At 32.7% G+C, this 144,179-nt stretch overlaps 1 protein-coding gene across 1 annotated transcript; it reads left to right on the top strand.

Annotated features, from left to right (window-relative positions):
• The first annotated feature begins 68,161 nt into the window (after positions 1-68,161).
• Positions 68,162-143,316, top strand: LOC131842288 (mucin-19-like). Its single transcript, XM_059190823.1, is given in 14 exon segments — positions 68,162-68,311; positions 93,071-94,454; positions 111,405-111,457; positions 111,459-112,078; positions 112,694-112,824; positions 113,366-113,535; positions 113,885-114,066; positions 115,840-116,012; positions 116,767-117,207; positions 120,758-120,915; positions 121,395-121,681; positions 139,827-139,990; positions 141,044-141,119; positions 141,885-143,316. Coding segments are annotated over 13 exon segments (4,635 nt in total). The 5' UTR covers positions 68,162-68,311; positions 93,071-93,074; the 3' UTR covers positions 142,685-143,316.
• Positions 143,317-144,179: the final 863 nt, after the last annotated feature.

Here is a 144,179-nt window from a genome sequence, read left to right as displayed (position 1 = left end):
TCCCAAAATTTTTCCAAAAACTAAATCTCCCATAGCTTGGCCGCCATCTTGGATTTCTGAAATTTCATAATTTTCCCTAGAGTCCGGGTCTTTCAGCCTCCCAATACCCTACAATAGGGATCGGTAGCATCCCCGCAAGTACCCTAGGAATTTCAGTTTTTGGAGAGACACCCCAATTTCAATTTTGGTCAAACCATGTATGGGTGTTGCCAACAAATTTCGACAAAACCCACCTAAAACCCTTTAGGGGATGTTTCTCGATAGGCCTTGATGCCTCTTTTGTCAAAAATGGCGAAAAAATTTTTCCCACTTTTTGGACCATTTCTCCCAAATTACCCCAAGTTCGGGAATTCTTTTTAGCGCTGGCAATACTTTATACCGAGACCCATCATCGCCCCATAGAAGCCGACTCGCTGCGGGGTTGCCCTGTACCTAAAAAATGACTTTAAAAATAATCCGGATTTTTAGGACCAATTTCACACGCCCCCAACTCGGCGGCCATCTTGGATTTTCGAAATTTCATAATTTTCCCTAGAGGCCGGGTCCTTCGACTTTCCTATGCCCCACAACCGGTGTCGCCAGCACCCCCGCAACTACCCTGGGAATTTCGGTTTTTGAAACCCTCGAAAAATTACAATTTTCATTTTCATTTTTCACGCCGCCATCTTGGATTTTATTTTTTTCTTTTAACCTGACATGCAACCGTTTGCGGCCCGCTACGAACTACCGCTTGAACGAAATCGATCCGACGGAAATTGACAAAGTTCAGCCGCCATCTTGGTCCGCCATCTTGGATTTTCCCAACTTTCGGAATTTTCTCGTGGTCACCCTAGCGTGGGGTACACTTCCCCCATACATCGTCACGACCCCCCGGCACTCCTTCTGGGAGAACAACTATGTCAATCAGTCAGTGAGTCACCGTAATGCAGCTTTATATATTATAGAAGATACAACACGTCCTGTTGTAACTGAGTAATCAGAAATGTATTTTATATTCTAAATTTATATTTATAGTTGCTTTTGCAGATTGTTGTTTATTCTGTTTACGTCAGTATACTACCCAATTATATATATATTTTCTCATTATTCCAAGTCTTTTTTCTATTACCTGTACAAATATAATAAAATACAACACGTCCTCATGTCGAGCCCCTTTTGAATTGGACCCTCAGAGGGGCACCTCCATTGGAGATCTGTTACTGTATATCGCTAGCGTAAGATGGTGTAATTCATGTTGATCCCTTAAAAATATACATAACTATACTAAAATATAATCAGATTATTTGTCTGGAACTGCCGATCGGCGTGTCCGACTCACACTTGACCGATATATTTTACGATGGTATGTCTTTGTTTACGAGTTCATAATCTTGTTATAGTTTTTTTGTCCGTTCATTCATATCCACGTATAAACATAAACCTTATTCTAAAATGTAATGAACTATCGTTTATTGTAAACCCATCGCAAAAGGTCACACTCGATGAATAATTAACTAATATATCCAATATTTTATATATTATATACATTATACTATATTATACCATTTTAGAATTTTATATGTTGTACCATACTCCTCCGGAGCGGCTAAACCGATTTTTATAAATTTTTATATTTACATATATTCAGTAGGTCTGAGAATCGGCTACTATCTATTTTTCGTGTGAAATGATTTGTCATACCCCTAAGTGATAAGGGTTGTCTACCCATTACAATTTATTTTTTATTTTTTTAACAAGTTTTTTATTTTTTAAGTATTTGTAATGCAATACATGCAACCAGTATCATAACCTTTATTGTCAACATGGTTTAAATAACAGTCATATACAAACAAGACTTAAGAATGATGAATGAATGATGAATGATGAATGATGAATGAATGATGAATGGTGATGCTGAATGATGAATGAATGATGAATGATGAATGATGAATGATGAATGATGAATGATGAATGATGAATGATGAATGATGAATGATGAATGATGAATGATGAATGATGAATGATGAATGATGAATGATGAATGATGAATGATGAATGATGAATGATGAATGAATGATGAATTAATGATGAATTAATGATGAGTGATGAATGAATGATGAATGAATGATGAGTGATGAATGAATGATGTATGAATGATGTATGAATGATGTATGAATGATGTATGAATGTTGTATGAATGATGAATGATGAATGAATGATGAATGATGAATGATGAATGAATGATGAATGACAAATGAATGATGTATGAATGATGTATGAATGATGAATTAATGATGTATGAATGAAGAATGATGAATGATGAATAAATGATGTATGAATGATGAAGGTTGAATGATGAATGAATGAATGATGAATGAGAATGATGAATGACTGAATGATGAATGATGAGTGAATGATGAAGGAATGTTGAATGAATGATGAATGATGAATGGTGATGCCGAATGATGAATGAATGATGAATGGTGATGCCGAATGATGAATGAATGATGAATGATGAATGATGAATGATGAATGATGAATGATGAATGATGAATGATGAATGATGAATGATGAATGATGAATGAATGATGAATGATGAATGAGAATGAAGAATGGAGAATGAAGAATGGATAATGGAGAATAAGAATGAGAGAATGAAGAATAAGAATTCTGTATTTCTATTTCAAAAGAGAATGTGAATGAGAATTTGATTTTGAGAATGAAGAATGAGTGACGTATGAATGATTTCATTCTTCATTTTCAATCATTCACCATTCATTCTTCATTCTTATTCATTCAGCATTAATCATTCATTCTCACTCATTCACCATTCATCAAAACGGTTAGTCCAATATTCAGTCCAAACAGACACTCCAATTTTATTTATATGTATATATGTATAGATTAGTATTTAAATTTATAGTTCCTTTTATTGTAACCTCTTGCTTTGTTACTTTCATTCTATTGTGTTATATGTCAGTAGTGTATCCTAATATAAACTTTTCTCCGTATAAGAAATCCTTTTCTTCTTCTTACCTGTACAAATATAATAAAATACAACACGTCCTGTTGTAACTGAGTAATCAGAAATGTATTTTATATTCTAAATTTATATTTATAGTTGCTTTTGCAGATTGTTGTTTATTCTGTTTACGTCAGTATACTACCCAATTATATATATATTTTCTCATTATTCCAAGTCTTTTTTCTATTACCTGTACAAATATAATAAAATACAACACGTCCTCATGTCGAGCCCCTTTTGAATTGGACCCTCAGAGGGGCACCTCCATTGGAGATCTGTTACTGTATATCGCTAGCGTAAGATGGTGTAATTCATGTTGATCCCTTAAAAATATACATAACTATACTAAAATATAATCAGATTATTTGTCTGGAACTGCCGATCGGCGTGTCCGACTCACACTTGACCGATATATTTTACGATGGTATGTCTTTGTTTACGAGTTCATAATCTTGTTATAGTTTTTTTGTCCGTTCATTCATATCCACGTATAAACATAAACCTTATTCTAAAATGTAATGAACTATCGTTTATTGTAAACCCATCGCAAAAGGTCACACTCGATGAATAATTAACTAATATATCCAATATTTTATATATTATATACATTATACTATATTATACCATTTTAGAATTTTATATATTGTACCATACTCCTCCGGAGCGGCTAAACCGATTTTTATAAATTTTTATATTTACATATATTCAGTAGGTCTGAGAATCGGCTACTATCTATTTTTCGTGTGAAATGATTTGTCATACCCCTAAATGATAAGGGTTGTCTAACCATTACAATTTATTTTTTATTTTTTTAACAAGTTTTTTATTTTTTAAGTATTTGTAATGCAATACATGCAACCAGTATCATAACCTTTATTGTCAACATGGTTTAAATAACAGTCATATACAAACAAGACTTAAGAATGAAGAATGAATGATGAATGATGAATGATGAATGATGAATGATGAATGATGAATGATGAATGATGAATGATGAATGATGAATGATGAATGATGAATGATGAATGATGAATGATGAATGATGAATGATGAATGATGAATGATGAATGATGAATGATGAATGATGAATGATGAATGATGAATGATGAATGAATGATGAATGAATGATGAATGAATGATGAATGATGATGAATGATGAATGATGAATGATGAATGATGAATGATGAATGATGAATGATGAATGATGAATGATGAATGATGAATGATGAATGATGAATGATGAATGATGAATGATGAATGATGAATGATGAATGATGAATGATGAATGATGAATGATGAATGATGAATTTAGAATGAATGATAAATGATGAATGAATGATGAATGAATGATGAATGAATGATGAATGATGAATGATGAATGATGAATGATGAATGATGAATAATGAATGAATGATGAATGAATGATGAATGATGAATGAATGATGAATGAATGATGAATGAGAATGAGAGAATGAAGAATAAGAATTCTGTATTTCTATTTCAAAAGAGAATGTGAATGAGAATTTGATTTTGAGAATGAAGAATGAGTGACGTATGAATGATTTCATTCTTCATTTTCAATCATTCACCATTCATTCTTCATTCTTATTCATTCAGCATTAATCATTCATTCTCACTCATTCACCATTCATCAAAACGGTTAGTCCAATATTCAGTCCAAACAGACACTCCAATTTTATTTATATGTATATATGTATAGATTAGTATTTAAATTTATAGTTCCTTTTATTGTAACCTCTTGCTTTGTTACTTTCATTCTATTGTGTTATATGTCAGTAGTGTATCCTAATATAAACTTTTCTCCGTATAAGAAATCCTTTTCTTCTTCTTACCTGTACAAATATAATAAAACTAGAGGGTGCGTGTGTGCGCGGGCCTCAAGAGGCCCGCGAGGCGTTGTCGTTGATTTTTTTTGTGCAGACGGTTTTCTTTTCGAATAGACTTGGTTGGCAAGTAGAGTTGTCTGTTTTGATACGATTAGGTGACTTCCTATTGTAACAGTGAATTTTTGTTTCACGTGTACCATCCTGTGGCGAAACTTTGTATTGTAATGGTCACAATACAAAACCTAACCTAACCTACCTTTCTGTATACTATATTAGTCTAGGGTCAAAGTTTTTAATGTAGAGATCATAATACGAAACCTAACCTAACCTACCTTTTTGTTCACTATAATATTTTGAGGGCATAATTGCTACTGTAAGAGTCGCAATAGAAATCCTAACCTAACGTACCTTTCAGTACACCATTTCCACCTGTGCTTTAATTTTTATTGCAATGGTCACAATACAAAACCTCAAATTACCTAGCTTTCTGTATTAGTATACAGAAATGTATGCTTGGTGTTGCCACCTAATTTTTCAAAAAAACGCATGAAACTATTAATATGAGATTTATTATAGATCCCCGTCACTCTTATGTTAGAATGACGAAAAAAAAATTCCCACAATTTGGGTTTTGTAAAATTACCCAAAAATCGAGGAAAATTTGTAGCCTACATAATATTTCGAACCGAAATCTACCATGGCTCAATAAAGGTCGACTCGCTGCAGGGAAGCCAGGTACCCCAAAATATGTTCCTAAATTTATCATCAGAAATAAAATACTTAAACTGGGCCGCCATCTTGGATTTTTCCTTTTTGAATATTTTTAACTTATCCACTTTGGTGGCAGAAACATTTTGTCCATACATTGTACAGAGCCAAGGTGAGTCCTTCTAGTAGTTCCTTAGTACTGTTTACTATGAAAATTAGTTATTTCGATTCAATTCAATTCGTTGCAGGGATGATAGGTGCCTCAAAACTGAATTTTAAAAAGTTCTTAAAATTGTAATCATAGATAAAGTATCCTAATTCGGCCGCCATCTTGGATTTTTCCTTTTTAAATACTTTTAACATATACACTGGTGATAGAAACATTTCATCCATATATTGTACAGAGCCCAGGTTACATACACCTAGGAGTTCCTTAGTACGGTTTACTATGAAAATCGATGTATGGTGTTGCCTGGAGATTTTGATAAAAACCACCTAGGACCCTTTGAGGGATAATTTTGGACCAATGCTCATCACTGTTTTGTTCAAATTGACGAAAAAAAAATTTCACGTTTTTTTACTTTTCTTCGAAATTACCCCAAAAACGGGAATTTTTTTTGGACCAGGTAATATTTCCCACCGAGAGTTTCCATTGCTCTATAGAAGTCAACTCGCTGCAAGGTTTAGAGGTACCCCAAAATTGAATTTTTAAAAGTCCCTAAAAATGTCAATATAAATTAAGTACCCTAACTCGGCCGCCATCTTAGATTTTTCCTTTTTAATACTTTTGACATATTCACCCTAGTGACAGAAACATTTCGTTCATACATTGTATAGAGCACTCCTTCTAGTACTATTCTCTAAGAAAACTGATGTAAGGTGTTGCCAGATAATTCTGACAAAAACCACCTAAAATCAATAGAGGGATTGTTTTTGACAGATTTTCATCATTCTTTTGTTTGAAATGTCCAAAAAATATTTTCCCACTTTTTAGGACCTATCTCAAAAATTACCCTAAAATCGGGGAAAATTTTTATACCAGGTAATACTTTGTGTTGAGACACATCATATCTCCATAGAAGTCGACTGGCTGTGGGGTTGCCAAGTGTCCTAAAACTACATTTAAAAATATCCCAAATTTTCTCCGAAAAGCAAAACTCCCCTATCTCTGCCGCCATTTTGGATTTTTACTTCTTAATACTTTTGACGTATTCACCCTAGTAGCAGAAACATTTCGTCCATACATTATGTAGAGCTTCGGTGACTTCTTCTTGTACTATTCCCTAAGAAAACTGATCTGAGGTGTTGCCAGATAATTCTGACAAAAACCACCAAAAACCCTTAAGGGGATGACTTTTGACAGATTTTCCTCATTCTTTTGTTTGAAATGTCGAAAAAAAAATTTCCCACTTTTTGGGACCTGTCTCAAAAAATACCCCAAAAACAGGGAAAATTTTCATACCAGGTAATACTTTGTGTCAAGAGACATCATCTCTCCATAGAAGTTGACTCGCTGTGGGGTTGCCATGTGTCCTAAAACAACATTTAAAAATGTCCCAAATTTTCTCCGAAAAGCAAAACTCCCCTATCTGTGCCGCCATCTTGGATTTCTAAAATTTCATAATTTTCCCTAGAGGCCGGGTCCTTCGGCTATCCGACGCCGCATAGTGCGTTGAGCTAGCACACTCGTAGGTACCCTATCAATTTCAGTTTTTGAAGCTAGACCTCAATTTCAAAATTTGTCCCATGATGTATGGGTGTTGCCAGCAAATTCTGACAAAATCCACCTAAACCCCTTCGGGGGACGATTTTCGTTAGATCACCAAGGTTTCTTCATTTAAAATGTCGAAAAAAATTTTTCCCACTTTTTGGGACTTTTTTCCAAAATTAACCCAAAATCGGGGAAATTTTTTAGGCTTGATAAACCTTCCTACTGAGAGTTATCCAAGTCCGTAGGAAGAGACAAGCTTCGAGGTTGCCATGTGGAGCAAAAACGCGATTGAAAATATCCCAAAATTTTTCCAAAAACTAAATCTCCCATAGCTTGGCCGCCATCTTGGATTTCTGAAATTTCATAATTTTCCCTAGAGTCCGGGTCTTTCAGCCTCCCAATACCCTACAATAGGGATCGGTAGCATCCCCGCAAGTACCCTAGGAATTTCAGTTTTTGGAGAGACACCCCAATTTCAATTTTGGTCAAACCATGTATGGGTGTTGCCAACAAATTTCGACAAAACCCACCTAAAACCCTTTAGGGGATGTTTCTCGATAGGCCTTGATGCCTCTTTTGTCAAAAATGGCGAAAAAATTTTTCCCACTTTTTGGACCATTTCTCCCAAATTACCCCAAGTTCGGGAATTCTTTTTAGCGCTGGCAATACTTTATACCGAGACCCATCATCGCCCCATAGAAGCCGACTCGCTGCGGGGTTGCCCTGTACCTAAAAAATGACTTTAAAAATAATCCGGATTTTTAGGACCAATTTCACACGCCCCCAACTCGGCGGCCATCTTGGATTTTCGAAATTTCATAATTTTCCCTAGAGGCCGGGTCCTTCGACTTTCCTATGCCCCACAACCGGTGTCGCCAGCACCCCCGCAACTACCCTGGGAATTTCGGTTTTTGAAACCCTCGAAAAATTACAATTTTCATTTTCATTTTTCACGCCGCCATCTTGGATTTTATTTTTTTCTTTTAACCTGACATGCAACCGTTTGCGGCCCGCTACGAACTACCGCTTGAACGAAATCGATCCGACGGAAATTGACAAAGTTCAGCCGCCATCTTGGTCCGCCATCTTGGATTTTCCCAACTTTCGGAATTTTCTCGTGGTCACCCTAGCGTGGGGTACACTTCCCCCATACATCGTCACGACCCCCCGGCACTCCTTCTGGGAGAACAACTATGTCAATCAGTCAGTGAGTCACCGTAATGCAGCTTTATATATTATAGAAGATACAACACGTCCTGTTGTAACTGAGTAATCAGAAATGTATTTTATATTCTAAATTTATATTTATAGTTGCTTTTGCAGATTGTTGTTTATTCTGTTTACGTCAGTATACTACCCAATTATATATATATTTTCTCATTATTCCAAGTCTTTTTTCTATTACCTGTACAAATATAATAAAATACAACACGTCCTCATGTCGAGCCCCTTTTGAATTGGACCCTCAGAGGGGCACCTCCATTGGAGATCTGTTACTGTATATCGCTAGCGTAAGATGGTGTAATTCATGTTGATCCCTTAAAAATATACATAACTATACTAAAATATAATCAGATTATTTGTCTGGAACTGCCGATCGGCGTGTCCGACTCACACTTGACCGATATATTTTACGATGGTATGTCTTTGTTTACGAGTTCATAATCTTGTTATAGTTTTTTTGTCCGTTCATTCATATCCACGTATAAACATAAACCTTATTCTAAAATGTAATGAACTATCGTTTATTGTAAACCCATCGCAAAAGGTCACACTCGATGAATAATTAACTAATATATCCAATATTTTATATATTATATACATTATACTATATTATACCATTTTAGAATTTTATATGTTGTACCATACTCCTCCGGAGCGGCTAAACCGATTTTTATAAATTTTTATATTTACATATATTCAGTAGGTCTGAGAATCGGCTACTATCTATTTTTCGTGTGAAATGATTTGTCATACCCCTAAGTGATAAGGGTTGTCTACCCATTACAATTTATTTTTTATTTTTTTAACAAGTTTTTTATTTTTTAAGTATTTGTAATGCAATACATGCAACCAGTATCATAACCTTTATTGTCAACATGGTTTAAATAACAGTCATATACAAACAAGACTTAAGAATGATGAATGAATGATGAATGATGAATGATGAATGATGAATGAATGATGAATGAATGATGAATGATGAATGATGAATGATGAATGATGAATGATGAATGATGAATGATGAATGATGAATGATGAATGATGAATGATGAATGATGAATGATGAATGATGAATGATGAATGATGAATGATGAATGATGAATGATGAATGATGAATGATGAATGATGAATGATGAATGATGAATGAATGCTGAATGATGAATGATGAATGAATGATGAATTAATGATGAATTAATGATGAGTGATGAATGAATGATGAATGAATGATGAGTGATGAATGAATAATGTATGAATGATGTATGAATGATGTATGAATGTTGTATGAATGATGAATGATGAATGAATGATGAATGATGAATGATGAATGAATGATGAATGACAAATGAATGATGTATGAATGATGTATGAATGATGAATTAATGATGTATGAATGAAGAATGATGAATGATGAATAAATGATGTATGAATGATGAAGGTTGAATGATGAATGAATGAATGATGAATGAATGATGAATGAATGATGAATGAATGATGAATGAATGATGAATGAATGATGAATGAATGATGAATGAATGATGAAGGAATGATGAATGAATGTTGAATGAATGATGAATGAATGATGAATGAATGATGAATGAATGATGAATGAATGATGAATGAATGGTGAATGAATGATGAATGAATGATGAATGATGAATGAATGATGAATGAATGATGTATGAATGATGAATGACTGATGAATGATGAATGAATGCTGAATGATGAATGATGAATGAATGATGAATGATGAATGAATGATGAATGATGAATGAGAATGAAGAATGGAGAATGAAGAATGGATAATGGAGAATAAGAATGAGAGAATGAAGAATAAGAATTCTGTATTTCTATTTCAAAAGAGAATGTGAATGAGAATTTGATTTTGAGAATGAAGAATGAGTGACGTATGAATGATTTCATTCTTCATTTTCAATCATTCACCATTCATTCTTCATTCTTATTCATTCAGCATTAATCATTCATTCTCACTCATTCACCATTCATCAAAACGGTTAGTCCAATATTCAGTCCAAACAGACACTCCAATTTTATTTATATGTATATATGTATAGATTAGTATTTAAATTTATAGTTCCTTTTATTGTAACCTCTTGCTTTGTTACTTTCATTCTATTGTGTTATATGTCAGTAGTGTATCCTAATATAAACTTTTCTCCGTATAAGAAATCCTTTTCTTCTTCTTACCTGTACAAATATAATAAAATACAACACGTCCTGTTGTAACTGAGTAATCAGAAATGTATTTTATATTCTAAATTTATATTTATAGTTGCTTTTGCAGATTGTTGTTTATTCTGTTTACGTCAGTATACTACCCAATTATATATATATTTTCTCATTATTCCAAGTCTTTTTTCTATTACCTGTACAAATATAATAAAATACAACACGTCCTCATGTCGAGCCCCTTTTGAATTGGACCCTCAGAGGGGCACCTCCATTGGAGATCTGTTACTGTATATCGCTAGCGTAAGATGGTGTAATTCATGTTGATCCCTTAAAAATATACATAACTATACTAAAATATAATCAGATTATTTGTCTGGAACTGCCGATCGGCGTGTCCGACTCACACTTGACCGATATATTTTACGATGGTATGTCTTTGTTTACGAGTTCATAATCTTGTTATAGTTTTTTTGTCCGTTCATTCATATCCACGTATAAACATAAACCTTATTCTAAAATGTAATGAACTATCGTTTATTGTAAACCCATCGCAAAAGGTCACACTCGATGAATAATTAACTAATATATCCAATATTTTATATATTATATACATTATACTATATTATACCATTTTAGAATTTTATATATTGTACCATACTCCTCCGGAGCGGCTAAACCGATTTTTATAAATTTTTATATTTACATATATTCAGTAGGTCTGAGAATCGGCTACTATCTATTTTTCGTGTGAAATGATTTGTCATACCCCTAAATGATAAGGGTTGTCTAACCATTACAATTTATTTTTTATTTTTTTAACAAGTTTTTTATTTTTTAAGTATTTGTAATGCAATACATGCAACCAGTATCATAACCTTTATTGTCAACATGGTTTAAATAACAGTCATATACAAACAAGACTTAAGAATGAAGAATGAATGATGAATGATGAATGATGAATGATGAATGATGAATGATGAATGATGAATGATGAATGATGAATGATGAATGATGAATGATGAATGATGAATGATGAATGATGAATGATGAATGATGAATGATGAATGATGAATGATGAATGATGAATGATGAATGATGAATGATGAATGATGAATGATGAATGATGTATGATGTATGATGAATTATGAATGATGAATGATGAATGATGAATGAATGATGAATGACAAATGAATGATGTATGAATGATGTATGAATGATGAATTAATGATGTATGAATGATGTATGAATGATGAATTAATGATGTATTAATGATGTATGAATGATGTATGAATGAAGAATGATGAATGATGAATGAATGATGAATGATGAATGAATGATGAATGATGAATGATGAATGATGAATGAATGATGAATGATGAATGATGTATGAATGATGAATGAATGATGAATGAATGATGAATGAATGATGAATGAATGATGAATGATGAATGAATGCTGAATGATGAATGATGAATGAATGCTGAATGATGAATGATGAATGAATGATGAATGACAAATGAATGATGTATGAATGATGTATGAATGATGAATTAATGATGTATGAATGAAGAATGATGAATGATGAATAAATGATGAATGAATGATATATGAATGATGAATGATGAATGATGAATGAATGATGAATGAATGAATGATGAATGAATGAATGATGAATGAATGATGAATGATGAATGAATGATGTATGAATGATGAATTAATGATGTATGAATGATGTATGAATGATGAATGAATGATGAATGAGAATGAATAATAGAGAATGAAGAATGGATAATGGAGAATAAGAATGAGAGAATGAAGAATAAGAATTCTGTATTTCTATTTCAAAATAGAATGTGAATGATGAATGATGAACGATGAATGATGAATGATGAATGATGAATGATGAATGATGAATGATGAGTGATGAATGAATGATGAATGACAAATGAATGATGTATGAATGATGTATGAATGATGAATTAATGATGTATGAATGAAGAATGATGAATGATGAATAAATGATGTATGAATGATGTATGAATGATGAATGATGAATGAATGATGAATGAATGATGAATGAATGATGAATGAATGATGTATGAATGATGAATGACTGATGAATGATGAATGAATGCTGAATGATGAATGAATGCTGAATGATGAATGAATGATGAATGATGAATGAATGATGAATGATGAATGAATGATGAATGAATGATGAATGAATGATGAATGAATGATGAATGAATGATGAATGATGAATGAATGTAGAATGAATGATGAATGATGTATGATTGATGTATGAATGATGTATGAATGATGAATGAATGATGAATGAGAATGAAGAATGGAGAATAAGAATGAGAGAATGAAGAATAAGAATTCTGTATTTCTATTTCAAAAGAGAATGTGAATGAGAATTTGATTTTGAGAATGAAGAATGAGTGACGTATGAATGATTTCATTCTTCATTTTCAATCATTCACCATTCATTCTTCATTCTTATTCATTCATTCTCACTCATTCACCATTCATCAAAACGGTTAGTCCAATATTCAGTCCAAACAGACACTCCAATTTTATTTATATGTATATATGTATAGATTAGTATTTATATAGTTCCTTTTATTGTAACCTCTTGCTTTGTTACTTTCATTCTATTGTGTTATATGTCAGTAGTGTATCCTAATATAAACTTTTCTCCGTATAAGAAATCCTTTTCTTCTTCTTACCTGTACAAATATAATAAAATACAACACGTCCTGTTGTAACTGAGTAATCAGAAATGTATTTTATATTCTAAATTTATATTTATAGTTGCTTTTGCAGATTGTTGTTTATTCTGTTTACGTCAGTATACTACCCAATTATATATATATTTTCTCATTATTCCAAGTCTTTTTTCTATTACCTGTACAAATATAATAAAATACAACACGTCCTCATGTCGAGCCCCTTTTGAATTGGACCCTCAGAGGGGCACCTCCATTGGAGATCTGTTATTGTATATCGCTAGCGTAAGATGGTGTAATTCATGTTGATCCCTTAAAAATATACATAACTATACTAAAATATAATCAGATTATTTGTCTGGAACTGCCGATCGGCGTGTCCGACTCACACTTGACCGATATATTTTACGATGGTATGTCTTTGTTTACGAGTTCATAATCTTGTTATAGTTTTTTTGTCCGTTCATTCATATCCACGTATAAACATAAACCTTATTCTAAAATGTAATGAACTATCGTTTATTGTAAACCCATCGCAAAAGGTCACACTCGATGAATAATTAACTAATATATCCAATATTTTATATATTATATACATTATACTATATTATACCATTTTAGAATTTTATATATTGTACCATACTCCTCCGGAGCGGCTAAACCGATTTTTATAAATTTTTATATTTACATATATTCAGTAGGTCTGAGAATCGGCTACTATCTATTTTTCGTGTGAAATGATTTGTCATACCCCTAAATGATAAGGGTTGTCTAACCATTACAATTTATTTTTTATTTTTTTAACAAGTTTTTTATTTTTTAAGTATTTGTAATGCAATACATGCAACCAGTATCATAACCTTTATTGTCAACATGGTTTAAATAACAGTCATATACAAACAAGACTTAAGAATGAAGAATGAATGATGAATGATGAATGATGAATGATGAATGATGAATGATGAATGATGAATGATGAATGATGAATGATGAATGATGAATGATGAATGATGAATGATGAATGATGAATGATGAATGATGAATGATGAATGATGAATGATGAATTATGAATGATGAATTATGAATGATGAATGATGAATGATGAATGAATGATGAATGACAAATGAATGATGTATGAATGATGTATGAATGATGAATTAATGATGTATGAATGAAGAATGATGAATGATGAATAAATGATGTATGAATGATGTATGAATGATGAATGATGAATAATGAATGAATGATGAATGAATGATGAATGATGAATGAATGATGAATGAATGATGAATGAATGATGAATGAATGATGAATGAATGATGAATGAATGATGAATGAATGATGAATGAATGATGAATGAATGATGAATGAATGCTGAATGATGAATGAATGATGAATGAATGATGAATGAATGCTGAATGATGAATGAATGATGAATGAATGAATGATGAATGAATGATGTATGAATGATGTATGAATGATGAATTAATGATGTATGAATGATGTATGAATGATGAATGAATGATGAATGAGAATGAAGAATGGAATATGAAGAATGGATAATGGAGAATAAGAATGAGAGAATGAAGAATAAGAATTCTGTATTTCTATTTCAAAATAGAATGTGAATGATGAATGATGAATGATGAATGACGAATGATGAATGATGAATGAATGATGAATGAATGATGAATGAATGATGAATGAATGATGAATGATGTATGAATGATGTATGAATGATGTATGAATGATGAATGAGAATGAAGAATGGAGAATGAAGAATGGATAATGGAGAATAAGAATGAGAGAATGAAGAATGAGAATTCTGAAACCTTATTCTAAAATGTAATGAACTATCGTTTATTGTAAACCCATCGCAAAAGGTCACACTCGATGAGTAATTAACTAATATATCCAATATTTTATATATTATATACATTATACTATATTATACCATTTTAGAATTTTATATGTTGTACCATACTCCTCCGGAGCGGCTAAACCGATTTTTATAAATTTTTATATTTACATATATTCAGTAGGTCTGAGAATCGGCTACTATCTATTTTTCGTGTGAAATGATTTGTCATACCCCTAAGTGATAAGGGTTGTCTACCCATTACAATTTATTTTTTATTTTTTTAACAAGTTTTTTATTTTTTAAGTATTTGTAATGCAATACATGCAACCAGTATCATAACCTTTATTGTCAACATGGTTTAAATAACAGTCATATACAAACAAGACTTAAGAATGATGAATGAATGATGAATGATGAATGATGAATGATGAATGAATGATGAATGAATGATGAATGATGAATGATGAATGATGAATGATGAATGATGAATGATGAATGATGAATGATGAATGATGAATGATGAATGATGAATGATGAATGATGAATGATGAATGATGAATGATGAATGATGAATGAATGCTGAATGATGAATGATGAATGAATGATGAATTAATGATGAATTAATGATGAGTGATGAATGAATGATGAATGAATGATGAGTGATGAATGAATGATGTATGAATGATGTATGATGAATGATGTATGAATGATGTATGAATGTTGTATGAATGATGAATGATGAATGAATGATGAATGATGAATGATGAATGAATGATGAATGACAAATGAATGATGTATGAATGATGTATGAATGATGAATTAATGATGTATGAATGAAGAATGATGAATGATGAATAAATGATGTATGAATGATGAAGGTTGAATGATGAATGAATGAATGATGAATGAATGATGAATGAATGATGAATGAATGATGAATGAATGATGAATGAATGATGAATGAATGATGAAGGAATGATGAATGAATGTTGAATGAATGATGAATGAATGATGAATGAATGATGAATGAATGATGAATGAATGATGAATGAATGATGAATGATGAATGAATGATGATGAAATGATGAATGACTGATGAATGAATGATGAATGCTGAATGATGAATGATGAATGAATGATGAATGATGAATGAATGAATGCTGTATTTCTATTTCAAAAGAGAATGTGAATGAGAATTTGATTTTGAGAATGAAGAATGAGTGACGTATGAATGATTTCATTCTTCATTTTCAATCATTCACCATTCATTCTTCATTCTTATTCATTCAGCATTAATCATTCATTCTCACTCATTCACCATTCATCAAAACGGTTAGTCCAATATTCAGTCCAAACAGACACTCCAATTTTATTTATATGTATATATGTATAGATTAGTATTTAAATTTATAGTTCCTTTTATTGTAACCTCTTGCTTTGTTACTTTCATTCTATTGTGTTATATGTCAGTAGTGTATCCTAATATAAACTTTTCTCCGTATAAGAAATCCTTTTCTTCTTCTTACCTGTACAAATATAATAAAATACAACACGTCCTGTTGTAACTGAGTAATCAGAAATGTATTTTATATTCTAAATTTATATTTATAGTTGCTTTTGCAGATTGTTGTTTATTCTGTTTACGTCAGTATACTACCCAATTATATATATATTTTCTCATTATTCCAAGTCTTTTTTCTATTACCTGTACAAATATAATAAAATACAACACGTCCTCATGTCGAGCCCCTTTTGAATTGGACCCTCAGAGGGGCACCTCCATTGGAGATCTGTTACTGTATATCGCTAGCGTAAGATGGTGTAATTCATGTTGATCCCTTAAAAATATACATAACTATACTAAAATATAATCAGATTATTTGTCTGGAACTGCCGATCGGCGTGTCCGACTCACACTTGACCGATATATTTTACGATGGTATGTCTTTGTTTACGAGTTCATAATCTTGTTATAGTTTTTTTGTCCGTTCATTCATATCCACGTATAAACATAAACCTTATTCTAAAATGTAATGAACTATCGTTTATTGTAAACCCATCGCAAAAGGTCACACTCGATGAATAATTAACTAATATATCCAATATTTTATATATTATATACATTATACTATATTATACCATTTTAGAATTTTATATATTGTACCATACTCCTCCGGAGCGGCTAAACCGATTTTTATAAATTTTTATATTTACATATATTCAGTAGGTCTGAGAATCGGCTACTATCTATTTTTCGTGTGAAATGATTTGTCATACCCCTAAATGATAAGGGTTGTCTAACCATTACAATTTATTTTTTATTTTTTAACAAGTTTTTTATTTTTTAAGTATTTGTAATGCAATACATGCAACCAGTATCATAACCTTTATTGTCAACATGGTTTAAATAACAGTCATATACAAACAAGACTTAAGAATGAAGAATGAATGATGAATGATGAATGATGAATGATGAATGATGAATGATGAATGATGAATGATGAATGATGAATGATGAATGATGAATGATGAATGATGAATGATGAATGATGAATGATGAATGATGAATGATGAATGATGTATGATGAATTATGAATGATGAATGATGAATGATGAATGAATGATGAATTAATGATGTATGAATGAAGAATGATGAATGATGAATTAATGATGTATGAATGATGTATGAATGAAGAATGATGAATGATGTATGAATGAAGAATGATGAATGATGAATGAATGATGAATGATGAATGAATGATGAATGATGAATGATGAATGAATGATGAATGATGAATGATGAATGAATGATGAATGAATGATGAATGAATGATGAATGAATGATGAATGAATGATGAATGAATGATGAATGATGAATGAATGCTGAATGATGAATGATGAATGAATGATGAATGACAAATGAATGATGTATGAATGATGTATGAATGAAGAATGATGAATGATGTATGAATGAAGAATGATGAATGATGAATGAATGATGAATGATGAATGAATGATGAATGAATGATGAATGATGAATGAATGTAGAATGAATGATGAATGATGTATGATTGATGTATGAATGATGTATGAATGATGAATGAATGATGAATGAGAATGAAGAATGGAGAATAAGAATGAGAGAATGAAGAATAAGAATTCTGTATTTCTATTTCAAAAGAGAATGTGAATGAGAATTTGATTTTGAGAATGAAGAATGAGTGACGTATGAATGATTTCATTCTTCATTTTCAATCATTCACCATTCATTCTTCATTCTTATTCATTCATTCTCACTCATTCACCATTCATCAAAACGGTTAGTCCAATATTCAGTCCAAACAGACACTCCAATTTTATTTATATGTATATATGTATAGATTAGTATTTATATAGTTCCTTTTATTGTAACCTCTTGCTTTGTTACTTTCATTCTATTGTGTTATATGTCAGTAGTGTATCCTAATATAAACTTTTCTCCGTATAAGTAAAATATAATAAAATACCTTTTATATTTATAGTTGCTTCTTCTTACCAGTATACTACCCAATTATATATATATTTTCTCATTATTCCAAGTCTTTTTTCTACAAATATAATAAAATACAACACGTCCTCATGTCGAGCCCCTTTTGAATTGGACCCTCAGAGGGGCACCTCCATTGGAGATCTGTTATTGTATATCGCTAGCGTAAGATGGTGTAATTCATGTTGATCCCTTAAAAATATACATAACTATACTAAAATATAATCAGATTATTTGTCTGGAACTGCCGATCGGCGTGTCCGACTCACACTTGACCGATATATTTTACGATGGTATGTCTTTGTTTACGAGTTCATAATCTTGTTATAGTTTTTTTGTCCGTTCATTCATATCCACGTATAAACATAAACCTTATTCTAAAATGTAATGAACTATCGTTTATTGTAAACCCATCGCAAAAGGTCACACTCGATGAATAATTAACTAATATATCCAATATTTTATATATTATATACATTATACTATATTATACCATTTTAGAATTTTATATATTGTACCATACTCCTCCGGAGCGGCTAAACCGATTTTTATAAATTTTTATATTTACATATATTCAGTAGGTCTGAGAATCGGCTACTATCTATTTTTCGTGTGAAATGATTTGTCATACCCCTAAATGATAAGGGTTGTCTAACCATTACAATTTATTTTTTATTTTTTTAACAAGTTTTTTATTTTTTAAGTATTTGTAATGCAATACATGCAACCAGTATCATAACCTTTATTGTCAACATGGTTTAAATAACAGTCATATACAAACAAGACTTAAGAATGAAGAATGAATGATGAATGATGAATGATGAATGATGAATGATGAATGATGAATGATGAATGATGAATGATGAATTATGAATGATGAATTATGAATGATGAATGATGAATGATGAATGAATGATGAATGACAAATGAATGATGTATGAATGATGTATGAATGATGAATTAATGATGTATGAATGAAGAATGATGAATGATGAATAAATGATGTATGAATGATGTATGAATGATGAATGATGAATAATGAATGAATGATGAATGAATGATGAATGATGAATGAATGATGAATGAATGATGAATGAATGATGAATGAATGATGAATGAATGATGAATGAATGAATAATGAATGATGAATGAATGAATAATGAAAGATGAATCAATGAGGAATGACTGATGAATGAATGATGAATGGTGATGCTGAATGATGAATGAATGATGAATGGTGATGCCGAATGATGAATGAATGATGAATGGTGATGCTGAATGATGAATGAATGATGAATGATGAATGAATGATGTATGAATGATGTATGAATGATGAATTAATGATGTATGAATGATGTATGAATGATGAATGAATGATGAATGAGAATGAAGAATGGAATATGAAGAATGGATAATGGAGAATAAGAATGAGAGAATGAAGAATAAGAATTCTGTATTTCTATTTCAAAATAGAATGTGAATGATGAATGATGAATGATGAATGATGAATGATGAATGATGAATGATGAATTATGAATGATGAATGATGAATGAATGATGAATGAATGATGAATGAATGATGAATGAATGATGAATGAATGATGAATGAATGATGAATGAATGATGAATGAATGATGAATGAATGATGAATGAATGATGAATGATGTATGAATGATGTATGAATGATGAATGAGAATGAAGAATGGAGAATGAAGAATGGATAATGGAGAATAAGAATGAGAGAATGAAGAATAAGAATTCTGAAACCTTATTCTAAAATGTAATGAACTATCGTTTATTGTAAACCCATCGCAAAAGGTCACACTCGATGAGTAATTAACTAATATATCCAATATTTTATATATTATATACATTATACTATATTATACCATTTTAGAATTTTATATATTGTACCATACTCCTCCGGAGCGGCTAAACCGATTTTTATAAATTTTTATATTTACATATATTCAGTAGGTCTGAGAATCGGCTACTATCTATTTTTCGTGTGAAATGATTTGTCATACCCCTAAATGATAAGGGTTGTCTAACCATTACAATTTATTTTTTATTTTTTTAACAAGTTTTTTATTTTTTAAGTATTTGTAATGCAATACATGCAACCAGTATCATAACCTTTATTGTCAACATGGTTTAAATAACAGTCACATACAAACAAGACTTAAGAATGAAGAATGAATGATGAATGATGAATGATGAATGATGAATGATGAATGATGAATGATGAATGATGAATGATGAATGATGAATGATGAATGATGAATGATGAATGATGAATGATGAATGATGGATGATGAATGATGAATGATGAATGATGAATGATGAATGATGAATGATGAATGATGAATGATGAATGAATGATGAATGATGAATGAATGATGAATGATGAATAAATGATTAATGATGAATGAATGATGAATGATGAATGAATGATGTATGAATGATGAATTAATGATGTATGAATGATGTATGAATGAAGAATGATGAATGATGAATGAATGATGAATGATGAATGAATGATGAATGATGAATGAATGATGAATGATGAATGATGAATGAATGATGAATGAATGATGAATGAATGATGAATGAATGATGAATGAATGATGAATGAATGATGAATGAATGATGAATGATGAATGAATGATGAATGATGAATGAATGATGAATGATGAATGAATGATGAATGATGAATGAATGATGAATGAATGAGGAATGAATGATGAATGAATGATGAATGATGAATGAATGATGAATGAATGATGAATGAATGATGAATGAATGATGAATGAATGATGAATGAATGATGAATGAATGATGATGAATGAATGATGAATGAATGATGAATAAATGATGTATGAATGATGAATGATGAATGAATGATGAATGAATGATGAATGAATGATGAATGAATGATGTATGAATGATGTATGAATGATGAATGAATGATGAATGAATGATGAATGATGTATGAATGATGAATGAATGATGAATGAGAATGAAGAATGGAGAATGAAGAATGGATAATGGAGAATAAGAATGAGAGAATGAAGAATAAGAATTCTGTATTTCTATTTCAAAAGAGAATGTGAATGAGAATTTGATTTTGAGAATGAAGAATGAGTGACGTATGAATGATTTCATTCTTCATTTTCAATCATTCACCATTCATTCTTCATTCTTATTCATTCAGCATTAATCATTCATTCTCACTCATTCACCATTCATCAAAACGGTTAGTCCAATATTCAGTCCAAACAGACACTCCAATTTTATTTATATGTATATATGTATAGATTAGTATTTAAATTTATAGTTCCTTTTATTGTAACCTCTTGCTTTGTTACTTTCATTCTATTGTGTTATATGTCAGTAGTGTATCCTGAATAAATGAATGATGAATGATGAATGATGAATGAATGATGAATGATGAATGAATGATGAATGATGAATGATGAATGATGAATGATGAATGAATGATGATGAATGATGAATGATGAATGAATGATGAATGATGAATGATGAATGATGAATGATGAATGAGGAATGATGAATGAGGAATGATGAATGATGAATGATGAATGATGAATGATGAATGATGAATGATGAATGATGAATTATGAATTATGAATTATGAATGATGAATGATGAATGATGAATGATGAATTATGAATGATGAATGATGAATTATGAATTATGAATTATGAATTATGAATGATGAATGATGACTGATGAATGATGAATAATGAATGATGAATGAATGATGAATGATGGATGATGAATGATTAATGATTAATGAAGAATGAGTTTAACAAATTTGAATTATGAGTAAGTGAGTTTGAAGTATTTATCTAGTATGAAGTATTTATCTAAGTAGTACTTTATCTATAGTGCACTAAGTAAAAATAATAAGTTATTTTATCCCGGTCCATAACACAAGATGCGACGCTACAACGGCCGACGCTTGACCCCAATTCTTCTGATAATATCGAATTCTCATTCTTCAGTCTCGTTTCTCTATTCATTCATTCAATAAAGATGAGAGTGAGATGAGATTGAGAATGAGAATAAAGAATGAGAATGAAGAATTAATGCTGGCTGACTGAAAAGAAGTATGAATGATATATGAATGAGAATGAAGACAGGCTTCCGACTGGAATAAAACAAATATATTCATTCATTCAATAAATATGAGAGTGAGTTTTTGTATGATTGTTATTTAAACCATGTTGGCAATAAAGGTTATTATACTGAATGAGAATGAAGAATGAAAAATGAGAATTCGATCATCATCGTTCATTCATCATCCATCATCCATCTTTCATTCTTCCATCATTCCTCATTCATTCATAATTCATTCATCATTTATCATTCATTCTTCATTCATCATTTATTCTTCATTCTCATTAATTCTTCAATCTCATATATTCATCATTTTCATTCATTCTTCTTTCTCATTCACTCATCATTCTCATTCATTCATTCTCTCCTCATTCTTCATTCTCATGCATTCTTTATTCTTAATATCTCATTACATCAGCCAGACCTGCCAAAAAAAGTCCCGTCAAAATCGGCCCAACTATTTCAGAGATTAGCCGGAACAAACAGACAGACAGACAAAAATTGTAAAAAATGTTATATTGGTGTATATACCGTATTTGTATTCATATACATATAGTAATTCAATATTACAAACAGACACTCCAAGTTTATTTATATGTATAGATATTTAAAAACAATATAGTGTTTATAAAAAAATATCTATCTATCTAATCTATCTAAAGGTTTCTAAAACAGTTTCCAATATTATTATTATTACATACTTTTTCTCTAATCAAATTTTAGTAAATTTCCTAACCATCTACTGATATTATTATTATTTCTAAATTTTATTTTATTGTTTGTTAAAATCGTGTTATTCCAAAACTATAAAAAAATATATCTCGTATAATCAGTTTAGGAAAATTTTAGGGATCCTTCAGCAGGCAATAAAATACCAATGGCGAAATACGATTTATGAATATTTATATTTAAACCAATTATGTTTAAATAGCCAATTTAAATAATATTAACTTCTAATTTATAAACAAAGAGTTGACCTTAATAACCTAAATATAGTTTCACATTGTTCACCTACTTCAACCGACTGCAGTGAAGAATAGAATAGAAATAATCTTTATTCAAATAAACTCATTACAAGCACTTTTGAATAGTCATATTTTGATTCTACCACTCATTCGGAATGCAGATTCATCACAAGAAGAATGAGCAAGAAACTTGTGTGTTGCTCTTTTTAATAGATGTTTTTTTTTATATAAATAATTACAGTATAACAAGTAAGAGGCATGCGATAATCAACATAGAAGTCGCTACGCACTCATTATTAATGTAATCAGATAATATTGTCAGTGCTATAGATTTAAAGTTTTTCTATAAAAACATTATTATCGTTAACGAATCTTCAATTTTATAGTAAGCTTTTTTGCAAAGGAACTGTTTTATTTGACATTTAAATCTTTTTTCTGGCAGATTTATAACAGACTCTGGTATTTTATTGTAAAACCTTACGCAATTGCCATAAAACGAATTACTAACTTTAGCCAAACGACAGAAGAAGTGAAGAGTGGGTAATGTGTTTTTTTCTTTATACTACGATGGTGGCAATCAAGCATACGGCCCATCTGATGGTAAACGGTTACCGTAGCCTATGAACGCCTGAAACACCAGGGGTATCACTTGCGCGTTGCCGACCCTTAAGAAACCTTAATATACCCTTAGTAGTCTCGGCTCTACGCGTACAACGCCAGATGAGAGGGTAATTGAGGAAAATGGGGTCCAGCTTACATTACATTATATTATATCTGTTGCAGAAGGTATATGGGAATATTTTACAATTATTTTTATACTACGATGGTGACAGACAAGCGTACGGTTCATCTGATGGTAAATAATTACCGCTGCCTATGGACGCCTGAAACACCAGGGGTATCACTTGCGCGTTGCCGACCTTTAAGAAACCTTAATATACCCTTCTTGAAAAACCCCATGCTGTAGTCTCGTGGGAAAACCTCGGCAGGAAGTTCATTCCACAATCTAAGTGTACGCGAGAGGAAACTTCTCTGAAACCGCACTGTTTAGCGAGCATGTAGAATATTCTCGACAACAATGCACTAACATATGTTGGTGGTCACTACATTCCTTCTAATTGAATGAAAATTTCAAACATGAATTTGTATTATTGTAAACATATACAAACTGATTTGAAAAATTCAAAATATCTTTATTCATGTAGGTCTATTACAGACTCTTATGATATGTCAAATCTACCCTCAGTTCGGAATGATTTCGAGATGAGAAGAACTGACAAGAAACTCAGCTCGTATTCTTTTCAAATAAATGTTGTACATGTTTACAATAATTAATTAATACAATAATGAATCTGTATTATACAGATTCATTTTTAAATTCAAATTTGGAATTCAAAAGAATAAGCAGAGTTTCTTGTCAGTTCTTAGTTCGAAAGTATTACCACAGATAACATAATATTACATAATATTACGAACTGACTGTAGATTTGACATATCATAAGAGTCTGTAATAGACCTACATGAATAAAGATATTTTGAATTTAAATTTGAATTTTTCAAATCAGCTTGTATCTATTTTCAAAAATACAAACAGGTGTACAAATTCATGTGTTCATTCAATTAGAAAGAATGTAGTGGCCACCAACATACATCAATACGTGACCTACATGAATAAAGATATTTTGATTTGATTTGATTTAATATGATTGCTTTGAAAAACACTTGATCTGAAAGTTCATAACATTTTTTTTTTAAATTATTTTACAGCAGACCATTTCATTACATAGTGGATTTATATAATTTTGTTATTGGATTTTCACCCATATTGCAATGAGTGTAGATGTTATTGGATCTATCGGTCAGAGCTTGATCATGAATGAGGAAGGTCGTAAAGTTTCCGAACAAAATATTTGCGGTCACACACACGTAATGTTAGCGGAATTAAATAAAATAATACAAATCCATTAAGTAAAAGGTGCATAATCATTTATATAGCCACAGAACCTTGACTGTGGATCTGACTGATTGAAATGTCAAATTACTTTCATGTAATTGTACAATTTGAATATTTTACTCGTAAATAATAATGTGCATTAGATTTATAAATAATATGAGTATGGAAGGTTTAAAATATTTGTATTCGTAAAAGGAAACCGGTTCTGTTAATGTCAGGGCTGATAGATTGGATTTGGACCTTTGCAAGGGTTCATGAGGAACGGTCCACTAAACTCTTCTACTGCCTTCGAGAATAGAATAGAAAAATGAGGAGATATGAAAAAAAATTATACAATCGTAATTACGTACTTAAGCATTCCCCTCCGATCGATCCCTCGTCCAATTCTAACGGGGATCGAAAATACATACGACGGCCTAAGTCAAGGTTCGAACCCCTAGAGGTGCCCTCAGACTAAAGTTGTATCCGTCAGGCGGGAGTTGGCATTCAGCCGCTCCATAAGTCCTTCCGCGGGTTTGGTGTGCCATCTGCACTCACCGGACGATAGTTGAAGCTATAAAGGCCAGCTGCAGCCAACAGCATAAGAGTAGTCCGAATAAAAAATTTATGAATTGCGAAACTGATGTCAATGGGAAGCACATAGCTCGTAGGACAGATGGCGGTTAGGGCAGTAAAGTCCTCGAGTGGTGACCGCGGACCGGAAGACGCAGCGTGGGAAGGCCTCCGACAAGGTGGACTAACGATCTGGTCAAGATCGCTGGAAAGCGTTGGTTGCGTATATTGCAGGACCGATGGTCGTGGAGATTTTTGGGGGAGCTTTGTTTTACAGTGGACGTCTTTCGGGCTGAGATGATGATGATGATGATGGTGACATTCGTACTAATATTTATATTAATAGTTCATGTGACCGAGTATTTTTTTTTATTCTTATATTTATTTAGGGACTTTTATCATAATATGATAATGCCAGCCCCATCGTATCTTATTACAAATCGACTCATCATCTGCTTCTTCCTTATCCCATTTATTTGGGGTCGTCGTAATATGTTTTTCTCTTCCATTCATCCCTGTTCGCAGTCATCGCGTTATTTACTTCCTTTCTTACCATATCATCTTTCACACAGTCCATCCATCTCTATTTCGGCCTTCCTCTGCCCTTATAACCATCCACATTCATATGTAACACCTTCCTTAAAATATTATCCTCATTCCTACGCATTACATGTCCATACCATGACAGACGATTACTCTTCAACCTCTCCGACACCGACGCCACTTTCATACTTCCTCTAATGTATTCATTCTTTATCTTATCCATTCTTGACACACTACATTACAAATCTACTGTACAATGAAAATAAAAATTGTGCTGGCGATAATACAGGATCAGATAGTATACCGTGCTACATAACAACATCAAGCCGATTCAGCCCAAATTTTTTTATACACAATTCCCTTTTAACATCGTCTCGAACACACTCCATTAATATGTAATGCAGATCTATAGTATTGCATGTTTGTATGAAGGTTTTTAAATAATTTTCAGTTTTCACTTCGCTTTTTGGTTGGAGTTGTTCACTTTTTTGACTAAACAGACTGTAAATATAGCTGAAAATAACGCTACTTTGTTTTTTTAACACTAATTAGGAGTCAGCTATTAATTCTAGCCTATTTCTTGATTTCTCAAACATTTGTTTTTCAAAGGTAAGGTTTTTAAAGGGTCGGTACGAGTACTTGACGTGACACCCCTGGTGTTTCTCGCGGACACAGAAATTGGTTTGTGTATTATGCTTGTTGTAATAATTGTGGTATAGAAAGAAATTGCGCTATTAAATGTATATTATTAATATAATGATTATAGTCTAGTATAGGCTGTAGCTACATAAACTCATTTAGCGAATAACATAGGTTTTATATCTAGTAGTTAACACATAGTAAATATACACAATTAACTAGGTGTTGATTTAGGATCTGTATGTTTTAAAAAGTAAATAGTTAGATAGATAAATGTAAATATTGTATTAACTTGAAAAAAAAACAGAAAATTTAAAAAGCCTGGAAGTTTATATCTGAAAAAAAAACACAACAGAAATAACTTAGACCTATATATTTTTTCACAAAAAAACTCAAAACTTAGAGTGAAATATTAGATATATATCTACCCTTGAAACATAATAAAATTAAATAAATATATATATTAAACGAAATAATATAAATTTATTAAGTAATAAAATACACTAACGGCCCACCAGATGGAATAGTTACCACATTATAGACGCAAAATGTGTTTAAACCAGATTAGAGTCATAAAAATTATCTGTATCAAGTTTGGATACAGTTTTCCTTATATTATATTATGAACCTTGATCTTCCAAACGCAATTACAATTCGAGCAGACACAATTATATCGATATAACGGTCATGTTGCATTATATCGATTATATAATATTCTATAATATTCGATTTAAATAATCGATAATATTGTAACATTGATTTTATAGCCAAACATTACAATCATTAATACTTTTACTTTGTAAGGACATCTTAATAATCTCGTAGATAGACTCGGTAGTCTAGCGGTTTAGTAGTTGGTTTATGATCGGAGGTTCGATTCCTACTCAAAGTCCAGCATGGCTGGATGTTTTTATATCAGTTTGAAAATTATGGACATTTAAGAAATTTTGTCAAACTGTAACCATTTTTAGGTTATTGTGGTAAATTTTTAGGAGCCTTTCAAATGAGACAAATTTTGAATTAATGTTTTAACAAATAGTCTTAATTCTAGAAAATTTGGGATAATTTTAACATTAGTTTTGACTGTGATTCTAGACATGTTATTTAGGGTTACGGTTCCAAAGTTTAAATGAACAAAAATAATAAAAATTAACAACAATAACCGAAAAGTATGTATTTACAAAAAAAAATGTATATATGTATTTATATACGTTGTCTAGTATTTACACAGACTCTGCTTTGCTCGGGACTACCTGGTGCTGTGTGAATTGTGCTGAAAATATTATTATATGTTCCTTTAAATTAACCACTTTATTTGCTAATTAATAACTACTGCTATCGAATTAATTAATGAGATTTTATATCTACTTGATCTACTTAGTTGCTTTATAAACATTTTAGACACAATAACTGTTCTATTTCCTGTAGAACGAGTCAAAAATTATTGCGACAGATGATAAAAAAACTTGCACAGTTTAAAAAAACTTCTCCTACAAGATAAAGTATCCGCAATAAAATTCGATTCCTAATGGCGTGGACATAAAACGATTGTCATTCACAAAACAAAGTGGAAATATAAAAAAATTATGTGTGAATAGATTTTTTTTGTTACTTAAATCTGATGTGATGACACCATATAAATTGGGTCAACATCTGAGTACTAGTTATTGTCTTGAAGATCGTTTTATCGTGTTCTTATCACAGCATAATATTAATACTTTGCAATATAATTCCTCCCCACACGCTAGAACCTAAGTAGAATAGAATAGAATAGAATAGAAAATCATTTATTCAAATAAACTTACATTGAAGCACTTTTGAATCGTCATAAAATTTTTTTTTAATCTACCGCTCATTCGGAATGCTGTCTCATCAGAAGAAGAACAAGCAAGAAACTTGTGTGTTGCTCTTTTAAATAATTTAAATTCTTACTTACAATTTAAGTTTAAGTGTGTGAATACAAACCACCGATTAGCACTAATTCAATGAAATAGAAAAAACATTCAATATACAACAACTGGTTAAACAATTAATAAGAGAAAATAAGTCATAGTGATTAGAGCAGACCAGTCCACTCAAGCAGCACCCATTCACGAGTATGACGGATGAGCCAGCCACCAATGCGCTCGACCATATTTTAGGGAGCCCAATGACCCGGCCCACCACGCCGCCACAAGTCTGGAGATTTTAGTGAACATGACGAGGTTTTCTCACGAGACTACAGAATGGGGTTTTTCAAAAAGGTTATATTAAGGTTTCTTTTCTTCTTATAAGGGTCGACAAGGCGCTTGTGATAACTCTGGTGTTTCAGGCGTCCATAGGCAGCGGTAATCAATTACCATCAGATGAACCATACGCTTGTCTGCCACCATCGTAGTATAAAAATAATTGTAAAATATTCCCATATACCTTTTGCAACAGATATAATATAATGTAATGTAAGCTGGACTCCATTTTCCTCAAATACCCTCTCATCTGAGCCGTTGTACGTGTAGAGCCGAGACTACTAGAGTAGCCAGCCAAGCTCCTCCCAAAAGCGCAGAAGTCTCCTAGTGTATTCACAGACTTCACGGAGCGACCTCACCGTTCCGAGGATTTGTTTTCGTCATGTGGCCACTGCAAGCGCTCCAGGATTACGTGAGCAGCCGTTTCTTCGGCTTCAAAGCAGCCCCGACAAACAGGACTGTCAGTAGCGCCTATTGTGTACAGGTGTTTGTTTAAGGGACAGTAGCCCGTTATTGTCCTTATCATTATTTTGAGGTTATACCTATCTAGTCAAGATCGGTAGACGGCGATGGATGCGAGCAGCACAGGTCCAATCGTCGTGCAGATCTCTGGGGAAGGCCTTTGTTCAGCAGTGAACATCTTTCGGGCTGAGATAATGATGACGATTGTGATAATGATGATGATGGTGCCTATCTAGGTTCAGTAGGAGTTTTGTTAATCGATGGTTTGTTTCTGGAATTGCCACTTTTGCAACTGATATAGCGTAATGATTTATTGTACAACGATCAAACATCATAATCGATCCTTGGGGGAAGCCTTTGTTCGACAGTGGATGTCTTCCGGGCTGAAATGATGATGATGATGCCTATCTAGGTTCAGTAGGCGTTTTGTTAATCGATGGTTTGTTTCTGGAATTGCCACTTTTGCAATAGATATAGCGTAATGATTTATTGTACAAAGATCAAACATCATAATCGCAATAACACAACCAACCGCAATCTGTGAAATTGGTTTTTACGCTATTCGTCCTTAAACCGCAGTTGGTGACAAAAAATCTCATTAATAATTCATCTCGCCGTTGCTGTATGGATATTGTGGTATTGGATACCTATATTTTAGAGTGGACCACATAAATCAATTATTGATATTACTATATGTTACGGAAGGAAGGATGGACTGTATTAAGGCTGGTTAAAAATGAGACACGTTCTTAGGTGAGGTAAAATAGCTGTAATCAGCTCGCTAGCAAAAATATAAAGACAATATGGCATAAGAAAACAAATAGTATATCAAAAACAGAACGTCAAAATATAAAATTCAAATATATATAAAAAACATAAAAACTATCAAAAAGGTTGCCATCGGCAACACTATATATACTATAGCAAGGAGGGGATTGTTTTTTTAAGTATGATAATGGTATGTTGCACCAATCAGCGCTAACGGTTTACGCTGGCGGGGCATCAGTGGAAGATGAATCTTATCATATTCATCTGAACATGAAGTTAGGTCAGTTAGCCCGTCGTGACAAATCCACCAGGAATTTATCACGAAGGTTTTCAGGGGAACCACGTGGAGGACTACCTGACATGGTACATTGCTCATGTGCATCTTATCATCTTCCATTAGTGCCCCGCCAGCGTATACCGTTATCGCAGGCGGGAGCATCATTCTATTATTGTCCATATCATCTTACTGATATAAAGGTTATACAAAGTCCTCTGCATTGCCATCTCTATCTCTCTTATTTATGCCGCCAAGCAGAGTGCTGTGTTTTGGTTCCAAGAACAGAGATTAAGTGCGTAGCGGTTTCTATATTGATTGTCGCATGCCTAACCCTTGTTAATGTATTTTAAACCACATTTATTTAAAAGAGCAACACAAAAGTTTCTCGCACATTCTTCTTGTGATGAGTCTGCATTCCGAATTACTAATTAATTTGAATATACAATTTTTTTTTATTATACCACTATACTACTAGTGGTATAAAAAAAATTTGAATATTCAAAAGTGCTTATATTAAGTTTTTTTTTAATGAAGATTATTTCTATTCTATTCAAGAAAACACTTAACAAGAACAATAGCAGTAATATACTTTTTAAATTTTGACACGGTTATTAGGAAAAATCACGGCATCTTACCACGTTTTAATTTTTTTATTGAGTTCCCAATATTTCGGCTGTGTTTCAACCACCATAATTTTAACTATCAAAAATCGGGATGCCTCTAAGCACCCCATCTGGCTTTGCTGGCGTGATTGTGTTTTTATAAAACTGTACACACTGACCCTGATACTAGCTTACATTAGGACTCACTCGTCACTACCAGTGTTTGTTCAAATATTGACTTGTAGTAGACAGTGATATTTGCAATCGTACGAAAATAAATTTTAAATTCCGCAAGGCGCTTCATTTATCGTAATTTACACAGACTTCAATGGTATTTTGGTATTTAACAAATATGGCTGACAATAGACGTCAAATAAAGCGTGGGCTAACCCGCCAAGATTGAGTTACGTGACATTCCTCTCATAAAATCTAGATAAATACGATTTTGTAACTAACCTACCTATTTTAACGAAAGTAAAGTTTAGACATCGTGTTATTTTTTAACAAATTGACTTATAATGTTTACTATCACAATATTGTAATAGATATTTACTTTAATTAGAACTTTAAAAGCAATTTGGCGGCAAACTAGTCCATAGATTATGTCTTGCGCAGTAAACACTGCGCATGTTACGTGGTTTTAAAATGGCGCCAAGTTTTTTTTTCCGGACTACTCTAATGCTGGCCGCAGCTGGCCTTTACAACTTCACCGGACGATAGGGGGCGAGTGCAGATGGCAATTCAAACCAAAAGAAGTACTTATTAAAGGCCAACTCCTGCATGATGGATATGACATTAGCCTGAGGGCACTGCTAGGGGCTCAGGTCGTCATAATTTCTAATTACGATCCACTTTAGTATTGGACGAAGGGCGATGTTGCCTGGAATGTCTCCTGAACGAATCGTGGACGCTCATTGGTCGAAATTCGATCTTAATTAATTTATATTAATTGATACATTCATTCATTCATTGAACATTAAGAATCTTGTTGTTATTGAGAAGAGATTACACGAATGGAGCAGCCATTAGTGTAATTGTTAACCGAAAAAAAACAGGTTTGCAATTAGGCTGTTTTTTTTTTATTTGTTACTTCATAACTTCATCATTGAAAAAAACTTTTATATGAAAGATAGTGCCATTCGTCCAATTCAGATTAGTGCCATTTTTTTAAGGTATTGTCTATTTATTATTAAAAATTATTGTCCGTTACAAAACTTTAAATTCACGTATTAAAATATTCATAGTATTTCTTTTAAGAATTTCAAAATAGTTACAAAAAACGGAAATATGATTGTAGTGTTGCCAAATTGGACCACAATTGGTGACCAATAACATGTTGTATTACCTTAGCAACAAGTAATTAATTATTACCTACACAATCTGTCAATAGGTACCTAATAGTAGATTTATTAAACACTAAAAAAGTTATAAAATACATGTTTCTGAGGTTATTGTGTGGGATATCTTCGTGCTTTAAGATGTCCCAGGTGAGCTACAAAAGATTTATTTCTCGGAATGCGATGTATACATGTAATGTGAGGTAATGATGATGTGGTCAAAAAAACCTTAAGACTACGAACGTAACACAGGTAGAAGATTTCCTCCAGCCATCTAATGAACTAGTATAAGCTTATCGCTGCGGAAAAATTGCCCTACCCGACAACCCCGACGGGTAGTCCTGGTGTAGCAAAATTAGGAGAGCTGACCATGCAGTGGAACAGAGCTAAGAGGAAAAAGAAGATATGTACAGAAGTTGTACTAAATATCTACTATTGTATTATTAAATACAAAAGAACATATTTAGTACTAGTACCCAGATACTAACCAGTGAAATATCTAACAAGTTACAATTTATTAACGTATTTGATATTTAAACAATTTTAAGGTTGTGTTGGGGACACACATACAAGAACTTTCACGTTTACTAATAAGATGTATGCCTGGCCGTCGTGGGCTCTTGGGCTATTTGAGGTAATGTTAGTTACTAAAAGCAACGGCCCGAATGAGAAGCCAATTGTGGAAAATGGAGTCCAACCTACACTACTACACTACACTAGTTACTTAAAGAAACCTATTTAGTGTGGTATATTTATATGGAACTTAATTATTTTATATTGTTATATATATGTATATATATTATATGTTTTATGTTGTAATTTTATTATATTATATCTAGTACTGTTTACACGTTAACGTCAATATATTATTTAAATGTAAGGGATTAAAAATACATACTAGGTCCATAAAAAGAAACAAAACAAATCATCACATAAAACTTTGCTGCTGTTTCCTGTTCCCTAAGATAATAATAAAAAAACGGAACAATGTATGATCTACGGCCATATGACGGTTTCGGTGTTCTACCAGTTTAGTACACAAATAAACTTAATATAAAAACTTTTTAATAGTCATTTATATTATTCTTACTGTGTCGCTTTTTTAAACAAAATATTTGTTTAATATTGAACTTTACATTTTGAAATTGTTTTGTGAATAGTAACTGCTAAAGAGCAAAACTCACAAGAATAGCAAATAGTTACTTAAGTAATAAAATAAACTAGTCATAGTGACCAGTCGCTACACACAGTAAATTTATATCGTATCGTATAGCGTTATATAGCGTCGCTCGCTTAACTAGGACGCAATATGAGTTTATCTTTACAAATGACTACATAATCGAAACTATACCATTGTGTTACGTTGGTTTACTAAATTAGTACCGTATACCCACATATTTAGAGTTGAGTTTTGGACCTTGAGAAGGTTTAAATTATGCGACCTTTGGTTGTAATGATTTAAATAAATTTATCTTAGATAATATTTGAGTTCGTTTTGTTGATAAGATATAATGTGACCTTTTAACTAGCTGTTATACTACCTGCTGTGAACTACGTATTTTGAGCGTATTCAGAAAATTATAGTCGCTATTTTTTTAAACATGCATCCGGCCCACCTGATGGTAAAGGTTTACCGTAGCAAACATTACAAAATGCACAGTCTAATGTCATTGGATCGGAATTAATGCACAGAGTAGACCAGTAGACACGCTGATCCTTTTCATTGTATACTACTATGGTGTCAAACAAGCATACGGTCCGTCTGATGGTAAATGGTTACCGTAGCCTATGGACGCTTGAGACACCAGGGGTGTCACGTGCGCGTTGCCGAATCAAGGAACCTTATATACCCTTCTTGAAAACCCCATGCTGTAGTCCCGTGATAAAACTTCGGCAGGTAGTTCATTCCACAATCTAAGTGTACGCGGGAGGAATCTCCTCTAAAACCGCTCTGTCCGAGACCATTTTCTAGCGTGTGGGGATAAATTCCCTGTCGATGGCGAGAGGTGCGATAGTAAAAAGAAGCAGTAGGAATCGTGTCAAAACCGATATATTCGATTACACAAAGAAGAATACTGTATGAAGAGTACTCATTAAGAGAGATTAAAGAGGCAAATATTAACCGAATTTATATATTCAAATATCCTATATGTTCATAAAAATCTTGACTTATTTCCAAAAAACAGCAATATTCATAATATTAATACTAGATTTAAAGACAAACTTGCTGTCCCCAAGTATCGTTTAGAAAAAGTTAATAGGTCTTTTATGGGAATAGGTATAAAAATTTACAATAAGATACCAAAGGATATGTTGGAATTACCCTTAAATAAATTCAAAACATCTGTTAAATCATATTTACTGAGCAAAGCCTATTACTCACTAAACGATTACTTGAATGACGAGTGTGCATGGCAATAGTTGTTCATGTACTGAATTTTCATTTAATGTTAGACATAGACACCTATATAAAAATACATTGTAAATAAACTGGCTTTAAAAAAAAAGTGATTCAATTGAATTTCTTGCCAGTTCTTCTCAATTGGATCTATATACCGACCTGGACGGTAGGGAAAATTAAAATTATAATGTAAAAATTTGATGTTCATAAGCGGCTAAAATGTCCTACATGAATAAATGATTTTGGAATTTTGAACCTAAGATTCAATACCGCCAGAGAGATCGGGATCATCGACATATTATTTAAGACGAACTTCTTGGCATTCCGTGGAATCTTAAAAATATTATTCTGAACAACATTTAATTAAAAGAGCAACACGCAAGTATCTCGCTCGTTCTTCTTATGATGAGTCTGCGTTCCGAATGAGTGGTACAATATAAAATGTGACAATTCAAAAGTGCTATATAAATTTATATTTTGATTTCTAACCAACTTAAAATTAGGAGGTTCTAAGTTCGGTCGGATTTTCTAGCATTGTTGTATTTGTAACTTCTAAAAGGTAACTAACTATAAGACAGGTCGTAAATCGAATCTGAATTAAAACATTGTGTTCCAATTCATATTCTGTCTGACTTTCCGACGATGGAAACATTTTAAACAACCCTCGTCGCAGTCACAAGGCCATTCTTCATTTAAAACTTATCAAGAGAACTTAAAAGACATCTCTTAACATTTTTCAAGATAAGTTTTCTATAAATCTGTTGAAATATAATGTAGTCTATGATCGTACTGAAACATATGTCATTGTAAAAGTAATTGTCAATAGAGTGCTGTACAAAATGTCATGTATGTGTAACGAGTACTAACGAGTACTGTGTGTTTCGTTCTCTATGATGTGTAAATGAAAGTCTACGGAAATAACTCTAATATTACTAAAGTGATTGTACAATAAACTGGCCTTTCTTATAACAAAATCCAATCAAATAATAGTCATTCTAACGCAGACAGAATATATGTAACCTTCTTTAGACGTTTTTTCCTTCCTGGTCACCTCCTTCGCGTCATTGCATGATGATACCCCGTGTCAAGGCTCTTTATATAATATTACTTCGCTTCATAATTAATTTGTAGTTAAAACTTTATCCAATAGTGCGGTGGTCAAAGGTCATATTTCAAGTTCGAGTTCGATTCTGATTTGACAACATACATACACATACGTATACTGTAATTATTATTAAATAATATAATAATAATACTCCTAGACAATTCACACAGCGTCATCTGGTCCCGAGGTAAGCAGAGTTTATGTTATGGGTACGAGACATCTATACATATAAATAAAATTGGAGTGTCTGTTTGTAATATCGAAGTAACCGTTTTTTACTACATGCATATGAATATAAATACGGTACCAAAATAACATTTTTTAGAATTTTTCTCTATCTGTCTGTTTGTTCCGGCTAATCTCTGAAATGGCTGGACCGACTTTGACGGGACTTTTTTTGGCAGGTAGCTAATGTAATGAGTACCTTAGGTAATTTTATTTTAGAAAAATATAGTTAAATTTCTCGCTATATAACTCAAAGATGACTGACATAGTGATCTGTTAACGCACAGCCCAAACCACTGGACGGATCGGGCTGAAATTTGGCATGCAGGTAGATGTCATGACGTAGGCATCCGCTAAGAAAGGATTTTGATTAATTCTACCCCTAAGGGGATAAAATAGGGGATGAAAGTTTGCATGAAACTTTGTCAATTTCAAACCGATCGGGCTGAGACTTTGCATGCATAAAGCTACTATGACGTAGGCATCCCCTAAGAAAGGAAACAAAAGTAAAGCCAACTATACTTAATTAATAATAATACTTCTTAAAGCGAGCGAAGCCGCGGGCAAAAGCTAGTCATAAATAAGGCTAATAGCAATAAATGAAATAAATAATTTACTTAATTTTTTAAGTACATATGTAGGTAGTACCTACATACCGTATATCAACTTATGTTTAAGTTATTTGAAACTTTGGGTTTAATTTGTATTTGTATTCATGAGTACGATTCTTTGTATCGGTCTCGATGTTTTCTATGTATAATATGTGTGTATTTACGAAAAAAATCAATGTATCTGTATCAGTTATCTAGTGCCTATACCACAAGCTTTAGCTAGCTTAACTTGGATCTAGACGGCGTTGTGTGAATTGTCCTAAGATTATTTTTTTTAGAAATAGAAATAGAAATAATCTTTATTCAAATAAACGCATTACACACATTACAAGCACTTTTGAATAGTCATATTTTGATTCTACCACTCATTCGGAATGCAGATTCATCACAAGAAGAACGAGCAAGAAACTTGTGTGTTGCTCTTTTTAATAGATTTTTTTTATATAAATAATTACAGTATAACAAGTAAGAGGCATGCGATAATCAACATAGAAATCGCTACGCACTCATTATTGGTGTAATCAGATAATATTATTACTATTTGTCACGATGGACTAAATGCTTATCCGCTCCACTGGTGCTCCGCAAGCGTATACCATCAGCGCAGGAAGGTGCACCATTCCATTAAAGTCACTTACGACTTTCTGGTGATAATATAATTCTTAGACTGTCACTATACGGATATCAATATGAAGCTAATGTAATACAAATGAATTGTCAATTATTTAAACAAATTCTTATTAAACCACATCGTTAATACAAGGTCCCGGCACAGCTATTAGTCAATAATCAATCAATTTATATAAGTATCTTTATTACTGTAGGTCTATTACAGACTCTTATGATATATCAAGACTACCGTCAGTTCGGAGTGATTTCGAGATGAGAACAACTGATAAGAAACTCAGCTCGTATTATTTTCAAATGGGCTAGTATATCTTTATAAAAATACATCAATACATCAAGAATAATAATAATAATAGATTTACATTTACATGTTTACAATATAATACAATTTTTATATATTTAGAAATATAGATTCATTTTAAAATTCAAATTTATCCAATTTATTAAATCAAAATATCTTCATTCATGTATGTCTATTACAGCCTCTTATGATATTTCAAATCTATCGTCAGTTCGGAGTACTTTCGAACCAAGAAGAAATGACTAGAAACTAGAAAATACTTTACTGTTAAACTACTAGCCGGCCGGATTTTCTCGGGTTTTTAGTTTTTGGCTTTCGGTGGTCGCCCATTTAGCCGTCAAAATTAATCATAACATTGTGATATTTATATATCATACCATAATATATAATTACATGAGAATTTGAATTATTCTCACGGGAATATACCTTATAATCAGTTTTTATTACGGACTACTCTAATGCTGTTGGCCGCAGCTGGCCTTTACAGCTTCACTGGACAATAGAGCGCGAGTGCAGATTGCATTTCAAACCCGCGGAAGGACTTATGGAGCGGCTGAAGGCCAACTCCTGCCTGACGGATACAACTTTAGTCTGAGGGCACCGCTAGGTTCGAACCTCGGCTCAGGCGAACGTTATTTCGATCCCCGTTTGAATTGGACGCGGGATCGGTCGAATCCCTTCCGACCGATCCCGCGTCCCTATTTACTTAACTATTTGTTATAAAATATTTTCAACTGGCGTTTGTTCATCGACTCAGGTCATCGTAATTTCGATCCCTGTTTGAATTGAACCGGGGATCGATCGGAGGGGGTTATAATCAGTGAAGGAAATTCTGAACTTGTGTATTTCTCAGTTATTGCTATTCCCATAATCAGCGAGTTAGAAATAAAATCGACACGCATTTAATAAATAATATTACAATAAATATTTGTAAGAATAATAAATTAATTTATTTGAATATCTCGATATGTGCAGCGGAGCTATCATAATTTGATAATTTATTACTGAATTGTTTAACCTAGAATAATATATTCGCATGCATAAACATTAATGGCGTAATATTATTATTATGATAAATGGTTAATGACTACATTAGTCAACACTATATGGAGCATACCGAGATTTACATAATAGGTACCTGTCCCCGCAGATTGTTTTGCCATATAAATTAATAACGCTATAAAAAAAATAGGGGTTGGTGATAGAAGGGTGAAAATTTAGGGTTGTATGTGTTTTTTAATGATATAAAAAAAATAATGTTAGGGTTGGACAACCCTTTAGGTAGCATATTCTCAGACCTATTGAATATGCATATATAATATCATAAAAATCGGTCAAGTCGTTTCGGAGGAGTATGGTAACTAACAGTGTGACACGAGAATTTTATATATAAGATTAAAAAAAAAAACAAATCTTACCCTGATTATTTTTATAATCACAGAAATTATAATAATCTCAGGACAATTCACACAACGCCATCTAGTCCCAAGCTAAGCAGAGCTTGTGTTATGTATATAAATTTTTTTGAAAATACATAAAAATCGATCTAGTCGTTATCCCAAAAAATCCAATGAAAAAAGTGTTATAGTTCTAGCTTCAAAAATGACGAATAATAAAAACTAATTTTATTTTCAAAGGTAATGACACGAATGTCATATTTTATATATAACATTAAAAAAAAACTTCTAGCTTCAAAAACTATGAATTTACATAAAAACTTACCCTATTATTTTTATAATCACAGAAATATTTATTTATATAATTAACAGCTCAAAAATAAGTTTCAAACTTCACACAAATTTACATAAAAACCATCCCCTATTTTATTTTCCTTCTTAAGGGTAATTTGTTACAAACTTTAAATGTCATATTTATTTATATTTAATCAACAGCCTCAAAAATAAGTTTCAAACTTCTAAAAATCTGAATATAAAACTTTCATCCCCTATTTTTTTCCTCCTTAAAGGTAATTTTTTTATAATGTCATATTTATTTATATTTAATCAACAGCCTAGAAATAAGTTTCAAACTTCTAGATAAAAACTACAAATTTACAAAATTTTCATCCACTATTTTATTTAGCTCCTTGAAGGTAATTTTTTACAAACTTTTAATGTCATATTTATTTATATTTAATCAAAAAAATCAAACTTCTAAAAAACTGAATATTTATTTATATGTAGTTAATTAACAGCCTCAAAAATAAGTTCTCAAACTTCAAAAATGACGAATTTACATAAAAACTTTCATCCCCTATTTTATTTTCCTCCTTAAAGGTAATTTTTCTACAAACTTTAAATGTCATATTTATTTATATTTAATTAACAGCCTCAAAAATAAGTTTCAAACTTCTAGCTTCAAAATCTACGAATTTACATAACAACTTTCATCCCCTATTTTATTTTCCTCCTTAAAGGTAATTTTTTACAAACTTTTAATGTCATATTTATTTATATTTAATCAACAGCCTCAAAAATAAGTTTCAAACTTCTAGCTTCAAAAACTACAAATTTACATAAAAACTTTCATCCACTATTTTATTTAGCTCCTTAAAGGTAATTTTTTACAAACTTTTAATGTCATATTTATTTATATGTAGTTAATTAACAGCCTCAAAAATAAGTTTCAAACTTCTAGCTTCAAAAACTACGAATTTACATAAAAACTTTCATCCCCTATTTTATTTTCCTTCTTAAGGGTAATTTGTTACAAACTTTAAATGTCATATTTATTTATATTTAATCAACAGCCTCAAAAATAAGTTTCAAACTTCTAGCTTCGAAAACTACGAATTTACATAAAAACTTTCATCCCCTATTTTATTTTCCTCCTTAAAGGTAATTTTTTTTCAAAATTTGAATGTCCTATTTATTTGTAGATTTATAATATTTACTCCTAAATGATTTAACTATAATCAACTTAGAAATATTATAAATACGAAAGTTTGTAAGTATAGATGGATGGATTATGTTACTCTTCAACGCATCAACTACTAAACTGATTTTAATGAAACTTTACAGTAATGTAGCATATACATTAGAATAACATATAGGCAATAATTTTAATGCCGATATAACGGCGGGAGCAGTTAAGTGTCTATAAAAATAAACGCTAATCGTGTGGACACCTTGATCTTACGTCGTTGAATACAAGCAGTAACATTAACCTCTATGTTGACAATAATATTAATTTATTATTATATTTACATAATTTCCTTATTGGTAAAGAGTTATTTGATTTTATTGATTTCGTGCTTGTAAGACTATAGCAACGATTTTGTTTAGTTATATTTAATTCAAGCTACATGACCCATATTATAGATTCCTTACTGCCAACTTAATTAGACCCAAGATCTGTTTACTATTGAAACCCTGAGCGATCTATCAATTACATACTTATTGAAATCTTAAATGAAACAGCACAGTTCAGTACACAATCAGGTAGTATTTTTTTTTATTTTATTAAGAGAGAAAACATATATATAATATAATATTTAATAATATTTCCGGACAATTCACCCAGCGCACACACACACGTCACATCTAGTTCCAAGCTAAGCAGAGCTTGTGTTATGGGTACTAGACAACTGATATAAATACATGGATACATTTTTTTTTGTAAATAAATACATAATATACATAGAAAACACCCAGACCGATATAAACAATCATACTCATGAATACAAATGTTAGTACCGTGCGAGGAATCGAACCCGCGACAAACGACAGTAAACCACTAGACCACTGAGACCGTCAAAGTTATTGTTCGGATTGATACTGTGTTTTAAAATCCATCATCGCACAATCTCTCAAACGGTATCGAACCACTTAGCTTGAGACGAGACTTCGCATCGCTTTGTGTGTTCTACCGAATATATAACAGACTGTGTTCTGATGAATTGTTTGACATGATGCCTACGGGTACCTTTTACCATCGCACCGCTCGCCATCGACAGGGAATTCTTCCCCACACGCTGGACCCTAAGTGGTCTCGGACAGTGCGGTTTCAGAGGGGCTTCCTCCCGCGTACACTTACATTGTGGAATAAACTACCTGCCGAGGTTTTCTCGAGAGACTACAGCATGGGGTTTTTCAAGAAGGGTATATTAAAGTTTCTTAAGGGTCGGCAACACGCATGTGACACCTCTGGTGTTTCAGGCGTCCATTGGCTACGGTAACACTTTACCATCAGATGGGCCATATGCTGGTTTACCATCTACGTGGTACAAAAAAAAAGCTCCCAGAAACCGGGCCGGCGTCAAATGTCTTGCTCAGGTAAGGTAAGCACCAGATCCATCTTCAGAACTTCTTCTTAGTCGGTACACTCTTGTCAAAATGGTCGTGGTCAACATTTTGAATCACGATGAGTGAGGTTTTTGGTAATACGGCGCCATTCGTCGCGTACTGTAGCTTTCCGGGTACATTCGTAAACTGAGCACTTAGTTGCGGCCTTGATCTGGTCTGTCCATCTCATTGGTGATCTACCATGTGGCCTGGTGCCTTCCACTTTTCGCTGCACTACGAGACGCTCTATGGAGTCATTACCACGACGAGATACGTGGCCGAAGAAGGTCAGAATGCGTGATTGCACTGTGGTTGATAGACGCTGTCTGATCTTCAGAACAGGGTTGGACAAAATTAAGATCGTTATGACGATCGCCAGCCTCAAGAAGAGAAGATTATCATTATTCTTATTCTACAGAAGACTCCATGAAATAATAATAATACACGGCCGATGACAAACCTGAATGCAAAAGTCCCCGTCAATTGGGCGCCATAAACCACATATGAGAGCCCATTTGTTGATATACATGAACGCTCATTTAAATCGGCGACAAATAAACGCGTGAATCGTGACTAGACAGGCGTACAACAATACCTTGTGCAACACATTGTAATGGCTGCTGATACAGACGAAATTATCGATCGATCTTAATTTTGTAACGTTGACAGAAATTACGCCACTTTGTAACACAGTTCTGCTGTCAGAGTCTATAGTCTGCATTTTAATCTAGAGGACTAAATTGACAGGTGCAAATGTCAAATTTTCAAACACTTTTATCAGCTGTAGCTCATACCGATTCTTTGAATTTTTCTTATTATTTTAGATTAATCTGCATTCCGAATGAGTGGTAGAATCAAAATATGACTATTCAAAACTGCTTGTAATGAGTTTATTTGAATAAAGATTATGTCTATTTCTAGTCGAAAAATTCATGTAAAATTTAACAGTTATTAAGATCTTCTGAACTGGCATACAAATTAAAAACATATTTTTACCGTTTTCACAATGTAATATAGTTTTATATGTTTTTTATCAATATATGGAATTATAATAGATTTTCTTTTCATGCAATACATGTAATTATTTAAAATATTCCTTCAGCATTTACTATTATTTTCATATCAAACTTCCAGATGTTATATGATTCATTATCTACTAATCTTGACATTATGTGAATTGGGAGTAATATAGTAAAACATATCAAGTAAGTGGGATGCAGACGATGCTGCGCGGGCCAACTAGTCTATATATACATATAAATAAAATTGAAGTGTCTGTTTGTAACATTGAAACAACCGTTTTTTACTACATGCATATGAATATAAATACGGTATATACACCAAAATAACATTTTTTACAAATTTTGTCTGTCTGTTTGTTCCGACTAATCTCTGAAATGGCTGAACCGATTTTAACGGGACTTTTTTGGCATGTAATAGTATATAAGGAGAAACTTAGGCTACTTTTGTTTTAGAAAATGAAGTTAAATTCCACGCAGACGAAGTCGCGAGGTCAGCTAGTATAAAATATAAACTAATCCTGTATTGAAAACCGATACCTACAAATGTTAATTCGTATCTTTGCACGACTAATTCTAAACCTAAAACTATAACAATAATATCTAACAATGAACATCAAAGTTCAACTTTGGAGGAAGTGTAGATCAACCTTGACATTACGATGATCTGAATTGTAGATTGGAGATAACATAACTACATTCGTCATTGTCCATAAAATAAACAAAAAATAAAGATGGCAAGCGTAAGTCGTGTATATAATTCTAAATTCTAAATTGTATCTAGAAAATTCAAAATTCAAAAATCAAAATTCAAAGTTCTAAATACAAAATTCAAAATTTAAAATTCTAACATCAAAATTCAAAATTCAATATTCATTATTCAAAATTCAATATTCAAAATTCAAAATTCAAGATTTAAAATTCAAAATTCATAATTCAAAATTACTACTTACACATTACTTAATGTATCCATCCTGCACATAGGAAGATATAAAAAATGGGACCGAATGAACAAAGGTCGTCGCAACATTGTGGGGTACATGCATCGAAATGAAAGAAGGTTTTGGTAGTTATTTTCAATTATGGTAGTATTTTTTTTGGAGTCAATATTAGTATCATGACTGTGTTAGTGTTCCTCACTGTGATCTATTTATAATGCATTTAAAATCAATAAAATTAATAATAAATGATAGACCGTGTTGACAGAAAGAAAAGAAGTTTTTATTTATTTTTAATTACAATTATTTTATGGCTTTTATACAAAAGAGGTTTCATATGCTAACATATTGCCGAGGTCAAAATAATAATACAAGAACATTATAATTATTAAAATACAATAATTAGCTTAAAATTAATAATGATCTTAATGCTAATAACAACTTAAATCTCTGTAGGTAAAATTACAATTTTTCATGTATACATTTCTGATTATCTTACCCAACAGCTAGTGAGAACTATTATTAAGGCTGTAAGAAGAATCATTTTTTGTACTTCCATAAAATACAGCAAGTAATTTATTTGTAACCATATTTAAACATAAAACTCCATGATAGAGAAGAAAATATATTAGTTTATTTATTTGTGTACAATGGTAACAGACTGAAATAATATAATAACATTATCAAATTCAAATTCAAAAATCATTTATTCATGTAGGACACTATAGCCGCTTATGAACGTCAAGTTTTTACATTATATTTTTTTTCCCTACCGTCCAGTTCGGTATATAGATCCAATTGAGAAGAACTGGCAAGAAACTCAATAGAAATAGAAATAGAAATAATCTTTATTCAAATAAACTCATTACAAGCACTTTTGAATAGTCATATTTTGATTCTACCACTCATTCGGAATGCAGATTCATCACAAGAAGAATGAGCAAGAAACTTGTGTGTTGCTCTTTTTAATAGATGTTTTTTTTTATATAAATAATTACAGTATAACAAGTAAGAGGCATGCGATAATCAACATAGAAGTCGCTACGCACTCATTATTAATGTAATCAGATAATATTGTCAGTGCTATGGATTTAAAGTTTTTCTATAAAAACATTATTATCGTTAACGAATTCCTTTTTCATATTTATCACATAAATGTCATGATACTAATGTCATAGTGTACACTAATGTATAAGGATATCCGAGTACACAGCGGCATATTTGCAAATGAGATTCCACATCTGCCTACGCCAACCGAAAGGTCGTGAAGGTATCACACCGAAGGTCTATGCGTCATTCGTAACATTTCGAGTTCAAAATGAAATCATAACCTTACATTGTCTATGGCTTCATTATCTATGATTTCATCTCGTCTATATGTATAAATAATTGATTATATTTGTAACAAATCTGTGATGTTGTGGAACGAAACGTTTCGTTCTGTGTTGGCTGACGCATATGTCATATTCGTGTGTAGATGCTGTTTGCAGTGACTGCTCTGTTCCAGTTAAAGATACTGATTAAATTGTTTTTTTTTGTTAATATATAAACTTATATAAAATCATCATTACATAGTATAAAATAAAGTCGCTGTCGCTGTCTGTCCGTCCCTATGTATGCTTAAATCTTTAAAACTACGCAATGGATTTTGAAGCGGTTTTTTTAATAGATAGAGTGATTCAAGAGGAAGTTTTATATGTATAATATGTACACCTAGTTAGTTATTAATAAATATAATACCTAAATGTAACTAAACATATCTGTATAATTTATACCAATCTAAATAATAAATATAAATAAAACTTCAGTTGAAAAAACAACAACAAAAGGGTATATATGTATATAATAATACTATATATGTATGTTATGTATAGTAATTTTGACGGCCTCAGTGATCTAGCGGTATAGCACTCCGCTTTACTTCCGATAGTCGCAGGTTCGATTCCTCGCACGGTATAAACACGTGTATTTATGAGTATGACTATTTGTATCGGACTTTGTGTTTCCTATGTATAATATGTATGCATTTGTATCAGTTGTCTAGTACCCATAACTCAAGCTTTATCAGCTTAACTTGATTAGATAGATGTGAATTGTCCTGAGTTTGTTATTATAATCTACCAGCTACTCACCCCGGGTGTACATGTACTATACATATAAACCTTCCTCTAGAATCACTCTATGTATTAAAAAAAACACTTAAAAATCCGTTGCGTAATTTTAAAGATTTAAACATAGGGACCGACATACAGCGACTGCGATTTTGTTTTATACTATGTAATGATTATCTGTATAAAATATTCCTTCGCTCTAACTGATTCACACCCTTCACTGCACTTTCCAACACAAGGTCGTCACTTAAAAGCTTCGTACTTCCTAATCACGGTGATTCACCAATCCCCAAATAAGCATGTCAAGGGTGAACCTGACGCACTGAGCATTGCAATGTCACCACAATTTGTTACAGTTAACATAATTATGAATCAGTAAAGGGTACATTCTTTGAAATGGAGTCATCTACACCAGATAGGTCGGGGTAATTATATTATTATTAATTATGTCTATAAAGCAAACGATGATGTTGTAAGAATGCAGTGTCTCATTCTTTTTCCATGAATTTTTTATGATTTTTTCTGCATCAGGAACGAGATAAAAGGAAATATACATAATTACAACTTTGGGTATGTTAACCACATTGTTTTTAAATTCAAAAATCATTTATTCATTATTAGTAGGACATTTTAGCCGCTTATGAACGTCAAGTTTTTACATTATAATTTTTTTTCCCTACCGTCCTGTTCAGTTTATAGATCCAATTGAGAAGAACTGGCAGGAAGCTCAATTGAATTACTTTTTTTAGTCACTTTAAACTTTTACCTTGATTTGCCATAAAATTAGTTAGTGGTTAATAATATATTTATATTATTAACCGGGTCTTAAACCCGGTTAATAATATAAATAACTTGACCTCATTTTGATTTTATCATCTTCCACTAGTATCCATTGCATTTTTGTAATAAAAAAATAGATTTAGTCTATTGAAGTATTGATTCGAGTAGTGAAACTCTCATACCTACGCTGAGATGTCACCTTCCCAAGGACATGTCTGTAACATCTACTAATAAAGTAGATATGTGTTTCCTCACATTTACTAATCATTTGACGCCTACTTCAGAGTTATAACGAGTGTAATGAGTCAGGAGGCAAGCAAGGTCGAGTGAATATGCTAGCGAGGCCGTTATATGTGAAAATTTCTTCATGACAATGCTCGAGAAGATACTATATCTTCTCAATTGGATCTATATACCGAACTGGACGGTCGGGAAAAAATTAAAATTATAATGTAAAAATTTGTCCTACATTGTAGGACATTTTAGCCGCTTATGAACGTCAAAATTTTACATTATAATTTTAATTTAAAAAAAAAATGATTTTGAAAAATAAATTTTGGACTTATATGTTAACTAGATCCATATTTGCCGATCACCTCAATGGTCTAATGGTTTAACTCAGAGTATAACTTCTGATGGTCGCAGATTCAATTCCTCGCACGGTACAAACATTTGTATTCATGAGTATGGTTGTTTTTATCGGTCTTGGTGTTTTCTAAAACTTATTACGGAGTCAGACCATCCCGTATAGCGGTCTACATCGCGTTACCTTCCCACGGTCGCAGGTTCGATATTACAGCAGCTACAGTGATAACGTATATATTTTTTATCATCCGATAACACTAACGCTTCTATACTTCATCTCGAATGCTGCTAATCACGATCTGTTCCATTAAGCATGCAAAAATAACCCGTCAGTTATGAAATTACAAATGAAGCATTGTCTCAGATATCGTGACCGAGTTTGTTTTAATTGTAATTACTGCTACATAATTAATGGTTAATTATCTTCTACATTAGAATTACGTTTTACTGACATCCGTCTGAATTATATAATTTACTGCGCTCGCCTTTTGTTTCCGTTGATATACATATCATTGTACATATAGTACATGTTAGTACATCTACATTTAATGTTAGATATAGACACCTATATAAAAAAAAGCTAAAAATCGTTAAATAAATACTATAAGTTATATTTCTGTTTTGACGACCTCGGTGGTCTAGGGGTCTAGTACACGGCTTTACGACCGATGGTCGCGGGACCGATTCCTCGCACGGTACAAACAATTGTATTCATAAGTATATGATTGTTTGTATCGGTCTGGGTGTTTTCTATGTATAATATGTATGTATTTACAAAAAAAAATCTATGTATATATGTATCAGTTGTCTAGTACCCATAACACAAGCTGTAGCTAGCTTAACTTGGGTCTAGATGGCGCTGTGTGAATTGTCCTGAGATTATTATTATTATTTAAATATTAATATATTCCGATATGAAGTTAATAAAGATAAAAGAAATTATCAAGTATGGTACATTATTACACTTTTTATTAATCGGTCCAGCCATTTCAGAGATTAGCCGGAACAAATGGACACCACAAAAATTGTAAATGTTATTTAACATAGACCAAATGTTGAAGCTGAAGCTGAAAATCAGTGTTTTGTTCCTTGAACAATGTTCCACGCTGAGCTTCGACCTGTTTGTATTGCTACAGATCACACATAATAACACAATTTTATAAATCTTATGTCGTATTATGTATTGTCTATTCTTATGAACATATTGTGTGTGATTAGTAACAAACAAATAAACGATATATCTATCTATGTATGTACCGTATTTATATTCCTATGCATGTGGTAAAAAACGGTTATTTCAATATTACAAACAGACACTCCAATTTTATTTATATGTATGTATAGATAATAGTTTTTTTTCCATTATTATTGTTATAACCCGCTGCTACATGCAGCGGGTTAGTTGGAAATGTTTACAAGAAAATGTTTTTCTATATGAATAAAAATTTATAACCTTATCGCGTCATTATAGAACAGGGTCAAAACAATCATTTGTTTGTATCGGTCTGGGTGTTTTCTATATATAATATCTATGTATTTATCAGTTACCTAGTACCCATAACACAAGCTTTACCTTGCTTAACTTGGGACTAGATGGCGCTGTGTGAATTGTCCTGAGATTATTAATATTATAGCTGCAAGTAGCAGTTATAGCAATAATAATGAAAAAAAAAAAACTATTATCTATACATATAAATAAAATTATAGTGTCTGTTTGTAATATTGAAATAACCTTATTTTACTACACGCATATGAATATAAATACGGTACATACACCAAAATAACATTATTTACAATTTTTGTCTGTCTGTCTGTCTGTCTGTTTCTTCCGGCTAATCTCTGAAATGGCTGGACTGATTTTGACGGGACCTTTTTTGGCAGGGAGTTGATGTAATATGGAGTAACTTAGGCTACTTTTATTTTAGAAAATATTTGATTTTAGAAAAATAAATTAAAATAAAATATTTAATATGACTCTGTGAAAGGTGATACGTATAAAGGAAGAGTAGGTTCAGATATGTCTGATGATAGAAATCAATGGAAGAGATGAGACAATGAGAGAGATGTATTCACACATTGGGGCAGTAAAGTCCTCGAGTGGCGACCGCGGACCGGAAGACGCAGCGTAGGACCGATCGTCGTGGAGATCTTTGGGGGAGGCCTATGTTCAGCAGTGGACGTCTTGCGGGCTGAGATGATGATGATGATGATGTATTCACACAAAATCCAACACATATCATTATCATCATTATATAGTATAAAACAAAGTCGCTATCGCTATCTGTCTCTATGTATGCTTAAATCTTTAAAACTACGCGAAGGATTTTGAAGCGGTTTTAATAGATAGAGAGTGATTCAAGAGGAAGGTATATATATATATAATGTACATTTATTTTAAAGAGTAACTTGTAAGTACCTATATTGTTCGTTCTTTTTGTTATAAGTCTGCCTTGTATAAAAAATGTTGAATAAAAAATATACGATACGACTATTCAAAAATGCTTATATTAAGTTTATTTGAATAAAGATTATTTCAAAATTGAAAAATTCGTTAACGATAATAATGTTTTTATAGAAAATCTTTAAATCCATAGCACTGCCAATATTATCTGATTACACTAATAATGAGTGCGTAGCGATTTCTATGTTGATTATCGCATGCCTTACTTGATATAATTACAGTAATTTTTATATAAAAATCTATTAAAAAGAGCAACACACAAGTTTCTTGCTCATTCTTCTTGTGATTAATCTATTAGGCACATTGATTGAAGTAGAAAAAGTATAATCCATCACATTTAAAAAGGGGGCGGTATAGGTCCAACAGAAATTGTTAGTATTTTAACAGATTTAATTTTGGATATGTTTTTGCTAGTAGTTCTATTGTTTACTCTTCTGTATATTGTTTTATATTATGTATGTTATTTAAATGTAGAGATGTAGAATGTCTTAAATGTAATGGATTAAGGGACCGTATTAGGCACATTGATTGAAGTAGAAAAAGTATAATTTAAAATAAGTATTGTTGCTAAGTAACAGTTTGTATGTAACGTGCAACTGCAATCGGAACGAAGTAAATTATATTTACAACTGTATACGTAATCCACTCAATATCTCTATCATAATCTGCATTCCGAATGAGTGGTAGAATCGATATATGACTATTCAAAAGTGCTTGTAATGAGTTTATTTGAATAAAGATTATTTCTATTTCTATTCCTATTTCCGTTTTTATAAGATTTTAAATAACATATATCATAATACCTAACTGATATTGTCGAGAGATTGTTACCTAAATTGGCGTGACTGGGACTCGAATCCGGAACCTCGATCATCGTTCCAACTAACTGCTGAGGTCGTCGATTTTTATATCTAGTTAGTAATATTTAATAAGTAAGGTATGCATGGACAGTGTAACAATGAAATCAATTATTATCCGTGCCGGATACTGCGCAGATCATGGCCGCCCGTATGAATCGTCGGTAAATTACGTAGGTCACAGCCAGCGTGTGTGGAATGCTTTTCTTTATACGACAATACATATATGTTTACAATGAATCATATATGAAATGACGACCTCGGTGGTCTAGCGGTCTAGCAGATTGCTTTACATCCAATGGTCGTGGGTTCGATTCCTCGCACGGTGTTAATATTTGCATTCATGAGTATGATTGTTTGTATCGGTCTGGCTAAAAAGATGTATCTATGTATTTATATCAGTCGTCTAGTACTCATAACACAAGCTCTACTTAGCTTGGGACTAGATGGCGCTGTGTGAATTGTCCAGGGTTATTTATTATTATTAAATATATCAATAACTAGTTGACCCGCGCAACTTCGTCTGCGTATCATTTCCCTAACTTTTGCAATATTTTTCATTCCAGCTCCGCTCCTATTGGTCGTAGCGTAATATTATATAATTAAAGTTTTCCTCGACAAATGGACTATCCAACACAAAAATAATTTTTCAATTCGAACCAGTAGTTTCTGATATTAGCGCGCTCAAACAAACAAATAAACAAATTCTTCAGCTTTATAATATTAGTGTAGATAAATAATAATAATAATAATCTCAGGACAATTCACACAGCGCCATCTAGTCCCAAGTGAAGCTAGCTAAAGCTTGTGTTACAGGTACTAGATAACTGATACAGAACATAGATATTTTTTTTCATAAAAACATATAGGTATATTATACATAGAAAACACCCAGACCGATACAAATAATCATACTCATGAATACAAATATTAACACCGTGCGAGGAATCGAACCCACGACCATTGGATGTGAAGCGGTACGCTAAACCGCTAAACCACTCAGGTCCTCATTATTTGTAAGTTTTATGTAAAGAATCATCTTCTTCTTCCTTATCCCATTTATTTGTGGTCGTCGTAATATGTTTTTCGCTTCCATTCATTCCTGTTCGCAGTCATCGCGTTATTTACTTCCTTTCTTACCATATCATCTTTCACACAGTCCATCCATCTCTTTTTCGGCCTTCCTCTGCCCTTATAACCATCCACATTCATATGTAACACCTTCCTTAAAATATTATCCTCATTCCTACGCATTACATGTCCATACCATGATAGACGATTACTCTTCAACCTCTCCGACACCGGCGCCACTTTCATACTTCCTCTAATGTATTCATTCTTTATCTTATCCATTCTTGTCACACCACACATCTACCTCAACATACTAGGTAATTAATAGCAATAGGGCACAGCTAGTACAATTACTAGCTGTGCCCGCGACTTCGTCCGCGTGGAATAATGTCCTTGTATAGCATTTTTAACTATTTAGACTAATTATGCATGAAAATAATTCTAATTTCCGAACGGCTAGACCGATTTTGACGGGACTTTCACTCACAGATAGGTAATTTTATAAGGAATAACTTAGACTAATTTTAATTTAGAAATTTTAATAAATTGTAGGCGGACGAATTCATGGATTTGTAATATAATATTATATATATAATGATTATATTACACGTACACTTAGATTGTGGAATGAACTTCCTGCCGAGGTTTTCTCATGAAACTACAGATGGGGTTCAAGAAGGGTATATGAAGGTTTCTTAAGGGTCGGCTAAGCGCACGTAATACCCCTGGTGTCTCAAGCGTCCATAGGCTACGGTAACCATTTACCATCAGGTGGGCCGTATGCTTGTGTGCCACCGATGTAGTATAAAAAAAAAGTGCACCATCATTTAAACGAAGCATCCCATTCAGGATGTATGTATGTATGACTTCTATTTACATCCCATTATGCATCATTTAGATTATTATAGTTAAACTATTAACTTAGATCCGTTATTGGAATGCATCCGCCATACATGTACTTACTACTGCGGCTTATACGTCATACCGTACTATCTTAGGTGATAATTAATTTAATGGTATACGCTAATGAGCATATCATATATAGATAGACCAGCTGTTCCCGCGACTTCGTCCGCGTGGAATTTAACATTATATTTCTAAAATAAAAGCAGCATAAAGAACTAAAAATTATTTTGTTCGTCTTAATTTATTCGTTCCATTGGGTACTGATAGGTTCAAACTAATACCTTTACATCCTGCATCATCCCTTATTTTATCCCCATGGGGGTTGAATTTATCAAAATCTTATTTAAGCGAACGTCTTCATCATAGTAGCTCCAATCTTTAATTTCAATTTAATCAGTCGAAAATCTTAGAAGATTTATACAAATTTTCATCCCCTATTGTATACCCTTAGGGGTGGAATTTATCAAAATCCTTTCTTAGGGGATGCCTACGTCATAGTACCTTTATGCATGCAAAGTCTTAGCCCGATCGGTTTAAAATTGACAAAGTTTCATACAAACTTTCATCCCCTATTTTATTCGCTAGGGGGTAGAATTAATCAAAATCCTATCTTAGCGGATGCCTACGTCATAACATCTACCTGCATGCCAAATTTCAGCCAGATCCGTCTAGTGGTTTGGGCTGTGCGTTGATAGATCACTATGTCAGTCAGACACATTTGAGTTATATATATTTAGATGGGTAGAATATACTTTATTTCTAACATATAGTAAAGACATAAACAATATATTAAAGAACACATGTATAGTTACAAAATGGCGGCCTTATTGCTGAAAGCAATATTTCAAGGCAACCTTAAGGAAACGCATGTATTTTATTTCATTCATAGAGTTAGGCAGAGTCTATTTACATGTATGTCTTTAGTATCTGTAAGTGTATGTATTTTGTAGTCATATATTATGTATATCAATTTGTATAGGGGGCCATCTACCTTTTCTTTACACAAAGCTCCCAGGTTGTCTGTAAGAGATAGCTTTTTTTTTTCGGACTACTCTAATACTGTTGGCCGTAGCTGGCCTTTACAGCTTCACCAGACGTTAGGGGCGAGTGCAGATGGCACTCCAAACCCGCGGAAGGACTTATGGAGCGGTTGAAGGCTAACTCCTGCCTGACGGATACGACTTTAGTTTGAGGGCACCACTAGGGATTCGAACCTCGGCTCAGGCCGTCGTAATTTCGATCCCCATTTGAATTGGACGGGGGATCAATCGGAGGGGCGCCCGGGGGCGCCGGTGTGGAGCGCCCGGGCGCGCGCAGGCGCCCGGTTGAATGCGCGATATTGTGTGTTTGAGGTCGTCGTCTTTGCCGGCGAGGACTGTGTCGTGTGTGTGTGTAAAAGTGTGGTCGGAGTAGAGATAGCTTTAAGCGATTATGCGGCATTTTGTTTAACATATTTATATTAAGTTCTTTTTTGTCAATGTTTTTCTGTGCACAATAAAGAGTTATATTATTACTAGCTATACGCCCCTGGTGTACATGTATTATACATATAAATCTTCCTCTTGAATAACTCTATCTATTAAAAAAAACTGCTTCAAAATCCGTTGCGTAGTTTTAAAGATTTAAGCATACAAAGGGACGGACAGACTGCGACAGCGACTTTATTTTATACGATGTAATGATTGTCATTGATGGCCTCGGTGGTCTAGCTATTTAGCACATCGCTTTACTTCCAATGGTGGAGGGTTCGATTCCTCGCACGGTGCAAACATTTGTATTCGTGAATACGACAATCGTATACAAGCAATGTGCTAAATGTTACTAGGTTTTAGAGCTTTAGAGCTTTCAAATATGGTAGAATGGAATGTAGTTTGGATCTGAGAGAATAGAATAGAATAGAATAGAATAGAAAATCATTTATTCAAATAAACTTACATTGAAGCACTTTTGAATAGTCATAACATTTTTTTCTTTTAATCTATCGCTCAATCGGAATGCTGTCTCATCACAAGAAGAACAAGCAAGAAACTTGTGTGTTGCTCTTTTAAATAATTTATTCTTACTTACATGATGGATTCAAAATCTGATTCCATGCTGTCTACTACGGAAGTCGAGCAAATTGCATCGCTCGTCGAGGGTGCATTGCTAGCACCACACCAATGGGCCACTAATCCAAATTACCAATAATCCCCTCCAAATCCAAATTCAAATTAAAAAAACATTCATTCGTGTAGGATACTTTAGCCGCTTATGAACGTAAAATTTTTTATATTATAATTTTTCCCTACCGTCCAGTTCAGTATATACACTCAAGAGGAACTGGTAAGAAACTCAATTGAATTACTTATTTTTTAAAGCCAGTTTATTTACAATACTTCAATGTGTCACTGTAATGTATCTCCTTTCTAAATTGATCCGACTGAGACTCAAACCATGCACCAAATTTACGAAACCCACTGCGCCACTAGGTTGATAATATTATTTACTATTCAATTAACATAAATGATTAATAAATGAATTCGTCAATTAATGTGAACATCGTGTGCTAATCATTTTTTTAATTACTTTTTTATTGTAAATTATGAAAACATGCGGATACTCATTATATAGTATAAACACAAAGGTTATTTATATTAAGTTATATTATACATTATACTAACTTATTCACGCAACTGCGTCTACGTCACCTAAGAAGAAGAGAGGATATATTAGACCTATTTTAATTATAGTCCTATATTAGCAGTGATGGCTGGCTCATACGTTATACTCCTGAACGAGTGCTGCTTGTAGAGACTGGTCTGCTCTAATCACTACGACTGATTTAATCTTATTGTGTACTTATTGACACTAATAAATTAGTGCTGGTTGGTAGTTCGTATTCACGCGTTTCGACTTGTAAATGTGAACTTACAAGGATTATTTAAAAGAGGAACACACAAGTTTCTTGCTCATTCTTCTTGTGAAACAGCTTTCCGAATGAGCGGTAGATTAAAAAAAATGTTTTGACTATTCAAACGTGTTTAAATTAAGTTTATTTGAATAAATGATTTTCTATTCTATCTTCTTCTCAATTTATGTAACGTTTTTTATTGATACTCCACTTCTATTCATCGTAACGTGATGTTATATAGCATAAAACCTCTATAAATGCCGAGGTTAGAATCCCTAATAGTGCTATCCGTCAGGCGGGAGTTGGTCTTCAGCCGCAATACATACAACTATCACCTATCGATCTTCCGTTCAATTCAAATCGTAATTACGACGGCCTGAGTCGAGGTTCGGACGCCTTTTTTTTTTATTATTCATTTTTTTTTTTATCGTGTGGAAAAATCTTCAACAAAACCGTCACCCCGCCGGAGGGATGGCGAGGTGGTATGTGGGACTCGTACCCACTAAAAAACCACACGGTATACCTCGAGGTGCCGTGGGCCCAGACTTCGGCGGCTTGGCCTGTCCTGTAGGTGTTGTAGGACAGGCCCCCTCTCTCTGGTTAGGGTGCTATGCCTTGCACCCTACCTTCTCGTGGAGGCGCGTGGGTACACCCGCGCGCCTCCAGGGGCCTGGTTGTGGGGTGATGCTTCGAGGTATCCGGCTGGCGGGAGTTGGCCTTCAGCCGCTCCATAAGTCCTTTGGTTTGGAGTGTCATCTGCACTCGCCCCCTATCGTCCAGTGAAGCTGTAAAGGCCAGCTGCAGTCAACAGCATTAGAATATATTTTTCAATTCAAACCAGTACGAGTCCTGAGATAAATGGATGAACTGAGAACAAACAAACTCTTTTATAATTTAAGTATAGATATATTTATATCTACAATATTTATGTTCTAAAGAAACAAGTATAGTTATTACGTAATTGCAAATATTATCGTAGTTAATATTATAAAGGTAAATGTAGTATGGATGAATAGATGGTGCATCCATCTATCCATCCATACTACAGTGTTTTAAAGATTCAAATATCCTCACCGTTACTTCACAATACATTTATGAGAATATCATGTATACACGGAAGAATTTAGAGAGTTTTAAAAAACTTAAAGACTGTACATAAATAGAAACTTACGCAATAAAAATAAGCTAATTTTACCTAAATGCCGTCTGCACAAAGTCAGTAATTCATTCTATGGTAATTGCGTAAGATTTTATAGTAGAGAGTAGTCATGCTCACTAAAATGTCCAGACTTGTGGCGGCGTGGTGGGCCGGGTCATTGGGCTCCCTAAAATATGGTCGAGCGCAGTGGTGGCTGGCTCATCCGTCATACTCGTGAACGGGTGCTGCTTCTGTGGACTAGTCTGCTCTAATCACTATGACTTATTTTCTCTTATTAATTGTTTAACCAGTTGTTGTATATTGAATGTTTTTTCTATTTTATTATTTCATTGAATTAGTGCTAATCGGTGGTTTGTATTCACACACTTAAACTTAAATTGTAAGTAAGAATAAATTATTTAAAAGAGCAACATACAAGTTTCTTGCTTGTTCTTCTTGTGATGAGACAGCATTCCGAATGAGCGGTAGATTAATAAAAAAATGTTATGACTATTCAAAAGTGCTTCAATGTAAGTTTATTTGAATAAATGATTTTCTATTCTATTCTATTCTACTACACTCGCTTTTATAATATTAACTGTGTTTGTCATAGATGGGTCATTATTTTCTTGGGTTTTTTTCTACATATAATAAATAATTATTGGTCATCTTGATACTCGTATATAGGCTACATACTTTTATTTTAGTTAGGGTACCAGATAATTACCTGGGGCGGCGACGAAGGCCCCAGTTATTAGCGGTACCTCGCGGCAGAACTAATTGATTAAACAAGGCGTCCATAATACTCGCACTGGCCACTCTCAATAAAATAGCAGAAACAACGGATTTGTTTGTGTGTAGTCTGTGTGAATTCACAAAAACAACATTGTATGTTATATGTTATGTTAACGAATATGTATAATATAGAATTAGATACACTATTGTATTGGGCTTAGGCCTGTAATAATAGTTGTGTAAGTAAATAAATAAATAAATAAATTTTTGGGTAAAACCACGGGCATTGCTTATAAACTATGTAAAGTTTCATTAGAATCCGTTCAGTAGTTTTTGCGTAAAAGAGTAACAAACTCCATCCAAACTCACAAACTTCCGCGTTTATAATATTAATAATAAGATATGTTGTTCTCATGTACAAGCTATATTATTTTGAAGTTTCATTAGAATCCGTTCAGTAGTTTTTGCGTTAAAGAGTAACAAACAGCCATCCATACTCACAAACTTCCGCGTTTATAATATTAATTATAAGATATGTTGTTCTGATGTACAAGCTATATTATTTTGAAGTTTCATTAGAATCTGTTCAGTAGTTTTTGCGTTAAAGAGTAACAAACAGCCATCCATACTCACAAACTTCCGCGTTTATAATATTAATAATAAGATATGTTGTTCTCATGTACAAGCTATATTATTCTAAAGTTTCATTGGAATCCGTTCAGTAGTTTTTGCGTTAAAGGGTAACAAACAGCCATCCATCCATACTTACAAACTTTCGCTTTTATAATATTAGTAGACACGATAAAAATATGCATGTTTTATTAAAATGTTACTTTGTCCTTTAAAATTATGTTATTTCGTTTAAAATGTAAACGACTCGACGGCCGCGTCTTTTCCTGATCTTGATGAATCGTTTTAAAAAGAATGATTGATGTATGTAAAGAAAATATTTGTGGATTCAATTATTTATCAGAGGTTTAAAATTAATTGATTTAGTGGTAGCTGTTAGCGGTGGCTTTATTTTATTTATTCATTTAATTCCTCGGTGGTGTAGTGGTTTAGCACAGTGTGCTAAACCACTACACCACTGAGGCTGGCCATATTCAATTGGTCGATAAAGCAAATAAATTAAAATGTATATAATCACTCAACGAGCATTTAATTAGAAATAGACATATCATTGTATTAGTTTTTAAATATTATATTATATGTATTCCCTTTGGGGGAGGCCTATGTCCAGCAGTGGACGTCTTCCGGGCTGCGATGATGATGATGATGATTATATGTATGTTGGTCTATAAGGTATTTATAATATGAGCCTAGTTGCCTGAATTAAATGAATAAATAAAATAATGCACCGCTAACAGCTACCACCACAGCGGTGTCACCGCTTTAATATACGACGGTCGTGGGTTCGATTCCTCGCACGGTACAAACATTTTGTATTCATGAAATTCACCGATACAAACAATCATATTGTTTGTATCGGTCTGGGTGTTTTCTATGTATAATATGTATTTATTTACAAAAAAAATTTATCCATGTATTTATATCAGTTGTCTAGTACCCATCACACAAGCTCTGCTTAGCTTGGGACTAGATGGCGCTGTGTGAATTGTCCTGAGTTAATATTATTATTATATAATAATAAAAGCCAAAGCATGTAAACACAGGGGTCTAGGCTCCGAATATGATTTTGTCCCTTTCGGTGTCGAGACCCTAGGTCCGTGGGGTCCTAGCGCTATAAGATTTTTCAAGGAAATAACAAAAAGGTTAGTCGACATCACAGAAGACCGAAGAGCTGGCAGCTACCTCAGACAAAGAATTAGTCTAGCCATTCAAAGAGGGAACGCTGCCAGTATCTTGTAACTTAACTTACCTACCTAAAGGGACTCCTTTTGATAATATATTTTAGTTATTATATTATATTTTTAAGGTTTTTAATTTTAGGATCTTAGTTGTACAATTAAGTTATATAATTAAATTTTTTAATTCGTATAATAATAATAATAATAGAAAATTTCTGACTTCCTCAATAACAACATCTTCATATAACGCAACTTCTCCCACACTTGGTTAAGCCACGTGTAGGTATTACTTTCTTTTAAAGTAGGTAAAAGAAGAGAAAAGAAACTATTATAATTATTATTATTATATATTAAGTTAATCAATATTTATTTAAAAGAGCAACACACTAGTTTCTTACTTATTCTTCTTGTGATGAGTCTGCACTCCGAATGAGCGGTAGAGTAAAAAACTTGACTATTTAAAAGTGCTTATATTAAGTTTATTTGAATAAACATTATTTCTATTTCTATTATTATAATAGGTCTCGGCCCGTAAGTGTGGTATATGCCACCAAATGCTGAAAAGCTGAGCAAATGTTAACATAATTTTTGCTTACATAAACAACATAAAATTTGCTTTATTAACTATCTAAGGATATTATCTATACATAATCTGTTTGTAATATTGAAATAACCGTTTTTTACTGCAAACAAATTAATATAAATACGGAATATTCACGGAAAAACTCACTATTTAAAATTTTTGTCTGTCTGTCTGTCGTTCTGTTTGTTCCGGCTAATTTCTGAAATGACTGAACCGATTTTAACAGGACATTTTTTGGCAGGTAGCTGATGTAATAGGGAGTAACTTAGGCTACTTTTATTTTAGAAACAATATTTATTTTAGAGAAATAAAGTATAATTCCACGCGGACGAAGTCGCGGGTAAAGCTAGTTATTAATAATATTCTTGGACACAAAGCACAGTATAGAATTGGACAAAAATTTTTTGAAAAAAATATTTTTTTAAAAAAGGTAGATACATAAGCGGCTAAAATGTCCTACATTAATGAGTGGTTTATTATTTGATTTGATCTATAGATCACTAGTGACTAGTGTCTGATTTATAGATTTATAGATCTATAAATCAAACACAAATTTTGATGACACATTACAGTAATATATCCACCAGAATAACATGTTTTATAAATCTCATGTGAAACTGCAGGCGCAGCTAGTATATCCACAGATTATGGTACACAAAGGGAGATTCATAAGCGGCTAAAATGTCCTACATTAATGAGTGCTTTATTATTTGATTTGATTTGATCTATAGACCACTAGTGACTAGTGTCTGATTTATAGATTTATAGATCTATAAATCAAACACAAATTTTGATGACACATTACAGTAATATAGGTTATACACCAGAATAACATGTGGGATATAAATCTCATGTGAAACCGCGGGCGCAGCTAGTATATCCACAGATTATGGTACACAAAGGGAGATTCATAAGCGGCTAAAATGTCCTACATTAATGAGTGCTTTATTATTTGATTTGATTTGATCTATAGATCACTAGTGACTAGTGTTTGATTTATAGATTTATAGATCTATAAATCAAACACAAATTATGATGACACATTACAGTAATATAGGTTATCCACCAGAATAACATGTGGGATATAAATCTCATGTGAAACCGCGGGCGCAGCTAGTATATCCACAGATTATGGTACACAAAGGGAGATTCATAAGCGGCTAAAATATCCTACATTAATGAGTGCTTTATTATTTGATTTGATTTGATCTATAGATCACTAGTGACTAGTGTTTGATTTATAGATTTATAGATCTATAAATCAAACACAAATTTTGATGACACATTACAGTAATATAGGTTATCCACCAGAATAACATGTTGGATATAAATCTCATGTGAAACCGAGGGCGCAGCTAGTATATCCACAGATTATGGTACACAAAGGGTCGCGTGATATTCATCAATTAAACCATGGGCTCACTTTCGTTTTTGCATATTCAATTGAGCGAAAACGAAATAAAAATCGTCCTCGTATTTTAATGTGTTTGTATTTTAAAACATGGACTACGTCTGATTGTATCGGTGTGCATTTTCTCATCATATATATAAAACTCTCATTGGGCTCCCTAAAATATGGTCGAGCGCAGTGATGGCTGGCTCATCCGTCATACTCGTGAACGGGTGCTGCTTGTAGGGACTGGTCTGCTCTAATCACTATGACTGATTTCCTCTTATTAATTGTTTAACCAGTTGGTTATGTATTCAATATTTTTTCTTTTTGAGTATTTAATTGAATTAGTGCTAATTGGTGGTTTGTATTCACACACTTAAACTTAAAAATGTAAAGTAATAATAAAATTATTTAAAAGAGCAACACGCAAGTTTCTTGCTCGTTCTTCTTGTGATGAGACAGCTTTCCGAACGAGCGGTAGATTAAAAAAAATGTAATGACTATTCAAAAGTGCTTCAATGTAAGTTTATTTGAATAAATGATTTTCTATTCTATTCTTCTTCTTCTCGTGTCACAATGTTAGTTACCATACTCCGACCGATTTTTATGAAATTTTATATGCATACTCAGTAGGTCTGAGAATCAGCTACTATTTTTCATACCCCTAAGTGATATGGTTTGTCCACCCCTAACATTATTTTTTAGGAAAAAAATTTTATTTTTATATTTTTAATATGTATCATTAATCAGTGACACGAGAATTTTATATATAAAAAATCTTATATATAAAATTCTCGTGTCACCGTTTTCGTTCGAAACGGCTTGACCGATTCTCATGAAATTTTGTGAGCGTATTGAGTAGGTCTGAGAATCGGCCAACATCTATTTTTCATACCCCTAAATGTTAGGGGTAGTCCACCCTTTAATTTTTTATTTTTTAGACAAAATTTTTAGTTTCTATTTTTTTATGATACAATATACAACCCTAAATTTTCACCCTTCTATCACCAATCTCTATTTTTTTATAGTGTTATAAATTTATATGTCAAAACAACGTTTGGCGGGACAGCTAGTTTATATATCCCTTTCAAAACTGGCGTGCACAATCGTAGACTTAAAATATCATTTAAAACTATATTATAATTTCCGATTGAAAACGATTGTATTCATTTGTTCACTTATAAATATTTAATTCAGTACTACTAATTTGTTTTCAAAAATTTAAGGCAATTTTTTTTCTTTTTATTATACTTTAGACGCATCGTATTTACCAAAGTCATGGGATGTAATAAAATAATTCAGGTCTGAAAGGGTTAAACTAATGGTCACCTACCAGTGGTCGAAATTCGACGCTAATTAATCTAAATATATATAACTCAAAGGTGACTGACATAGTGATCTATCAACGCACAGCCCAAACCACTGGACGGATCGGGCTGAAATTTGACATGCAGGTAGATGTTATGACGTACACATCCGCTAAGAAAGGATTTTGATTAATTCTACACCCAAGCGGATAAAATTGGGGATGACAGTTCGTATGAAACTTTGTCAATTTTAAACCGATCGGGCTGAGACTTTGCTTGCATAAAGCTACTATGACGTAGGCATTCCCTAAGAAAGGATTTTGATAAATTCCACCGCTAAGGGGATACAATAGGGGATGAAAGTTTGTATAAATCTTCTTAGATTTTCGACTGATTGAATTGAAATTAAAGATTAGAGCTACTATGATGAAGACGTTCGCTTAAATAAGATTTTGATAAATTCAACCCCCATGGGGATAAAATAGGGGATGAAAGTTTGTATGAAACTTTGTCAATTTTAAACCGATAGGACTGAGACTTTGCATGCATAAAACTACTATGACGTAGGCATCCCCTAAGAAAGGATTTTGATAAATTCCACCCCTAAGGAGATAAATTAACGCGAGCGAAGAAACTAGTTCAAATGTTAAGTTTGAACAGTATTAGGATTCTATTGGCAAAAGCTACGAGTTAAGATAAGCGATATTTCAGTAATAAGTAGCATGTAGTAATAAATGAATTTATTATTACAATATGTTAGTTACTAGCTGTACTCGCGACTTCGTCCGCGTGGAATTTTTCTAAAATAAAAGTAACTTAAGTTACTCCTTATTTAAAAAAAAGCCCCGTCAAAATCGGTCCAGCAATTTCAGAGATTAGCCGGAACAAACAAACAAAATTGTAAAAAAAAATATTTTGGTGTATTTACCGTATTTATATTCATATGCATGTAGTAAAAAACAATTATTTCAATATTACAAACAGACACTCCAATTTTATATATATATATGGAAGGAAGCTACGGTTGTTTGTCTGTCTAAAACTGGTTCTTCTTCCGTTCGCACGGGGATTTCCGAAAACTAGATAACGGGTGTATGTATGTATGTCTCGAAACGTTATAAATATAGGATATAGTTCTGTTGTACTGTTTTAATAGCTACTTGCCCCGGCTTCGCACAGGTGTACATGTATTATATATATAAACCTTCCTCTAGAATCACTCTATCTATTAAAAATCGCTTCAGAATCCATTGCGTAGTTTTAAAATTTAAGCATACATAGGGACAGACAGCGACAGCGACTTTGTTTTATATGTAATGATGATATGTCATAATTTCGGGTACTGATTAGACTATTTCCTTTCGGCAAAAATGCAATAGCATATATGTTGGTAGTAACTATATTCTTCGTAATTGAATTTAAAAATGAATCTTATTACTTTTTCTTCTTATCTTAAGTATTTTTGTAATCATATACAAGCTTTTTTGAAAAGAATACAAGCTGAGTTTCTTGTCAGTTCTTCTCATGTTAAAATCATTCCGAACTGACGGTAGATTTGACATATCATAATAGTCTGTAATAGACCTACATGAAACAAGTTATTTTGTTTTGATTGTTTACCGATTTCCATCATGTGGGCTTGTTTGCTATTACAATTACCTAAAATAAAAACTGTTCTTCCATACAATCAGTTAGAAACAGTTAACCAAAGACATTCTCTTACTGATATTATAAACACGAAAGTTTGTGAGTATGAATGGATGTTTGTTACTCTTTCACGCAAAAACTACTGAACGGATTTTAATGAAACTTTACAATGATATAGCTTATACATCAGAATAACACATAGGCTATAAATTTGACGCGTCAGATAGATATCAAGTAAGTGTGTTGCAGACGAAGTTACGCGGATCAGCTAGTCAATAATATAATAATTGTTTTTGTTAACACAATGACAAACACACGCGCACTTTTCACTTAGTATATACCAATCCATTGTAGCAGGAAACGAGATCTCGCCGTTTCTTTGATTAGTATAGTTTGTTATCGGTATTTCCATAACCGGAGAGTTAATTAGAAATATAAAATCACGAATTTTTTTGCTATCGGTCGAATTTGATGCACTGCCTTTTGATGTCGGTATAGCACAATTAGGCGACGACGCTCCGCAATGACAAACTAAATGAATCCGGATAATGGCGGATTTTATTCCTGAACAATGCTCGGATATCTTAATAACCGGATTCTTATGTATCCTTTATAGCACAATTAGGCGACGACGCTCCGCAATGACAAACTAAATGAATCCGGATAATGGCGGATTTTATTCCTGAACAATGCTCGGATATCTTAATAACCGGATTCTTATGTATCCTTTATAGCACAATTAGGCGACGACTCTCCGCAATGACAAACTAAATGAATCCGGATAATGGCGGATTTTATTCCTGAACAATGCTCGGATATCTTAATAACCAGATTCTTATGTATCCCTAATAAATACACCATTTAGGTATATCCTTCCCCAAAATATCCTAAAATTCCTATCCCTGTATCCTTACTTCTCCTGAAGAACTGCAGAAACTTCGAAGATGACAACACTAAGTCTACTATCACTTGATAACACCGTAAACAATCTAATGAAAAATTCTGAGAAGGGGATTGTTAATACTTATTTATTATAGCTTTGCATTCAATAATTTTACAATAAACAGACAGATAGGTATATTTTAAAGTATGTTAATTATGGACCCTGTTGGGCAGCCAGCGGGAGAGAAGAGAGTCCGAGTTATTATTTATATAATTATAATATTCGATATATAGTATAAGTAAGGAGCCAACAGAGTATCAGCGCTGCAGAGTTATCTGTAGCATTATGCTGAGTTGGCTACCTTTTCACTTTTGCGGCACATAAAGTCACCTACATTTCTTTTATTAATTCGTGTTTTTCTGTATCTCATGTACCTATGTTATGTGTCTGTAATTGTGAATAAAGAATTTATCTATCTATCTATCTATATATAATAATAATAATAGTAATAATTAATTAATTGGAACTGTATATATTTAATTATTAAAATTGTGTAATAATATTTTTTAATCAATAGTTTCTTGAGATTTCTCTCTCTTTTAAGACTTTAAGACTCTTTTAAAGATAGTGGTATGTGATTATATACATATATAGCTTTCCCGGCAAACTTGTTTTGCCATATAAATTAATAACGCTGTAAAAAAATAGGGGTTGATGATAGAAGGGTGAAAATTTAGGATTGCATGTATTTTTGTATGTTGTATCATAAAAAAATTGAAACTAACAATTTTGCCTAAAAAATAAAAAATAAATTTAGGGGTGGACTACCCCTAACATTTAGGGGGATGAAAAATAGATGTTGGCCGATTCTCAGACCTACTCAATACGCTCACAAAATGTCATGAGAATCGGTCAAGCCGTTTCGGAGGAGTACGGGAACGAAAACTGTGACACGAGAATTTTATATATAAGATTTTTTAATCAATAGTGTCTTGAGATTTCGTATAAATATTTTATCATATTTTTCCTCTTTTAAAGACAGTGGTAAGTGATTATATACATATTTTTTTTTTATCTCAGGACAATTCACACAGCGCCATCTACACCCAAGTTAAGCTAGCTAAAGCTTGTGTTATGAGTACTAGATAACTGATACAAATACATAGATTTTTTTTTTTTTCGTAAATACATACATATTATACATAGAATACAACCAGACCGATACAAACAATCATACTCATGAATACTCATGAATATAAATGTTTGTGCCGTGCGAGGAATCGAACCCGCGACCATCGGACGTAAAGCGGCGTACTAAACCACTAGACCACCGAGGTCGTCAAATATTTAGTAAGTAAATCTAATAATTGCTAGCAATGCCAGGTATACTTCACGTGGTTCCTACAGGAAAGTGTCGTGACAATTTCCTGGTGTTTCTGCCACGACGGGCGAAGTGACTCGATCTCATGCTCATCTTATCTCTACTGGTGCCCTGCTATCATATACTGTTAGCGCAGGCGGGAGCACTATTCAGTAAAATAAACTATATTACTGTAAAATTTCATCTTTATTGTAACATACCTTATTATGTCAAAGGCTATAAATTCCTCGCGAGTGAAACCGCGGAACTACTAGTAATATATATACAATGTCCCAGTAACTAGCTAGTCGCCCCGGCTTCACCCGGGTGTACATGTATTATACATATAATCTTCTTGAATCGATTTATCTATATAAAAAAACCGCTTCAAAATCCGTTGCGTATTTTTAAAGATTTAAGATTATATAGGGACAGACATCGACAGCGACTTTGTTTTTTACTATGTAATGATGATGTATACATTTTTTTCTAACAATACTTTGTACATAGTGTCCCTCGGTCAGACGGTTATGTTGAGATTCTGGCAATGCACCGCTATATAAACCCCAATTTAATTAAATTTCCTGAATTCGCGTTATTTTGATTGCTTTTAAATCTGTTACTTTATAATGCAACAGCGTAATTCAGCATTACGGATATCACTAATTGTTTATTAATATTATTATAACTCTGATTGCATTTTCCGTTAAAAAGAAATTATTAAATTGCCATCCGTGTGTGAATCATTAATGATTCGCTTTACAGCGATGCAGCGCCGCCGAGGTCACATAATAAGCTTGTTTCATAAACGTACCTTAAGTATATAAGCGACAACATAGTACTACAGATGTTTGTTCTTGCGACCCGAACGCGCGACGCGTAACGTTTTTAAAAAACATTAAATAAAAAAAAAAACGTTGAGTGACGTCACCGAAGTTTTAAATATCGAAGAGACATCGTGAAACGTTTCAGTGTGTTGTGCTTGTCATTGTGGAGTGGTAGCCGTGACGTTTTATGTGAGTTTTTTTTTAATATTGAATTATAATTTTTATTTTGAAAATCGAATGTGAGTGTTCTCAGGTTTTTATTTTTTTTATAGTGTCCAGGTGGAGATGTTTATAGGTATATTGAGAATGAATTCTTGGACAAGTTATATTTTTAATTTAATAATAAAAAAAAAACATTTATTAAATTTTTTAAATATTTTTTCTTTAATTATAAATTCACTATATTACAAAGTTACAAATTTTCTCTCACCGCGAGTCAGTTGATGTCTTTTACACGTACATTTCGGGCACTATGGTAATTGTAATAAAAAATATTTTACACATAGTAAAACAAATAAAAATTTTTGTCAAGCATAACGTTTTAATATATTACAATTTTATTCATATAATAATTATTTTACATAGAATAAACCAATTAATGTTAATTATTTAATTTCGAATCTATCCCGAAACATTTTCCAGCTGATAAAAAAAATAATTTAGAAATATAACATAATTTTAAAATTGTTCCCTATAAACTGTTTTAAATATGACGCGCTTATTTATACTTTAAAGCATATTATTAACAATTATCGGGAACTCAGTAAAAATAAATAAATCTTGGTAAGATCCCATAATTTTTCCTTATTCCATATAATTTTTATATTTATATTATAACTCATTTATCCGCATTCAAGTATGTCTGCACATCCCAAAGGTTGACTGGGAGAGAATGCTATAATATTAAGTCCACATTTTGTACCAATTTTAGTGGTCAAGCAAATAAAAAAAATATATTTTTTTTAAATAATTTAGTCTATAATGATTAATTATTTCCTTAATTAATTTAACATTTCGAATAAATATGATACTGATATCAATTACAATTTGATTAATATTTATATTTCTTTACTTATTTATTGAAAACCCCAAATGTGTAAAATACAAATTATTATTATGTTTCTTTTAATGCCATGATGAAATCAAAATCCTTTGAATATTTAATTAATAAATATTTTTATACTAATATAATAATATCAATATTTAAATCACAAATATTGTAAATTATTATATATCTAGTTATAATAACTTCAAGCCAGGTATTCCGCGGGATGAGCAGAACTTTCTAACATATTTCTACCCTTAAATACAAGGCATCTTTTATAAATTAATCCGATTAATATAATGACAATATTTAAATTACAAATATTGTAAATTATTATATTATAGTATAATAACTTCAAGCCAAGTCTTCCGCGGGATGAGCAGAATTGTCTAACAGATTTCTACCCTTAAATGCAACTCATATATTAATCACTTAATAAATTAATCCGATTAATATAATGCCAATATTTAAATCACAAATATTGTAAATTATTATAATCGTATCTATGTATAATAACTTCAACCCAAGTCTTTCGCGGGATGAGCAGAATTGTCTAATACATTTTTACCCTTAAATAAAACTCATCTTTTATTCACTTAACTATCATACACCCAGTACTTGTGTGTGTATATTGGTTTAAGTGCTATTTAATTTAATACAAATTAAAAAGACTCCTTATATATAAAGAGCCTTTTTAATATATAGGTTGTACTATAGATATAAATCAAATAATAGACAAAATATTTTCTATATTTATAACCGTATAACCGGTTTGGATGTTTTCTATGTATAATATGTATTTATATTTATTTAAAAAAAAATGCTCTGCTTTGCTTGGGACTTAGATGGCGCGATGATATGTGAATTGTACTAAGATATTATTATTCTATAATAATAATCAGCATATAACATGGGGTTTTCCAAAAAGGATATCAAGGTTGGGGGTTGGGCATGCGCACGTGACTTCCTGGTATTTCAGGCGGCAAAAGGCTGCGGTAACACTTTTCCATCCGATGTGCCGTATGCTTGATTGCCACGATTGTGGTGAAAAAAATCAAATTCAAAATTATTCATGTTGGTCTATTACAGACTCTTATAATATGTCAAATCTACCGTCAGTTCGAAGTGATTTCGAGACGAGATGAACTGACAAGCAACTCGGCTCGTAATCAAAACTTCTTCACATTTATATTCTTCTCAACGTTATATAATATAACAATTTGTTTAACAACCTCGATATTAAAAAATATCCTTGCAAACCTACAAAATAGGCAACTAATATTTATTATAAATAGTGAGAATAATAAAACAATTCGATAGTTGCAACCTCCAAGATAAACTAGATCCATACACAGAATCTATAAGGTGAATTAGGAACGCCCACAGAAATTATGAATTTTATTTAAAAATATTGTTTTTTAATTGATTATAGTACTATGCACAAATAAATCTGCAGATTTTGCCAAACTGAAGAGGAAACGCCACTGCACATCCCATGTGGTTGTAGCCTACTCATGTATAAACGAAATATCTCCTTTGGAAAGTTTACACTCTATCGTGAGAAGATAAAAACCATCGCTTCTAAGAATATCCTTCAATTCTTGTCTCTGAGAGGTGTAGGTAGCGAACTCTGAAAAAGGGCGAGCACAATAGATCTATGTAGGTCGCAGTATTACAGGTCCAAGCACCTGAAAATAGCCCAAACAACACAATAAAAAAAAAAGTGTTATGAGACTACCGCCGGTATGAGGCAACGGTATACGCTGGCAGGGCACCAGTGGAGGATGACATCAGTCCATCGTTGCAAATTCATGAGGAATTTAACATAATGGAGGTCAATCTGACTTGGTATATTGCTAGCAATGGCTTAATTCAATATAAATACTGACAATCATAACCCAATCATAAACAGTAACAATCTTTTGATCAGATTGAGATCGAGAGATCAACACTCAAAAACTTTAAAAGTCCATAACTCAAAATATATACGACTAGCTTTTGCCCACGGCTTCGCTCGCGTTTATTTATCCTTTTAAGGGTGGAATTCATCAAAATCCTTGCTTAGGGGACGCCTACGTCATAGTAGCTTTATGCATGCAAAATCTCAGCCCGATCGGTTTAAATTTGACAAAGTTTCATACCAACTTTCATCCCCTATTTTACCTCCTTGTGGGTAGAATTAATTTAAATCCTTTCTTAGCGGATGCCTATGTCATAATATTTACCTGTATGCCAAATTTCAGCCCGATCTGTGAAGTGGTTTGGGCTGTGCGTTGATAGATCACTATGTCAGTCAGTAACCTTTGAGTTATATATTTTTAGATTTAATCTCAACACTATACACTTATATTCTTGTATATTAACTGTTTTAAATATCATTGGCGTCACTGACAGGAGGTCGTCCTCTACTTCACTTGTGTACATTCCGATCTACCCTCCATCCAATTCAAACAGGGATCACGACGGCCTGAGCCGAGGTTTAAAATGGTATCCATCATGTGAGAGTAGGCCTTCATAAGTCCTTCCGCGTTTGGAGTGGCATCTACACTCGCCGCCTATCGTCCGGTGAAGCTGTAAAGGCCAGCTGCGGCCAACAGCATTAGAGTAGTCGTAACTTGTGTACAGGATCGCACCAAAACAAGTAGTTTCATTAATAAAGTATAAATATTACACCGGCTTATGTAATACCGGAGAAAAACCACAAGTCAAGTATTGAAACTTATTTTTTTACAATTCTATTGTTAAACATCTATAAATTTCAATTTATGTTTCCATTAATTGTGTAATTCTTAATGTTATTGGCATAAAGGCGATTATTGTTCATCGGCCAATATTACGTCATCCCGGATCTCGGTACGAAATATGCAGATGTGGTTTTATCTTCTGGGATTAAGAGACCAATGAGAAACTGCAAATAAATAACATAAATATATGTGCCTAACTATACCAAGTAACTCTGTGTTAATAGGCCAGTGGTTCCCAAATAGTTTTTGCTGTGTACCCTCAAACCTTGGCTTCGCCTCGGTGAAAGTACATAGCCGCACGTATACATATAAACCTTCCTCTTTATAAGAAATTCATTAATAAGATTTTTTTTTAAATTGAAATGATAATGAACTTGTACACCCACCTGCGATAACAGTTGACTGTATCAGTTATAAGATGAGCATGAGGTCCGCCCATTGTGTCAGATTCACAACGAACTTATCACGATGGTTTCCAGCGCGTCGAATTTACATTGCTAGTAAAGATTTCACTAGTCTACATTACTAACTATTCCTTCCCCCAATCATGTTTTTTGTCAAATTTCTTTTAAATTTTTGTCTTAACTTATCTACCCACCCATTTACACGGAAATATATTATATATATAAACGAATCACTCTATCTATTAAAAATATTCCACTAGATAGAGTGATTCAAGAGGAAGCTTCTTCTGCGTACTTAATAGTGATTCTTTGTAATAATGTTATTATATAGATCATTTTTTATTATAATACACTAGTGACTTTGTTTATATATATAAACCTTCCTCTTGAATCACTCTATCTATTCAAAAAAACCGCTTCAAAATCCGTTGCGTAGTTTTAAAGATTTAAGCATACATAGTAATGATTGTAACTTCCTCCCGGCTTCGAAGGTACATGCCTTGACATAAAACCTTCCTCTTGAATCACCTATATTAAAAAAACCGCTTCAAAATCCGTTGCGTAGTTTTAAAGATTTAAGTATACATAGGGACAAACAGTGGTAGTGACTTTGTTTTATACTATGTTTGAATTCCTGAAGGTACCTATATATACATAATGTTTATTATAACAACTTAAATTGTTTATTATAACGCAAGACATGTAAACAGTAAATAAACAAATTATGCAGGAATTCACATAAAATATTTAAGTGCTATATGATGTGTAACATGATCATATTAAAACAAATCATAACAATATTATGATAAACAGATTTTTTTAACGTGTGGAAAATCTTCAAAAGACCGTCACCCCGCCGGAGGGAGGGCGGAATGGTGTGTGAGATTTGTACTCACCAAAAACCACACGGTGTACCTACGAGCGCCTATGCCGGAGCCAGGGGATACACATGTGCATTTCCACCCCAGCTCAGACGGCGACAGCCCGCCCTGTAGATGTTGTAGGGCAGGCCCCATCTCGTTACGGTTAGGGCGACCTATTTCGCCCTACTCCATTGTGGAGGCGTGTGGGTACACGCACACCTCCGGGGCCTTTGGATTGGGGGACTGCCTCCCTCAAGGCAGGCACCCCGGCCCCAGTGGGGGATAGAGGGGGGCGGAGTTTTGTAGGGGCACTTCTGCGGCGGAAGGAATCCCAGATCTCGTTACCACGATCTCTCGCTACTGATCAAGGATGTTAGATCCTAGTTCAGGGTAGGCGAACCGATGGCACGCGTGCCACTGACGTCACGCGTGCCACTGACGTCACGCGTCACAATATTTTGGGCACGTCGTCGATCATAAAACTGTTTGAAGAAACTGGCTCATGCTATTTTAACAATATTTTTGCTAAAACTAACATTGTACAAGCCTGACATAAATAATTTGTCATCTAACCTGCAGCAACAGAAGTCACCCAAATTTTACCGTAATTTAATTTATGCGTGTAATGAAAACAATCCAATATGTACCTCTTTTGTTTACTTTATTTCATAGATAGTATTTATTATTATTATTTTCCAAATAATCAGAAAGTCAAAATTATTTGATGGCATGTCAATGACCCCTTTAAATATTTTTTAGAAAAAATGGCACGTTGATGCATAAAAAAAAATTAAAAAATCGATTATATTACTGGTTACTGGACAAGTGTTTTTATGACATCAAAGAATATTTATCTGATGATTGTTGACTTTTTTTTTATTACTATATAATTAGAATGGTACATAAGACATTTTTAAATTATAATATTATAGGTTATTCCATTTTAATATAAAAATTTGGCGTCTTGCATAAACACCTAATATTATCTTAAATAAATATAATAGAATAGAAAATACTTTATTCAAATAAACTTAATTTATATACTTTTGAATATTCATGCTATTTTTTTTAAATCTACCGCTCACTATTTTTTTTTTAATACACCGCGGAGCTGTCTCATCACAAAAAGAACGAGAAAGAAACTTTTAAATAATTATTGTAACTTTACATTTTTAAGTCGAAATGTGTGAATACAAACTACCATTTATTTATGCAGGTCAAAATATGAAATACACAATAAGATTAAATCAGTCGTAGTGATTAGAGCAGACCAGTTACTACGGAATAGCTCAGTGATAACTATTTGAGCCGCCAAGGATTTTGCTTTGAAAGATGTGTTTCCGATAAAGGGTGCAGAATAGGCAATTGAAATTACAAGATAATTGGAATGATATCTGAGTACAGTGAGTTTTACACGCATTTTGTGATTTGTAGTCTTTCAAATTTAATGTTTCTTTGCAGGTGATAGGATTTAGTTCTTACTTACAGCTATCCGCGACTGAAATAAATACAAATTCCAAAGTAAAAGTAGCCCAAATGACTCCGAATAATATTAGTTACATGTGAGCGAAATTCCCGTCAATATAACGGTTTCAGAAATTACCAAGAATAAATAAACAGATATTTTTTATGTACTCATTAGTACCGTATATACTTTTATTTTATTTATTTGTAATAAACTTTGTTTCATATTTTCTGAAGTAGTCTCTACTAAGAAATAACCAATTTTTCAATTGTTATCAATTTAATCGCTTTTGGTTTAAAGAAACAGGTCTTCTACCGGTAGTTTACGCGCATTTTGTGATTTGTAGTCTTTCAAATTTAATGTTTCTTATGTATATAATATATAACTAACTACACATAACTATCAATTTTTCAATTCTAATGAGTTTATCAATCATAATTCAAAGAGAATAGTCTTCGACTAGTTTTTATACGCATTTTGTCATTTGTAGTCTTTCAAATTTAATGATTCTTATGTATATAATATATAACTATTAACTATGTATATAATAGTATATAACTAACTACACATAACTACCAATTTTTCAATTCTAATGATTTAATCAATCATAATTCAAAGACAATAGTCTTCGACTGGTTTTTATATGCATTTTGTGATTTGTAGTCTTTCGATTTTAATGTTACTTTCTTTAACGATATAATTCAAAGATAATTCGACTGGTAAACTCAACAATAAAGTAATGTGTTGTGTTACTGATGCACTAGGACTCGCAAATGGCTGCATACGTAATATTTCTGGTAATGTAAACACGTAAAGCTCGCTTTCATAATTCGGCCGGGGGGCATTGCGCAAGGACGCGCCGACCGGACGCTGACCAGTGATGTCACAGATTCGATTGCAGTGTCGATGATTTTTATAATAAAGTAATTCAATTGAGTTTCTTGCCAGTTCTTCTCTATTGGAATTTATACTGAATATTCCTGTATTATAATTTTTGAATTTAAATTTGAAAAAAAAAAACACTAATTCCAGCTGACTTGTGTAACTTCGTCTGCATCACACTTTACATAATATCAAAATTTGTCATTATTCGCCCTATATTTAGAAGTTTAATCAAAAGGTTCAGATTTTTCGCATGAGAAACAAACATATTAGTGTGCGTTTATAATATTTATTTATTATTATAACAGTAATAAGCAAGTAATGCTCAATTTCTACCAGTGACAATCCACACAACGCCATCTAGACCCAAGTGAAGCTAACTAAAGCTTGTGTTATGGGTACTAGACAACTGATACAAATACATAGATAATTTCTTTTTCGTAAATACATATTATACAAAGAAAACACCCAGACCGATACAAACAATCATACTCATGAATATAAATGTTTGTGTCGTGCGAGGAAGCGAACCCGCGACCATCGGACGTAAAGAGTTGTGCTAGACCGCTAGACCACCGAGGCCGTCAAATTATTATTTTTTCTTACATTTTATATTGTCTAATTTCTATATTATTATTCTTTATTTTTTTTCTCAGCTTTTGCTGGATTTCTCCACACTTATTATTATTATTATTACTAGCTGTGCTACCAAATTCTTAGATTTATACATATCTAATACACTTACTACATTAATCATCAACTGATCAATCAAAATTCTATATAATAAATATAGAATTTTCAAATGATGACCGTATGCTTCTTTGCAAAAAACATTGTATAAAAAAACCCTAATCACACAAGTTAGTCGGTTTTTAGCTCTTTTAAATTGCCCTCGAATTTTTCCATCTATAGAATCCTATACCGGCATTTCCACTACTCAATGCTAAATATATAATTCTATATTTAACTATTTTATATGTTATTTTTATATAACCATCATTTATTTGTATAAAACAATTGAGATAAAACATTAATATAGGCAGAAGTCTCATCAAATTGTAAGTTAAAGCAATAATTTTTCTATCGGGACATATTAACCGTTTTTATATGCTAATATATTTATATACTTTTGTTTTTAATGTGGTACACGTACCGCATGTCATTTTTATCGCGAAATCATCGTTAATACGATAATGAATCGTGTGAAAATCCTGACCGTATCAAATGACAGATAACCTATGTTTAGAATTTTGAATGTAAAGGTCCGAACGCGCTACTGATTACCGACGAAAGCAACCAATAGAAGAAAGTGGATTTTTTGATATCTGAAAACCCCAAATTTCAAAAACTAATTTTGGTTCTTTTTTCAAAAATTTATCATTATTATTACATAGTATAAAATAAAGTCACTGCCGCTGTATGTTTCTATGTATGCTTAAATCTTTAAAACCACGCAACAGATTTTGAAGCGGTTTTTTTTAATAGATAGAGTGATTCAAGAGGAAGGTTTATATATGTAATACATGTACACCCGTACGAAGCCGGGGCGAGTAAGTAGTGGTATATAAACTTATAATTTTGTAGACAGTTGGGAATAAATATATGAGTCATGAAGTTTTGAAATAGTTTTTTGGCTCCGGAGTAAAACTAGGTTTTTCAAGTTACAACTTAGTGGTTAATCCCGACCCGAATCCCGTTCATTAGTAGTGAGTTCTAATCATGAGTAACGCCATTCCGATGATGTCAAGTGTGTGATAATGATAAATTACATATTATATTTAAAATTGATTATCTTTTGTAAAATGTAACATTACATTAATTATAAATTAATTAATAATATAAATATTAGATAGATAGATAGATATATCGTTTATTTGTTTGTTACTAATCACACACAACATGTTCATAAGAATAGACAATACATAATACGACATAAGATTTATAAAATTGTGTTATTATGTGTGATCTGTAGCAATACAAACAGGTCGAAGCTCAGCGTGGAACATTGTTCAAGGAACAAAACACTGATGTTAAGCTTCAACCCATTTGAGGGTACGTGAAAATAATAATTAAAATAAATATAAAATAAAAAGAGCTGTGTACGGTGTGTGTATAATAAAAATAATGTAAATAGTTCACAGTATAATTTGATATAATTTTAACTGAGTGGTAAGGATTAAACGAAAACAAAAGAAATTTACATTATATACATACAGATACATAATATTACATAAATAAAAACGCCCAAACAATATATCTATATCATAAATCGTTTGCATATTAAATATGCCATTTAAACAAGATCAAGGAATGAAGCAATCAAATGCTCATTAACGTATAACAACATCTATTAACATTTAACATGTGTTATAACAAAAAAAATGATCTACATAACAACATTATTGTTACAAAAGAATCATTATCATTACATAATACAAACAAAGTCGCTGTCGCTGTCTGTCCGTCCCTATGTATGCTTAAATCTTTAAAACTACGCAACGGATTTTGAAGCGGTTTTTTTAATAGATAGAGTGATTCAAGAGGAAGGTTTATATGTATAGTACATGTACACCGAGGCGAAGCCGGGGCGAGTAGCTAGTTACATAGTATAAAACAAAGTCGCTGTCGCTGTCTGACCCTATGTATGCTTAAATCTTTAAAACTACGCAATGGATTTTGAAGCGGTTATTTTAATAGATAGTGATTCAAGAGAAAGGTTTATATGCATAATACATGTACAAACGGGCGAAGCCGAGGCGAGTAGCTAGTGTATTATAATAAAAAATGATCTACATAATAACATTATTGTTACAAAAGAATCACTATTAAGTATAACCCAGTTATGTGACTCGTTGGACAAATATGGCATTGCTAGAGTTATGTGGAATTCTACGGACCGTCCAAGGACTGATTTACATTTGCATATAATTATAATAATTTGGAATAGAGGATCCGGGTTTTTCGTAATATTCGGATAATGTTAATATTTGTCTTTACATCTGTAGTCTATGCTTAAGACGAACTCGGTGGTCTAGCGGTTTAACACACCGCTTCATGTTCGATGGTCGCGGGTTTGAAACTTAGAGTCTTCGCACGGTCTAACAATCCAGACCGATACATACAGCATCGGTCTGGATGTTTTCTATGTATAATATGTATGTTTATAAAAATGTATCTATATATTTATATCAGTTGTCTAGTACCCATAATACAAGCTCTGCTTACCTTGGGACAAGATGGCGCTGTGTGAATTGTCCTGACTTATTATATATTATAAGAAATGATATCTTACGGTCGGCCACACTATCTTAGTACTCTGTGCAGCACTTTAATACGGTGTGTGCTCTGTGATTTTAAAAATCTTTTAAACTTTTAAGTAACCTAGATTACCTTTTTTCTATATACAATAAAATATTGTTAGTCTCGTTTACTGATGAAATTTAAATGAGCAATCCTATTTTGTTTAGCCAGGAATCAACTTTATTGACTTAACTTTTAAAAAACATTAGAGAAGAAAAAATCCTGATATTTTTATGCATTTTTATTTTATACTATCTTTTCCCGCGACTGAATTTAACTTTATTTTTCTAAAATAAAAGTAGCCTAAGTTACTCCTTATTATATCAGCTACCTGCTAAAAAAAGTCCCGTCAAAATCGGTCCAGCCATTTCAGAGATTAGCCGGAACAAACAGTCAGACAGACAAAAATTGTAAAAAATGTTGTTTTGGTGTACCATATTTATATTCATATGCATGTAGTAAAAAACGGTTATTTCAATATTACAAACAGACACTCCAATTTTATTTATATGCATAGATTTTTTAATACTTTTAGAACGTCCATACGGAATGAAAAATTGTCAAAATTGTACATACATACATAAAACAAATAATTTAACTTTATCGCGTTTGACAGTTCGCATATTTGGCAGTTCGAATTGAATATTCATAGATATGACAGGACGACTGTCGGGTAGTGAGTCATATGAGTATCTTCACGATTATTTATCATCTAAGATTAATAGGTATTTTATTTAATGGATGATAATGTAATGGTGCACCCGGCTGTGCTAGCTGTTTACGTTGACGAGGCAACAATGGAGGATGATAAGATTTTTTTTTTGACGATTCAGACAACGCCATCTGTACCAAAGTTAAGCTAGCTAAAGCTTGTGTTATGGGCACTAGATAACTGATACATATACATAGATATTTTTTTTTGTAAATACATACATTTTTTTGTTTTGTTAATAATGGGTTTGTACCTCATCTGATGGTAAATGATGGTAAGACCTAGAATGGACCTAAGATATTATACATAGAAAACACCCAGACTGATACAAACAATCATACTCATGAATACAAATGTTTGTGCTGCGAGACGACCTATCGGTCGTCAAGATGAATGGAACTGACCTAAAGGTCACTGATTTAAGTCAGTGTCAAAGTGTCAAATTCACTAGGAATTTTCATAATCGAATCCAGGAGAATGAAGAAGTACTTACTACACGGGAGAAAAGAAAAAAAGGCAGATATTGAATACAATAGAAAATAGACGAGGAAAAATGTTAGGACACTTGATACGGTACGATGATTATATGAAAATTTATTGAGGGAAAAATAGAAGGAAAGAGGGGTAGGTGAAGACCAAGGCACAGCTACATCAAGCAAATGAAAGACAGAATTGGAGTCGTGTCGTATCAACATGTAAAGAGCATGATGGAAGATCGCGGAATGTGGCAAGAGTTCCACCAACAAGAGCGTAGCTTAAATTATAATTGAATAGTCCAATGTACAATAACTTTTGTAATATTTGTACGTTTTAAAAAGTGAATAAATAAATTAAATAAATAAAATGAACTGAGTGGCAAATGGAGGGCAACTTGATATTGTATATGGGATGAACAGTCCACATTACTAACATCCCTTCTCCCAGATTAATACGTATTATAGAGGGTGTAGTTAGAGACATTATCATCTGTTTTATTCTAATGCTGTTGGCCGCAGCTGGCTTTAGAACATATCCGGACAAAGACGCGGGCAACATATCTATAGGTCTTCGAATCTGCAGAAGAATACATGAAATGGCTGAAATCCTACTTGAGATAAACTTAATATAAGTTATTCATATAAAAAAAGAGGCAGCAGTTGGCCTTCAGCCGCTCTATAAGTCCTTCCGCAGGTTTGAAATACCTTCTGCACTCGGTCACATATCGTTCGATGCAGCTATAAAGGCCAGATACCATCAACTCTTTAAGAAAAAAACAGAATTTCCTTATGATTTTTTCTTTTCTAATATTCTTTAGAAGTCTGTTAAGTCATTCTCAAGTTGTTGCCAGACCAAAAAAATAGGATTCTATTTTTAAATTGCATTATGCATCATCAAGAAATACTCATTTTTTTTTATTCTAGTGCTCCATTCGGAATTTAGATTCAGTCAAACCGGCAAAAAATAAGTCTGTTGCTTTGTAAATGAAATATTGTTCAACATCACGTTTTACAGAAATTTTGTGCGAATACAAACTGCCCAATAGCGACAATTCATAAAAACATAAGCATTAAAGAAATAGTTACATATTATTTTAATCATTTTCGAATCTATCCTATGTTTGTATCCATTATTTGGTAAATAGCCCATTTACTAGCATAAAGCATAAGTACATCTGTCAACCTTAACCTGGTCTCATATTATTAGGTTTAGTCATACGATACTAAGCTACTACCGTTTGATTGGTGCAAATGATCATACGCCCCGCCCACTTTGGAAATGTGCCAATCAAAACAGGGTTGCATAGTACAATCTTTCGTTTGAACCTAATAATGTAAGACCAGACTTAATCCGCATATTCTTCTCTGTTCTTATACAAAGTAATCTTTACTTAATATTATAAATGCGAAAGTAACTCTGTCTATCTGTCTCGCTTTCACGTCCAAACTACTGAGCCAATTTGAATGAAATTTGGCAGACAAATAATCCAGACTCTTAGAAAGGACATAGGCTACTTTTTAATGTAAAAAAAGGATTCTAAGGGGTTGAAAGGGTAGATTAAAGTTTGAATAGAAATATTGTCATTTTTAAAGCTAGAAGCTCGAAACATATTTTTAGGGAATAAACAATAATTTAATATAAACAAATATGACATTCAATGTTTGTAAAAATAAAACCCTTAAAGGGGTAAAAGATTGTATGGACAGTGGGCATTTTTCTTTGCTTTTATTGGACTTAGATAATTGAATATATTTTCTTTATTTGGTCAAGGCACACGCAAACGAAGTCGCTCAGCCAGTACCTCATAAAGTATATTATACTTAGAAATACCCATAAATTCATGCGAACATTAAAAAAAAACTCAATGAGCATTGTTAAAATGTAAACAACACGTGATCCGATGGCAATTATGTTTAATAACTTTTTAATGAACGCAAATGTATCTTGAGCAGATGAAGGTCTGCTTTCTGAAGTGTGACCCGGTGGGAAACAGTTTGTATGTTAGCACAGTACGCGAACTGATGTACAATGTACTAACTGACAAATGTTTTATTTATATATCTTATTGTATCCATTATTATTGTTATAGCTGCTACATGCAGCGGGTTAGTTGGAAATGTTTACAAGAAAATATTTTTCTATGAGAATAAAAATTTATAACCTTATCGCGTCATTATAGAACAGGGTCAAAACAATCATTTGTTTGTATCGGTCGGGATGTTTTCTACATATAATATCTATGTATTTATCAGTTATCTAGTACCCATAACACAAGCTTTAGCTAGCTTAACTTGGGACTAGATGGCGCTGTGTGAATTGTCCTGAGATTATTATTATTATAGCTGCAAGTAGCAGTTATAACAATAATAATGAAAAAAAAACTATTATCTATACATATAAATAAAATTGTAGTGTCTGTTTGTAATATTGAATTAACCGTCTTTTACTACATGCATATGAATATAAATACGGTACATACAGCAAACTTATATTTTTTTTTTAATTTTTGACAGTCTGTCTGTTTGTTCCGGCTAATCTCTGAATTGGATGGACCGATTTTAACGGGAGTTTTATTAGCAGGTAACTGATGTAAAAAAGAGTAACTTAAGCTATTTTTATTTTAGAAAAATAAAGTTAAATTCCACGCGGATGAAGTCGCAGGAAGTGCTAGTTTATACATACAAGTATCTATCTCATTGTAATTTTAATATAACTCGTGAGTTTTTTTTTATACTTTGATGGTGGCAAGACAAAAAACAAGCATACGACCCATCTGATGGTAAACGATCACCGTAGCCTATGGACGCCTTGATGTGAATGCAACCATAATTCAATTTAATTGAAACTGTAGTTTAAATACTATTATGATTATTATCAAATTAATAATAATTTAACCGCGAAAGTTTGTGAGTACGGATGTTTTTTACTCCTTCACGCAAAAACTACTAAACGTATTTTGATGAAACAACATCATAATTAATAGTATCGAGATATATTTGTTTACTTTAATCACTGTCATAGCATCCCCAATATAAATCTATTTAAATGATATACTACAATAAACTTATTAAAAACAACTGCATTCTAATATGAAATCTCCACATTACTAAATAGATCTGACAATTGCGTAATCGAGTTCATCGTTTTATTGAAATCGTTCGATATTACATTTCTCAATGAGAAATTAAATTCAAATAATGTATGACATATGAGGAAAATGCTAAGCGAATACCACATGCCTGTTCAATGACATCCAAACATACATATATGTAAATTAAATAGTTTCTTACTATTCTAAAAGAATTATAATAAATGCCTACAAGCATTAGAATAGAATAGAATAGAAATCATTTATTCAAATAAACTTACATTGAAGCACTTTATTCAAAAGTGCTTCAATGTAAGTTTATTTGAATAGTACATGCGGGTACTTATAAATTTCACCATTGATTATGTCAGAAAAATCTTCATAGAAGTCCACCGGCTTAGGAGCCTAAGGAGATGGATAGGTCTCTTGCATTGTTATTCCAGAGTACCCTTTTTGCGTCAAAAAATATCTTCATAGAGGCCCAATACACTGAGGACTTTCGGATTCCTACCAGATAATAACCTGGATAGAATAGAATAGAAGATTAGAAATCATTTATTGAAATAAACTTACATTGAAGCACTTTTGAATAGTTATAACATTTTTTTTTAATCTACCGCTCATTCGGAATGCTGTCTCATCACAAGAAGAACAAGCATGAAACTTGTGTGTTGCTCTTTTAAATAATTTATTCTTACTTACAATTGAAGTTTAAGTGTGTGAATACAAACTACCGATTAGTACTAATTCAATGAAATAATAAAATAGAAAAAACATTCAATATACAACAACTGGTTAAACAATTAATAAGAGAAAATAAGTCATAGTGATTAGAGCAGACCAGTCCACACAAGCAGCACCCGTTCACGAGTATAACGGATGAGCCAGCCACCACTGCGCTCGACCATATTTTAGGGAGCCCAATGACCCGGCCCACCACGCCGCCACAAGTCTGTACATTTTAGTGAGCATGACTACTCAGAACACCAGACCACGTCATAGCTACTCAAATTGTCATAAATACGCTTATATTGACCCAAAGTATTTTTTTTCGAAAATATTTCATAAAAAAAAACTTCAAAAGTATTATCATTACATAGTATAAAATAAAGTCGCTGTCGCTGTCTGTCGCTATGTATACTTAAATCTTTAAAACTACGCAACGGATTTTGAAGCGGTTTTTTTAATAGATAGAGTGATTTTAGAGGAAGGTTTATATGTATAATATATGTACATCCGGGCGAAGACGGGGCGAGTAGCAATATATGTATAGTTGTTGAACTGTTAGGTCCTTTTATATTGTTTCCAATTTAATATTAAAGTTAGTTACAGAACTAATGTTCTATAACTGTCTTTCATACTAAATTAAATAAATTTGTGTAATAAAAACAAATATTTAGTATACATTACTTAATTTACTTTATATACTATTATTACTATGTACTTTAGATTACTAGAAGTTCTGATTTAATAGTTACTAGCTGTACACGCGACTTCGTCCGCGTGGAATTTAACTTTATTTTTCTAAAATACAAGTAGCCTAAGTTACTCCTTATTACATCACTACCTGCCAAAAAAGTCCCGTCAAAATCGGCCCAGCTATTTCAGAGATTAGCCGGAACAAACAAACAGACAGACAAAAATAGTAAAACATGCTATTTTGGTGTATGTACCGTATTTATATTCATGTGCATGTAGTAAAAAACGGTTATTTCAATATTACAGACAGACACTCTAGTTTTATTTATATGTATAAATTATAACGTGATTTGTTTGTTGTTACTACACTCACGTGTAGAAAAATTAATCAAATTGGAACCATATTTCTTAAAAATATTTAGTTCAAAATGGCTTATAACGTGAAGCAATTGAAGATTATAAAATGGCGCAATAATAAATCCGATTTTTCGTATTACTGACCCAGATAGCGGTAGCAATGACAAAATTGAGGTGCCATCATGTTACGATACATATTTATACATGAAACGAGCCATTTGACCCTGGGGTCAGATCCATAAACTATAAACATGTCGAGAATGTTATAGAAATTCATTATATTGCGTTAAACATGTAAATTACAGTGCAGGTTCAATCTTGGTTGAATTTGTCACGATGGGCTAACTGACCTGACCTCATCATCTTATCATCCTCCACTGGTGCCCCGCCAGCGTAAACCGCTAGCGCAGGCGGGTGCACCATTCCATTATCATCCATAAGAAATAAATGTAGTTTTTTTTAAATAAAGGGGTGATCATTTGTAGGTAAGTGGCCACTAAGTGGTCGAAATTCAATTCAAATTCAAAATTTTTTATTTAGGTAACACAATATTACAAGTACATTCTACAGTTGTTGCAGACTCCTTTTAAGCATAAAGATGCCAGACCCAGGAGGCTACACTCTCCATAGCTTATATAAAACATTTGTAAAATGTTTCTAGTTTATTATACGAAATTAAATAAATAATCATTGACAATTAACACAGCGCCATCTAGTCCCACGGTAAGCAGAACTTGGGTTATGCAGTATGAATGCATATGCGGAGTACTAAGCAACTGAAAGATTTTTTTTATTTCTTTTTAAATTTAGGGACTTTTGTACAATCTAAGTACATGCCAGTCCCATTATAAACAAACTAATTGAAAGATTTATTAATTTTATAGATTTAGATGTTCATTTTCTAAATATATACATAGAAAATACCCAAACAGATGTCATGAATACAAATGTACACCGTGCGAGGAATCGAACCCGCGACCATCGGAAGTAGAGCGGTGTGCTAAACCACTAGACCACCAAGGTCGTCAAATGTAGGGTTCAATGACTGACGAATCGATTATACTTTTTCATAATATTATCCTTAATACAATATCCTTGAGCTGATTTAGTAATCCTAATTTCGTACAGATTCTTATTTATTTAGTTATCCGTGTGTATTTGTTAATTACACTGGGTTACATAAAATATTTTGCGCAATATTCATAGTTGCATTATAATCTCAACGATTTTTTTTAATAAATGGACACAGGGGTCAGTTCAGGTCATGAATCCATATGCAATATTTATATTATAATAATCAATTATAATTAACGCATATTAATATCTCATAAAACAGCTCGAAACTGATTGTGTTTGGTTAACACTCTGAAACTAGTTGATGAATTTTATGGTGCTTTTGCCATCATTAAAAAAATAAGTAAATTAAAAATGTACGTCTTTCATGTTGGCAAATGCACCAAATACCAAGCCATTAATTACAAAAGAAAAAAAATGAACGTGATTGGCAAATTTGAGAATATTATGCAAACTTCTAAAGTATCTGTTAATTATATAAAAATAACATTTAATAACTTTAAAATATTAATTTTAATTTGTATTTGATTTTATTTAAAAAGTTCTGTTGTAAGTATTATAACAAAGGAAATTAAAACATCATACATACTCTGAATTAAATGATAATTAAAAAAAGTATTTGAAATCAAAAGCAAAATACGACGCCATAAAATGTTATAAAAATATATATACTACATTCGATATTTAAAATTTTGAATTTCAACATGGCTGTTCGCGCTATTCGAAGTTGAGAAATATTTTATTTTTTAATTAATTTTCTTTTATCTCATCAAAGTATAACGCCGCGGCGTCAAGTTCAAGTTTGACAATTGTTTTAATTTAAAACATCATACATACATTGAATTTAATAATAATTAAAAAAGTATTTGAAATCAGAAGGCAAAATACGATGCCATAAAATGTTATAAAAATATATATACCACATTCGATATTTAAAATTTTGAATTTCAACATGGCTATTCGCGCCATTCGAAGTTGTGCAATATATTTTTTTTAATTAATTTTCTTTTATCGCATCAAAGTGTATAGCCGCGGCGTCAAGTTCAAGTTCGACAACAGTTTTAATTTGTCCATAAATTTTGATGCAATCTTGACATTTTTTTATCTAAATTTGATGAATTATTTAATTTATGGTCCAATTTCGTCAGGTCTATATCTGTCTATTTTTTAGTAATGGATACGTTTTGATTGATGCCTTAATTATGCGAGAAATAAATAAGCTTCAATGTTAAACTTTTAATATAGTGTCAATTTTTATTTATTTATTTATTAATAACTTCGCTAACCAAAACTACTATCATTTAACCTTTTGAATCTAAAAATAATTAATGTTCATATATACATTCATGATTTATGGATCATGTATTAATCAGAGGAACCTTTTAGATCTCGTAATAATAGTGAAAACAGTATTAAAATCTGTCACGTGGTTTAGAAAAGGAGAAACAAAAAATAAAATAAAACTGTGACATTATACATACTTGTATATTAGACAATTCTTACATCGAATTCTTCTGCATTTTTTTTTATTAAAGATACGTATATATTCTAATTCTATATTTGTCATCATTACATAGTATAAAATAAAGTCGCTGTCGCTGTCTGTTCGTCCCTATATATGCTTAAATCTTTAAAACTACGCAAGGGATTTTGAAACGGTTTTTTTTAATAGATAGAGTGATTCAAGAGGAAGGTTTATATATATAATACATGTACACCCGTGTGAAGCCGGGGCGAGTAGCTAGTACATATAATAAATTATCCTCACGTCAGTTTTCCATAAAATCCGTTCGATATAAAAAAATCCGATTCATCTTTTTTTTTAATTATAAATAAAAGACACGGATCCAAAACACGTAATTCTCAAATATTTACTTAATTACTAAATAAATATTTGTACATGTAACACCTACTGGTTTTTTTTCAATTGACTAATCTTAGCTGCTCTGTGTCATATTTATATTTAAAATTATTAATTCATAATATTTTTTATCACGTAACGCGGTAACAGATATATTTGTGTAGTGACTTTTTATAGATGGCAAGACTCAATTAGACGTCTATGTAAAAAGTCTTCCTCACGAATAGTTTTTTAACGGAAGTTACAACACTACCCGTTAGTCATTCATATAAGAAGATACATTAGTCAGTTATATGCCAGTATCTCGATGATCCAGTTTTGATAAAGCCAATATACTTGTATCGTAATGAAAAATGTTATACTGACAAAGAATGTACGTAAATAATAATAAAATTATTTATTTATTTATACTCTTTATTACACCAATATCAGAACCAAAAAATAATTTTTTTTTGGTTCATTCACATATTGTACTTAAACATTCATTTTAGTTTCTTTTGTAGCAAGATTTAAAATAAAAACAATAAAGTTTTGTATTCCATTTTTAAAACATGCACAAAACAAATAACCGCGTTCTATTTTTGAATTTTATATTTCTTTTTTATCATCGACTGTATCGATACGGCATCGTCACCTCCTTACGATTACATAATCAAAGGCAAGCGAGACTCATCACAATGTGTGAAAACATGTTTCGACTCCGAATTCCAACCTACACTTATACAATATAACATTATTATATACTCATATACTTTCATATGAAAAGAAGAATAAACAATTTATAGCAGCATACAGTATTATATCTTTTTATTAAATTAAAATTTAAAACAATTAATAGTTATAAAAAAGTAAAAAATCGATTTCACAATATATAACTATACTTTTTTTTTTAATGATAAACAATGAACTAATATTTTATCTGTGGTATTAAACACTTACGCTTACCATAAAAGTCGCGCCAAAAATCCTTAAGTTCATTGACCTTAGTTTTTTCCTTTAATAGTGTTAAAGAACAATATTTTTAAGTACCCATATCTATTCTTTAAATAATATTGTGATGTGATTAGTAGTTTTTATTATTATCTATTCTGTAATAAATACTAAAAAGGATTTTAAAACATCTTCTGTTCTAAATATGTTATCTGTGGTTATAAATAAATAAAAACGCAATCTCATATCTATAAAAATATCATCCAGCAAACCTTGTACCTAACATTAAAGTAATTAATATTTATAAACGAAATTAGGTATATTATTTATTCATATTGAAATGTTTAGTAATAAACATTATTATTTCATAAATGCCGTGGAATGTAGTAGCTCAATATTATCATATGTAATAATCTTGCATCTAAATAAAGTTAGTTATGATTGTGAATAGCGCCCGCCTACTCTATGACCTTTTATGAGGATAGCTGTATGACTCAATGTAACTGGCCGAAAATGGTCTTTGACTTTGTGTCTATACATTAGTTGTAGAGGGCATCCCAGTGATGATATGAGTGTGAATAACAGATGATGATCAAGGTCTGATCTTGAAATGTAAGACTTCTTTTACGTAGTTTAAATATTTTATTTTATTTTACTTGAATTATATTCACATTGTTTAATGTGATAAACACATTCTATTTAGGTTAGTATGGCCTAAATAGAATAGGTAAATAGTATTTTTACGATTATGGCAACACTCTTTTTGCCGCCAAAAGCTTGCGCTGTCATTACAGGTGCTTACTTTATTTATACTATATTTTATGTGAATTTCTTTGAATAAATATAGGTGATGCATCCAATTCGCAAAACAAAATATATTTACCTCGTCCTGAGGCGTTCTTAGTTATATTGCAAGATACATTTCGTTCATTATGTACAGTCAACACGGATAACTACAAACGGTCACCCATCCCAAAGATGACCGCATCAGACTTTGCTTAACCTCATTAACAGGCCGAGTACAATACAGCCTTATCTAATAAAGGATAACACATTTAGGATTAGTGTAGGCTACGAGGTTAAGCGAAAGTTGACTGTAGGTGTATATGCGACTTGCGAATTCACACACCTAAGTAACATCTTACGAGATATGTTTTTGTATCAAACTATGTAGTTACAAACCGCGACTTCAGCTGCAGAAATAGCCGCCAGCGTAATCCATCAGCGCAGGTCATTATCGATTATTTATATCAAAAGAGGTAAATACCTTTATTTGCAATAAAATTATTCGAGTTAAGACCCGGTTTAATAATATAAATATTTTTTTAATTATTTTCATCCAATCTGATTTAATTTTTACGACCCAACTTATTATTTTACTTTATGTACTTATTTAAATAAAAAAAAAATCTAATTTGTTTTATTTCAATAATATGAAATATTTTTTAAATCATAATAATATATGTTTTAGAAACACAATATGTCAATTGTTAAGCCACAACAACGAACAATCTGTACATATAAATAAAATTGGAGTGTCTGTTTGTAATATTGAAATAACCGTTATTTACTACATGCACATGAATATAAACACTGTATATACACCAAAATAAGATTTTTTTTAATTTTTGTCTGTCTGTTCGTTCCGGCTAATCTCCGAATTGGCTGGACCGATTTTGACGGGACTTTTTTTGGCAGATAGTAAGGAGGTGGCTGATGTAATAAGGAGTAACTTAGGCTACTTTTATTTTAGAATAACTCTTTTATTTTAGAAAAATAAAGTTAAATACCACGCGGACGAAGTCACGGCTGTTCCCGTGACTTCGTCCGCATGGAATTTAACTTGTATAAAATAAAACAAGTTTACAAAATTAAACACAAACTTTGATGTAAATTTTAATAATTGGACATTTTGATTTATGGCCGTAGAAATGACACGGCATCATGTCAAAAGATATGATTTTATTAATTAAATAAGAACTCAATTAAATAAACACCTTATAATTAAAGAAGCTAGGTAAAAAATCGTTTAACACATTTAATACTGCTGTATTCAGTATTTATAAATTATACATTTTTACAACTCAATTTTACAAAGTCGAAATCGGATTTCAAACGTTTTTGGACCTTATGCCGTTTGAAATAGGTGTCATCGATATTTTATCGAATTTATGGTTTATTTTGTATATAATTAATTATAATAGTTTAACCTTGAATTTTTAATAGATTTTTTATTTCCTTTGTTTTAAAATTATAGCGTATAAGGTTTCAGTAGCGAGACGTGTAATACGCATCTTCCTCTACTTATCATAGATATAATATAATAATAATAATAATAATCTCAGGACAATTCACACAGCGCCATCTAGACCCAAGTTAAGCTAGCTAATGCTTGTGTTATGGGTACTAGATAACTGATACAGATACATAGATATTATACATAGGAAACACCCAGACCAATACAAATAGTCACATGAATACAAATGTTTGTGCCGTGCGAGGAATCGAACTCGCGACCATCGGTCGGAAAGCGGTGTGCTAGACCGCTAGACCACCGAGGTCGTCATATATATAGTGTTTTATGGATGAAATGATGCACCTGCCTTTTCTAATGATTTCAGCTAAGCCACTATAGGATGATAAAATGCATGAAGTCAGATGAGTTAGCCCATCTTGGTAAATGGATTACCACGATTTTTTCCAGGGAAAATCGCGTGGAACCTGACGTAGCACATTGGTAGCAATGATGTTATTAGTTTACTGATAATCCCCACTCGGCCTTCAGCCGTTTCATAAGTCCTTCCTTTGGTTAGGAGTGCCATCTGCACTCGCCCTATCGTCCGGTGAAGCTGTAAAGGCCAGCCGCGGCCAACAGCATTAGAGTAGTCCGAAAAAATATATATACGATTGATGTCACTTTTCATCAAAAGGTCCATCAGGATTTTTCCACAAAAAAGCATCGAATTTAGATCCCATGCCGTCTTCAGTTAACCGGTATCCGAATGACTTGACTTGTGAGGCGTCATGCTAATTAGCTGTTTCATTTCCGGTGGCCACACGGCAATGACATTTGAGGAGTGATCGTGCAACACTTATTTGATTTATTAATTATCTCAGGTTTTTTCGGCTTTTTTGGTATGCAAATGTTAATACGCATATGTATATAGGGCTGCATTAATTTTTATAATTCATAATTTTAAAATTACCTCAGTTTCCGCCATTATTAATTAGTCAAGAATACGTTGTTTGTTACATCAACTTACGGGTCCAAATGTCGTAAAATCAAATCTGGTAAACACTAGGAAACTTAGTGGATTTTAACTTACGGGTCGCAAGGATCTAGTCAATTTGGTTCCCAAAGTGGATTTGGTGCATCTGGTCAAACGTCAATACATTGTTTGTTACATCAACTTACGGGTCCAAATATCGTAAAATCAAATCTGGTAGACACTAGGAAACTTAGTGGATTTTAACTTACAGATCCAAGTATCGTCAAATCAAATCTAGTAGACACTAGGAAACTTAGTGGATTTTAACTTACAGATCCAAGTATCGTCAAATCAAATCTAGTAGAAACTAGGAAACTTAGTGGATTTTAACTTACAGATCCAATTATCGTAAAAATCTAATCTGGTAGATTAGTAGGAAACTTTGTGTAAATTTTTATTTTTGACTCTCCAATGATGATAAACGAAAAAAAGTAGTCAAATAATCTCAGAGAAATGTGGGTACATCAATCGTTTGTACACCACAGCATCGACAATTTCCCAATCTTAATAATATAATATAATATTATGTATATGAAGTATAATTAATCGACTCATAATAGATTAACAGTAATCATATTTTGATAGAAATAGACATTGAAATAGAAATAATCTTTATTCAAATAAACTCAATACAAATACTTTTGAATAGTCATATTTTTGATTCTACCACTCCTTTGGAACACAGATTCATCACAAGAAGAATGAACAAGAAACTTGTGTACTTTTGATATGGTAACATCTAAGATTTTATGCTCACCTGTATTTGCCTCTCCGATTCATAGAACATCTTTATTTGCATGAACGTGCAAATACTTCAACACATATCGACTTATTTGAGGTCGTCATTCTAGTTTTATTTAATCTTCAAATAATTACAAATTTTACAATAATATGTTATATGAGTGTGTAATATTTATTTTATATATGTATAACAAACAGTAATCTCTTAAAATAACGAATCTATTTTATTATATATAAAAATATCACAAATACAAACATTCTACTCTCAGATTTTAATAATTGCTTACTTAATAAACATTTTTTTCTTATTGTTACAGAACCATGAAGCCACTACACACAGTGGTGGCGATATGCCTCCTCATAACAGTCACCGCCCTCCCAGAGAACATCGAGGACGTAAAAGAACTACCACAGAGCAAGGAGCCAGTGCTTGAAGCAGAAGAAAGCGAAACCAGCCCGAGGAAGGAGCGATGCAGCTCTTGCTCCGCGAAATTTAACGTCAAATCTCCAAATGACGTCCTCGCAGCCATACAAGCGCTACCAGGCGGTGAAGTGCACACTCAGCAATCTTTCGAAGGCTGTTCTAGCGATAAAGGCTGCGCTGGAATTAAAGTCAAAGACGGCAGAGTCATAGAGAGGTTCGGAAATGTTGATGCTTTCCGTGCAGCGGCTGAAGCGGACACGTCCAACGAATTCAGTTTCCACGCTGCCGGTAACTTCGGAAACGTATTCGAAGGCGGTATACCCGGCAACGGACCTTTTTGGTGGATGAACCAGAACTCGCCTTTCAAGAACGGCGGTGGGAACTACGAAAAGTTTAGCAAATCTAGCTCTAGCTCATTTTCCAGCAGTGGCAGCACTGGCGCCGGAGGCATAGATATTGCGGCAAATCCCTTCCTAAGTGGAGGTTTCGTGGCGGGAGGTGCAGGAGGAGCCCAAGCAGCCAAGCCAGCTGGCGCTTTCGAATCGTCATCGTTTGAATCGTCTTCTTTCAGTAGCAAAGGAAACATCGATTTAACTAAGAACCCATTCTTGAATGGTGGCATTAAAATTGGACAGGGTGGTTTCCAAGCTCAAGGTGGATTCGGGTCACAAGGATCTAGTCAATTTGGTTCCCAAAGTGGATTTGGTGCATCTGGTCAAACCACTAGCTTTGGGGCCGGATCTCAAAGTGCAGGATTTGGAGCTGCTTCTCAAAACTCAGGAGCTGCAGCTGGATCTCAAGGATTCGGAGCTGGATCTCAAGGTTCAGGATTAAACGCCCAAGGCGCTTTCACTTCTGGCTCTCAAGGATCTTCTTTCCAAAGTTCAAGCTCTTCTTCTCAAGGTTTCCAAAGCTTTGGCGCTGGACAAGCTAACAGTAACCAAGGAGCGGCCAATCAGGGTGGCTACAACAGTGGATCTTTCTCTGGCAACAAATTCGCGAGCAGTGGCTTCGTGGGGTCGTCTCCTAGACCCTTCACTGCCTCCACTCCAGGCGCCGGAATAAACCTTATCCAAAATACGCAGAAAACTAGTGAAATTGACTACAGCCAAAGCGTGAATATCGACGAGACCTCAAGAGGCTCAAGTGGCATCAGCTCCGGTGGTGCTCTGCAACAGACCTGCTCTGGACAAGGATATGTGTGTGTCCACAAGGCACAGTGCAACAACGGTGTCGTAAACTCCAATGGTGCCGGAATACTGCAAGCCAACTCTCAGGTAAGAATTTTAATAAATACAGTATGTAGGAACACAGCATATTCATAACCTAGTGAATATTTATTGTAGTTTCACGTTTAACGTAAGAAACTTCTGCAATTAAAACAAGAAATAGATATGATGGTTGTCAAAAATGTTTGATCGAATTAACACTTTCTTGAATGATGATTAACCTAATTTTAGGCAATAGTAATAACTCAGGATTATTCACACAGTGCCATCTAGTCCCAAACCACTTGTGTTATTGGTACTAGATAACTGATATAAAGACAACTGATAAATATTCCAATACAATCTCAGGATAATTCACACAGCGCCATCTAGACCCAAGTTAAGCTAGCTAAAGCTTGTAGCTTGTGGTACTAGACAGGGGATACAAATACATAGATATTTTTTTTCGTAAATACATACATATTATACATAGAAAACACCCAGACCGATAAAAACAATCATACTCATGAATACAAATGTTTGTGTCGTGCGAGGAATCGAACCCGCGACCACCGGCCTGCTAGACCACCGAGGTCGTCATCATCATCATCATTTTATTGTAAGTTATACAGTATAAACACCCAGGCCAATACAAATCTTTGTACTTAGTCAGGGATCGAACTCGCGATCATTAGAAGTAACGCAGTATGTTAAATCACTAGACCACCGAGATTATTATGTTTAGATATGTTCCTACGATTAAAAAATATCTAATCTTATCATATCGAAACTCAATCCACAATGACAGTTGGATGCAAAGGTCCACTACCTATCGGATCGTGTCTTTCATATCGTCATAGTTCAGAGAGGTCAATAATTTTGTAATAGCAGACAAAAAAAGCTATTTCATTGCCCTATCTCTTCAGAGCTCATCTTTCAATAAAGGTCAGATACTTGACATTTTTTTGTGTCCTAATCAACACTCGTAGTTACGCGTCGAGGTATCGCTTCACTACGTCTCTTTACGAGAGTAATGTAATCTGTTATACCTGCAATCATTATTATTTTCATCATTACATAGTATAAAATAAAGTCGCTGTCGCTGTCTGTCCGTCCCTATGTATGCTTAAGTCTTTAAAACTACGCAACGGATTTTGAAGCGATTTTTTTTATTAGATAGAGAGATATTCTAGAGGAAAATTTATAATATGTGTACACCCGGGCGAAGCCAAGAAGAGTAGCTAGTCAATTATAAACGTAATTCTTTATTAATGCAAATTATTATCGTATAGTATCATTTTTTGTCAATTAATCGTATGTTTTTTAAGATTTGGCACCGCTATGAGAATTGAATCCAAAACGGCTGTATGGGCTTAGACTCTTTGCCTTTCCTAAAAGGATAAGTGAAACAAAAAAAAATGAATCCAAATTATTAATGTATAGTGTTATTTTGAGTGTGTAAAAATTAAGATATACATGCTGTGTCTACAACTAGTAGGATGTACTACTTAAATAGTTAATTTTATCTGTGTAAATGTTATGTTCTCTGTAAGACATCCAGTTTAGTAGACCTAATAAAAAAAAACAAGTAAATTAAGTAACTAGCGAAGTTTTCCAGCGTAAATTATGATGAAAATTTCAATTATTCTGACTATTTACAAACTTCATTTGTATTCATCGAGGCGTTTTAAAATGATTGAGTAAACATCAATTAGTAAATCTTTATGAACTTTCACATTTAAAATCACATTAGTAGTAAAGTCGGATTACTAACAAAAAGTGATGTTAAATTACGATATAAAGGCAAATAACTTTTGCAGTAAACTTTGTAATTTCTACGCCTATCATAGACAGTTTATGGACTCATAAAGCTTTATGGCCAGTACAAATAAGAACTTTATTTTGTGCAATTTATGAACTATATTTCTTCATTAGGTAAATTGAGTATTGCTTATTAGATTTAAAAATATGTAGCATAGGTAATAGTAGTTACAGAGTAATTAACTGTGCGTTTTATAAGATTTGGCACTGCCGTTATGAGAATTGAATCCAAAAAGCTGTATGGGCTTAGACTCTTTGCCTTTTCTATAAGGATAAGTAAAAAAAAAATTTATCGAAATTGAAAAAGGTAAGCTAGCACCATTACACACATAATTTTTCTTGTGTTTCAATTAAACCAGGCTTGCCCATATCGATAAAACTTCAATTAAAAATGCACCTACCGTGCTAAAAAAAAATTCATTCATACCATAGATTCATACATATTTTTTTAATTTCTAGTGACTAAGCTAGCCTGGTAATAAACAGTAGGATAGTATAGTGTAAATTAATAACATTCAACTCTATCGTAAGCAAAATTCCTTTGCCGGGATTACAGGGATAAACTTATGGAAACAATATTTATGATTACTTTATTTAGTCACAATAAATATTTGTCGTTAACATTTTTAAAAATGGAAAAGTATAAAAACGAAATTATTTCGAACGCGCGGTCCAGCTGTTTTTAATTTATGGAAATGTGATGTATTTTATTATATAAAGGATGCATAAAGTCATAATAAAATGTCAAGGATAACATTAAAATTCCCAAGTTAGTTACGAACCAGGATATCTGCGAAGCGGGAACTGGTTTTGTCACTTTTTTCATAAAGAAAGGTGACTTCTTTATTTAAATTTATAAGCTGTTGCGTTCCGACCTTTCGACGTACAAGTGTTATTTTGTCATATTCTATTCATTCTTTTTTTTTTATAGAACAATAATATGGCTTTGGAAACTGCATTTGGTCGATATATTTTTTCTATTTTAAGGACTAACGTGACTTTATATCGTAAGTAATTCATATATACAGTAAACAAGTTCCGATCTTTCGACGTATAAATGTTATTTTGTCATATTCTATTAATTCTTTTTTTTTTTTTATAAAACAATAATATGGCTTTGGAAACAGCATTTGGTCGATTACTTTTTTATCTATTTTAAGGACCTAATGTGACTTTATATCGTAAGTAATTCATATATACACTAAACAAGTTCCGACCTTTCGACGTACAAATGTTATTTTGTCATATTCTATTAATTCTTTTTTTTTTATAAAACAGTAATATGGCTTTGGAAACTGCATTTGGTCGATATTTTTTTTTTCTATTTTAAGGATCTAACGTGACTTTATATCGTAAGTAATTCATATATACAGTAAACCAGTCCGCCTTGACTTGTACTTACATAGCCTGAAGATGTAATCTCGTTAACAATAGTCGTATTATGTCATTTGTCGGACATTAAATATATAATAGTCATAATTATTATCTTGTTATCGAGATGTTAGTAATATTGACATTTTATATATAATAGATACAACTATCCGGTGTACTGAACTGGTTTTATTTAATTAAGGAATAAAGCGCTTGAAGCGACATTGCACCTTTAAATCTAGCGGCTTGATGGTACAACATTGTTGCTAATAATTCCCATTAAAATTTCATTAAAATAGCATCACTTTTATAATCAAGCGCTATATATATTTACATAATATTAACATAGACGGCCTTGGTGGTCTAGCGGTTTAGCACATCGCCTTACTTCCGAAGGTCGCGAGTTCGATTCCTCGCACGGCACAAACATTTGTATTCATCAGTATGATTGTCGATCTGAGTGTTTTCTATGTATAATATGTATCTATTTACGATAAAAATAATCTATGTATTTGTATCAGTTATCTAGTACCCATAACACAAGTTTCAGCTAGTTTAACTTGGGACTAGATGGCGCTGTGTGAATTGTCCTGAGATTATTATTATTATTATAGTTTATTGCACATTCTTCTCGTTTAAAACAACACTGTGAGTGTATCGGTAAAATAAAATAAAATACTAAAGTCACTCAATCGAGCGATATAATTATTTTAATAAAGGTTCTTTCTATAGACAGTTTGACACCTTTGCGATAATATATCAATCTTTTGACAGTTGCAGTTATAAGCCGATTCGCAAATGACGCTATCAAATAATACATCCGTAATCGGAAATGTGTCATTTGGAATCTGTTTCAAAAGATTACGCGGTTGTGTAACAAATTCAATTCTCAGATCTTTGTGGTCATGTAGATTAACGTAGTTATGTAGATAGATTGAATATCACAAACTCGAACACATTGAAATAATTTCTATTTACAATAATAAATAATAATAATATCAATATGAAATAATAACAAGCATAAATTAATATTTTTTCTTTTTTTGACAATTAACACAGCGCCATCTAGTCCCACGGTAAGCTGAGCTTGTGTTATGGGTACTAGACAACTGATATAAATACTTAGATATTTCTTTTTAAATACATACATAATATGAAAAACACATAGGCCGATACAAACAATCATATTCATGAATACAAATGTTTACACCGTATGAGGAATCGAACCCGCGACCCTCGCAAGTAAAGAAGTGTGCTTAACCGCTAGACCACCCAGGCCGTCAAAACGCCAGGCCGACACGTGGTGAAATATTAGTGTAACAAAATTAGAAAAAAAGTACTAATTGTAGTGTCCTAATAATAATTAGTACTTTAATAATTGTTAGTAGTAACCTCCACGCGGTTCCCCCTAGAAACCATCGTGGTGTCAATCACGATGTCAAACTGGCCTGACCTCATGCTCATCTTATCATCCTCCACTTGTGCCCCGCCAGCGTAAACAGTAGCGCAGGCGGGTGCATCATTCCATTATCAACCATAAAAAAAACCATCATCTTCTAGTAGGGTTTGACCCTACAGACAACTCGTTCGATAATGCACATTCCTACATTCAAGATAAGAGCTAAATCAGTTAACATCCTACTGCAGTTAAGCAATAAACGTAAATAAAATGCAATTTTAATGTCGTACATGAATATAAAAATAACGTCAGCAACAAAAATACTGTATATTTAATTAAAAATAAATATAATTTATTTTTTATTCCTCTTATTATCTCTTACGGTACTAAAAGGTAAAATAATTATTAAGATTTCTTAAGGGTTGTCAACGCGCACGTAACATCCCTGATGTTTCAGTCAGTCATAGACTATGGTAACCATTTGCCGTCAATCAGGCCGTATGCTTCAATATGGTGGGAATTCAATCAATTAAAATTCAAAAATCATTTATTCATGTAGAACATTTTGGACGTTAATGAACTTAATTTTTTTTACATTATAATTTTTTCTCCACCGTAAGAATATGTACTATCATCTACCATATACAATATAACTATAACCACAGATAACATAATATAACAAATTTTAATTTAAAAATGAATCTGTATTATTGTAAACATGTACAACATTTATTTGAAAAGAATACGAGCTGAGTTTCTTGTCAGTTCACATCTCGAAATCATTCCGAACTGACGGCAGTTTTGACATGTCATAAGAATCTGTAATAGACCTACATGAATAAAGATATTTTGAATTTGAATTTATAGTAACAATATTTTTTTATAAATTTGTATTATTGTATTGAATCAATCACTGGGATGTGATTCTGCGCCATTTGTGAGAGTAATAAAATTAAATAAAATAATATTTGTGCGCTGTCCGTACACAGATCGTGATGTCTCTTTATTTGCCGTTTGCGACACGCCAGCATCTCGCGAGTGACCCCACCCTGTGTTTGTGCTAATTTCTTAATATTCCAACCGACCATGCGACCAGAGACAACGCTCTATACACTCGAGTTTAATTGACCGTGCACCTCTATTTAACAGATCTTTAACATTTGTCGCTAGAATTTTAATCCATAGTGTAGCTCTTGTATTGAATATTGTATACTTTATTTGCATCCATACAAATTTGATCTTATTAATTAACTTACTAATATCACATATAAGATACTTACTAATACTAATATTGAATCCCAAATTGGATCTTATTCAATATGGAACACTTTATTTGAATTCTTACTTTGTTCTTATTGATTAATTTACCAATATTAAATCCCAAATTTGCTCTTATTCAATATGGAACACTTTATTTGAATTCTTACTTTGTTCTTATTGATTAATTTACCAATATTAAATCCCAAATTGGCTCTTATTCAATATGGAACACTTTATTTGAATCCATACTTTGTTCTTATTGATTAATTTACCAATATTAAATCCCAAATTGGCTCTTATTCAATATGGAACACCTTATTTGAATCCATACTTCGTTCTTATTGAATAATTTACCAATATTAAATCCCAAATACTTATTCAATATGTTCTTATTGAATAATTAATCAATAAGAACGAAATCGGCTCTTATAAATGGAACACTTTATTTGAATATTTTGATTTTAATTTACTTTAAAAAATTGGCTCTTATTCAAATGGAACACTTTATTTGAATTCTCTCTTATTGATTAATTTACAATATTAAATCCCAAATTGCGCAAATATGGAACACCATCATAAAGATTAAAAGAAATTAATCAATAATAACTGGCATCGCTTGTTTCAGTAAACTCTCTTAATAATGCTATACTGTATCCTTTAGCATTGTTAACAGAGATGTGTTAGCCAAAAGCGGCAATGCAATGTACGTTCTCTAAATCTTTACATAGTATAAAATTAAATAACAACCGCTATCTGTTCGCTTAGTTCTTTTAAACTTCGCAACGGATTTTAGAAATAGGTAGAGTGATTCAAGAGGGAGATTTATATGTATAAAACATGTACACCCGTACGAAGCCGGTCGGGTAGCTAGTAAAATATATACTATCTTAATAATATTATACAATTTATCAGAATTGTAATAAATATTAAGGAATGTGAATAACTTAATTTAATTATAAATACCACTAATATAGGTAAACAAAATGAGTGAAACGGAAATGATCATAGACACGTGAGCGCCACAATCATAAATGTAAATAATGATTTAAAAAAAACAACAATGGACAATGGCCTACAACAATGGGTTCTCCCACGGTAAAAAAAAATAATTAAGACGATTATATGGATTTCTTATTAAGTCGATCATTTCTTGATATATGTACACTAGCAGATTTTTTGTGAAGTTACCAATGGGCTTTTATAATTTTAAAGGTTACGGAAAAGAATCGTTAAAGTGTAATTGTATTCCTTACTAATATTATAAATGCGAAAGTAACTCTGTCTGTCTGTCTGTCTGTCTCGCGTTCACGTCAAAACTACTGAACCTATTTAAATGAAATTTGGTACACAGATAGTCTGGACCTGACCTAAGAAAGGACATAGGCTACTTTTGAATGCGGAAAATCCCCACTTTCAACCCTTTACAACCCGTAAGGGGTTGAAAGTGGGGATGAAAGATTGTATGGAAGAATCGTCATTTTTGAAGCTTTTACCCTTAAGGAGGTAAAATATCATATATGCTATAATTTAAAAATATATTATATAAATTGGGGGATATGTAATGATAAGTGTGATGCAGACGAAGTCGCGCGAGGCAGCTAGTATACCATAAAAGTGATGTAGTAATAGATTGCCTAAAGAAATAGCCTATTTTGAAATTTACAAGAACTTAAAAGGCAATTTTTGAAAATAATTCATTTTGTAAATTTAAAATTATCTTAATCTTTACTATTGATAATTTTTGTAACTGACGAGCTGAATGTAACCTATTTTATACGAGACTACTGCATGGGGTTTTTCAAGGGTATATTAAGATTTCTTAAGGGTCGGCAACGCGCAAGTGATACCCCTGGTGTTTCAGGCGTTCATAGGCTACGGTAACCGTTTACCATCAGATGGGCCGTATGCTTGCTTGCCAACATAGTAGTATAAAAAAATTCAATAAATCTGATATCTGATAAATATACATAATCATATTGTTGTAATATGTTAAATAATTTTTATAATTTTTAGTTTACTAATATTTAACTCCTACTTTTTTGATACTGTTTCTTTAGTGAATTAAGTTAGGAATAAAATGCCGATATTACCTTTCTTGTCTATGGCCAAAAAAAATTAGACCATAAATTTTCCCGCTTAAAATTTATTAAATAACCAGAATAGAAAATAATATATATAATACAAATAAATAAACATTTTACTCATTTTAATATTACAATCTAAGGTTTTCTTATATTTTTAATTTCAATTATGTATGTGGATGCATCTCCATACCTTTAAACATAGACAACAATATATTATTCTAAATAACTTATTGTCAATCCGTATAAGAAATACTGTAAATCGATGTGATTCAAGTGCTATTTATCTTGAAATCCGTTTATCGTATAGGTTAACGGCGAACAATTTGAGCTCGGTCCATCATTATGGACAGTTGCCCTTTTAAATAGTAAAAGGATGTCAGTATATAAAATTTATTTGTTTTATAAATAGAGTATTAAATGTCTTATCTGACTAGCATTTAAATAATCATATATATACATCTAAATATATAATAAAACACATCAAATCTATAAATCAACAATATGTATGTATTTACGAAAAAAAATTATCTATTGTATGTATATGTATCAGTTATCTAGTAACCATAACACATGTTAGCTAGCTTAACTTGGGTCTAGATGGCGCTGTGTGAATTGTCCTGAGATTACTATTATATAAATATAATAATAATTAAATATACATACCTTAATCAGAAGTTTATAATTTAGTTAAAAGATTTCGCTTCCAGAGCAGTCAAAAGTAGCAAAGGTAATGGTGTACACAGCTTTAACAAGTAAGAGAATCATTAAAATTAAAAAGTAAATGTACGTATTTATAATATACAATTATTCAGTTCTATCTTTATATATATTACCTAAAAATGTAAAGAGAAAAATTTTGTTTTTTATTGGCATTGAATTGGCTTCGAAGCTACTGTACCGATTTGAAAAAACTACCAATAAACTCCTACATTATCCCGGAGGAATATTAAGGAATTAATGTAACCGTCAGGTTAGAAAAAAATAAAGTGAATAAAAAACATTCCAGCACTGTAGATGGCCAACTTTTTAAACGTAGTGATAATTTACTCAATGGTACTTATACTCGTATATAATGACCTTTTTAATTATTTCCTTGTAAGCAACTATGTAGGATCTATAATGTATAATTGCATGTATTAATGATTCATTCTGCACGATAACATCAATTAGATAATTTTAATTATGACGCGTTACAATTGCTAATTGATTAATTTGAACATTACATGCATACCTATAAAACCAGCTCTTTTATTGGATTAAGCTGTATGATTTAATTCTTTTGACATATATTCTCTGGGTCGCCTTAACTTTTTTTAATTGTTAAAATTAAACCGTCGGATACATGTTACACTCCAAATTAATATAATATTAAAAAATATAAAGAATTTAAATAAATATGATTTACATTGCTATTTACTTTACTTGTTCATCTTTTTTTTCTAATAAAATCAAAGTACTTATAATGTCAAATTGTATATAAAAGCACAGACTAAACACGCATAGAGTAGGCACTAAACGTGTATTCAAAAGTTAACTTTTTAATAAGCAAATAGGAGTGTCGTCGCTTTTGACACCGTAGTACATAAAATCTCACTTTTGTACCAAAAACAATGTGTTATTCATTAGTATACATTACCACCTATTTATTTAAACATCATTATATACCCAATTACATTCAGTGACCCATTCTAACAAGACGATGTACGCAAATATTGGAATAGTTATATTGCGAGTTGCGAGTTACGACTTGCAAATAGGTTATGTCACAAACGCACCAATTATAAAATTATGGACACACACAAATATTGCACATTTCTAATTATTCTACATACAAACACAATAATGTGGTCGCTATTAGCAAATTGAGGAAATCGATTTTGAAATTTTGGCGCCAAATCGACCCAGTTATTTTTCTTAAATCGTCGAATTTAGACAATGACAGACAATTCTAAATTCAAAATTTTTAAACTATTCTCAATTATTTTATTCAAATCATTTCTTACGCAATCATTTAAGTAATTAGTAATTTGTTTATGAGTTTCTTTTGCTTATTTCTAGACAATTAATAACATATTAATATTTTTTTTATCCTGAATATCTAATGTTTTTTTTTATTCAGACTTTTATTAAAGTCTTTTGGGGTTAGTTGATAGAGAATGCCATATGGCATTAAGCTCGCCTTTTGTTTCACTTTTTATTATGCAATAATAAATAAAAAAAATAGATTTTCATTTAGAGAGATTAATCAAATTTTAAGTGCAATATTAAGTAAAATCATAGAATAAGTAAGTAACATGAAATATATTAGGCTTCTTTTCAAACTATTGGTAAAACATCCTAGGCAATTAACCTTAACAAGAGATGGCGTCCTTAGGCTATATTTATATAAATTTATTCGTTTTAGGGAATACGAAATGTTGAATACTAAAGTGGTATTTGCATAATGCCAAATTGAAATTGCAACTACACAAGAAGACAAGGTAAAGCGAGTTCTTGAGGAAGCTATGCAACATATTTATGCGAATTACATCGCAGTAAACAAACTTAAAATACGCTAAAATAAACCAACAATTTCATTTTGCTATAGCCGAATAGTTTGCATGTCTTTGCATCTCAACGACATGAACAATGAATAAATTATCTGTGGTGCAATATGGCGGCAGTTGAAGTTGAAATGGTGCTTTTAAAATATTACCAACACTTACGCATGTTTTTAGATAAAGACTTTATTATGTTAATTATTTTATGTCATCTATTTGTATAAGCCAGTTAATCTTATAATTATCATATTAAATATGTGTGAATAACCCAATGTAGTGATAAATTATATGATTAAGTTTTGGCGTGCATTGGCAAATGTTTCGCATAATTGACTCATTATAATGAAAATTTGAAATATGTAGTATAGACGAATATTAAGTTATAAAACGAGACAATCATATTTTTCATTTAAATAAATAAATATACAAATAGCCACACTAATACGGCAAAGTCTAATAAAATATTTATATATAAACAGAACTAATTTCACTAAAAGACAAACTTAGTGAAAATCCAATACTAAATTATGAACTTTTGGTACTACATGTCAATTAATCACGTGACCCTGCTGGCCGTTGCGACGTCACAGTACAATAGGGTAGAGAGTAAGTCGCACTCCAAACCTGGGGAAGGATATATGTATATATATATATATATATGTATATATATTTCGAACTATTGCGATGCTGCTGGCCGCAGCTGGCCTTTATAGCTTCACTGGACGATAGGAGGCGAGTTCATATGGCACTCCAAACCCGCGGAAGGACTTATGGAGCGGCTGAAGGCCAATTCCTACCTGACGGATATGACTTTAGTCTAAGGGCTCCGCTAGTAATTTGAATCTTCGGTGAACCGAAGATTTAAATTACTAAGATTCAAATTACCTGAAGGCATCGTAATATCAACCCTCGTTTGAATTGGCGATTAGGTCATTCTCCAGTGCAAATAAATGTTGTAAGAACAAAACTGAAAGAACAATTAAAAAAACACTTTATTTAGTAAATTATTTCATTCAGTTTAATGTCACTAGGTAGGTGAGTAGGTAGGCGTTGTTAAACCTGTTCACTTGAATGAGATCACGACTCCAAATTATTGTAGAAATAATGAAAATTCCATTGGTGACTCAAAGCTGTTTGTATTAATGCGAATTTATAATTAATTACCACGCTCTTGCCAACATTTCTATAAGTATAAGTACTAAGATGTAGTTCTCTATTTCTTTTTTTGTTATGGAAGTTTCTCCATTTAATATTCTCTCAATGAGCCTCTCTTTCTCTGACTAGACTCTGCATAGCCTCTTCCACTTGTTTTCGACACTCCCAGTCATCTTCACCAGGTACTGATGTATATTTCTATTTCATTTTTTGTTAAAGTTTCTCCATTTAATATTCTCTCAATGAGCCTCTCTTTCTCTGACTAGACTCTGCATAGCCTCTTCCACTTGTTTTCGACACTCCCAGTCATCTTCACCAGGTACTATCCTGGTCCTTCGAGTCGTTTATATCTGTTTTCTTTAAGGACCTACCTCATCTCTTTAAACCGGTATTAAGGTTCAAGACTTTTTGATCATATAGTCTTCTCGACTCATTACGTGGCCATATCTCCCCAGCCTTGTCTAGGTGAGTTTGCTTCAACGAATCTTAAAGATATGTTTCATTGTAGATTCCACACAAATTAAGATATTATTTATTAAAAAAAACTACATCCTGACCCTATAAATATCATAACATCCCTACTAATATTATATATGCGAAAGTGCGTATGTTTGTTTGTCACTTTTTCAAGACTAAACATCTGAATAGATCTTAATGAAACTTGATATGTAACGTATATTGTGCTACAAGGATGAATCTGGACTACCTTTTTAAGCCAAATAAGCAGACGATGTCGCGAGTAACAACTAGTATAGTATAAATATTATTATAATTTCATACTTGTTTCTATTTCCAAATGAAATCTCGATGTTTGACTTCGGAATGTTGCTTATCACTACATTGCTAAAGTTTATCAACTATTTGCCAATAAATTACTGACATTAACTACTAGTTTTTAAGGTTCATATTTGAATATGTGTGTGATAAGCGCCAGGAATTACGACATACAGTTTTGGTTCGGGCGGAGTCTGGTTGACATTTCGTACAGAAGCGTGGAAAAGTTACTTGTATCTATGTCCTGCAAAGTGTATGCAGATGACCCGATAAAGCCACGACTTGTAGTCTGTCAAAGACACCACGTGACATGGAAGGATATTACATTATCAAATAACCTATAACTTCTTTGTTCTACCGGGTCCACGCTGTATATCGCTGTACAGTTTCAATATGCTATCAATAGTACAGAAATATTTAAATAAAAAGTTCAAAAATGGAATAGCTTCCTTTTTTTCAAATAACTACAAATTTTCGGCCGAATCCGAAAAAAAAAACAAAAAATTTGAAATAATGACAGAGTAGCTTACGGCCTATTTACGGTAAACGGTGTCTATGGTAATGGTAAAGGGTAGGGGGCTTTATTCAGCAGGGACGTCTTCCGGGATGAGATGATGAAACGGTATATATAGGTTGTTCAAAATCTACCCGGTATCATCGTAAGCACAGATTATTATATTAGAGTCCGTTAGTTTGTGTTCCCGCGCTTTGCCTTCCCCTCCCTCACCTAGTAACAAACGGACCGTACAGCGGCCTTGACGCGCGCGCGCATTGTGTTGTGAATTAAAATAAATTAGAACTGTGTTAACCTACTGTGAAGCTGGAAAGCTAACGAAGATACCTTCGAGACCCTGAAGCCCAAGAAATCCGCAGAACCATAAAGGTAAATGACTGACGCTTCCCTAACATTTTGGTAGCAGAGTAGTTTCCCAAACATAGGTGATTCATCAGTCTCACCTATTTTAGCCGCCGAGCTGCTTCCTTTGTGATATGTATTCAGTTGGAAGCAGTGAAATTACAGGATACAAAGATACTTAGTCCTCAAATCAAAGAAAAAAGCATGAAGCGCTTCAAAAAGCCGCTTATGAAGTACAAGATTTTTGTAATAATATTTTTTAGAACACATTAAGATGATTGTATTTATCAAATTTACGCTACATTCTTATCAAAACAGTTATAACTCTTATAAAACTATTATTATTACTCTGTGGTATCAATTGCAATACTTTATCCATATGCTTTCAACATGTAATCATACGTACATAAATTGTTAATCTATAATGTGAAACATTAGTAGCCTAAAACATAATAGTAATGCGTAGGAATGAAGAATATATCCTAAGGAAGATGTTACATATGAATGTGGATGGTTATAAGGGCAGGGGAAGGTCGAAAAAGAGATGGATAGACTGGAAAGGAAGTCAGTAACGAGATGACTGCGAACAGGGATGAATGGAAGAGAAGAACATATTACGACGACCACAAATAAATGGGATAAGGAAGAATCAGATGGTAAATAACCTGAAATAAATAAATAAGTTGATACGGTTGTTAAGAATTATTTAGTAATTTATGTTTTATTAAAATAGTACTTAAGTATTATAAGTTTATATACATTTATTGTATGTATGTCTAATATAAAATAAATAGGTTTAAATATGTAATAACAAAGTGTAGTCATAAATAAACGATGTGTTCATATTACATAAGTATATATCTAGTATACAACGAAATAACTTTATAGAGCTTTGAGTTTCATTAGCGTTATTAATACAATGTATTTTAATGAAAGTACATATATATAATACTTATATGTAAAGGTGATAAATTATGTAATTTTTATTACAATAATAATTACGTAATGTTTATTAACGAACAGATATGACAACCTCGGTCGTATAGTGGTTTAGCACGTCTCGCTTTGCTTCGCGTCGCGGGTTCGACTCATGCGTATGATTGTTTGTATCTGTCTGGGTGTTTTCTATGTATTTACAAAAAAAAGTATTTATTTATAATATTGGTCATGTAGCATCAATTGAATAAATTAAAAATATATGTATGAGCGACCGATCAAAGGCGAGACGGGTCACTAAGTGTTTATTAATGTAGGTAGTCCTTTTTTTGAATATTGAAGTTTCTTTATCGATTCTACCATAATAATAAAAATCATTATTGATCAAATACTTATCAAATTCAAATTCAAAATATCTGTGTTCATGTAGGTCTGTTACAGACTCTTACGATATGTCAAATCTACCGTCAGTCCGGAATGATTTCGAGATGAGAAGAACTGACAAGAAACTCAGCTCGTATTCTTTTCAAATGAATGTTGCACATGCTATATACAATAATACAGATTGATTTTTAAATTCAAATTTGGGAGAATAGAGTGACTTCTAGCATATACTATTTGCAAAAGCAACAAATCTATATCGACCTTATAATTACTCATTGTTAATTTTTCCGTTATATTTGTTAACTAACTACTCGAGCAGGCTTCGCACATGTATTATATATATAAATCTTCCTCTTGAATCACTCTATCTATTTAAAAAAACAGCTTTAAAGTCGGTTGCGTAGTTTTAAACAATTAAGCATACATAGGGACGGACAGACGGCGACAGCGACTTTGTTTTATACTATGTAATGAAGCCAGGAAGGTTAACATTTTGGCAGCCCTGTACATGGTTACAAATGGCGTTAACAGGACAGGTCATCGATGTGATAGCGGCCCAATACTTCATTCTAAATATCATCAGATTTGCAGTTAAATTGCATCGTTAAATTCAGAAGTTACAACTCTGACAGTATCAATTTATGGTTATAGGTTTTGTAACGGTTAGTAGACAGTAATGTATAATTATAATCACTTATTATGCAATTATTAATGTTTGGTAATTGATTAGTAAGTTGGTTTTTTCGGACTACTCTAATGTTGATGCCCGCAGCTGGCCTTTACAGCTTCACTGAAGGATTGCAGATGGCACTTCAAACCAAAGGAAGGACTTATGGAGCGGCTGAAGGACAACTCCCGCTTCACGACTTTATTCTGAGGGCACCGCTAGTTTCGAACCTTGTATCAGTCGTCGTAATTTCAATCCCCCTTTGAATTGGAACGGGTATCGATCGGAGGAGATTGTAACTTGTGGTCGCCATTTTGTAATTCTACATTCAGATCATTTATCATGCACCGCTCGCCTCCAACAGGGAATTCATCCCCACACGCTAGAACCTAAGTGATCTTGGACAGTACGGTTTCAGAAGAAATTCATCCCGCGTACACTTCTTTATTTTCTTTATTTTCTTTACTTTCTTTATTTTCTTGGCAACACGCCCGGGACACACCTAGTATTTCAGGCGTCCATAGGCTACGATAACCATTTACCATCGTCGTATGATGGTGTTCTGTGTAACTTCGTCTTCATCACATTTACTTGACATTTATCATAATATTTCGCCCTATTTACATTTTAAAATTGTAGCCTATATGTTATTAGGATGTATAAGTTATGTTACTGTAAAGTTTCAGCTAAACCTGTTCAGTAGTTTTTGCGTGAAATAATAACAAACATCTATCAATACTCACAAACTATCGCGTTTATAATCTTTGTAAGATTGCCTTTCAATTGAGTAATTTATGTTCTAAAATATATTGTAAACAATTATTCAGTTTGATATATATTTTAATGGTAACAGTAAATCAGGATCGTATACAGTAAACAGACAGATATAATGTATTTTGTTTAGTATATCGATTAGAGAATAGAAAATAAAATTGAAATATATTAATAATAAAAGAGTTTCTCAACAATTTACACTATCTCTTTCTAGAGAATATTTATCGATAGCGATTTCTATGTTGATTATCGCATGCCTCTTACTTGTTATACTGTAATTATTTATATAAAAAACATCTATTAAAAAGCGCAACACACAAGTTTCTTGCTCATTCTTGTGATGAATCTGCATTCCGAATGAGTGGTAGAATCAAAATATGACTATTCAAAAGTGCTTGTAATGAGTTTATTTGAATAAAGATTATTTCTATTTCTATTTCTATCAGGTAACAGAAGAGTCAAAATGCCTGTTAAACTGAAATATAAACATTTAAAATCGGCATCAGCGGCTCATTATCTTAAAACGTATGAATCCATTTGAATACATTATAAATTCTGATGATCATTTGCTTGTATCGATCAATGAGGTCAAGCAACGTAAGATGGTGTTGTAAAATGGATGGGTGACCGGCATTTTATTGAATGATATTGTTGCTAGTATTTTCTTTATTTATTACCAGTGCACGTCATACATTGTAGGCTTGATACAGGCGTTTTGTAAAATCTATGTTATTTACTGTTAATTAAATCATAACAATTCTGAAATGATAATAAATTCTCATAATGTAGGTATGTATTTCTAAAATCAATGGAGCTTTATTAATCATTGTAGAAAACTATATCTACTTCAACATTGATTAAATATTTACATCATTGATGTATGATTTCACTAACTCTATCTTTAAAGTAAGAGAGATCTCTCTCTATTCACTCGATCAAAGTTTAAAATTAGCCTCATTATCTTAAATGAATCCTCAAACCATTTTTCTTTGTTACAGAAACAATACTGCGACGTGCGAACAGAAATATGCTGCAGATTGGAGACAGCCGCCTACCGCCACCGGCACCTACCAGGGCTCCGGCTTATTCGCCACCGGCCAAAACTCTGGCCAAGCACAGACCAACGCTTTAGGCTTAAGCCAAACCAATTCCTTCGGCAGCGCTGGTCAATTCAACTCTGGATCTACTTCATCTTTCGGAGCAAACTCCGGTTCCGTTAAAGGCGTTACAGCTTCAGGAGTTGGATCAGGCAGCTTCGGATTCTCGACAGCAGTTCCATCATCAACGAACCGTTTTAACAACGAAGTATACAAATCGACGAGCCAATCGAACTTCATTGAGACAGATTCTTTCTCATCGGGCAGCGAAAATGCTGGGGTATATAGACCGGGCGCAAGCGGCTCTGGTCTGAAGCCGGGTATTCCGTACCTACCCCCTGTGGATAACAAGAACCAACCTTCCAATTTGTACCCCTCGACTGTCTTCCCGAGCACGACCACAACTCCTCGACCATTAACCACTCCTAAGCCTACATACTTGCCTCCCCCACCACCGCGACCACCATCCACCTCAGCTCCTACCTATCTCCCTCCAGACCAAGATAGAGAAGGTTCCCTCATCTTGGACATCTACAGAAATCAGCAAACGACGCGTGCACCACAATTATCTATCAGTAAGTATTTTTTTCATATTAGGTACTGCTATTTCTCTCGATATCAACTAGTTTTTCATCATCATCGTTCATCTGCCAATCGCTTCATGGTTGAAGAGATTGGCAGATGAATTAGCAGGTTTAAAGACATGATTCCCAAGTTCTTATGAATAGTAACAGACAAGCATCAAGATCTTCTCACTGTATTTTCTTATTGTTTTATTATCTTTCTATTGACTCGGTGGCGTATATACCATACCGCCTTATTTCCAATGATTCGATTTCTGCCATTCTTGGAAACGCCATTATACATCTTATGCGGCTATAGCACACTTTGTATAAACTAAATATCTCCTTTGGATAGTATGCACTCTACTCTGAGAAGATAAAAAACATGTTCCTAAAATATTCTTTAATTCTTGTCCCTGGCGGGTCAAAACTCGCCCTTTTTCAATGTTCACTACCAAAGCGAACATTGAAAAAGGGCGAGTACAATAGATTTATGCAGATCGCAGTATTACAGGTTTTACCACCTGATAATAGGTCAAAACCTTCAATAAAAAAAAAAATACACAAAGTAATTTCTCTATTATATTTTCCAAATAACTATTAACAATATGAGATTTTCCCGTACAGATGACATCTCCACCGCTTGCGCAGCCGCCCTCAAGTGTACTGCAGTCGAATACTGTACAGCCGATGGTGTTATATCTACCACTCCAGTAGTCCTCACCAAGGAACAGGATGCTTTCAGAGTACCACTCACGGTTAGTACCAACCTCCTTTTCTTATGATCCACTATCCTATTGGAAGTCTTGTATGAAGTCACCAGGTTTTAACATATAGCAAATCAAAGTAAAACCAACAGAGTACCACTCACGGTTAGTACCAACCTCCTTTTCTTCTGATCTGATCCACTCTCGGATTAGAAGTCTTGTCTGAGGTCACCAAGTTTTGGCGTATAGCAAATCTAATTTAAACCAAATTGAGACCTTGTAGAGTTATTCTAATTGGTCTATGGTATTAAAAATATTTTGGTTTTCAATAGTTGTTTTAGCATGGGTTTTAATGTTAGACATAGACACCTATATATATAGGTTACAATATATAAATAAAAAGGCTCTTAAGAAAAAATAAATTCAATTGTGTTTCTAGCCAGTTCTTCGCAGTTGATTCTCAATTGATACAGATCTGGATGAGTATCATTTGAGAATCAACTGAGAAGAACTGGCTAGAAACTCAACAAAATTTCTTTATTTAATTGGACATTACGATTACGATTTTTTTTATTTAATTTGACATTAACAGGACTGCAGAGATCTAGGCACTGGCACTATTGGCAAATGCTGCAGAGACCCCAACTACACCGACCCATGGCCCACCAATCTTTTGGGACAATGGAATGATACCTTCTTTGGCAATAACGGAAAATACGTGCCGGATAACAGAGGCAGCCCTAACAACCCTTCAGTGTACAGGTACCGTAAAACAAATATGATTGAGAACGTCGAGTTTGGATTTGTTGACCGCAGGTTCGATTCCTCGCACGGGGCAAACATCTTTAAAATGTACTGTACAAGCAATCACACTCATGAATACAAATGTTGCACCATGCGAAAATCGAACCCGCTAACACCACCACCACCAAATTATATGTTAGAAATAATATTATAGAGAGATCAAAATGCACGAATATTGTATTTTACTCCAAAGAATGAATAGGGAGAAAATATAAAAAAATACCAATATTTAATTTTATTGCTATTAATAAATAGGGAGAAAAGATCAAAAGACCTAAAATTATATTTTTCTCCAATTAATGAATAGGGAGAAAGTGACACCCACACCGTTCGGACCCAATCAAATCACACCTGGATTCTCCAAGACCTCGACAACCGTTGGCAACGGCCAGATCTCCCAAGGTGGTGGAGGTTCCTTCAACCTGGGAAGTAGAGGCCAGTTCGAAGCCGGAGCGAGTGGACAAGTCTCTCTGTCTGGACAGCGTGAAGGTATGTTATTGATTCATACTCATAAAGTATAGTTAATTTTTTTAATGGAATGATGCACCCGCATGCGCAAACGGTTTATTCTGGCACCAGCAAGGGATGATAAGATGAGCATGAGGTTAAAGTCAATTAGCACATCGTGACTTTAGCAAGAATTTGACATGATGGTTTCTAGAGAGAACCACGTGGCGGTCAACCTAACATGAAAGCTTGCTAGCAAAGGGGTTATTCATTCACATTACTATCCCCCATCCCCCCTCGGTCTGAAGCTTAATGACATTTGGCATAAAAATATATTGTATCACAACGAACATGGGCTAGCGTTTTTCTCAATAAAGGCGATGTCGCAGAAAACAGATGAGGGTAGTATAAAAACATAAAAAAAAACACTTTGTGCTGTTAAATAGATTTTGATTTACGATATTACTATATACATATAATATATTAGTATATGTATGGGCTCTTTACACCTACACCCGGGTCACAAGTCCCGGGAACTGCTCGAAGTTTCCCTCTCAGACAATGGACTCGGTGGACACACTATTCTCCTAAATTTGATTTTAAATGAATCTGTATTATTGTAAACATGTACAACATTTATTTGAAAAGAATACGAGCTGAGTTTCTCGTCAGTTCTTCTCATCTCGAAAGCATTTCGAACTGACGGTAGATTTGACATATCATAAGAGTCTGTAATAATAGACCTACATGAATAAAGACATTTTGAATTAGAATTTGAATGCTAAAAAGTTAGTATGAAGCTTACATACACTCGCTTCAATAAAATCTTACGATGGTGTAATACAACATAAACTTTATATTTGCAATTCAAATTCAACATTAATTAGTGCGAAAATTGACATGAAACTGACGAATTTACGATCATCTTTCAATTTATAAATGTTAATCAATTTGATAGGTTTGCAAATTAAGTGACAAATGTAATGTTTACGTTTATAGCTACGAACGATATTAATCCTAAATTCACTGTCAGATTTCATGACAAAACCTATTAAATTCTACAGTGTACTTTCTTTAAAAATTATAAATTAGCCTTAAACAGAGGTTTATTAGATGATTAGATTCAAATAATCTAAATACATCGGGAAAAGTTGGACAGTTTTTACTATGTTTTCGTCTAGAACTCTACAGTCTACAGTATAGGCTTTTTAAATTTTAAAATAGCAATACAAAATTTATTTAGATGACTAGATGTTTGGCTTCTGAAAAATTGGACAGTTTTCTCTTTGCTATCTTCAACTTTGTGTATATATTATTTTTGTACAATCAGACAGAACTATTGGAGAAAATTTCTCGTGTTTTCATCATTATTCTCAATAAAAACACTTTAATCTTCTACTTCTTTGTCGATTCCTCAAGGCTGAGGGTCGTGACTACCAAGAATGCTTCTTCTAACCACTTTACATTTTAGTATGATCTTCAAACAGAGAAATTATGACAGCCTGAGCCGAGGTTCGAAGCCCTAGCGGTGCCCTCAGACTAAAGTCGTATTCGTCAGCCGGGAGTTGGCCTTCAGCCGCTCCATAAGTCCTTCCTTTGGTTCGGAGTGCCATCTTCACTCGCCCCCTATCGTCCGGTGAAGTTCTAAAGGCCAGCTGCGGCCAACAACATTAAAGTAGTCCGAAAACAATGATCTTAGAAATCTTAATCTGAAGAATTTAAGTCGAATATCCTAAGAATTAGATTTAGGACTTTTATAAGGAGTAATCTTTTAAGGTTATCTGTAGTATTTTTATAGGTTTTTATTTCTTTTAGATTCCCAAGTAACACAGACCACTCAGCAATTCCAAACATCGAACTTCAATCGCAACAACCAGGGTCAAGCAGTTGTGGTTGGCCAAGGTCAAGGCACTTATACAGGAGAAGGTCAAGGAGTGAGACAAGGACAAGGCTCATACCAAACAAACAAACAGTATACCGTTGGCTCGGTAAGTTGATATATCTAAAATTTTATAACCTAGATCAGTTACTTGAAAAGGGTACTATTGCATTACATCCCTGTAATCATTAAGAATTACTTTGTAAAAATTTGCCTGCGTGTGGACCTTATTCGTATCCATTTCAGCCGTCAAATATTTTTTTTATTCCACAAAATTTTGGCGGCACATGAGCATGAGAACCGTTTCATGGTAAACGGTTACCGTAGCCTATGCATGCCTGAAACATCAGGAGTGTCACGTGCGCGTTGCTGACTCTTAAGAAACCTTAACATACCCTTCTTCGAGAAAACCTCGGCAGGTAGTTCATTCCATAATCTAAGTGTACGCGAGAGGAAGCTTCTCTGATATCATCCGAGACCACTTAGGTTCTAGCGCATGGGGACGAATGTCTGTGGAATGTCCATGCATGAGTTGTACCATGGGTGTCACATGATAACGAACATCTGTAATGCTGTTCATATGTATACCACTTACCATTAAGTGGATGGTCAGCTTGTTAGCATTCTAATTAAAAAAAAATGCGAGAAGTCCGATCATTATAAAATACTTTTGTAACGTACTTTTTTTACTTCTTCTCTATACGCAATACAGTTATTATTAGATATGCGCAAGTCTCGTCCGTTCCGTCCGCGGGCTGCTCGTATAATGGCTTTTTTGTCCGAGTCACTGTTCATACGCCGCCATCTTGTATCTCGTAAAACCGGAAGTGATAACATTATTATTATTATTTTGTCCCTAATAGATTCAAGCGGACGCTGTCAGGACCCAAAACAATTACGGCCAGGCAGCCGGTAGTGGGCAAACAGTTACTGGTATCCGACAGGGGGCAGGTACTGGAGTCAGCCAAGGAATTGGCGTTGGAGTTAGCCAAGGAATTGGGTCTGGAGTCAGACAGGGCTCTCGATTCGCGGTCACCCAGGAAAGCGAGTCGGAGGTCAGCCAGAGTGTCAATCAGGGCGTCACCCAAACCCAGGGTGTGGGAGTGACTCAAGGCTTCGGCAGCGGTGTTAGCCAAGGAGTAGGAACTGGCGTCAGTCAAGGCATTGGAACTGGTATCCGACAGGGTGTTGGGTCTTATGGAATATCACAGACTGGGTCCACCATCGAGCAGCAGTACACTGAAGTCATATACAGGGTGTTCCTACAGCAGTACACCAGCAATGGACAATGTGGCATTATAAATGTAAGTATATTTTACTGAAATCCGCGGCGTTATCAACTTTAATTCGAATATAAAATATTTATATGGTAAATATATATGGTAAAATAGAATATGATCTATAAATGTACCAAATTTCATTCGAATCTGTAGAGTAATTATAGCTTGAAAGAATAACGATGGTGCAACCTTCCTCACAACGTTTACGTCTATAATATAGCAAGATTTTTATTTTTTCTCTCAGAAATGAAAAGAAAATGTTTTAAATATATTACCAACTCTACTACTAAACTTCTAAAAGAAGGAAAGCAGCTAATCCTTTGTATTTATTCTATTTTACTTTGTGATACTTTCAATTCAACGATATTTTTTAACAATTAATAAAATCGTTTTAGAAGTTTAATATTAATAATTTAATAACAATCGTCAAAAATTTGAAAAATGACATAAAAAAAATACGTAATTAATTTTATCGTAATAAATTGGATTCACTATACAAATTATCGCAATTCTTCTTGTGGTAGGTACAGAACCCTAGCTCAACATAAGATTTTATTATTCACTATTTCTAAAGTCATTGAATGTTTTATTTTATTTATTAAATCTTTTATGCACAAATACACAAATATAGATGCATATGGTGGACTTTTAACACCATGAGATATTTTCTCCCAGTCAATCATTGAGCGAAGATCTGTGGGTAGTGCATAAAAAAAAAATTGGTATACATTTAAAATCACAATTAAAAAAAATAACAAAGATTATAAACTAGTCCATAATTATATATAATACATAATATTAAATAAATAATTACACATATACTCAATATTTATAAATATGAAAAATATACTCGTAGGTACATATACATACATACAAATCAACAGTGAATGTTCAGATGTGTAAGTAAGAAAATTGTTATTTAACATTATAACAATGTTATATAAACTATAATTAAATGAAGATTCCAATTTTAGATAAATTTATTATAAATCATATCAGCATTAACAACAATGTTAATGATAAAAAAATGATTAGCATTAGCTAACATGACGTTTAACAAACTGACCACAGATTCAAAATGTTTCACAATGCGTCATTAAAAAAACGTTACGTTATTATCTATGCCTTGTAGTGATGAGATCGGTGTCGATAGTCATACAAATCTATAATTAATTTGTTTCTAAGACCATAGACAAGTACAGGGTTAACCTATCCATCCATCATTAGATTATATCCCAATCATATGCATTAGAAAGAACGAGACAGCAATATATAACAACTAGGAAATTCTTATGAATACAAAATCGATATAAATTTTGTTGACATAAACACTCGTTACACATTATGTTCACAGACTGATTGAAAGAAATAGAAATCATCTGTATTCAAATAAACTCAATGCCTTGCCATAAAAAAGAAAAAAAAACTCAAAATAAGCATTTTTGAATAGTCATTTTTTTTATTGTACCACTTATACAGAACGCATATTCATCACAAGAAGAACGAGCAAGAAACTACCGTGTTGTTGTTGTTTTAAATGAAAATTGTTCATATTTACGTTTTTCAGAATTTTGTTTAGTAACAAACTGCAAAATATACAAAGTCAGTAGATTTTCTTAACATTTCTAATAGTTTGCTTATAATTCATGTTTGTGCATTTAGAATAATTTGAAGATAATTGATACCTCGTAACATCCGTTATGATCCGAAATCCAAAGAGTATAATTAATTTATTTCTTATATTTGTCTGTATTATTTTTAAGCATACTGATTTAACCTTAGTCTATTAAATAAAATATAAAATGCTTCTTTGATAATAATTAATTACATTAATAATTAAATGGTAAATATACAATAAAAAATAAAAAAACAACAAAAAAAAATTCTAATTATTTATACCTATACTGGTAAAATTGATAAATTTAGTGTTTTACTGGACATGTGACACACCGATTTGTTTAAAAGATATCGTGAAATAAAACGAGAGAAAAATAGCATGTGAGAGCAATTGAAACGTTATCAAAAGTTTGCCACATGCCTATGAATAAACTTAGCAGCATATATATATATATACTAGCAGACCCGTCCACGCGTTGCTGTGGCTAAGGTTAAAATAATATTGCGACTATAAATTGAGATGTAAGCTATCCTATCTTTCAAGTTGGATCCAATTGCACACAATGTGCAAATCAAATTTACAATCGGTTCAGTAGTTTAGAAGTAACAGTTAGACAAACAACGTGACACATTGTTTGTCCGCTACTTCTAAACTACTGAACGTAATTTTTATATATAAATATATATGTTGCGGAGAGCACAAAAAGAGCTCCGTTTACATAAATGTTACTAGCTACTCGCCCCGCCTTTGCACGGGTGTACATGTATTATACACTATTGACATCCCAGCTGCTCGAACTAACCGTTTTGCATCATCTTTCCTTATGCGAGCAGCTAAGGAGTGGAACTCTCTACCAGCGTCTATTTTTCCTGCCTCTTACAACATTGGGTCTTTTAAGTCATGAGTGAATAGGCATTATTTGAGCTTGCGTGTAACAGCTTAGACCACATCATCACTTAACATCAGGTGAGATTGCGGTCAAACGCGCTCAAATTATGATATAAAAAAAAAAAAAATACATATAAACCTTCCTCTTGAATCACTCTATCTATTAAAAAGATCCGTTTCAAAATCCGTTGCGTAGTTTAATAGATTTAAGCATACATAGGGACGGACAGACAGCGACAGCGACTTTGTTTTATACTATGTAATAATGATGGTAATACACCGTAGTAACTCACAGTGAACACAAAAATATGTCATGTTTATTCTTCATGCATATTAATTGCGTGCGACATTAATTCAAATTTGCGATTATGTCGAATTGATTTGCAATAAATATTACTAATATTAATAACTCTGCATTCAATAAATAATTAATTAATAAAGCCGTTTTAAACATGCTTTTATTGCAATACATCTTTTACGGTTGTGTTTATGAAGACCTTCGTGAAATGGCAAGGAAAAACTAACACGGCATCGTTATCGACTGATAGTTTATTGTTTATATTTATAATCAATCACACTTAACCTTCGTGTCACATCCCTAGTATGTGAATCATAGATTATATTGACTTTTATTATAATTAATTCTAAAAAAAAAAAAATTGCTGCTGGAAAGTAATAAAAATACTATCCAATTAATTAATTAACAATTCTGAAGATTAATTACAAAATAAAATTTAATTTTTTTTTTATTCATGGCATATTGGTAACCTACTTGATTGGTACGATAGTGTACGTTTAGACTTTAGAGAGATGACCTTATAGATGAGATAAAATTAAATTTATATAACCTGCGTAGTGTTGATATGTTATTAAAAAAATGCCTGAATAGTTTTATATAACATTGTTTCATTCTTATAAGTGACGCGAATAGGCGGGAAATATAACTCTGAAATTGGCGGGAAACTCTATGGTCTAAATATTTTTATTTTATATTTTATGATGGGCTACGACCAAAAGCCATTCTGCCTTATTCAATGTAAATATTAACAAATATATTTTCGATACTAGAGTCAGAAACCGTTCGGAAACCGCAACGAACTGGAAGTAGACTTCTCCGAAATCCCATGGCAAGCGATGGTGCTCCTGCAGACCAACAAGAGCTTGTTGTGTGGTGGAGTTATCACAAGACCTGATGTGGTTCTGACATCAGCCGCTTGCGTTGAGGGGTAAGTTAATTATTACTTATTATTTAACACTTGTTACAACCTGTCAGTAGATATTGACGACCCCTATGGTTCAGTGGTTGAGCACACCTTGCGATTGAGATCGTTGAGGTCACGGATTCGATTCTCTAGGAATAGAAATATCTTCATTCATGGGTATGATTGTATGTATATTTCCATGAATAAAGAAGTAACTTTTTTTTTTATTAAGGCGTTTGAGCTATTACTCTGTGCTTTCGACCTGTAGTACGGCGACCTATATAGATCTATTGTGCTCGCCCTTTCTCTGGAGTTTGCTGCCTAGGCCCGTCAGGGACAAGAATTGAAGTATGTTCTTAGGAGCGATAGTTTTCACCTCCTCAGGATGAAGTGTGTACATTCCAAAGATATTCTTAGGAATAATAGTTCTAATATTCTTAGGATAGAGTGTGTACTTTCCAAAGGACATATCCTATGAAGTAACCTAACCAAATCCTTTCCAGACTTGACGCCAAGAACGTCTTAATCAAGGGAGGTGAATGGAAACTGGGAATAGATGACGAGCCCCTGCCATTCCAAATCGTGCAAGTGAAGCATATCCTCCGCCACCCGTTGTACACACGCGGAAATCTCCAATACGACGCTGCTATCCTGGTACTCACGGAGAACTTGCGGCTGGCTAACAATATCCTGCCGATCTGTCTGCCGGGCGAAGGTGAAACCCTGGACGCGTTCTACAATGGCGCTGGAGAGTGCATTGTCACTGGTTGGGGCAAGCAGGTCCTTCAAGGTAAGTTTCTAGTATATTTACACTGGCTGTGCCCGCGGTTTCACTTGAGTTAAATTTCAATAATAACTATAGCCTATATCTTATTCTGATGCATAGGCTATATTACTATAAATTATTTTCATCAAAATCGTTTCATTAAATATTCACCTGAGTGATTTTTAAAATTCAATAATTCTTTATTGTGATTCTGATGTATAACCTATATTACTGTAAAGTTCCATCAAAATCCGTTCAATAGTTTTTGCGTGAAAGAGTAACAAACATCCTTCCATACTCACAAACTTCCGCATTTGGCAAAAATGGTGTAGCCAGAGAAATTTTTTGGGAACTATTTCCTGTTAGAAAAAGATTATTTATATTACACTTGAAAGACAGATAATTTATTTATTAAAAATGCTACTATATGTTGAATATATATGAATAATATATGTACCTATTCTTGATCAAATATTTAGGAAATGTTTATGCTATAGGTATCTATAAAAACGCACAGAAAAAACCTGTCGTCCATTGACTGATTATGTAATGTCACTATTTTATGATTTTAACACATTTTTATGTACAAAATTCAAAAGTATTTTTAATATACTCGGATATTTATGGCCACTTGTCCATTAAACCATAAAGTTATTAAACAAGTAAACAAGCATTTACTGTAGTCTACAAAACACTTGAATACCATAACAAATACCATAAGATATAGACATTATTAAGATACCATAGAGAAAACAAACCAGAGCTTGTTTGCTCTTGAAAATAAATAATTGCCCTAACAAAAGGCTAAGACAACACGCTCAATAGCTATTATGAAATTCTCTATGGATTTGTTACTGTCTGTACTCAATGTGTCACAGACTCGCTAATGACGAACGAAAAATTTTCAAGGCCCGATTTCGTAAAATTTATCTGATACAGACTAAAAAAACACAAATAATGTCTTTATTTCGTACTCGTCTGCTTTGTTTAAATTTATACGTCGATTTCTGTATTTGTGACTAGTCTAGACATACTACACTTATAAGGAAACCATAATTGAATTCCAGTCACATAAAAACGGTATACTTACGTGAATGTACTAAAAAAAACCCACACAATATACTAAACAAGAAACGTTCGATTATTCAAAATTCGCGCCAATTGCTAATTCTATAACAATATTACACAATAGTAAATTAATTTATTATTAATTGAAATTCAAAAAAGGAACTTATTATTGTATTCCATTTTTGAATCTTTTCAATATGTTATGGAAAAGATTAAAAAAAGGAACAGATCATTTTGATACCACGTGACCTGTGTAGATTTCTTTATATTTTTACTAGTTACACACCTCCCGCCGGCTCCTTAGGGATGTACTTACTCCTAAACAAGACTCACACAATATACTAAAGAAACGTTTGATTATTCAAAATCGCCCCAATTGTAAATTGTATAACAATATTAAAGTATAGTAAATTAGTTTATTATTAATTGAAATTCAAAAAAGGAATTTATTATTATTTTTCTTTGCTGAATCTTTTCAATAACTAATATGTTATGGAAACGATTCAAAAAAGGAACAGAACATTTTGATACCACGTGACCTGTGTAAATTTCTTTATCTCAAGGATGTACTTTAAAAAACCCCACACAATTCCAATTTCGAATTCTATAACAATATTACACAATAGTAAATTCGTTTATAAATATTCCTTTTTTAAATATTTTCAATAACTAATATGTTATGGAAACGATTCAAAAAAGGAACAGAACATTTTGATACCACGTGACCTGTGTAGATTTTCCTTATCTCATGGATGTACTGTAAAAAAACCCCACACAATTCCAATTTCGAATTCTATAACAATATTACACAATAGTAAAAAGATTCAAAAAAGGAACAGAACATTTTTAATTGCAGATTGCTTTATATTCTGAATTATATTATAATTTCTAGTCACACAATTTTTAATTAATATTTCTAAATTAGTTGGTCTTAAATTTCTTTATCTCAAGGTACAACACAATTCCAATTTCGTAAAATATTACACAATAGTAAATTCGTTTTTTAATTAAGTATCACATCTATACATATAAATAAAATTGGAGTGTCTGTTTGTAATATTGAAACAACCGTTTTTTACTTCTTGCACATGAATATAAATACGGTACATACACCAAAATATCATTTTTTACAATTTTTGTCTGTCTGTTTGTTTCGACTAATCTCTGAAATGACTGATCGGATTTTGACGCGACTTCTTTTGGCAGGTACCTGATGTAATAATGAGTAACTTAGGCTACTTTTATTTTAGTAAAATAAAGTTAATTTCCACGCGGACGAAGTCACGGGTATAGCTAGTGTTTAATTAAAAAAACTCTTTAATGTCTAGTGAATATCGCTTTTAATAGGCGAATAGCAATATTGACAAATGGTTTTCGAAATGATATCATAATATTAATCATGTATTATTTATTTCTATTGCTAAATAAGTCAAATACGATAAACAGGAAGATGCTCAGTATGTTAATAGTAAACCTCGATTATGTTACATTATAAATTTACTAATGACATTTGAACTTGAGGTTAAAATTACATAAAACTGTTTAATTATTGCGTCAACGTCCAAAGTGCTAGACAATTTAATTTACACCTTTTTCTTTAAATGTGTGTTACATAAAATCCATAGACACGTTTAGTGAAAATATATACTGATTTGTCTATGGTTACAACTTTTGGCGGTAAATTGTTGAATGACATGTTTCTTTTTCTTATACGTTATATACCTGTTAATATACAGATTAATGTAGTTTTGTAATTGTTATTGAATATTTTTATTAAGTAGTATATATATACGAACGTGTTAAATATACAAGAATGTATAACATTTTTATTACAATATCAGCCATTTGATTATATCCTTTTAGTTCCTTGGCCTTGTCGAAGTCCTTTGTCCTATTTTTATTTAAAAAAAACTAATATTTTTTTACATACATAAAAGCCAGTATCATATGTATATATGACATATTTCCTGTACAAGGGATCGCTAACCATTTTGAAAATGTAATATAACCTATATTGATTGATAATAAACTAGGTAGGTATATTTCTGTAAATAAATAAACTACTTTTTTAAAGTATCCATTACAAGGCTGTACGATCTAAGGATCTTTGCCTGTTCCATCATTGAAAAGGAGATGGACGAATATGGAAAAAAAAACATCCATTACAATAAAAATCAAACTACACTTTCTGCCTATTATAATAAAACTTAGTATTAATTGCTGTGTAATCGAGGAACACTAAGTTTTTTTTTATTGGCACCAATCATTAGACAACTGAATCAAATTTAAGTCAACGTAGCGATCTATAATGATTCTAAAAAGAAAAATCTGCACAGTTTCACGGAAAAGTTGCTTTGTTTGTATTGTGGCATTCTTGCATATGCGGAAAAATCTTTAATAATGTATTTTTAACAAATATTCCGTGTTGGAAACAAATTGTTACACAGATTAATGCAAAAATTATTTTCTTATGTTCTATTATTCGGCGCCATTTTGCCAAAATAGTGTTGTACAATGACAAAGATATCGATTCGATAGTGAAATTATTTAGCGGGATGATGCAAAGGAATGCGAAGAGCGTCCGTATGTTTGTGTACGCATTCGCGGACACATGGAAAAGAAAGCGAGAGTGCCCGTTGTCGATATTTAGTGCCGTCTTTGTAGGTCAGTGTCGCCGGTGTACTGTCGGCATATAAAGATTTTTTTTTTATTTCAAATAGAGAAGTTCCTTTATTATATTTTAGTATTTGTATGTCGAGAATTAAATAAAATAGGAAATTCTTTATTTAAATGAACTTAAATACGCAATGTTGAATTGTCATACATATATTTTTTTTTAATTTACCTCTCATTCGGAATCTGTAAGAATGAGAAGGAAACTTGCTTGTGTTTTAAATAATTGTTGTAACTTTACGTTTCTAAGTTGAAACGTGTGAACAAACTAACAACTAACACTAATTCATTAGAATCAAACTATTAAATACACAATTAACTAGTTAAGTAATTAAATAAGATTAAATCAGTTGTATTGATTAGAACAGATCAGTCTTTACAAGCAGGACTCGTTCACGAGTATGACGGATGAGAAATAATCTTTACCCGACTGTAAAAGTCGCCTATTTCAGCCTCTAGCAGCATGCTTTGTAAGGTGTATTTCAGTTGTAGGGTAAGATTAGTCTGTGAAATTACAGAATAAGATTCATACTACATACTGACCATGTATATAAATGACAGTTACCACTTACCATCAAATGGAAAGTCAGTATATCATTAAATTACATAAGAAAATAATCGTTATTTCAATTAATATTATAAGCAATTTGGAAATGCTTTTTTTACTGTACCACAGGCTGTGCGCGCGGTTTCACTCACATGCAAACTAATTGTAATATTCTAATTTAAATAATTCACACGCGTTTAAAAACTTTGTTTCTTAGTTTCGCATGAATTTTGTAGGCTATATTATTCTGATGTATATTAGTGTAAAATTTCATCAAAATCGGTTCAGTAGTTTTTACGAGAAAGAGTAACAAACATACAATCATCCATCTATCGATCCACACTGACAAACTTTCGCATTTATAATAATATTGTAAGATTAATACGTAATGCAGATTTAGCTAAAAATAATGAAAAAAAATTTACCTGATGCACATTTAAAAAAATGTTGTACAACTTTAGATTCTTTTTGATTTTCTGTGAATACAAATTAAACAAACCAAACAACGATAACGCTCAGGGGCAGATCGTGAATTTGTGGGGCCCTGGGCTAAATCTACTCAGGGACCTACCTAATTATATTACTCAACTAAAAAACTACCAAAACTACTACTTTGGTCAGTAGACCAAAAACAAGCGGCTAAATCTACTCAGGGACCTACCTAATTATATTACTCAACTAAAAAACTACCAAAACTACTACTTTGGTCAGTAGACCAAAAACAAGCGGCTAAATCTACTCAGGGACCTACCTAATTATATTACTCAATTAAAAAACTACCAAAACTACTACTTTGGTCAGTAGACCAAAAACAAGCGACTACTCAGACCTACCTAATTATTACTCAATTAAAAAACTACCAAAACTACTACTTTGATCAGTAGACGCAAGCTACTCAGGGACCTACCTAATTATATTACTCAATTAAAAAACTACCAAAACTACTACTTTGGTCAGTAGACCAAAAACAAGCGGCTAAATCTACTCAGGGACCTACCTTTATTTTAAAAAACTATTACTTTGGTCAGATATTTTTTATATTACTCAAAAAAAACTATCTACTTTGGTCAGTAGACCAAAAACAAGGGAAATCTACTCAGGGACCTACCTAATTATATTACTTACTACCAAAACTACTACTTTGGTCAGTAGACCAAAAACAAGCGGCTAAATCTACTCAGGGACCTACCTAATTATATTACTCAATTAAAAAACTACCAAAACTACTACTTTGGTCAGTAGACCAAAAACAAGCGGCTAAATCTACTCAGGGACCTACCTAATTATATTACTCAATTAAAAAACTACCAAAACTACTACTTTGGTCAGTAGACCAAAAACAAGCGGCTAAATCTACTCAGGGACCTACCTAATTATATTACTCAATTAAAAAACTACCAAAACTACTACTTTGGTCAGTAGACCAAAAACAAGCGGCTAAATCTACTCAGGGACCTACCTAATTATATTACTCAATTAAAAAACTACCAAAACTACTACTTTGGACAGAAGACCAAAAACAAGCGGCTAAATCTACTCAGGGACCTACCTAATTATATTACTCAATTAAAAAACTACCAAAACTACTACTTTGGTCAGTAGACCAAAAACAAGCGGCTAAATCTACTCAGGGACCTACCTAATTATATTACTCAACTAAAATACTACCAAAACTACTACTTTGGTCAGTAGACCAAAAACAAGCGGCTAAATCTACTCAGGGACCTACCTAATTATATTACTCAACTAAAATACTACCAAAACTACTACTTTGGTCAGTAGACCAAAAACAAGCGGCTACTAGGTTTTCCAACTACCAAAACTACTACTTTGGTCTAGACCAAAAACAAGCGGCTAAATCTACTCACCTACCTAATTATATTACTCAATTAAAATATGCAAAACTACATATACAAAAACAAGCTAAATCTAAAACCTAATTATATTTTAAAAAACTAAAAACTACTACTTTCCAGTAGACCAAAAACAAGCGGCTAAATCTACTCAGGGACCTACCTAATTATATTACTCATCTCTATAGTCCAAAAACAAGCGGCTAAATCTACTCAACCTAATTATATTACTCATATACTAAAATACTACCAAAACTACTACTTTGGTCAGTAGACCAAAAACAAGGTTTTCTAACAGGCCTACCTAATTATATTACTCAACTAAAATCTCTATAAACTACTACTTTGGTCAGAATATGAAATCATATTCAAACAACTAAAATACTACCAAAACTACTACTTTGGTCTCTAAATCTACTCAGGGACCTACCTAATTATATTAGGTAAAATACTACCAACTACTACTTTGGTCAGCCAAAAACAAGCGCTAAATCTCTATAGTCATCGTTTATATTACTCAATCAAATATACAAAACTACTACTTTGGTCAAAAAAAACAAGTATTCTTATAACAATTAGGTTTACTACCGAAACTACTACTTTGGTCAGTAGACCAAAAACAAGCGGCTAAATCTATCAGGGACCTACCTAATTATATTATCGTTTGATGAAAATCAAACTGTCAAGTTATAAATTAATTACATTGTTGAATTAAAACAAGCAATGTTTTATATGAAAAACTACCAAAACTACTACTTTGGTCAGTAGACCAAAAACAAGCGACCAGAAATTCCCCATTCCTTTCGATAGACGCGCACTTACATGTGTTTATTGATCTCAGTGTTGCCAAACTTATGCGGTTTTTTAACATTCTAGATATTTTTTTATATTCTAAATATCTTTTCAGTGAGATCTGTGCAAACAAACCCTTAGGTTTTACACAATGTCAATAAAATTTAACATTGAATGTTAATAAAATAAATCACATGTTTAAGACTAGTTCTGTTGTTGTACAAATGATGAGTCATGGAGGTCGTGAAAAACGTGGGAATATATATATATACTTACAAGACCAATTTTAGTTAATTTAATTTATACAAGAACGTTTGTGTTATAACTAACTATAAAAATTATTCTTTAAACTACTAGGTTTTGTGTAAAGTGTATGCTTACCATCGCTATAGTTTTATCACGAATATGCATCATCATACAAACCTCTAAAAAGTTTCATAACAACTAGGTTTTCCAACAGGCCAGCCGTATGCTTACCATCGCTATAGTTATCGTATCACGAATATGCAATCATATACAAACCTCTAAAAAGTATTCTTATAACAACTAGGTTTTCCAACAGGCCAGCCGTATGCTTACCATCTCTATAGTCATCGTTTCACGAATATGAAATCATATACAAACCTCTAAAAAGTATTCTTATAACAACTAGGTTTTCCGAACAGGCCAGCCGTATGCTTATCGTCCCGATAGTTATCGTTTACGTGAATATCAAACTGTCAAGTTATAAATTAATTACATTGTTGAATTACGCAATGTTTTATATGAAAATGCATAATTGTACAGCGGCGGACCGTGAACTTTACGTCTATACAAATAGTTCTCGAGATCTGTGCAAACAGACGCGTTACACGTCAATATTTAACATTGAATGTTAATTATTTAAACCCATGTTTAAGGTTCTGTTGTTGTACAAATGATAGAAAAAAACGTGGGCCGAATATATATATTATTCGTCTATGTTTTGTTAAGGATTTAGTACAAGAACGTTTGTGTTTGGCAACTTTATGACCGAAGACTTTGTGTAAAGTGTGGGTACCACATTTTTTTTTCATCATCATCATCATTTCATCATCCACAGTTGGATATAACCCTTTTCTAAAGACTTCCACCACGCTCTACCGCCTTCCACATCCACTCTCGGCCATCTTCGTGATGTCCTCGGTCCATCTTGCAGGAGGCCGACAGACACTCCGTCGACCCATACACGGGCTCCACCTGCCTGTGTCTATCCACTGTTGGATAGAACCCTTTCCAAAAGACTTCCACCATGTGCGCTCTACCGCCTTCCACATCCACTCTCGGCCAGCTTCGTGATGTCCTCGGTCCATCTTGCAGGAGGGCGCCCGACACTCCGTCGACCCACACGCGGCCTCCACTCCATAACCTTTCTTCCCCATCTATCATCGCTGACTCTGCTGATAAACCCGGCCCACTGCCACTTCAGCTGACATACTTTGATAGCTACGTCGTCCACTTTGGTTCTCCGTCGAATTCTTCGTTTCGGATCATGTCTCTTAGAGAAACTCTGAGCATAGCTATCTCCATCGCCCGCTGTGGCAGTTTTAATTTATAGTCTAGGCCTACGGTCAGTGTCCATGTTATGAGTAGTTTTAAAGATTTAAACATACATAGGGACGGACAGACAGCGACCGCGACTTTATTTTATACTACGAGTATGTAATGACTAGCGACCAGATTTCGCACAGACGGATTACCAATATTGATTTCCTCTCCTCTTGAATCACTCTATTAAAAAAAAGACTAATCAAAATATTTGTATTCATGTAAGTCTGTTACAGACTCTTGTGATATATCAAATCTACCGTCAGTCACTCTATCTATTGCTGATAACTGCATTAAAATCTGCTGAGTAATTTAAAAGATATAAGCGAACAGCTTATAAACTTATAGACTATTTCAATTTTCTATAAAAGACTAATCCTATGTTAATTTGAAATGCCCATAATATACAGACTTTCAAAAGTACTAAGAAAAATATACGAGAAGAGAACTCGCGACCACCACATCACGGAGGCAGTGCTAAACCGCTACAGAATCATCAAAAAGCTCATCTTCAAAATAATCGAAACTCGACATTACTACCTTAATTTTACGAAGTATCCCTCTTAACCACTGAACCATATAGGTCACTGAGAAGAGCAAATGCTATGCTATAGCGTCATCGGTATTCCCAAAGCCAATACAAAAGCAAAGTTATTCGCCAGTTGTATGCAAATTGCGGTACAGCACCGTCCAACCTTGATTCATATACATTGTTACGTTATGTATGTATGCATAAATCATATATTTTATACACATGCCGTTATACTAATAATAGCTTTATTATATAACCTTTTTTATATTTATATATATAATTGATATAACAAACTAGATGACCATCAGGATGGTGAGTGGTAACAGTCGCCTGTATAATAATAATATACAATTATTATATATATATTATATTATACAGGCGATTGTTACCACTTATGCATATTCTCTTCAAATAAATGTTATAAATGTTTACAGTAATACAGATTCATTTTTAAAAAAAAATTTGGGAGAATAGAAGTGACCACCAGTTATGATGCTATTGCAAAACCAATAAATAATCATGTGTCACACAATACATATACATCTTATATATAGAGCGTCATACATACTTATTTTATCTTATACACACACCAGAAAGGAAAATTTCTCTCTTATTTTATCTTTATTCTTTCCATCCACATTCATATTATACACTTTGTTGTGTTGTTACAATGTTTTTTAGGCATTTGTTGTTCAATATTAGCTTTCTTCACTGTACTACACTTTTCTGTATATAAAGTATAAGTGTGTGAAATATCATACTCTTCCATTCGAGCAATTTTCGCAATAATGGTCCAGCCATTTCAGAAATTACCCGGAACGAACAGACAGACTGGTAAAAATTGTAAAAAATGTTATTTTGGTGTAATTACCGTATTTATAATCGTATGCATGTAGTAAAAATCGGTTATTTCAATATTACAAACAGACACTCCAATTTTATTTATATGAATAGATTATTAAGTCAAAAGGGTACAAAGTTTTTCTCCACGTGTTAACATAATCATACTAATTCTTATCGTCCTTTATAATAAAACAGTTGACATTTGTAAAATCAATTCGTATGATAAAATTATAGTCAGCAATAATGAAGCAATCAATATATTTTAAAAATAGCTATATATACATTTTCATCTAAATTATCTGGACCCATAAATAATAGAAATAGGTTATCATATATTTAGACTTTTAAATTATATTTTATAATATTATATGTAAATTTGACGACCTCGGTGGTTCAGCGGTAACTAAACTAAAGCACAACGACTCACTTCCGAAGGTTGCGAGTTCGATTCCTGGCACGGTACAAACTATTTATTTTCTATATATTTTATGTTTGTATTTACAATAAAATGTATCTATATATTTATATAGAATAGAATAGAAAATCATTTATTCAAATAAACTTAATTTAAGCACTTTTAAAGTTATAACATTTTTTTTTTAATCTACCGCTCGTCCAGAAAGCTGTCTCTTTACAAGAAGAACGAGAAAGAAACTTGTGTGTTGCTCTTTTAAAAAATCCTTGTAAGTTTACAATATCAGTTGTCTAGTACCCATAACACTGTTTTTTTTTAATCTACCGCTCGTCCGGAAAACTGTCTCATTACAAGAAGTACGAACAAGGAACTTGTGTGTTGCTCTTTTAAACATACCTTGTGAGTTTACAATATCAGTTGTCTAGTACCCATAACACAAGCTCTGCTTAGTTTACTTAACTAGATGGCGCTCTGTGTATTGTCCTGGGCTTAATATTATTATAGATAAAAATATTTTTACGTTTTTTTGCTGCCACTACCTCGACTGGTTTTTCATCTTACGTACATATATAATAATATTTTGTCCGTGCGTCCGTCACGCGAGATTATGTAACTTAATCCACTTCACGCTCATAATGCTCTCGGGATGGACAGTGTTAGTGGGTTTAAGGTTAAGTTCTTTAATTTTTTGTCGATGGTCATAATACGTTCTTTAAATATTTTTTTTATATTACACTCTCGCTTTCCATAGACCATTGAGTCCATGTCCTTTTTCGTTTAGTTTTAGAATCTTTTTTTTTCTTCTTTCTTTCACCTTCTAATAGGAGGAGTAATATCCGACATACGCGACAACGTCGCCCGAGGCACGTTCTCATTGACCCCGACGACCCCATAACGGCAGGTAACCTCCCCACGGGCCCACCCGTTCCACCCCGACCACACTTTTACACACACACACGACACCGTCCTCGCCGGCGAAGACGACGACCCCAAACAATATCGCGCATTCAACCGGGCGCCTGCGCACGCTCGGGCGCTCCACACCGGCGCCCCCGGGCGCCCCTCCGATCGATCCCCCGTCCAATTCAAACGGGGATCGAAATTACGACGGCCTGAGCCGAGGTTCGATCCCCTAGTGGTGCCCTCAGACTAAAGTCGTATCCGTCAGGCAGGAGTTGATCTTCAGCCGCTCCATAAGTCCTTCCGTGGGTTTGGAGTGCCATCTGCACTCGCCCCTAACGTCCGGTGAAGCTGTAAAGGCCAGCTACGGCCAACAGCATTAGAGTAGTCCGAAAAAAAAAATCTCTCACCTTCTCCACGAAAATGTTATATTAACTATGTGTGTGGTAGTGTAGGTTTTCTCTTATTCCCTTATACACTATTAATTGACGATGTTCTGAGTTTTAGCATTCTTCATTCTGTCCGGGACTGCGGCCGTGTCGACACCAACCCTTATAGCATCAACCTGTATGTTCCTTGGAGCTATTTTTCCTTTTACTGCAACTGTGGTCCATCGCTTCAGCACCATCATGAGATTTCTGAACGCTATTTGACACAACAATCAAATCAAATCACAAAATCAAATCTTTGAAACAACTATTGTCATGCACGAGCGCGCATGGCAATAGTTGTTCATGCGGATTTTCATTTAATGTTAGACATAGACACCTATATAAATATATATTGTAAATAAAATGGCTTTTAGAAAAAAAAAGTAATTCAATTGAGTTTCTTGCCAGTTCTTCTCAATTGAATCTATATACTGAACTGGAGGATAGAGAAAAAATTATAATATAAAAAAAATTACGTTCATAAGCGGCAAAAATGTCCTACACGAATAAATTATTTTTGAATTTGAATTTAATTTGAAAAATGTATTATTAAGGTTTTGTTTTTTGTATGGATCATAATGCATTGTACTCTAGCTGCTTAGGTATTGTGTTCTTTAAATATTGTCGATGGTTATAACCGGTTTATAACGGTAATTTCTTTAAAATTGTCGATGGTCAGTATTCTGTTGGGAAGGGAATTGTTAGGAATGTGGACTAATATCCCCATTGCAATGTACCATGTCAAGTTGACCTCCACGTGGTTCCCTCTGGAAACCATCGTGATAAATTCATGGTATATTTACCACGATGGGCTAACTGACCTGACCTCATGCTAATCTTATCATCCTCCACTGGTGCCCCGCCAGCGTAAACCGTTTGCTCTGGCAGAAGCATTACCTATTCCACTATCATCTGTAAAAAAAACCGAACTAGATGGCATTGTGTGAATTGTCCAGGGATATTATTAGAATTAAAATAAAATACAGAGACAACAATGGGCGGTCTTATTGTTAAATAACGATTTCTTCTTGTTAGAATCTCTAATTCTTAAAAAAAATACTGTCCATGCAACTCGCTAATATAGTAAGCTTTCTATTTCTGTATGTATATATATTAGTTTAACCATCGTAAAGTTGAGTTTCTTGATTTATAATACCAATTGCCAAATAAAAATCCCACAATACGGGCACCCATCCAAAACACGACCGCACGTGCCGGTTGCTTGACCTCGGTAATCAAATAGCTTCTTGAATACGCCCGTATGAGTAAATTGACTGTTTAATATCGCGCCGAAGGTTCCACAAATGGTCCTTACATTCCGACATGAACTAATATTTGCAGGTGTGTTTACCAATTTACGACTCGCATCACAAAGGTCACATGGTAGCTTCAGGTAGCTCAGGAACTATTTTCACTGTCCGCCATCTTGGAAAAAAATATTTACATACATTTATTTATTTATCCAACAAATATTCAAACATTATTTATATGTATTTATTGTGTGAATCACGACGAGGTGCATGGCTGAAATGGTTAAAAACAATTATGAAAACACCAAATTGTAAATATATATTAACAATAAAAAAAGAACTGAAAAAAAACAAAATACGAAACAAAACATATCTATGTATTTGTATCAGTTGTCTAGTACCCATAACACAAGCTTTAGCTAGCTTAACTTGGGTCTAGATGGCGCTGTGTGAATTGTCCTGACATTATTATTACTATTATAAGGTACTCCCATAGAGGATTTTGTACTAGAACTTACTCAGTACAAATTCAATAATAATATGTAAATATATGTTAATTAATTAAATAAATAAGTATTATAATCTCAGGCTAATATCATGATCAAACCTTAGGTATATTCAAAGATCCTCATAATGCAACTTGGAAATTGATATTTATTGCATTTGGAATCGTGACACAAGTTAATAAAATTCAAAGTTAATTGACAATACTTATAGATACAATTAAGAAAGATTCAAGTAAAATTTTCCGTTGAATATCAAACTGTAAATATATATGATTATTACTATACCTATCCCAATTGTATTTGCAACTAGCTGTTCCTTCGACTTCGTCCGCGTGGAATATAACTTTATTTTTTTAAAATAAATATTTTTTCTGAAATAAAAGTAGCCTAAGTTACTCCTTATTACATCAGCTACCTGGCAATAACAGTGTCGTCAAAATTGGTCCAGCCATTTCAGAGATTTGCCGGAACAAACAGACAGACAGACAAAAATTGTAAAAATGTTATTTTGGTGTATGTACCGTATTTATATTCATATGCGTGTAGTAAAAAAACGGTTATTTCAATATTACAAACAGACACTCCAATTTTATTTATATATATAGATAAGGACGACCAGATTATAACGTCTAAAAGTGAAGAAACTGAATCAACAAACTCGATCCTTTCGAAACGGAGAAATCTTCGTAATGTTTCAATATAATATAATAATAATATTCTCAAAACAATTCACACAGCGCCATCTAGACCCAAATTGACCTAGCTAAAGCTTGTGTTATGGGCACTAGATAACTGATACGAATACATAGATTTTTTATTCGTACAAACACACATATATTGTACATAGAAAACACCCAGACCGATACAAACAATCATACTCATGAATACAAATGTTTGTACCGTGCGAGGAACTGAACCGAATCGAACTCGATTTAGAAATAGATAAATAAAAAAATAAGTATAAATATTTAAATTCAATTGAATAAAGAATTTTCTATTCTATTCTAATTTCGGAGAAGTAAACCGCTACACTACAACGCACTTCTAGAATATTATTTTTAAATATTTTTACACACATTATGTAACTTTTATACATATTTATTTCAATGTACAGACACGTACGGTTGTGACGAGTACAGCTGGTATGCGATTTCTTACCAATTCACATTCAGTCGTCAACAAATAATGAATTTCAACAAGGCCATTTACTTACGTGTACTCACAAATAATTTCTTTGTCTTATTTGACACTAGCCACAACCTGCGGCTTCACCTGCACAAACTTTCATGCCGTGTAGTATAGCCTAAGCGTAGTCTCTCTGTTCTTGATGCAGTATATCTATATTAAACTTTATTAAGCTAGACATACATACAGATATACTTTCGAACTAGATTATTATATTACATTACTATATTTTATATTATTATATATATATATCTTATATATAAAATTCTCGTGTCACAGTTTTCGTTCCCATACTCCTCCGAAACGGCTTGACCGATTCTCATGAAATTTTGTGAGCGTATTAAGTAGGTCTGAAAATCGGCCAACATCTATTTTTCATCCCCCTAAATGTTAGGGGTAGTCCACCCCTAAATTTATTATTTTGTTTTTTAGACAAAATTTTTAGATTCTATTTTTTTATGATACAACATACAAAAATACATACAATCGTAAATTTTCACCCTTCTATCACCAACCCCTATTTTTTTTATAGCGTTATTAATTTATATGACAAAACGTTTGCCGGGACAGCCAGTATACTATATTATTATATTTTTATAGCACTTTGAATACATTATTTAATTATATATCCATAACATTAGAAATAATGTTAACAAAGAAGGGAGACATATCTCTTAGAGATTTCTTCCGAGCCACCCAATACAGCGTAGCAAAGGAAGTGTTCAGAATAGGTCAAAATGTGCAAATAAAAATTGTCGACGACCTCAACGGTCTAGCTGTTTAGCACATGGCTTTACATCCTTCTCGCGGGTTCGATTCCCCGCACGGTGCAAACATTTGTATATATGATTCTGATTGTTTGTATCGGTCTAGCTGTTTTCTATGTATTAATGATTAATGATATTTATATCAGTACTAATAACACAAGCTCTGCTTACCGTGGGACTAGATGGCGCTGTGTTAATTATCCGGAGTTATTTATTTGTTTAATAAAAATGACATAAATAATTAAAAATTACGAAAATATACGAATCTGGAGGCCCGTGGAGCCCGGAAGACAAATTGTTTTTAACGTATATTTCAGCGCGGCTAATCGAGGTTACTTGTGACCCGAGAGCTGGTAGCTATTTTCCCCAAAGGCTAAGTATGGCCATTCAAAGAGGCAACGCTGCCAGTATCTTAGGTTTTCTGCCTCGATGTGCCGCGACGATTACAATGATTGTTTGTAATAGTCATACTTAAGATGTATAACTCAAATAAACATTGTATAAATAAAAAAATAATTAAAAATTATTATAATGTTAGATATATGATATGATGGTTAACTTCGGGGCCTAATTTCAAACGGGGGAGGGAGACAAAGGTCTCCCTCCCAGGGAGACGAAAAGTGACAAAAGGAAAGCCTTTTGTCACTTTTCGTCTCCCTCACCCCTTTGAAGTTAGGCTCCGAAGTTAACTATACGCTGATATATATATATATATATGTAGATAGTCTAGATCAGTGATTCCCAAAGCGGTCTATATCGACCTCAGGGGTCTATGACAAACTGCAAGGGGTCTACGACATCGGTCATCTTGTTTTTAACACTAAACTTTACTACAGTTAGAAATTTATACAAAATACCAGGTACGAATGGGGGTCTAAGACACAAAACAGTTTGGGAACCACTGGTCTAGACCCTAAGAAGGGACATTTTGAAGAAAGGTTGTCTAAATGTAAATAAATATGATATTCAAAGGCCGTATGAATTTTACCCTTCAGGGGGTAAAATAAAATAGGGAATGAAATGGAAATTCCTCAATTATCGTCTATTCCATGCAACAAAATCGCAGTAAAGTAAATAAATACGTTAGTACTAGTATATAAATAAATATATTCTGAACTAGCATATCTATACATCTATACATATAAATAAAATTACAGTGTCTGTATGTAATATTGAAATAACCGTTTTTTACTACATGCATACGAATATAAATACCAAAATTGCATTTTTTGTCTGTCTGTCTGTCTATCTGTTTGTTCCGGCAATCTCTGCAATGGCTGGACAGATTTTGACAGGCCTTTTTTTGACAGGTAGCTCATGTAATAAGGAGTAACTTAGGCTACTATTATTTTAGAAAAATAAAGTTAAATTCCAGGCGGACGAAGTCGCGGCTACAGGCAGTAAATAAATATATTCCGTACGTATTCGGTCTGTTGTGTCATTGATGACTATCAAGGCGAAGCGCCTTAACCATCGGTTTTTAATTTTCTATTTTATCTCTGATATTTTAATATTAATAGCGATTACGTCGAGCACGACCTTTACACACATTTAAATTGTTATTTGAAGATAATAAATTGTATTTTATGTTCAATGAAGGTAACACTGTATGTATATTTTAGTTTTTATAAAGCGATCGTTTATTTCGCGGATGACAACGGAAATCAATATAAGACTTATTATCAGTGTTGTAAAATAAAAGAAACATGTTGATTAATTTATGTACACAATTCTATTATTTCATTGTCAAAAATAATTGTTTCCTAACTTCCAAATAAACCTTAAATTAATATTTGACTTAAACATAAATTTTCCGTATTCAATTATAAATTTCGATTTAAAAACGCACTACTTTGTGACGTCATCCCTATCTCTAATTAATATTTGACTTAAACATAAATTTTGCATATTCAATTATAAATTTCGATTTAAAAATATATAATCTCTAATTAATATTTGACTTAAAATATATTTCAATTATAAATTTCGATTTAAAAACGCACTACTTTGTGACGTCATCCCTATCTCTAATTAATATTTGACTTAAACATAAATTTTGCATATTCAATTATAAATTTCGATTTAAAAACGCACTACTTTGTGACGTCATCCCTATCTCTAATTAATATTTGACTTAAACATAAATTTTGCATATTCAATTATATATGGATATATTGTGACGTCATCCCTATCTCTAATTAATATTTGACTTAAACATAAATTTTGCGTATTCAATTTCAAAGTTCGATGTAAGAACGCACTACTTTGTGACGTCACCCCTATCTCTTGTATCAACAACTACATGCAATAATTAAAAGGCTTAAAAATATATAATATGTTGACTAAAATATATTATTAAAAGGGGTCCCTTTAGGCAACGTTCCGAAGATACTGGCAGCGTTCCCTCTTTGAATGGCTGGACTAATTCTTTGTCCAAGTCAAATATATGGATATATGTGGAATTTAACATTCATTTTCTAAAATAAAAGTTACCTAAGTTACTCCTTATTACATCAGCTACCTAAAAAAATCCCATCAAAATCGTTTCAGCCATTTCGAGATCAGCCGGAACAAACAGACAGACAGCCTGACAAAAATTTTAAAAAATGTTATTTTGGTGTATGTACCGTATTTATATTCATATGCATGTAGTAAAAAACGGTTATTTCAATATTACAAACAGACACACCAATTTTATTTAGCCTACTTTTATTTTAGAAAATTAAAGTCAAATTCCACGCGGACGAAGTCGTGGGACAGTTAGTTTTCATATACAAAGATAGTCATATAAACCCAACTGATGTGTGAACGAAAATTAACTCTATAACATGATTGTTACAGCCCACATTTCCGGCAGCATTCTGCACAGCGTGAACATCTCCCTGATCAACCCTGGGGAATGCCAGGCGAAGCTGTCCCAGGATTACCCTCACCTGCTGGAGCAGTACGACCAGGAGAGCTGCGCCTGTGGCCAGCCTACCAACCCTACAAACAACATCTGCAAGGTAAGAATTCTTGACAGTGTTATCCTGTATTACAATCAAGATGACCCGCTAGCTAGCAGGTTCGATGCCGAGGGCATCTCTTTCCTTAATATATATATATACACATATATCCAGCGGTCTAGTACACCGCTTTACAACCGATGGTCGCGGGTTCGATTCCTCGCACGGCACAAACATTTGTATTCATGAGTATGATTGTTTGTATCGGTCTGGATGTTTTCTATGTATAATATGTATGCATTTACTAAAAAAAAAAATATCTATGTATTTGTATCAGTTATCTAGTACCCATAACACAAGCTTTAGCTAGCTAACTTGGGTCTAGATGGCGCTGTGTGAATTGTCCTAAGATTATTATTATTATTATTATTAATTTTATGGCAAATAAAGGTATTTACCTCTCTCGACGTTTCGACTAGAGAGAGAGAAGACCCGGTTAATAATATAAATAATATATATATATATTTTGGACGTCGCCTTTCTACCCCCCCCCCCCCCCCCCCCCCCCCGTTATACTTTTTAGTTTATACTAGTAGTTAGTAGTAACTCATCTAACTCCACTATCACATATAAATATAAAGCGAATACTAAAAGTTAGTAGTAGTTAGTAATTCGATTTATTGGAATTGCGTAAGGTTCTACAACAGACTGCCAGAATCTGTCCTTAATCTGCCAAAAAAGATATGTAAATATCTTATAGGACACATTCTTTGTAAAAAAAAGCTTATTATAAAATGAAGGAGTTTATAAACGACAATAATGTTTTTGTAGAAAATATGTAACTTAAAATTCATAGCGCTGACAATTGTATCTAATTCAACAACTATTGAATGCGTAGCCGTTTCTATGTAAATTGTCGCATGCCTAGTCCTTTTTAATGTGTATTTATTTAGATCAACTGTTATTTAAAATAGCAACACGCAAGTTTCTTGCTCGTTGTTCTGATGAGTCTACGTTTTGAATGAGTGGTAGGAAAATATGACTTCAAAAGTGCTTATATTAAGTTTATTAATAGAATATAGATTATTTCTATATAATATTTTTGTCCATAAGGTCGATATTGGCAGCGCCCTAGCCTGTACCACAAGCGGCTACTACGTTCTTAGAGGCGTCTATTCCTGGGATTCAGGTAAGAAAGAAAATAAAACAATATATGTTTAATACGTATAGACATTCTTATAGGAACGTGACTTTTTACAACCTTCTTCTTACCTCTTTTAAAATACAAATTTTTTTATTTAGGTAAGAATTTTTATTACTAAATTATATATACATTTGTTGAAGCTTCCTTTTAAGCATAAAAAAGTATGTGCCAGGAGACTCCAGTCTTTCATAGTTTTTGAAGTTCCTCTAGTCTCCAAACAGCGTTTTCCGGTATGAATAGTTGGTATAATAGTGAAATTTCAGGGGTACAGAGGTATTTCTGAGTAATAGCAATGCATGAGTATATACATATATATATGGGCATCACATGATAACGTGATGACAGTAATGATAATCATGTATGTTCACCTACATACGCGGTTGTTTGTCACCATTCATTGCTCTCCAGATACATGCAAAAATACTAGACTGCCTTTCGACGATCGCGGGTTCGATCCTCGCACGGTACAAACATTTGTATTCATGAATATGATAGTTTGTACCGGTCTGGGTGTTTTCTAAGTACATTATGTATGTATTTATAAAAAATGTACCTAAATAAATCATTCAGTTGTCTAGTACCCATAACGCATGCTCTGCTGAGCTTGGCAATAGATGGCGCTGTCTGAATTGTCCAGGATTATTATTATTATACTTTACCCATATGCCGAAAAATAATTCTAAATCTTTACAATCCCAAACAGAATTTATTGAAAACCCATTTACAATTAATGAATTTCTTCTATTACAGGCTGTCAACCCGGCAACCAAGTGGCTGGATTCTACAAATTCGATCTAGAATGGTACCAATGGGCTATCGGTCTGATTGAGAGCGCCAGGTTCGCTCAATTTGCTGGTAATGCGCAATCCGGCAACAGATACTCAGGCCAGGTCAGTTCTGGTGGCAGGGGAACTCCATTCATCGGGGGCACCAAGGCAGGAGGCATATCTGGACAATTCGGTCAAAACCAATTCAACGTTCAACTTACAACAAACAGAATCGCCGGCGAATCAAACACTGGATTCCAATCTGATCAGAATAGAGTTCAAAATGGATTGCACATCGGCGGTCAGCTCCAAGGTAGCCAAGGCTCGTTCCAAAGTGGCCAAAATATATTCCAAGCCCAATTGCCGGTCGGGCAGAACCAATTCACAAGTTCCGTAGGACAATTTGGGTCCAGCAAGTACCAGTCTGGTGGGAACAGCGCGTCCAGTGCCGCCGTACAAGGCACTGGACCTGTATCCAATACTTTTACGGCCACTTACACAGAGAAAAAGATCTTCCAGTCCGAACCCAAAGTAGTGACTTACACAACCAAGCCCGAAATCGTAACTTTCACAACTAAGCCCGAATATTTCACTTACACAACCAAGCCCAAAGTGTTCAGTTACACGACTAAGCCCCGAGTTATAACTTACGAGACCTCAGGAAGCGGTACGAACCCACAGTACGCGGCACCGAATGTATCTTTCAACCCATCATTCACGGAAACAGTCAAAGGACACACACATAACGCTCAATGCAAGTGCTTGCAGAACGGCAAGAAGTGAGCTTGAGTCTTACAAATAATTTTTAAATTGGTTACAAAAATTATGGGGTTAATCGTGCCATAAAAATTCTTTTTTTTTTTGTAATACATATATTATCGTAATTCTAAAGTCGAATATTAATTGAAAGTACAAAAAACGACGCCAGTTCCTGAACGGTAAACGAAATTTTGCAACTGGCAACACTTACCGAAACTGAACGACTGATGTCAGTCTAAAGATATGAAATATATATTAAAGACTATTTATGAATGTAAAAGAAAATCTGTAAATAGGTAGGCTTTTATTATTTCATTCTCTTCCATGACTTTCTTGTGTTTTTTTTTTGTAATCGTTATTTTATTTCGTGTATTTATATTGAAATTTCACAACTGCCATCTTATTTTCTTTTTTTTTTATATAAATATTTGCCTTCGTTGTGTTAAAAAATTGTTAACAAAATTAAAATAATTAAATGTAAGTAAAAATAAGGTATAATGTGGAATTCATTTTAAAAATTAGATTTTTGACCATATTGGAATTTTTTGCCCAAAATGGTCGACTATCTAATTCGATCGGTTTTTTAGTTGTATAAAAATAATAATAAGTTTTATATATTATATAAAATTTTGTCGTACGCAAAAGTATTTAGTCAATGTATTTTCACTGATTATTATACATATAATTTGTTACAATTAGTATTAAATAATTGAAATAAAATGGAGATACTTTACGAATATACAAGAGTGGTTTTATTTAATATTAATAATTTACAAAATAACTTTAATCCCAGATCTAATAGAAAAAAGCAGATACTGAGCAATAAACATCTTATCTTAATAATATTATAAACGCGAAAGTTTGTGAGTATGGAACGTTGCTTGTTACTCCTTCACGCAAAAATTACTGAATGGCAATTGATGAAACTTTACAGTAATATAGCTTATACATCAGAATAACATATAGGTTATAAATTTCATGCGGGTGAAACCGTGGTCACAACTAGTATAGGTATATAATAAGGTATTGATTTTTTTATAATACCATATTATGTTATTTGTGGTAATGCCCAATTGAAAATACAGACATTGACTTATTTCTATAATTTACTTAATATCTAAGTAATGAAGCCATTTTATATGGTTGCAAATTAATTTGCTTATATATTTACATACATTTTGTAGAGAATATTTGCTACGTAGATTACATCATTAAAGAATCAACGATTTTTTTCTATACCCATGATGCCAACTGTGATCGCAAATATTATTTAAGACAATGTAGCTATATGTTTACTAAAAAGTTAAGTACTTTTGCTACTAGATTCTACATATTGCCAATTGTTTTCTCAATTAACTGGAAATGTACTGTTTTGAACTGCATGTAAAGATTACTAAAAAAATCCCGCGAAACTTACATTATGTGGTGAACTGCTGCAAAATTAAAAAGAATATGCAATATTACACTATTTAATGGGCATATTATTATATGATTTGACTAAATAGTTGAAGAAATTTGT

The sequence above is a fragment of the Achroia grisella genome, unplaced genomic scaffold (genome assembly GCF_030625045.1).
Source record: "Achroia grisella isolate CSIRO2021 unplaced genomic scaffold, CSIRO_AGI_Agris_v1 utg2156, whole genome shotgun sequence".
In the NCBI taxonomy this organism is placed as follows: domain Eukaryota; kingdom Metazoa; phylum Arthropoda; class Insecta; order Lepidoptera; family Pyralidae; genus Achroia; species Achroia grisella.
The sequence above is the reverse complement of the archived record's forward strand: the minus strand, read 5'-3'. Positions and strand labels throughout refer to the sequence as shown.